General features: G+C 37.8%; 3 protein-coding genes across 8 annotated transcripts in view; 2 read left to right on the forward strand and 1 right to left on the reverse strand.

The window, feature by feature from the left end:
• Positions 1 to 47,393: 47,393 nt before the first annotated feature.
• OTUD4 (OTU deubiquitinase 4) lies at positions 47,394 to 93,141 on the forward strand. 2 transcript variants are annotated; one of them, XM_040473076.1, is made up of 21 exons: positions 47,394 to 47,650; positions 53,425 to 53,508; positions 56,049 to 56,099; positions 62,413 to 62,459; positions 63,157 to 63,229; positions 64,611 to 64,692; positions 66,290 to 66,422; positions 70,124 to 70,181; positions 70,483 to 70,600; positions 70,690 to 70,754; positions 73,640 to 73,734; positions 74,998 to 75,098; positions 75,213 to 75,399; positions 79,702 to 79,864; positions 81,744 to 81,867; positions 82,163 to 82,218; positions 82,738 to 82,815; positions 84,558 to 84,696; positions 85,475 to 85,735; positions 86,712 to 86,752; positions 88,165 to 93,141. In XM_040473076.1, exons 1-21 carry the CDS (start codon positions 47,492 to 47,494, stop codon positions 89,371 to 89,373), a joined length of 3,324 nt encoding a protein of 1,107 aa, XP_040329010.1. In that variant the 5' UTR covers positions 47,394 to 47,491; the 3' UTR covers positions 89,374 to 93,141. The 2 variants fall into 2 exon arrangements, with proteins under 2 accessions (XP_040329010.1, XP_040329011.1); XM_040473077.1 differs by lacking the exon at positions 47,394 to 47,650 and adding an exon at positions 53,036 to 53,056.
• Positions 93,142 to 96,845: 3,704 nt separating this feature from the next.
• Positions 96,846 to 128,461, reverse strand: ABCE1 (ATP binding cassette subfamily E member 1). The gene is made up of 18 exons (XM_040473078.1): positions 128,329 to 128,461; positions 121,816 to 121,945; positions 120,629 to 120,714; positions 117,707 to 117,804; positions 116,596 to 116,713; positions 115,854 to 115,991; positions 115,642 to 115,711; positions 115,296 to 115,392; positions 114,305 to 114,394; positions 108,798 to 108,919; positions 105,894 to 106,115; positions 104,847 to 104,906; positions 104,691 to 104,749; positions 102,250 to 102,360; positions 102,022 to 102,164; positions 101,775 to 101,897; positions 100,274 to 100,385; positions 96,846 to 98,979 (listed from the first exon to the last, which is right to left on the reverse strand). The coding sequence occupies exons 2-18, from the start codon at positions 121,916 to 121,918 to the stop codon at positions 98,932 to 98,934; spliced, it is 1,800 nt and encodes a 599-aa protein (XP_040329012.1). The 5' UTR covers positions 121,919 to 121,945; positions 128,329 to 128,461; the 3' UTR covers positions 96,846 to 98,931.
• Positions 128,462 to 128,489: 28 nt separating this feature from the next.
• ANAPC10 (anaphase promoting complex subunit 10) overlaps positions 128,490 to 144,179 on the forward strand; it is a 106,682-nt gene continuing 90,992 nt past the window's right edge. For 2 of the 5 annotated variants that reach the window (XM_040473082.1, XM_040473084.1), the window contains exons 1-2: positions 128,490 to 128,613; positions 131,740 to 131,866. In XM_040473082.1, the coding sequence (XP_040329016.1) occupies positions 131,752 to 131,866 (115 nt within the window). In that variant the 5' untranslated portion in view covers positions 128,490 to 128,613; positions 131,740 to 131,751. The other 3 variants (XM_040473080.1, XM_040473081.1, XM_040473079.1) reach the window with 2 other exon arrangements.

A 144,179-nucleotide genomic window follows, 5' to 3' on the forward strand; every position in this document is an offset into this window, starting at 1 on the left:
TCAGAAATGCATAACTTATAAATTTAAATTTCCCTTTAATTCTAATATCCACGGATGTCCACTAAATTGGTTTAGAGAATGACCCTCCAGATCTTTTTTTTTTGATATATTAATAATTTTATGTTATTCCTTTTTACTTTTAAAATTTTTTTAATTAAAAATTTTTAATATTTTTTATTTATTTTTGAGAGAGAGAGGGAGAGAGAGTGGGGGAGGGGCAGAGAGAGAGGGGAACACAGAATCTGAAGCAGGTTCCAGGCTCTCAGCTGTCAGTACAGAGCCTGATTCAGGACTCGAACTCACACGCTGTGAGATCATGACCTGAGCTGAAGCTCGGAAGCTCAACCAACTGAGCCACCCAAGTGCCCCTACTTTTTTTTTTTTAAAAAAAAAAGGACCACATTTTTTTAATGAGCAAAAGATTTGAACAGATATAGATAGCAAGTAAGCACATGAAAAGAGGCTCAACAGCATTAGCCATTAGAAAAATGGAAATTAAAACCACAGTGATTGCGGGCCACCTGGGTGGCTCAGTCGGCTAAGTGTCCTACTCTTGATTTTGGCTCAGGTCATGATCTCAGGGTTTGTGAGTTCGAGCCTTGCATCAGCCTCTGAACTGACAGTGCAGAGCCTGTTTGGGATCCTCTTTCTCTTCCCTCTCCTCTCTGCACCCTGCCCCATGCTCTTTCTCTCAAAATGGATAAATAAACTTAAAAAAAAAAACAACACAATAATTGCAACAACATGGATGAACCTATAGGGTATAATGCTAAGTGAAACAAATTAGACAGAGAGAAATGCCATATGATTTCACTTAAATGTGGAATATAAAAAACAAAACAAACAAACAAATGAAAACAGAAATAGATTTGTAAATATAGAGAACAACTGGTGGTTACCAGGGGGAAGGGGCTGGGGGATGGGCAAAAAAGGTGAAGGGGATTAAGAGGTATATAGGTCCAGTAATAAAATAAATAAGTCACAGGATGCATATAAACATCAAATCGCTATGTTCTAAACCTGAAACTAATATAAAATTGTATGTCAACTATACTTCAATTAAAAAAAAAACAAACAAAACCACAATGAGATACCACCACACTCCTATTGGAATTACTAAAATTAAAAAAACTTGGGTGCCTGGGTGGCTCAGTCGGTTAAGCATCTGACTCTTGATCTCACAGTTTGTGAGTTCGAGCCCCACATCGGGCTCTATGTTAATGGTGCCAGCCAGCTTGGGATTCTGTCTCTCCTTCTCTCTGCCCCTTCTCTGCTTGTGTTCTCTCTCTCTCTTTCAAAATAAATAAATAAACTCAACAAATTTAAGAAAAAAAAAGACCATATCAAGTATGGGCCAGGACTCAAAGACTGGAATACTCATACACTACTGGTAGAATATAAAATGGCACAGTTACCTTGGAAAACAGTTTAACAGTTTCTTGAAGAGTTAATATGCACCTGCCCTAGGATCCAATAATTCCACTCTTGAGTATTTACCCAAAAGAAATGAAACCGTATGTCCATACAAACCTGTACACAGACATTCATAGGCTTTTTTAAAATATCCAAAAATGGGAAGCAATCCAAACATCCATCAACAGGTGAATGGATAATAACACATTGTACTATATCCACACAATGAAATACTGCTCAATAACAGAAAGGAATGAATTATTGATAAAAGCAACAACGTGGATGAATATAATGCTGAGAGAAGCCAAACAAAAAGAGTGTACACTAAATGTTTCCATTTTATTAAAACTCTAGAAAATGTAAACTAATCTACAGTGACAGAAAGCAGATCTGTGATTGTTTGGGTGAAAGGGAGAGGCAAAAGAAAGATCATCAAGGTGCATAAGGAAACTTTTGATGGTGACATGTATTCTTACTATCTTGATTGTGGTAATGAGTTCATATTTATAGAGATATGTCCAAACTTATCAAAGTGTGCATGTTAAAATACACATTAAAATTCACATAAAACATGTCAATTGTATCTGAATGAAGCATCTTGAAAATGGAGGCAAAACATACAGCTTTGTAATTTATGGAACATAATATATAGATTTTTTTTATATAAAGGAAGTGAAAGGCACAGTTGAGATTACTGTACTAAACAAAATGCTCACCAATAGGAAACTACGTAGTGCAACAAGTGTTTTACCAAATCATCCTTTTTTTCATATTTTGCCTGTGTCATCTATAAGTTTTCTTAAAAATAATGACTGACTTAAGATTGCAAAACAATCAATATTATAAGTGGGAAAATGAATTATTCTATAAATTTTGTTGCCTTTCTCAGATGTTTCTCAGTCTCTAATTGGTTTAATTCTATTTCTATCTTAAAATTATTTGGAAAAATAAATGCTTATTAATATATACTTTTAAGTGCTAATAATTTTGACACCCACATTTCAAAGTCAAACAGATCTGAATTTGAATCATTGCTTTGATGGTAGGTATAGCCTCCTGGTTTTAGTTTGCTCAATAATTAGAAGGGATAAAATGCTACCTACTTGTTAGGGTTTTCATGAAGAGCAAATGTGATAATCATATAACATACTACCATCTAGCACGTATTCAACAAATGCTAGTCCCCTTCTTCTTGTTCTTCCTAAGTAGATTCTTCTATCCCAGCCAACAATCTAGTAAGTAGGTAATAATAGAATGGCAACTAAGACGTTTCTGGTAATCTTGGAGTGTCAGATGGGGCCTTAAAATTGAGACCGTTTGTGCAGGTGCCTACAGAGTCAAAGAGAGAAACTAGGCACATCACCCTGGAGATAGACAAGCTGGTATGGCAACCAGAATCTACCAAGAGCCTAGAGATTCATCTGAGAAGACATTTCCTTCTTGAAATTATTATTATTATTATTATTATGTTTATTATTATGTTTATTTATTTATTTTGAGAGAGAGAGAGAGAGAGAGTGTGTGTGTGTGTGTGTGCACAAATTGGAGACGGACAGAGAGAGGGAGAGAGAGAATCCCAAGCAGGGTCCACACTGTCAGTGTAAAGCCTGACTCAGGGCTCAATCTCATGGTTCGTGAGATCCTGGTCTGAACCAATATCAAGAGTCGGATGCTTAACTGACCTGAGCCACCCAGGCGCCACTCCTCCACAGAATTCTTGAGAGTAGAGAACACTGAAGTTGCATGACCCAAGGCTGCAACAAGATCTCAAGGCAATGCTTAGCAAATGGAAGTTTTTTAGGGAAGGTTGTCATGTGTTCCCGGTGAGGGATTTCCTCTTCAGAGTCCTCCACAGCGGCTAGCCCCACAACATCATCTTCAGGGATGCCATGAGGCCGTGATGCTGGTCGGCCCTGGACCACACGGCCTCTTTCTTTCTGCTTGGGACCCTGCTGAGAATTACCCAGCCGTAGGGGGCACTAATAAGCTCAGGAGGAAAAGACATAAAGTTTGGTAAGGAAATCCTTGAACTCTTAGACGCTGCGTGGGCCCCTAAAAGAGTGGCAGTCATGTGTTGTCAGGGACATCAAAGGGGAGACACCACGGCTGCATGGGGAAACTGTAAGGCAGATCCAGAGGCAAAGCTTGCAGCCTCCAAAGGAACAGAGGAATCAGCAGCTTTAACCGCTGCACTGTTTCCTATTCCACTGGCAGAATGGGACCCTAATTACTCACAACATGAGAGTACCTGCTTTAAGACTGAAAATGGAAGCTACCTCCCAGGTGGATGGTGGAAATTTGAAGAAGGATGAGTAGCAGTTCCTAAGGCCCTGGTTCCAGCTTTTGTCAAGCAGTTCCATTAGGAAACCCATATTGGCCTGACAGCTCTTGAGACTATGTTGAGCAGACATTTCTACATCCCTTGACTCTCCAGCATAACCCAAGCAGTGTGTGAGCAATGTGAAACGTGGGCCCAGAATAACCCACGTCAGGGACCCAAGGTTGCCCCTGAGGTGCAGAGTGTCCAGGGAGCTCCATTTGAAAGTATGATGGTGGACTTCACTGAGCTCCCAGGGTCTGAGGCTGTAAGTATCTGTTGGTCTTTGTGTGCACTTTCTCAGACTGGGTGGGAGCCTTCCCTACTCGCACAGAAAGGCATGTGAAGTGAACTGACTTCTTCTAAAAGGAATCATTCCTTGATTTGGGATCCCTAACACTATGGGATCAGATAACAGGCCAGAGTTCATGGCTGAGGTGGTGCAACTGGTGGCAAAGGAGTTAAAGATCAACTGGAAGTTACACACGGGCATACTGACCCCAGAGCTCCAGGAAGGTGGAATGAATGAACCGAACCCTGAAGCTGCAATTAAGGAAACTATGTCAGGAGACCACCTATACTGGGACCAGGTGTTGCCAGTTGCCTTGTTAAGAATCAGGTAGAGCCCCACTAAGCAGATGGGGTTCTTCACTAATGAAGTCCTTAATGGGCACCCTCCCCCCGTTATCAAGGGCATAAGGCAGGATCTAAATAAGATAGACAATCTAACCCTAAGGCAACAGATGAGAGCCCTTGGCTCTACTCTAACCACCTTAACACCACTGGGTTAGGGAGCGATTAACTGTGAGTCTGACCACAGATTCTCACCCCTTTAAACCAGGAGACGCTGTATGGGTGAAGGAGTATAATGTCCAACCCCCAAAACCGCTCTGGAGGGGCCTGTTCACTGTCATTTTGTCCACCCCTACTGCAATAAACATAGCCAGAGTGGGTCCCTGGATTCACCACAGCAGAATGAAGCCAGCATCTCGAAGCTCGGAATGCATTCCTGATCCATCAACGCTGTGCAAGCTGACCAAATGGAAGAAGCAATCTGCAACTCCAGAGGTTCTGGGAGACTGAGCCCTGCTTTAGGTACTCTGGAAACAGACTAATCTGTGCACAGCCAAATCTTGCAGAATCCATGGTCTGGTGGAACAGACTGTCCTTATTTTCTATATCTATTTCGTTACGTGATGCACTGTCACCGCTTCTCATTGTTATTGTGATTCTTTTTTTTTTTTTAATTTTTTTTTTCAACGTTTATTTATTTTTGGGACAGAGAGAGACAGAGCATGAACGGGGGAGGGGCAGAGAGAGAGGAAGACACAGAATCGGAAACAGGCTCCAGGCTCTGAGCCATCAGCCCAGAGCCTGACGCGGGGCTCGAACTCCCGGACCGCGAGATCGTGACCTGGCTGAAGTCGGACGCTTAACCGACTGCGCCACCCAGGCGCCCCTGTTATTGTGATTCTTGCTCTACTTTTTACCATAAGATTGGCAGAGGCCAGCCCAGCTGGCTGGGAGTGTGGTGAGAGGTTTCTGTTAGCACTTACCTTCCTTTTGTGGACAGGATGCTTCATTGGAATTGGTTGCTTCTAATCTGGACCCCTTCTGTAGACCTAGATTCCTCATCATGTGACCCATGTATTTGCACAACCAGGTCAGGCCAGAAAGTCGCTTGGACTTTTCTATACCATACCCACTTCTCATGCCAGGGAAAGATCCTGGGGACCTGCAGACACAATAAGGCCACCTATTCCATCTCTGCCAACAGGAGAGTCGATACACTTGCTTTGACCCACAGTACTCCCCAACAGAGGAATGGCTACAGGTCCAGAGTCACCCAAGACAGCTGGTGTAGGCCAACTAACTAACAAAACTCAAATTACTAATCCAAACCAGCCGGTACCTATATTCTTTGATGTAAGTACAGCCCTCGGTGACACATTGCTATATGGTTTGCCATCTGGAGGTCAGACATGGGAACAAGAGTAGCAACTCAATGGTAAATACATGTGTGAGGGGTCTGGTATGTGTGGTTTCTGGCCCCAGACAACTGAATTCTTCTGTCCTTTTTGGAGCTGTGTCACATGGGCCACCTGGCAGACTAAAGACAAAATGGCACTCCTCCAAAAGGGTGTGGGTGAGTCAAACTGCCAATCGGGAACCTGTAACCCAGTTAATTTCACCATCCTTGACCCAGGAGACTCAAAATGGAAAATGGACTGCCAGATTGGTATACTTATCTATGGGGGGGCACAGACCCAGGAACCGTGTTGTATTTTAAGAGAGTTACCATCACACGCAAGGCCACAACCCACCAGGCCTTTCATTCCTTTTATGAAGAAATGGAGAAAGTTCTGCCTCCTGTCTCTGTCACAATGAAAAATCTGTTTCTAGCCCTAGCAGAGACTATAGCCAGACTCTAAAGGTCTCTTCTTGCTATGTATGCAGGGGAACCAACATGGGGGATCAATGGCTATGGGAGGCCAGAGAATTAGATGCCCACAAACCTTGTAATGGAACCCCAGCTCTACTACTGGGGTTTGGCTCCTCAAAACCTCATTTATTGGAAAAGACTGCCTTGCCCGTTGGGGAAGCAAGTTCACCATCTCTGTTGGAAGATTAACATGCCTAGAGCAAATATTTTATAACTTGACCACCTGGGAAACCCAGTGGTGGGGGTCCCCACATCACCTTGAGCCAGATCCCCACCCCTTGTCTAACTTCTCTCATCTCTGAGAGAACTGGGACAGTGTCGACGCAGCCACTGAATTGCGGGCCCCAGGTGAACTATACTGGATATGTGGAAGGACAGCCTATACGGTACTTCCCTCAGGCTGGTCAGGGTCATGTGTGCTGGGAACTATTCGCCCATCTTTCTTCCTGCTCCCACTTGCCAGGGGGGAACATTTGGGGGTCCAATTGTGTGAGGACAGGGAGACTCAAAGGAAATCACATGCCCTACAAATTGACAATTGGAAGAATGCTGAATGGCCTCCCAAACGTATATTCCAGTATTATGGCCCTGCCACCTGGGCAGAGGATGGGTCCTGGGACTACAACACTTCCATTTACATGCTAAACAGCATATTCAGACTGCAAGCAGTTGTAGAAATTATAACCAATGAAACTGCCAGAGCTCTGAACTTACTAGCCAAGCAGCAAACCGAAATGCACAGTGCCCATCTGTCAAAATCACTTGACCTTAAATTACTTTCTTGCTTCTGGGGGAGGAGTTTGTGGAAAGTTTAACCTAAGCAACGGCTGCCTACAGATAGGTGATGAAGGAAAAGTCATAGAGGAGATCACAGATAGAAGGAGAAAGGTCGCTCATGTCCCACTCCAGACTTGGAAAGTTTGGAACCCCTGGGAGTTATTTGGAGGATGGTTTTCAACCCTTGGGGGATTCAAAACCCTAATGGGTATTATCCTCTTGATTTTGGGAGCTTGCTTAATCCTACCTTGCCTAGTTCCCCTTGTTATATACTCAGTCTCTAGCCTCATTAAGGTAATGGTCAAAAGGAAAATGGCCATGCATGTGATAATGTTATGGAAATATAAACCCCTAAACCAAGATGATGCTCTCTGACTCAAAATAGGGGTCCGAGCATCAAAGAGGGGAATGTGGTAGAGCCCCACCCTAAGGAATGAAGCCTCCTCAGAACAAAGGAAGACAATGTGGCCCAATCAGCTCCTATACAGGTATGCATAGCTCTGACTCTATAACTTGGACTGTGTCCAGACTATATGTCACCATATATGGGAGACAAAGAAGTGCAAATTGCATAAAAGGCTACACCCTGCTGTGCTCCAGGCTCTGTTTTTCAGGTATGAACCCACTGAGTTCTTGTCAGAACAATGAATAAAGCCACTTCCTGGAAAGAAAGCCTTGGTGTCCTGTCCCTCTGTGCAAGAATCCTGCTATAGTGTCTCACCCAGAAACTCCGTGCAAGGGTCTTTCTGATCCCTCTCTCTCATGAGAGTTCCTTTCCCTCTCTCTCCCTCAGGGTGGTGGACCCCTGTGGGAAGCCTCTGAATGGTCTCCTGTTGGGAGAGTCTTCTACTCTAACGCAATCCTGTTCTAGTGACCCCCCCCCCCCATAAACCCTGTGTGTTACTGCCTCAGTTGGTCATCTTTTTCCTTGATCCCTTGAACTCCTCCAAAGACTAATTACAAAGTTAGTGGAAAAATTATCAAATGTTGTAAAAAGAAAAAAAATGTGAAATACATCTAAAATACATGGATTATAATCTGAGACTACTAAGGAAAGAAAAGGTATGGAATATTACAAAGATTCAAAAGATGTCATTTTGGGATAGGTGATCAAATATGTCTCAAACTCAAATAAATTGTTGCAATTTCTACCTATATTCAATGCGAATGGACCATGATTTTGGTTCTGTCATTTACTAGTATAAACTTGAGCCAAGTTTTTTTTTTATTTCTCTGAACATCTTGTTCTGTACCAATAAAATGGAGAAAATTGTGTTTATTATGAAATTATTGTGGATTATTGTAAATATTATTTGAGATAACAAATGTAAGTCACTGGCACATAACAAGTTTTTAAGATCTGTTAGCTCTTCACCCTATATAGGATGTGAAGTGTTGTTTTTTGTTTTTTTTTTCTTTAAAAGGGTTCAAAGTGTTGGGGCACCTGGGTGGCTCAGTCTGTTAAGCATCTGACTTCAGCTCAGGTCATGATCTCATGGTTCATGAGTCTGAGCCCTGCATCAGGCTCTGTGCTGACAGCTGGGAGCCTGGAGCCTGCTAAGGATTCTATGTCTCCCTCTCTTTCTGCCCCTCCCCCACTTGCATTCTGTCTCTGTCTCTCAAAAATGAATAAACATTAAAAAAAAGTAAAAGGGTTCAAAGTGTTATTACATATATAATATATATGTAATATCTATACAAACAGGCACAGTATCTCCAGCAATAATTTACTGAAGAAAAAGCAAATGTTTCAAAATGTAGAGATGATCCCCCCCACCAAAAGAAAGGTAGAGATGATCCAAATCACTCCCTTATGGAAAAGGCTATCCTTATTGTTCCCATCCTTGCCTTAAAAGAAGTCTTTGTGCAAATAATCAAGTGAGTTGAAGAGCTTCCTTCCGGCCTTCAGCAGCACTTTGGTTTCATTTGGAAGACAATGTGGTCTAGTGGCTAGACAGAACAAAATCTTGGAGCCAGCTGATTCCAGTGCACAGTAGGGAAGGCTAGCCGCCAAGTCACCAACACTGAGACCCTGGGCAGATCCCTTGACCTCCCAAGCACTAGTCAAACCCACGACAACAAAGTGAAATGGACTGAGTCAGGTTTCCTTTTCCTGAGAGTAAAGCATCTTTTAAAGGGGTCAAAGCAGCTTGAGAATTTAAAAAAAAAAAAAAAAAAAAAAAAAAAAAAAAGTAGCTTTCTACAATGTGAACTCTGAGTGCCATAGCAAAAAAAATAAGAATACAGACATCATTGCTTCACACCAAAATCCAAATATCAGAATCGTGAAGATGGCAATTTCCCACATCCTTCATTGCTAGGTATTTGGTTTAAGCTTCCATTATGCCAAGCAGAACCTTAAATTCTAATGTCTGAAGTGTTGATACAGAAAAATGAGTGTAATGGATTCCTTATACTCATGAAAGAACCTCCTTTCAATCCAAACTTTTACCATGTGTGGGAGAGAAGATAGTCTCTATTTTGCTTAGGACCTCACAGTGAACTTCAAAACATTTTTAAGATTTTTGTTCTAAAACGATCTAATCCCAGGCAAAGACCTGGTGAATATTTGCTGTAGGAAAAAGTAGGAAGATGGAACTTAATCAGAATATAGCCTGCATACTGAAAGAGGTCTCAAGATGTCCATCTTCTATATTGATTTATCCTGCATTCTAGGCCCCAAATAACATTTGGATAAGACTTTAAATCCATCAAGCTGTCAAAACATACACAGACACATGCAATATCCAAGAATCTCCACAACACATGCCCAAGGATCTAATGCCATCTAAAGGAAGCTGAGGCAAATTGCAAAAGAAACCAAAAAACAAAAACTATTAAAACTTTTCACTTTGGATACAAACATAAATGAGATGTTCTTAGCTTAATATATTCCTGTATTGATTCCATATAGTACCTACTGAAGTCAATGAAGCTTTTGCCCAAAAATCCAGTGTAAGCAAAATAAAAATACAAATAACTAATCAGGAACAAAAAAATGTGTCTGTCTGTGTTTATGTGTGTTCAGCATTATAATAAATTGAATAAATATAGTTAAAGATACATTGGCAGGATGCCTGAGTGGCTCAATTGGTTGAGCGTCCTATTTGGGCTCAAGTAATGATCTCACCATTGATGAATTCAAGCCCCGAATTGGGCTCTGTGCTGCTGGCTCAGAGCCTGGAGCCTGTTTTGGATTCTGTGTCTCCTTCGCTCTCTGCCCCTCCCCTGCTCATACTCTGTCTCTCTCTCTCTCTCTCTCTCTCTCTCTCTCTCTCTTTTAAAAATAAATAAAACATTAAAAAATTAAAAGATACATTGGAAAAATTTTATTTTTCATTCAATAATGGTCAACCAAAATGTGGAAGCTACCCAAGTGTCCAATGACAGATGAATGGGTAAACCGAATATGGTGGATACTTGCAACAGAACATTATTCTGTCTGAAAAAGAAGAAAATTCTCACACATGCCACAACACAGATGAACTTTGAAGACAGTATGCTAAGTGAAATGAACCAGTTACAAAAGGACAAATCTTGTATTATCCCATTTGTATGAGGTACCTGGAGTCATTAAATTCATAAGAGTAGAATGGGGGTTGCCAGCAGTTTCAGAGAAGGGAAAGAGGGAGTTAGCAATATGAGTAGAGTTTTAGTTTGGGAAGATGGAAAAGTTCTGGAAATAGATGGTGGTGATGGCTGCACAATAATGTGCATAAATATATTTAATGCCACAGAATTGTACACTTTAAAATGGATAAAATGGTAAATTTTATGGCATGTATATTTTACCACAATAAAAAAATTCAATGCTGGTATGAGAGGCATTAATACACTGTTGATAGAAGTAAAAAATTGATGCACTGTTTCTGGAAAATAATGTGACAACAGGTAGCAAGAAATTCTAAAATGTTCATACCCTTTAATTTATTATATTAGTTCTATGTCCAAGACTCCATCCAAAATATATATGCCAGAGATACATTCAAAGAATGATATACAAGGATGATCATCAAAGCCTGATTTATAATAGAGAAAAATAGGAAACAACTTACAATCCTAGGACAAGGGAATAGATAAATTATAGACAATCCATATAGATGGATGTGTTGCAATTTAATCATATTTATGAAGAACACTTAATAAAATGCAGAATTAAATGGAAAAAGAGGGATTCTTGTTTGATTTATTTTTGTTTGGGTATTTTACAAACATCCTATCATAAATAAGCAGATCTCACCCTTAACTAGGAAAAAATGTATGCGTGTGTAAACAATTTGTGACTTGATGAAGGAGTTGAATTCATCCCCTATTTGAAATACATTGTGTTTAAGAATTTTTAAGGCTTTTGTTGAGATATAATTAGCCCTCTTATTTCAAAGAAAAAAAACTATTTGAATATTCAAATTTATTAAAAATTCACATCAGATCTACCACTATGAGAAGCTACTTTGAGTGAAATTATAATAGGCATTTAACAGATTAAATAAATTGTACTTAAAACCACTCTCTCTGTGGTGCCTGGCTGGCTCAGTCAGTGGAGCATATGATTCTTTAGTCTGAGGGTCGTGAGTTCAAGCCCCACATTGGGAATAGAGCTTAATAAACAAACAAACAAACAAACAAACCACAATCTCTCTTGAGCCCCCATTAGATTTCACTTGAACTTAAAAGCCATGCTATAACTTAGATTAACAGAATGCTTATACGATTACAATAAATAAAATAAGCACTTGGCTCTATGTCAAAGGTAATGTTTTAAAATATTGATTGCTTTATTCAATTCAGTAAGTATTTACTAAGTACTATCTGGGTATTAGAGATACAGCAGTGAACAAAACAGACAAAAATCTCTGCTACACCAGAACTTACAATCTAATGAGGAAGGAAAAAACAAAATAAGAAAGTAAACTATGGAGTATGTTAGATTGTGATAAGTGCTGTAGAGAAAAACACAACAGAAAAGGAGAACAGACAGTGTTGGAGAGGAGTAAGCTGGGTCATGAGGGAAGATGACCTTTGAGGAGATATGAAGGAACTGAGGGAGCAAGCCATTCAAATGGATATCTGGGTAAAGCTCAAGGACATTCCAGGTACATGCAAAGGCCCTATGGCAAGAGAATGTGTTTGAGGAAGAACAGTTAGGAAGCCAGTGTATCTGGAACAGAATGAACAGGAAGGCAAAGAGGAGATCTGAGAGGTGGAGGGAGAGGAGCTCATATACGGCCTTCTGTAGATCATTGTAAGGAGTTTGGCTTTTAGTCTACAAAAATGCCAGTGAAACCTGGAAACATAAATAACTGTTTCTATTATTTTATTGTTTACAGATTGGTGGTGTCCTTGATAGCATTTGGTTTATGTTTCAGACTTTCTGGACACCCAAAATGAGATACGAAGTCACTGGAGGGGCAAATGGAGGACACACCTCTGCTCCATATGTCCTACCCTTCCACAGGTTAGCCCCACAATGTTCCCATGGATAAAGGCAAAGAAACCAGACAGTGACTACAATTGTGCACATACTTTTTCAAGCCTCTGTTTGAAAACATCCCATTGGTCAAATCAAGTCACATGGCCAAGGCCAGTATAAAGTCCTGAGGCAGAGGGGTGCCTGGGTGGCTCAGCTGGTTAAGTGTCAGACTCTTGGTTTCAGTTTAGGCCATGATCTCACGGTTCGGGAGTTCAAGCCCCACATTGAGCCCTGCACTGACAGCATGGAGCCTGCTTTGGATTCTCTGTCTCCCTCTTTCTCTGCCCCTCCCCTGCTCATGCCCACTCACTCATGCGCGTGTGTTCTCTCTCTCAAAAACAAACAAACAAACAAACAAACATTTAAAGTCCTGAGGCAGAAAGTCCCATTCATAATGGGAAGGTGCTTCAGAGTTACAAGGGCATGGATATAGGAAGCTGTGAAGAAATGGGACCAATAATGGTTGGGAGGGAGCTGCTGCTGGTCTCTCTCTCTCTTCTGAGCCAGATGAGAGCCTGAGGACCTGTGCTAGAAAATATCAATGTTAGCATCTGAAATCCATAGTTCCTGTGGAAAGCGTGGTTCTCAAAGATAGACAAACCCCTGAGAGGAAGGTTAGTATTCTGGGTCTAGCAGCCAGTGGGAGGATGAATAAAAAGAATACTCAGAACATTTCCTCATTAAGAGGCAGCCGCAGGAAGAGAATTAAAAATATAATGGAAACTTCAAAAAAGTTCTGTGAACAGCATAAATGGACTAGATATTTAGTATACTAATTCAAAGAAAAGATGTTTAGGAGCACCTGGGTGGCTCAGCTGGTTAAGCGACTGACTCTTAATCTCAGCTCAAGTCATGACCTCATGGTTTGTGAGATGGAGCCCCACATCAGGCTCTGTGCCCCTAGTGCAGAGCCTGCTTGAGGTTCTCTCTCTCCCTCTCTCTCTGCCCCTTCCCTGCTCGTGTGCTCTCTCTCTGTTCTCAAAGTAAATAAATAAGTTTAAAACAACAACAAGAATAAAGAAAACATGTTTAAAGTTGAGGCTGAAATTTCTGGCCTGAAAATCAAGTAATCTTAGAATAAAAATACAGAGAGATGGAAATCATTAGGGAAATGATAAGAGATTTGAAGGATAGGTCCAGAAAACCCAACATATGAATAACAGTCATGCCATAGAGGAATAAAAAGAAATAATTTAAAAGGAATAATTAAACATAGCAGAAAGATATGCAGGCTAAAAAGGCTCACTGAATTCCAGATGGTTTTAATAAGAAAAGATACATTCCTAGGCATATTCTGGTAAACTTGAGACTCCAAGGAGATTGAGAAATCATAAAAGCTTTCAGTCAGAAAACAAAATTCACTTACAGAGAAAGACAGACTGCCGTCTGACTTCAAATCTGTAATGTTAGAAGCTAGAGATTAGTAGGATAACACCTACACATTATTGTAACAAGAACTGAAACTCTATGATACTTTGCATACATTAAAAAAAAAAAAAAAACCAGAAAATGACTTGGCCAACTAGGAAGGAAAGTTATAATTAGAAATTCAAGGAATATATCACCCCTGTATTCAATCTGAAAAAAAAAAAAATACTTGAGAAATAACTATAACCAAATGATATGTAAGTCAGAACAGAGGCCTCAAGTTGGGTATTGAGCAAACAAGGCAAAATGACCATGCAGCGCATACATGTAGCTACATTTATATTAGAAGACTCATGGAAACAGAAGTCCCATTGCCCATGCATTCTGGGAGCAGTGCAAAGACATCTGCATGAATCAGTCCGTACAGAGGACCCCCAGCCCTTGAGCTATGAGGCTTTTAAGCTGCATGTATGAGAGTAACATGAGCTCCTCCAAGCACACCACTAGGTGTGGTCACAGCTGGGACACAATAGTAATGTGACAGGGCAGGAACTTGATTCTAGCTCTATCCTACGAGTCAGAACTGCCCCCTCATCTCCTGATATGAAATAGGGAGTGAAGTTCTTGAAGCTATTTAATGTGCTAAGCTGTTGCATGACAGGATGGTAACATTCACCTTTGGGGGAGCAGGATTCCTTTCCCTGCTACAGTCAAGGTGAAGGAGCATTGGTCCAACAATTGTATTGGCCAGTGGCTTTATGCACTGAGCTGTAATCAGTTTCCATGGAACTTTGCAGAAAGCCAACTCTTTTTCTGGAAGAGCATCCTGAAAGGGGGGGTCAATCCTATACAAGTTAACCTTCACCTCTCAGTGCCACCCCCACTGATTCTTAGCCACAAATTTGACCTCTATAGTTCATACCTTCTCTGTCAATGCTCTGTTTCAACCACTGGGGCAGTGAGGCTGGTCCATTGACTGTAGGTGTCACTAGAGGTGATTAGAAATGACCCAGTGTGAACCCCAGAGTGCAGATAAGGTGTACTCAAAGTAGGCAGAGGAGGCCATTTGGGAGAACAGCCTGGGCCTGAGAGGCACACATTGTCCAGTCTAAGATGCGAAGCAAGTCCAGCATCTGGCTGCAGTTCTGCAATTCAGATTCAAGGCTAAGTAGGACCCAGGACCTTGTTCTCAAGTCTTTTCTAGTGACAGGGTATCCCAGGTCTGCTGGAGGGAGGAAGAGCCATCTTGCATGGCTTGATTACCAATCTCTCCTATGTATTATCTATCATTGCTTCTAGGCCCATAACTGGAGTCAGATGCCAGCTTGCCCCAGGAGGAGAATTACAAAGTCTGATCCAGGAGAAGACAGCTCTGTGCTAATAAAAAAATAACCCAACAAAAGCTGGACTGGGGCGCCTGGCTAAAGTCAGAAAAGCTTGACACTCATGATCTTGGGGTCATGAGTTTGAGCCCCATGCAGGGTATGGTGATTACTAAAACAAGAAAAAAAAATTTTAAGCTGGATTATTATGGACTCAGGTGTTTCAGAATAAAGTTTGTAGTCACCTAGTCAGGTAAAACAAATCACAACAAATCATGGTGCTAGATGAAGACAAAAGGATTCTAGAATGGGAGGTAAAGGAAGTAATAATTATCACCCTCACCCTTGCAATAGTTACAGAAATAAGTAACATGGCAGCTATGCTCTTTTTTTTGATTTCTCAAGTTTAAATTTTAACATGGTAAATATCAATAGATATAATACACATAAGCAAAACTCCTTGAGGAACACAATAATTCTAAAGAGTGTAAATAGATCCTGAGATAGGCTCTTTTAAAAAAAAAATACACACGCACACATGTGCGTGCGTGCGTGTGTGTATGTGTGTGTGTGTGTGTGTGTGTGTGTGTGTGTGTGCGCGTGTGTATCTACCGAATGGTTCTTTTTGTTTCAGATTTTTCCCTTTATCATTCCTACTACGTTGAAAGAGCACCAGTAGTGCTTAACTTTACAATTGAGTTCATAGATGACCAAGACCAGGGTGAGGAGCCACATCCAGGGACGATTGCTTATCATCTGGAAAACCTTGAGATGGACACAGTGGCTGATAGGGTTTGCATCCCCCTTCCCCTGCTCCCTTGCTGGGAGGAAGATGTCAGTATCTTTGTTTGGAGGATGGATAGTTGCCTCATGTTAGGCAGAATTACAAAGTTGCTCTAAGGGTAGGAATGGTTGCAAGCAGGCCAGACCTCAAATCCACCGTCTGCCTGCCCTTCCTGTGCTCTAATCTGTAACAGAGGGAATTCAATCTCCCAGTTACTCTTCCCCTGGCTTCCAGGTAGATTCAGCCAATGAAAGGCACTGGCAGAAGATTGGCATAAAGGAGGAGAGAAGGTATTATGCATAACTCAGCTCAGGCAGAACCTGGGGAAGTGGTTGTGTCACATTCTTGGTGTCAGTTTCTGCCAGGCAGGCCATCCTGTCCCTGCTCCATGTGAACAGGTGCCCGATGCTAGCCTGTGTCCTGGACTTTATAGTAAATTTGCCTCTTCTGGTTGTCTTCCTGCTCCTGGGGTAGTGGGAGCATCCTCTGTTGCTAGTCCCTATGTTGCCTCAATGCCCTATGCTTACCTTCTCGGTTTCTGTCACTTGTTTGTGAACCATTTAGTTCTCTGAATTAAATCCCCTCTTGTGAGAGACCTTGAGTAGTTTCTGTTTTCTTGACTGGACTTTGATGGAAACAAGATGTATATTTCATTATAAACTACCTCAAACTCTTGGGGAAGTAAGGAGTTGTAAAAATTGAAAGATATTGAGGCTCATAGGGCTGGCTCAGTCAGTAGAGCATGCAACTCTTGAACTCGGGGTTGTGAGTTTGAGCCCCATGTTGGGTGTGGAGATTACTTAAAAAATGAAAACATTTAAAATTTGTTTAAAATTAAAATTAAAAGATATTAAAATCATCTAAATGCTTGAAATACAATTGCAATCATCTTTTAAATTCAGTTATTAATTTTATAAAATATAAAGAAGCTTTGTCTTTTTGTAAACTATAAAGCACTTTTAGTATAAGACAGTGTTATTATTTATATAAATATTGCTGAGTATTTTTCTTGTAATGGGACAAAGTAATGATCTTTTAAACTTTAGTCTCTTGATGTACACACTAGATGTGGGTAATCTTTTGATGGATGAAATCCCACAAACCTACCCAAAGAAGTCTATTTCCTAAATTTTATATTTGACCAAGGCCTAAATCTATTCTTCCAGGCATTTTATTTTTTCTCCTTAAAATTGCATGTGAAGTTGCAAATAATCCAGAAGTTACTGATGTGTTTATATTTAAGTAATCATCATTGTTTGGCATAAAACATTTAAAGGCTTATGATCCTTTCAAATACCTTTATCCTTTGCAAACCAAAGTTGGATACTGCCAATGCTAAGTGAAACTTGAGCTACAAAAGACTGAAGTCCAAGTCAACCAAGAAATTTTAAATTTGCACAAGCCCAAAGGTAACTGATGTTTTCACATCTGGCTCTTGATATTAAGCCACCAAGGAAGAGTTTGTTTTGTTTGCTTGTTTCTGTTTGTTTTGTTTTTGACAGTTAATTCTACTCTTGTCAAGGTTCCTATTCAATCACAAATGATATTTAATGAGTTAGGATTCTGACCAGATGGCTTCAAGAGTACGCTGCATTTGCATGTAAGAGTGTAGCCAACATATCTGGCCTCTATTCTGGAACGTTTTTTTACTGATCAGATGAGTTAACCTGTTGCCAAATAATGCCTATACTTTTTTTTTAACTTATCTATTTTAGTGAGCTGATGTATAGCCAAAGATCTTTGAAAAATTCTAGTATACTGAAAGAAGAAAAGACGAACAGCATGGCAGAGTGATTAAACTCAAACCTTTGAGTCAGTAAGACTTGGTGTGGAGCCTGGCTGTGTTACATCAATGTCCTCCTCTGTAACATGAAGGTAAGAATAGTAGCTGTCTCGTGGAGTTGTGAATATTAAGTGAGAAATTTGGGAGAGGTGGTGGACAAGGAAAAAAAATTAACTGAGAAAACACATGTGAAGAGTTGAGTATACTGCCTGGCACATAGCCTATGTTTAATTAGCTATTACCATTTCAATACGTTTTCCAGAACACTCTTTTTCCATGTTAGAAAATCTTTTTATACAAGGTAAAAGACAGAGATGATAAGACATTACTAAATGTGAGTACAACCAATGAAACTTTTGTGGGTCAGTGAATAGTTCTGTGTGTGTATATATATATACATATATATATATATATATATACACACACACATACATATATATATATATATAACTGTAATATTAAACTATATATTTGGTTTTTAAATAGTACATTTACATGGTTCAAAATTCAAAATGTACTAAAAACTACACAGTGAAAACACTCCCCGCCCCCCCCTCCACCATCCAGTACCCAGGTCCATTTCTCACGAGGCAACTAGTGTTAGTGCTTTCTGGTGAATCCGTCCAAAGGTACATTATGCACATACGAACAAATAAATATGAATATAATCCCACTTTTTTACACAAATAGTAGCATACTACATACTTTGCTTATTACTACACTTGTTCTGTTTTGCTTCACAGTGTATATTTTATACATCATGACATATCAATATGGCTGCTGAGTATTCCACACTTTAATCAGTGTCCTATGAATAGAAATTTAGGTTGTTTCCAGACATTTGCTATTGCAAATAATGTTACAACACATAACCTCATGTATTCATTAGTTAGTATATATGTATATGCTATATATATCTGCAGAGTAAATTCTGTATATCTGTAGGATAAATGCTTCCCAGAAGACATTCTGGGTCAAAGAGTATGTGTAATTGTAATTTTGATGGTTATGTGCAAATCGTTCCCCCTAGAGGTTTTAGCCTATGGAGGTTATATGCCAACTAATAATGTATCTGGACATTTAAAAATTCATTTTTAGGGCTAGTACAGACCAAAGCTTCAGTCCCTGTGTTGATCTGAATATACTTTGAGCTTCACATCCTTTTTTTAGTGATAAGCTCCAGGCAGAAGGATATCTCAGAGAGATTTCTTTTTGTCTCCATGGTGACACTTACCTACTTAGAAGCCTCAAATTATTGTTCCTAGGTTACAACAGCAAAAACTCTGGATTAAAACATTCTGCCCACTCCATGTTTTAAATAGGAAAGCGATAAGAAAAATTTACATAGGCAAACAGTGGTATACACACTACATCATGTTCCTGGGACTGTTTGATTTAGACATTTTCTTACTGTGTATTTGGGGGTATATCTGCTCTCTGAAACTGTCTTTAGTTTTTCCCTCTGGCTTTTAAGAAAGAGTCTCTAATTTGTTTTCTTTACTAGCAAAACATGGAGAGAGGGTAAGGTGGGAATGGGACAGTTATGGGTTTGCACTTAACTTTCAGCCCCTCTAAGCAAAGAATTTTGCTATTTTCTTGCATGGCCCTTGATGACTTAAATGCATTTGAATTTCCTTTTGGCTATTAAGAGTTAAGATTATAATAAGCAGTATTTTCCAAGGACAGAAATGTGTCTACTTATCTAATTTTCTTTTTCATTTCTGTAGTAATCAGAAAAAAGAATTCAACTGAGCTATTGGAAAACAGGGCAGAAGTAAACATATACACAATTCTCAGTGTTACTCATCTCAGGAAAAAAGCCTCTCTACCTTTCAAAAACATAGAAAAGGGGGCACCTAGCTGGCTCAGTTGGTGGAGCCTGCGACTCTTGATCTCAGGGTTGTGAATTTTCACATTGGAGCCTCATGTTGGGTGTAGAGATTACTTAAAAACAAAACAAAACAAAAAAACATTGGAGAGGTATTTACGTGCGTTCTATCACTTGGGGTCCATATGTGAAAATATGTTCATTTGCCAAAAGGATTTGATTGGCCTTGAATGTATTTGTTTGCAACACTGAATAGTCCATTTGTGAATATGTGCCCCTCTGCAGATTAACAGTCTTCTGCATGTGGGCCAAAACACGAGAAGGGATTTAAAATAAAAATCTTCTAGGGGTGCCTGGGTGACTCAGTCGGTTGAGCGTCCGACTTCAGCTCAGGTCATGATCTCACAGTTTGTGGGTTCGGGCCCCGCATCAGGCTCTGTGCTGACCGCTTGCTCAGAGCCTGGAGCCTGCTTCAAATTCTGTGTCTCCTTCTCTCTCGGCCCCTCTCCCGCTCACATTTTGTCTCACTCTGTTTTTCAAAAATAAATAAATGTAAAAAATCTTCTAGAGGGTTTAAGCTTTTACTAGAATCTCCTTCATAGTGTTGATTCTAAATTCAAACTCAACATTAAGTGAAACCTAACTTAATTGGTCCAACTTTATGAAGCTCTTCAGAGTGAAGATTTTTATTTATCCTTGCTGTTTCTTTATTGGTACAAAATTAACCTTTGAATTCTGGAAAACTTGTATTTCTGTTAGAACAGAGAGAAAAATAAAAGCAAAACTTACTATATTGTGCGATAATAATGCAGATCAGTTGTTTACAATACTTGAGAACAAAAACTTGACTGATATAACAAATGTTTTGCTTTTCTTTTATCTGTTTTGACATCATAAATACAGCTACTAAAACATTATCTGAGTGCAAGTAGTCAATACAGCCCCACACATCTTTTCAAGCTTCTTTCTGAGAACAGATGTAAAGCTGAAATGTGAACTACAGCAAATGAATTGCAATTACTTTAATTACACCAATAACAGTCCTTTTTAAAAAACCAGCAATAGCGGCACCTGGGTGGCTTAGTTGGTTGAGCTTCCGACTTTGGCTCAGGTCATGATCTCACGGTCCATGAGTTTGAGTCCCGTGTCAGGCTCCGTGCTGACAGTTCAGAGCCTGGAACCTGCTTTGGCTTCTGTGTCTCCCTCTCCCTCTCTGCTCCTCCCCTGCCCACACTCTGTCTCTCTCTCTTTCTCAAAAATAAATAAACATTAAAAAAGAAACAACAATAAAAACTCCAGCCAGTATATTTTTATGGATAATTGCTCAAAGTATCTTAGGAATAAAGGGAATTAACTGGGTCAACTAACAACAGCAACAACAACAACAAAAAACCCTTTAAAATTAAAATTTTGACTTGTGACCTAAAATCTAATAATCCCACATTCCAAGATGGGGTGAGCATTGAGAAAATGCTTCTCTATGTCTCTTTTTAATGTATAAGCCTCATTTGATATAAAAATTGAAATAATTTCCTTTTAATTTTTCCAAACAAAATGTGAACAAAAAGAAGACAATTTGGTCAGGGGATATTATTTTTATTTATTTTTTTTTAATATAATTTATTGTCAGATTGGCTAATATACAGTGTGTAAAGTGTGCTCTTGGTTTTGGGGGTAGATTCCCGGGGTTCATCACTTACATACAACACCCAACAAGTGCCCTCCTAAATGCCCATCACCCATTTTCCCCTCTCCCCCACCCCCCCATCCACCCTCAGTTTGTTCTCTGTATTTAAGAGTCTCTATGGTTTGCCTCCCTCCTTCTGTTTGTAACTATTTTTTCCCTTTCCCTTCCCCCATGGTCTTCTGTTAAGTTTCTCAAAATGCACATATGAGTGAAAACATATGATATCTGTCCTTCTATGACTGGCTTGTTTCACTCAGCATAATACCTTCCAGTTCCATCCACGTTGCTGCAAATGGCATGATTTCATTTTTTCTCATTGCGAAGTAGTGTTCTTTTTATCCATTCATCAGTTGATGGGCATTTAGGCTCTTTCCATAATTTGGCTATTGTTGAAAGTACTGCTATAAACATTGGGGTACATGTGCCCCTATGAATCAGCACTCTTGTATCCCTTGGATAAATTCCTAGCAGTGCTATTGCTGGGTTGTAGGGTAGTTCTATTTTTAATTTTTTGAGGAAGCTCCACGCTGTTTTTCAGAGCAGCTGCACCAATTTGCATTCCAACAGTGCAAGAGGGTTCCCGTTTCTTCACATCCTCGCCAGCATCTGTAGTTTCCTGAGTTGCTCATTTTAGCCACTCTGACCGGTGTGAGGTGATATCTCAGTGTGGTTTTGATTTGTGTTTTCCTGAAGATGAGTGACATTGAGCATCTTTTCATGTGTCTGTTGGCCATCTGGATGTCTTCTTTGGAAAAGTATCTATTCGTGTCTTCTGCCCATTTCTTCACTGGATTATTTGTTTTTCAGGTATTGGGTTTGGTAAGTTCTTTATAGATTTTGGATACTAACCCTTTATCCATTATGTCATTTGCAAATATCTTTTCCCATTTCGTCAGTTGCCTTTTGGTTTTGTTGATTGCTTCCTTTGCAGTGCAGAAGCTTTTTATCTTCATGAAGTCCCAATAGTTCATTTTTGTTTTTAATTCCCTTGCTTTTGGAGATGTGTCGAGCAAGAAATTGCTATTGCTGAAGTCAAAGGGGTTGTTGCTTGCTTTCTCCTCTAGGGTTTTGATGGTTTTGTGTCTCACATTTAGGTCTTTAATCCATTTTGAGTTTATTTTTGTGAATGGTGTGAGAAAGTGGTCTAGTTTCAATCTTATGCATGTTGCTGTACAGTTCTCCCAGCACCATTCGCTGAAAAGACTGTCTTTATTCCATTGGATATTCTTTTCTGCTTTGTCAAAGATTAGTTGACCATACATTTGTGGGTCCAATTCTGGGTTCTCTATTCTGTTCCATTGGTCTATGTATCTGTTTTGCCTTTATGATTACAGCTTTGTAGTAGAGGCTAAAGTCTGGGATAGTGATGCCTCTCGCTCTGGTTTTCTTCAATATTACTTTGGCTATTTGGGGTCTTTTGTGGTTCCATACAAATTTTAGGATTGTTTGTTCTAGCTCTGAGAAGAATGCCGGTGCAATTTTGATTGGGATTGCACTGAAAGTGTAGATTGTTTTGGGTAGTGTTGACATTTTAACAATATTCTTCCAATCCTTGAGCATGGAATGTTTTTCCATTTTTTTGTGTGTTCTTCAATTTCCTTCATAAGTTTTCTATAGTTTTCAGCATACAGATCTTTTACATCTTTGGTTAGGTTTTTGCCTAGGTATTTTATGGTTCTTGGTGCAACTGTAAATGGGATCAATTTCTTGAGTTCTCTTTCTGTTGCCTCATTATTGGTGTATAGAAATGCAACTGATTTCTGTACATTCATTTTGTACCCTGTGACTGTGCTGAATTCATGTATCAGTTCTAGCAGTCTTTTGGTGGAGGCTTTTGGGTTTTCTCTGTAGAATATCATGTCGTCTGAGAAAAGTGAAAGTTTGACTTCTTCTTTGCCAATTTTGATGCCTTTTATTTCATTTTGTTGTCAGATTGCTGATGCTAGGACTTCCAACACTATGTTAAACAACAGCAGTGAGAGTGGACATCCCTGTCTTGTTCCTGATCTCAAGGGGCAAGCTCTCAGTTTTTCCCCATTGAGTATGATATAGGCTTTTCATATATGGCTTTTATGATGTTTGAGTCTATTCCTTCTATCCCAACTTTCTTGATGGTTTTTATTAAGAAAGGATGCTGGGGGCGCCTGGGTGGCTCAGTCGGTTGAGGGACCGACTTCAGCTTGGGTCACGATCTCACGGTCTGTGGGTTCGAGCCCCGCGTCGGGCTCTGGGCTGATGGCTTGGAGCCTGGAGCCTGCTTCCGGTTCTGTGTCTCCCTCTCTCTCTGCCCCTCCCCCGTTCATGCTCTGTCTCTCTCTGTCTCAAAAATAAATAAACGTTAAAAAAAAAAAAAAGAAAGAAAGGATGCTGTATTTTGTCAAATGCTTTTTCTGCATCTATTGACAGGATCATATGGTTCATATCCTTTCTTTTATTAATGTGATGCATCACATTGATTGATTTGCAAATATTGAACCAACCCTGCAGCCCAGGAATGAATCCCACTTGATCATAATTCTTTTTATATGCAGTTCAATTTGCTAGTATCTTGTTGAGAATTTTTGCATCTGTGTTCATCAGGGATATTGGACTGTAATTCTCCTTTTTTTGTAGGGTCCCTGTCTGTTTGGGAAACAAGGTAATTCTGGCTTCATAGAATGAGTTTGGAAGTTTTCCTTCAGTTTCTATTTTTTGGAACAGCTTGAGAAAGATAGGTATTAACTCTGCTTTAAATGTCTGGTAGAATTCCCCTGGGAAGCCGTCTGGCCCAGGACTCTCATTTGTTGGGAGATTTTTGGTAACTGATTCAATTTCTTCACTAGTTGTGGGTCTGTTCAAATTTTCTATTTCTTCCTGTTTGAATTTTGGTAGTGTGTGGGTGTCGAGGAATTTGTCCATTTCTTCCAGGCTGTCCAGTTTGTTGACATATAATTTTTCATAGTATTCTCTGATAATTGCTTGCTTTTATGAGGGATTGTTTGTGATAAATCCATTTTCATTCGTGATTTTATCTATTTGGGTCCTCTCTCTTTTCTTTTTGAGAAGTCTGGCTAGGGGGTTATCAATTTTGTTTGTTTTTTCAAAAAAACAACTCTTAGTTTCAATGATCTTTTCTACTGTTTTTTTGAATTCTATATTGGTTATTTCTGCTCTGATCTTTATTATTTCCCTTCTTCTGCTGGCTTTGGATTTCTTTGTTGTTCTGCTTCTAGTTCCTTTAGGTGTGCTGTTAGATTTTGTATTTGGGATTTTTCTTGTTTCTTGAGATAGGCCTGGATTGCAATGTATTTTCCTCTTAAGACTGCCTTTGCTGCACTCGAAATGGTTTGGATTGTTCTGTTTTCATTTTCACTTGTTTCCGTATATTTTTAAATTTCTTCTTTAATTGCCTGGTTGACCCATTTGTTCTCTAGTAGGATGTTCTTTAATCTCCATGCATTTGGAGGTTTTCCAAAGTTTTTCTGGTGGTTGATTTCAAGTTTCATAGCATTGTGATCTGAAAGTGTGCAGGGTATGATCTCAATTCTTTTATATTTATTGAGGGCTGTTTTGTGACCCAGTATGTGATCTATCTTGGAGAATGTTCTATGTGCACTTGAGAAAAATGTGCATTCTGCAGCTTTAGGACTAAAAGTTCTAAATGTATGTGTCAAATCCATCTGGTCCAGTGTATCATCCAGGGCCATTGTTTCTTTATTGATTTTCTGTCTAGATGATCTGTCCATTGCTATAAGTGGAGTATTAAAGTCCCCTGCAATTACCACATTCTTACCAATAAGATTGCTTATGTTTGTGATTAATTGTTTTATATATTTGGGTGCTCTGGTCAGGAGATATTAAGACAAAACCAACTACCAAGCCTACTTGTGTGTATCTGTTTTAAATTTTTCTCAGAAAAATAAAACTAGCTTTAAATGGTCATTGGTTGTATTTTAAGACTGTGTCCAGGGCTTCTATTCACTGCAAAATAGAGCAACATCAAAGCAAGTCAGACTGATAGAGCCATTCCTACCACTGGCTGCATCCCACTGTATTGTATCATTAACCAGGCAGATAAAAAGATCTATCTCCAAATTGAGTAGATTCAGAACTTCTGAAGAAAAAAAATGTATTTATGTGCCCAATTTTTAGTAATGATTATTTGGTACCCTTGGACTCCACCTAATTATTCTTCCTAAACCATCTCCTATAGCTAAAGAGAAAAGTATATACAATATACCTCTGGAGGTCTTCCTTTTATTTTTTTATACTAAAACTATTGTTAGGAGCTATCATTATTTTTTTTTTTAAGATTTTATTTTTTAAGCAATCTCTCCAACCAACAATGGGCTCTAAACTACAATCTTGATGTCAAGAGTCACATGCTCCACTGACTGGGCAAGCCAGGAGCTCCCAGAGGTCCTCCTTTTAAAACATAATGTATAAACATTACAGGTGAAGCAGCATAGCTTGGTAGATGATCCTTGGAGTCAGTTAAACTTTGATTCAAATTCTGTCACATTAATTTAACTTCAGTATTCTTATATTTAAAATTGAAATAATATTTCATAGTGTAATAATTAAATAATGTATATAAATCATAGTTCTCTAAATATACCAGAGCCTTAGTAAGTAAAGGCTATTGTTATTACAATATGCTATTTGAGTATTTCTTAGGCACCATTTACTGGAATAGATAAACAAGACATCAAAAGGGAAACAGATAACCACATTTGTAGCCTCATATGATTTCCATCTGTCAGTTGATCAGCAAATCATGTTCCTGGCCCTGTAACTGTAATAGATGTGAAGATTACCATCTAACTGGTTAGAATGCTCTAACTCCAACAATTTTTTTCCTCTTTCCTCCTATTGTTGCTTCTCTCCACCCATACCGCCCCCCACCCCCACCATATTGACTTCATTTTTTTAGACTAATGTTTTCTACAAAGCTGGAACTATAGTTACCACCAGGTCCAAGTTCACATCTCCTCAGGCTGACCAGACAGGAAATGACTTGCTCCTTTAACTTCCAAATAAAAAACATCCTAAGGAAAATGTTCAACTGGCTAGACTTGAGTCCTGTGTCCAATCCTGTAACAGTGTGTGTTACAGGCAACTTCTAATAAAATTGTACATTTAGAAGAGTGGAAGTGAGTGGGAGAGAAGCAGACCCCCTAGAAAAGAAAAGCTGCCTTTTCCAAAATTAGAGGACACAGTACAGGACAGACAAAACAATTGATGTGCTGATGTGCAACACTAAAACTGAAGTTTTAAAAGTGAGGTAAGTCTCTAATTGTCTAATTGAAGGAGGAATAGGATAGGACAAAGGCTAAAAACCTACACCAACATGAATCAACCTTTTAAGAACTTGACTTGCCCATCTAATATACGTTTATGCTGTGATTCATTATTGGTCATAGAAGATGCTTGATATTTGCTCAGTTTTGTATTGGTAACAGATGGCATGAAGCAAAATATAGCAAATGAGTATGTATCATCAGGGTCTAATCAGGAGAGATAAACAACATAGTAATTTGAATAGGGAAAGTTCATTATAAAGAATTATTAACTAGAGGTGCCTGGGTGATTCAGTTAGGCGTATGATTCTTGGTTTCAGCTCAGGTCATGATCTCATGGTATCTCATGGGTTCAAGCCGCATGTCAGGCTCCATGCTGGTGGAACCTGCTTGGGATTCTCTCCCACTCTCTCTCTGCCCTTCCCTGCCTGTGCTCTCTCTCTCTCTCTTAAAAATAAACTTTAAAAAAAGAATTATTAACTATAACAGGGGATTAAAGTAATGAGAGATTAACTAGTAAGAGGTAGAGAGAATGCTAAAGGATACGTGAGTAGCAGGTTTGGGGAGCAGCCGCCACCCACAGGAGCATCAAGGAGGGGGGGGCTCATCAGTAATGACATCAGAACTTCTCTGGATATAGCATGGCTTCATCCCACTGGACCACAAAGTTTGCTAAGGTGCCACACTGGTGAAACTTGCTGAAAATCTACTTCCTGGAGTGCTGTAAGAAGCTATTCATGGAGAAATACCTTGCCACCAGCACTTAGCTGCAAAGTCACCCAAGAGGTGCCATGAAAAGCTGCTAATGGGAAGGTGCCATATGCTGTTGGTTCTGAGGGCTGCTGACCACTGCTGGAGCCTGAGGAGGGTAGAGCAACCAGGAAGAGAAGCCTTTCTCCTCGAGCATGTTCATAAAGCCCTCTACTGACAACACCTAAGGAGGAAGGAGAAAGTCATTTATTCTAGAACAGGCAATGAAAGGTAGGTTTGGACCTGAGAGGCAATAAATTAGTAACTGGTACAAAGTATTTGTGAGATGTTCTTAAACATTCGTCTTGAAGAATAGCTTCCACCAGCCTTATTCTGCTGTACTTAAATACAACTTAACCAGAGGAGGACTGGGTCATGTAGTGTCCAGGAGGCTCTGCAAATTCTACAGGTGAAAGGAGACTACTTAAAAATTTAAAAGGAAGGGTTGAAAATATTGCCACTACAAGAGTTTGTATGGCACAGAATAGATAACTGAAGATGGAAATTTGGTAGTCTCTTACTTTGATCTGGGGAGTGGCATGGGATTATATTACTAGGTGACCATTAGCTGTTCAGATGTAGTAGAAATTACCTCTAAAGTTGATTTGTGTTTTTATAAAAATGTGCTACATACCCTAAGAAAAAAGAATTCAAATCTTTATTTTATTTTTTTAATGTTTATTTATTTTGAGAGAGACAGAGAGAAAGAGAGAGCATGCCTAAGCAGAGGAGAGACAGAGAGAGAGGGAGAGAGAGAGAATCCCAAGCAGGCTTCACTCTGTCAGCACAAAGCCTGACTTGGGGCTTGATCTTACAAACTGTGAGGTCATGACTTGAGCCGAAATCAAGTCAGATGCTTGGCTGAGTGAGCCACCTAGGTGTCCTCAAATGTTTATTTTAGATGGAAATTCATCCACTGGTATAGGCGGCTTTATAGGTGGTATGTAGGCAGGTTGAAAAACAAGTATGTCACATTCAAATTGAGATGAATTAAAAATTTTAATTGGGAAGATGATAAAGGTTGAACCAAGGAGCAAAACTTCCCAATTTTTCTTCCTTTTTTGTTCAGTCTTCCCTTTATAAAGGAAAGGGTGGATATCCCTACACTTAATAGCCAGAATTATATCAGAGTCCAGTGAGGAAAATTAAAAAACAAGACAAAAGAAAAAGAAAAACACTAGATATTTTAACAGGGAGATTTTACAGTAAAGACTGGTTGTAGAACTGAAAAAAAAAAAAAAAAAGATTGGAGCAAGAAGGTAACCCAGAGCTAACAGCAGAAGCAACAGCTACATCTGGGTCTGGGGAAATGAAAGGGAAAATCTCAGGATTACCGTTCAGCTCCTTGGAGGAAGGGACTCTTTGGAGCAGGGTTCAAGCCCCTGAGAAATGCTTGCTGCCCGGTTACCTCTGATGAGGCGATGAAGCTGGGGCTGCTGAGAGAAGCTAGGCCAACACAGTCAGAAATAGCAAAAAAATCAGGAAAGAAATCTCCTCCTTCCTCCTCCCACTTCTAATCTTGCTCTAGAATTGGCAGAATTTAACACTAGCTGGCAAAGGAGTCTGGGAAATGTAAACAGCAAAGTCCCAGTGGTAGCATCACTAGAAAAGCTATGAAAGGGTCAATATGGGATTGAGAGATGACAGGGAAATAATCAGTCCAGTGAGCTAGCTAAGGGGTGACATTTAAGAATTTTTTTCTTCCACTGCACCTGGATGGCTCAGTTGGTTGAGCATCCGACTTTGGCTCAGGTCACAGTCTCGTGGTTCGTGAGGTCAAGCCCCACGTAGGGCTTGGTGCTGTCACCATAGAGCCTGCTTCAGATCCTCTGCCCCCACCCTCTCAAAAAAAGAAAAAAAATTAAAACAGAATTTTTTCCTTCCTTTTTGTTTTGTCTTTTCATATTTGTGTAAGAGGAAAAATGGACATTACTACATGTCAAGGGGAAGGAGAGATTATGACTTTTTCTTAGTTCTGCACCCTCATTACTCGGCTAAGCATCTGAGTGCCTCCTCAGACCATGAGAAGACTTAAGCCATTGAGTGAAACCTCTGAGCGTCAGTGTGTGTAAGAGTCTGGAGTTTATCTTTGTTAAGGCTGGGGGCTGGCTGGCCAGTAAAGGCCTCACAGTAACCCTCAGTCCATTGGTCTAGCCCTTCTTGGGCACTAGGCTTCTTCTTCTATGACATTGTCCTATCTCACCTCTCCCCACATGCTAAAAGGAATTCTTTTTAAATATAGTCACACGTATCAATAGTGTTCATTTTCTTCTCGGGAGCGGCAGAGGAAGTTGCTTCTTCCCTAGAATGTGTTTACTGTAAGGAGGGGAAATGTGGAAAGAAAACATACTAATGTATAAAGATATAAAGGTAGAATGCTCATACCTTGCTACTGGTGTTGTGGTTTGTGTGTGTGTGTGTGTGTGTGTGTGTGTGTGTGTGTGTGTGTGTTTGCTCTATTTTCCAGTTTTACATCTTAGTGGATCAGGTTTTTATAAAAAACGGATCATTAGAGGACTGAATCTCTTATTAGTAAAACTACAGATATTTATCCTAGAAGACTAATACCAGACAAGCTTATACTACCAAACTAAATAGTCGAAATATTTTAATTGTTTTGCTAATTGAGGAAAATGAAAACAAAACACTAATCGAATTGACTCAAAAGAGTGGATTGGGCACAAGAAAATCATACTCATTTTATAAAATTGAACCTTGTAGAAGACCTGAAGGCAAACAATAATAAAATACATTCATTTTTGGCTTGTAAAGTTTATTTTACATACTTATACTCCGTTTGATTTATTTTTTTTATAAAAGCTCTATTGAAGTGTAATTCACATGCCATAGAATTCACCCTTTTAAAGTGCACTATATCAGAGTCATAGGTATGTGCGACACTGGCCTTATCTAATTTTAGAACATTTTCACCTCCCCTCCAAAATCATACCTACCAACACTCACTCCCCATTCTTTCCATCCTGCAGTCAGTAGCAACCATAAATCTACTTTCTGTCTCTACGGATTTGCCTATTCTGGACATTTCAGATGAATGGAATTACACATGTGGACTTCTATGACAGGTTTCCTTCACTTAGCATCCTGTTTTTAAGGTTCATTCATTTAGTGATATACATCAGTACTTTCGTTTTTATTAGTACAGGATATCGCACAAAAGGGTAATGCCATATTTTATTTACTCATCCACCATTTAATGGACATTTGGGTTGTTTCTAGTTTTGGGCTGTTAGGAATTATGTCATTATGAACATTAGTGTATAAGTTTTTGTGTGGACAGAGCTTTTTAATTTTATTGAATATATACCTCAAGTAGAATTGCTAGATTGTGTGGTAATTTCTATTTTCCAGTCTCTTCAGTAGTGCATGAAGTTTCTAATTTCTCCACATCCTCACCAAAACTTTTTACTGTCTGTCTTTTTGATTGTAACTAACTATCCTAGTGGATGTGAAACAGCATCCCTTTGTGGTTTTGATTTACATATCCATAATGAATAATGAGCATCTTTTCATGTGCTTATTGGTCATTTATATATCTTTTTTGAGAAACAAATAGGATTGTGTTGAATCTGTAGATCGATTTGTAGAGTATTACCATCTTAACAATGTTAAGTTTTCTGATCCATGATCACATTATATCTTTCATTGCATTTATGTTTTCTTTAATTTCTTTTTACAATTTCTTTAAAAAAATTGTTTTTTAATGTTTATTTATTTTTGAGAGAGAGAGACAGAGCGTGAGTGGGGCAGGAGCAGAGAGAGAGGGAGACACAGAACCCAAAGCAGGGTCCAGGCTCTGAGCTGTTAGCACAGAGCATGAAGCGGGGCTTGAACCCACGAACAGTGAGATCATGACCTGAGCTGAAGTTGGGTGCTTCACCGGCTGAGCCACCCAGGTGCCCCTACAATTTCTTTTATGTAGGCTTTATGCACAATGTAGGGCTTGAACTCACGACCCTGAGATCAAGACTTCCATGCTCTACCGAATGAGCCAGGCAGGTGCCCTATTCTTTCATTTCTTTTTTTAAAAAATTGTTAAGGGGTGCCTTGGTCAGTTAAGTGTCCAATTCTCGATTTCGGCTCAGGACACGATCTCATGGGTCGCATGTTGGGTTCTGTGCTGACAGCATGGAGCCTGCTTGGGGTCCTCTCCCTGCCCCTCCTCTGCTTGTGCATGCACACACACACACTCTCTCTCTGTCAAAATAAATGAATAAATAAACATTAAAAAAATTTTAACAACCTACTGAGATATAACTCACAATAAGATTACATAGTTTACCAACTTAAATTGTACAATTTCATCATTTTTGGTGCATTTAGAGTTGTGACAGCTTTGCCACAGTTAATTTGAGAACATATTCATCATCCTCAAAAGAAACCCTGCATGCATTAGTACTTACTTCTCACTTTTTCCTAACCTCTCACTTATAGTCTGAGGCAAATACTTACCTACTTTCTGTCCCTATAGATTTACCTATTCTGGAGGCTTCCTATAAATCATACAATATATAGCCTTTTGTGACTGACTTCTTTCATTTAACACAATGTGTTTTGGCATGTATTGTTACCTGCCTGCTTTTTATTGCTAAGTAGTATTCCATTTTATAGATATGACACATTTTACTTATTCATCCATCAGTTGATGATGGACATTTGGATTTCTTTCACTTTTTGGTTATTACAAATACCGTTGCTTTGAATATTCATGTGTAAATTTTGAAAAGGACATCTGTACCTCCTTTAATTCCTTTTAACAATGTTTGTAGTTTTGCATAAGTCTTGAACTTCTTTTGTTAATTTCTTATCAGGATTTTATTCTTTTTGATGTAAATAGAATTCGTGTTTTTTAAAAATTTTTTAACGTTTATTTTATTTTTGAGAGAAAGAGACAGAGCATGAGGGGGAGAGGGACAGAGAGAGACAGAGGGAGAGGGACACCGAATTGGAAGCAGGCTCCTGGCTCCAAGCCGTCAGCACAGAGCCCGATGTGGGGCCCGAACTCAGGAACCGCGAGATCATGACCTGAGCTGAAGTCGGATGCTCAACCAACTGAGCCACCCAGGCGCCCCTAGAATTGTTTTCTTAACGTCAATTTTACATTGTTTATTGGTAGAGTGTAGAATAAAATTGATTTTAGATTTGGGGTGCCTGGGTGGCTCAGTCGGTTAAGCATCTGACTTTGGCTCAGGTCATGATCTCACGATTTGTGAGTTGAAGCCCTGCATTGGACTCTGCTGACAGGTTAGAGCCTGGAGGCTGCTTTGGATTCTGTGTCTCCCTCTCTCTCTGCTCCTCCTCCACTCATACTCTGTGTGTGTGTGTCTCTCTCTCTCAAAAATAGATAAACATTAAAACTTTTAAAATTGATTTTTGCATTGATCTTGTATCCTGCAACCTTGCTGAACTTCTTTATTAAATCTTAAAGTTTTCTGGAGGATTCCATTTTATTTTTCCAAAGTGAAAATGTGTCTTTGGTATGTATCCCGATATATATACTTCCTCCATTTTTAAAAAAATCTTTTCTTTCCATTTGCAACTCTATTGTCCACTGTTGTTTAAATTCTTGCTTCTCTTATACTACCACTATATTTGTATATCATGTGAATTAGGTCACTTCAAAGATATCCTGAACAAATCTTCAAATAATAGTATATTCACATGAACTGATTAACAAACATGGATCAATATACGAAAGTAATGAGGCAAACAGTTTCTCAAACTTAGAATGTTTATGAAGAATGATCTTTGTATACATCAATTTGTGATTGTCCATTGACACATGGTGGAAAGAAAGTACAGGGCATTTCTAAAGGATAGATTGGATGCCTCAAGAAGACATGACAGATAAAGATGCAGAGTTGATTGGGATCAGAGAGTCTTCAGTAGGAGCCAAGATAGTGCAGAACTACTGGAGTCAAAATCAGGGAAATCTGGACTTATTTTGTGACCCACACCAAAAAATCTCTGAAAATAAAAATACTTATTGTGTTGTTCCAAATTTGTTTTCAAATTATTACTTCAGACTTCAGCTTAGAGACAAGATGGAATAACAGGAACTTTATTTACTTTTCCTCCTAAAATGACCAAAAATCTAGACAAAACATACGAAATAATGGTTTTTTAAGATACTGGAGATTGGACAACAAAAGACAGTAATCACTGAGAGATGGGAAACAGATGATGTGAATTCTATGATTCTCCTAGGTTAACGTCTTGAGAGAGGTTTCAGGCCATGGTATAAGGAGAGGGACCTCAGGCAAAGCCCAGGGATTCTCTGAGTTGAGAAGATGGGGCAGGGTCTGGAAAGACCAAGGCTGCTACAATTCACTGGACAGGTTACAAAAGAGGAGAGGGCTACCCAGAGAAATAACTATGGTCGATTTGTGGAGTCTCATCTTAACAATGCATGGATAGGAGGAAACCACCCAAGATCAAGGAAAGAACTATCTGAGATGATTAGAGAGAACAATGCCCAGTGTATACACAGGGCCTGGAATAGTTCTGTATCCCACCAGTCAGACTGGAAATCTTATAATTCTTGGGACATTGGGTACAAAACTCAGAAAGGTCTTGCTTTGTAGTAGGGATATGAAGCTAAATGCTCCTCTGCTCCCATCTAACAAACCTTAAAGGACCCCCGATATTTGAACAAACATTCAACTAAAGAAGATACACAGATAACACAAAAACATACTTAACGATGCTCAACATCATTAGTCATTAGGGAAATTCATATTAAAATCACAATGAAGGGCACCTGGCTGGCTCAGTTGAAAGATCATGTGACTCTTGATTTGGGGATCATAAGTAATGAAGGGCACCTGGCTGGCTCAGTCGGAAGAGCATGTGACTCTTGATTTGGGGATCATAAGTTCTAGCCCCATACTGGGTATAGAGGTTACTAAAAAATAAATAAACTTAAAAAAAAAATCACAGTGAGATGCTACCACTTACCTATTAGAATGGGTAACATTAAAATGTCTGACCATACCAAGTCTTGATGAGAATGTGGAGAAAAAGGAATTCTTACATACTGCTGGTAGGAATGTAAAATGAAACAACCCTCTTGGAAAACAGTTTGGCGGTCTGATTCTGGCACCAGTTCTGATGTGTGGGTTTTTTTTTTCACATCACCAAGTAATTTTCTGACACCAGCTGGGTGTCCTATAGTCAACTGAATTCCTACACTACCTACATGAAGATAGCATCAATCCCAAAGGTTAAGGGCTCAGTCCTACGAGACTGTCTCCCACCTACCCACCCCACTTCTGACACAATCACAAGACCAGGTGTCACTGGTACTTCTGACCAACTGCTACAGATTGGAGGTTCTAAGGACTCTTCTCCCTGGGTTTGAGTAATTTTCTAGAGCTGCTCACAAAATTCAGGAAACATTTTAATTACTAGATTGCCAGTTTATTACAAAAGGTTGACTGAGGAACAGCCAGATGGAAGAGATGCGTAAGGCAAGGTGTTGGAAAAGAGGCACGAAGCATCCATGCTCCAAGCACTCCACTCTCTCTTCCCTAATCTACATGTGTTCACCAACCCAGAAGCCCCCCAAACACTCTCCTATGGAGAGTGTGAATCATTACCTGTGATTGATTAAATCATTAGCCGTTGGTGATTGAACTCAATCTTCAGCCTGTCTCACTTCCCCAGAGGTTTGGGTGGGACTAAAAGTTCCACCCCTCCATTGTGGTTGGTTCCTTTAAAAAGGGCCTTTCACGGGGCACTTGGGTGGCTCAGTCAGTTAAGCATCTGACTTCCAATCAGGTCATGATCTCACAGTTCATGAGTTCAAGCCCCGCATCAGGCTCTGTGCTGACAGCTGAAAGCTTGGAGCCTGCTTTGGATTCTGTGTCTCCCTCTCTCTCTGCCCCACTCCGCTTGCACTCTCTCAAAAATAAATAAACATTAAAATTAAATAAATAAAATAAAAAGGGTTTCCAAAAGCCATCTCATTAACGAAGGCACATTTATCACTCTTTTCAGGAAATTCCGAGGGTTTTAGCTCTGTGCTAAGTACTGAGAGAGACAAAGACCAAATGTATATTTCTTATTACAAATCACAATATGTCAGGCAATATTTTAGAAAGTTTATACACACACTTAACATATGACCCAGCTATACTCCTGAGTAATTTGCCTTGGGGAAATGAAGAGTTCATAGTAGCTTTCTTTTTAATTGCCCAAACTAGAAATAACCCAATGTCTAACAGGTAAATGGATAAGCAATGTGTAGTGGGTCCAGACAATGAAATATTTATTACTCAGGAATAAAAAGAAATGAACTACTTATACATGAATGGATCAATCTCAAAGTAATTATGCTGGGTGAATGAAATCAGGCAAAAAAGAGTTCATATTGAAAGAGTTCCACTAGTATAAACCTCTAGAAAATGCAAACTAATATACAGTGACTCTTATAAGCTGATTAAATACCCCCCAAATGCATTTGTTGAAGTTCTAACCCTTACAACCTCAGGATATACCTGTATTTGGAGATAGGGTCTTTACAGAGGTAATTAAGTTAAAATGAAGTCACCAGAATGGGCCCTAATTTCATCTAACTGGTGTCTTAGAAGGAAATTTCTACTCTGATGGGTAGAGGGGAAAGTTCACCTTGAGAAGTCACAGTGAGAAGACAACTGTCTACAAAACCACAGGAAAAGGCCTCAAAAGAAATGAACTCTAAGGATACTTTGATCTCAGACTTCTAGCCTCCAGAACCGTGATAAAATAAACTACTATTCTAGCCACCAGTCCATGGTATTTTATTATAGTAGGACTAGCCAACTAATGCAGTGACAGAGAGCAGATCAGTAGTTACATGGAGAGTTGAGGGCTGAGGAGGGATGGGGGGAAAGTGTCACAAAGGACAATAGGGGACTTAGAGAAGTAAGGGATATGTTTGCTGTCTTGACTGTGGTGATGGTTTCATGGCTATATAAATGCAGTACGCCAAGAGTTACCAAATTGCAAGCTTTAAATATGTACAGTGTATTGTGTGTCAATTGCACCCCCCAATAACGCAATTAAAATTTATTTTTGCTTAACTTTTATACCACTCTTAAGAGCAGCATGGTCCACATCTATCTTGGTTTTGGCTACTATGGTACATTTTTGTATTTTTCATTAATTTTGTATTTTTCAATTAATAATATATTGTATATATTTACTTTAATTTTATTTAACTTTATTATTATTTTTATTTATTTTTTATACTTACTTTAATTTTAAAATATTGATATTGCGTTTTGCAACCATCTTAAGAAACATAATTTCATCATTAGATGTCTTTGTCTGATGGTATTATATATAAAACAATGAGTACGATATTCAGAATGGAGTCTTTAAGGGGCACCTGGGTGGCTTAGTCAGTTAAGTGTTCAACTTTGGCTCAGGTCATGATCTCACCGTTCCTGGGTTTGAGCCCCGAGTAGGGCTTTGTGCTGACTGCTCGGACCCTGGAGCGTGCTTCAGATTCTGTCTCCTTCTCTGTCTCTCTCCTCCTACCCCGTCCCCTCACCAACCCCCCACCATGCCGTGTGTGTGTGTGTGTGTGTGTGTGTGTGTGTGTGTGTCTCTCTCTCTCTCTCTCTCTCTCTCAAAAATAAACATTAAAAAATTATTTTAAAAAAGATTAAAAAATTAAAAAAAAATGGAATCTTTAAGAATTGTTCATGATGATCTATAACACGAATTATGAGCTTGGGAGTTTAATTCCTACTCTCATGTTAATTTAAAAATCCATGATTTCCTTTTCTTGGGTGGTGTACATCTGTTCCACTGCCACTATAGCAATGTTCAAATGTTCCCAGATCTGTTGGCCGATCTTCGAAATCACCTAGGGAGACCGATAAAACAGATTCCTGCATCCCGTCCCCTGTTACTCTGGATCAAGAAACCTGGAGTGAAGTTCAAAAGCCTTGTTTTTAACTTTTTTTATTAGAGGAAATTCCAGACACGTGTAAAACAGAATAGCATAATTAACACCCATGTACTTATCACCTAACTGCAACAATAATCATCTCATGGCCCAATCTTTGTTTCTTTATACCCATCCTCTCCCTTTAATTTCAGTGATCTCTGGTTTTGAGAAGTTCTCTGGGTGATCATGATTATAAAGACACATGGACACACACACACATCATTAAAACACCCAATACTATTCTAATTGTATGGGCATATTAAAATGTAAGCAATTTTCTCTTGCTGAACATTTAGATTATCTTCAATTTTTTGTTTATAAAGAAGGATATGATGTATAACCTAACACGTAATTTTGACCAAATATTTAGGCCTTAACTACAGTTTGCATAATTATACATTTTCATTCTAAATATTTTCCTAATTGAGAGATTTATCGGGAACACATGAAGACATTTAATGAATATCTGTTGAATTATTAATCTAAATACGTAAAAACATTTTTAGTTGGGAAATACAATATAATCTTAAATTCTATAAACCTACAAAGGATTTATAATCCCACTGGGGTTCTAAAATAAACTCCCTGCGGAGTGCTTGGGTGGCTCAGTCAGTTAAGCTACTGACTCTTGATTTTGGCTCAGGTCATGATCTCACGGTTTGTGAGTTTGAGTCCCGCATCAGGCTCTGTGCTGACAGTGCAGAGCCTGCTTGGGCTTCTCTCACCCTCTCTCTCTGCCCTTCTCCGCTTGTACTCTCTCTCTCTTTCTCTCTCTCTGTCTCTCTCAAAATAAATAAATATTACAAAAAATAAAGTAGGGCCGCCTGTGTGGCTTAGTTGGTTAAGCATCCAACTTTGGCCAGGTCATGATCTTGCAGTTCATAAGTTTGAGCTCTACGTTGGGCTCTGTGCTGGCAGTGCAGAGCCTGGAGCCCACTTCGAGTTCTGTACCTCCCTCTTTCTCTGCCCCTCCCCTGCTCACTCTCTGTCTCTCTGTCTCTCAAAAATAAACATTAAATAAAAATTAAAAAAAAAATTAAATTCCCTGCAATGTGATTTTGTGAGTTTGCTTTGGTGAAGGTGGGAATTGAGAGGTGGTAGTGTAAGGAGGGGTAAAAAAGACTGGAAATATGTGGGTGTTTATATATAGAGATGACAGATTCTGACTACCTGCTTGTATAAGAGCCTCAGTCTACTGTGAGGTCTTTCCAGCTTGGTCATGGCCATGTGTTCACCTTGCAAGGAAGTAACAGCTGTGATAAGAAACTAAACCATAATTGGACTTCTCCAATTATACTGATAATAAGATTTCAGGACTACAGTTCAAGTACTGTGGTTTGGAATTCAGTTTGTTTCCTGAAGTACAGGTGGGTGTTCCCTCTCCTCTCCATTAGGTATTCATTTATATTGGGGCTGGGCAAAGGTCTAACGACATACACTTGCTTTGGTCTTACCAAGCAGTCAGGCAGTGAAGCAGTGTTGCAATTAGCTAAAATGGCCAGTGTGAGATGTTCCCTCATACTGGAGCCTGGGGTTTGGGACAGAAAGGACTCAGCTACCCTAACTCTTGGGATCTCTAAACAAACTTCTTGCAATATCTCTGTGAAGAGTTTGTAAATGAAACACACAAACCATAACATAAAATCTTTTTTTTCTCATTTCACTCTTTTTTTTTTTTAATTTGAGAGAGAGAGAGAGAGAGAGAGAGAATCTTAAGTGGGCTTCATGCTTAGTGCAGAACCTGATGACCTGAGCCCAAATCAAGAGTTGGTTGCTCAACCAACTGAGCCACCCAGGCACCCTCTTTTCTCATTTCATTCTATTATTACATAATAAATAAGGTTCCTTTTCTGAGTGATAATTCTATAAAATATAAATTGGGAAAGTATCTCCATCATATAAACCTTTTCTTACTTTGCCTGAGCATTAAACTATTTCATTCTCAGGGTTCCTGGGTAGCTCAGTCAGTTGAGAGATCAGCTCTTGATTTCAGCTTAGGTCATGATCTTAGGGTTCATGGGATTGAGCCCCTAGTCGTGCTCTGTGCTGGCAGTGTGGAGCCTGCTTGGGATTCTCTCTCTCCCTTTCTCTCTGCCCCTCCCCCTTCTCACATTCTAAGGCTCTCTCAAAATAAACACTTAAAAAATAAATTATCTCATTGTCTAAAAATTGGTTTCAATCTATTTTGACTATACTTCTTTATTTTTTCTCATCTACTCCAGAGAATGAATGATGATCAAGCAAAAATAAGACATCTACCACAGTGATTTATAATTAAGTCATTTGATAAATGTTTATCATGTTTTTTTGAGTACCTATCATATAAACTCAAATGCTTGGTATTAGAGCACTTGAGGCAACTGGTTTTAGGAGGAAGATGAATTTACTTTTAGAAATGTTGTATTTTAGGTTGAAATGCTTAGTATGGATTGGAGATAGGAGGTTAAAGTTTGGAAAAGAGAATAGGATTAAATAAAGTTGAAGCTGGGGGGCGCCTGGGTGGCGCAGTCGGTTAAGCGTCCGACTTCAGCCAGGTCACGATCTCGCGGTCCGGGAGTTCGAGCCCCGCGTCAGGCTCTGGGCTGATGGCTCAGAGCCTGGAGCCTGTTTCCGATTCTGTGTCTCCCTCTCTCTCTGCCCCTCCCCCGTTCATGCTGTCTCTCTCTGTCTTAAAAATAAATAAACGTTGAAAAAAAAAAGTTTTAAAAAAATAAAGTTGAAGCTGGAGCATGGGGGAACCTCCATATTTAGAAAATAGGGGAGAGGAGGACAAAGAAAAGAAATCAGCAAAGGAGAAGTAGCCTAAATATTAAGATAGTTATATTCATAAAGGTAAGAAAAGTTTCATAAGAGGAGGTTGTTGGGGTGCCTGGGTTGCTCAGTCAAATATCTGACTTCATCTCAGGCTATGATCTCATGGTTTATGGGTTTGAGCCCCACATTGGGCTCTGTGATGACAGCTCAGAGCCTGGAGCCTGCCTCAGATTCTGTGTCTCTCTCTCTTTCTGCCCCTCCCCTGCTCACACTCTGTCTCTATCTCTTAAAAATTAATAAATGTTAAAAGAGGAGGTTGTCATGGCATCTGGGGGGTTCAGCCAGTTAGGTGTCTGACTCTTAATCTCTGCTCATGTCATGATCTCATGGTTTGTATGTTTAAGCCCCACATCAGGCTCTGTGCTGACAGTGCAGAGTCTGCTTGGGATTCTCTCTCTGTCCCTCCCTTACTCTCTCTCTCTCTCAAAATAAATAAATAAATAAATAAATAAATAAATAAATAGGAGGTTGTCACAGTGTCAAAGGTAGCAGCTGAAAGAGAATGGGGATTGGTGATGAAGAAAGTCATTTGTTGAAATAATCTTGGAAAACCATTGGGGAAGTTCTTTTAACATTTAGGTTTCCAAAATTTTCAGAAAAAAAAAATTTCTGAACTTCTTAGAAAAAAAATATGTTCTGTTCAACTCAGGAAGTAACTTTCTTTTTAATGTTTATTATCTTATTTTTGAGAGACAGAGAGAGAGAGAGAGAGAGAAAACTAGTGGGGGAGGGGCAGAGAGAGAGAGAGACAGGGTCTGAAGCAGCCTCTGCACTGACAGCAGAGAGCCCAATGTGGGGCTCAAACCCACAAACTATGAAATCATGACCAGAGCCCAAGTCAGACGCTTAACCAACTGAGCCACCCAGGCACCCAGGAAGTAACTCATAAATATGTTTTATTTGGTCTCAGATGTTACTAGCTATTTCATATTGGAATAAAAATATGCTAGAATACATAAATTAAGTAGTTGTAACAAGAACAACAAAAAATGGTTAAATAAGTTTATTTTTATCTCACAAAATGGTCTTAAAGACCATGGAACAATTAGAGACTCTGGTTCCTTCACCTCCTTGCTCTATCATCTCTTAGGGATCAATGTTTAGTTTCTTTTTTTTTTTTTTACGTTTATTTATTTTTGAGACACAGAGAGAGACTGACCCTGAGCAGGGGAGGAGCAGAGTGAGAGGGAGACACAGAATCCAAAGCAGGCTCCAGGCTCTGAGCTGTCTGCATGGAGCCCGATGTGGGGCTCAAACCCATGAACTGTGAGATCATGACCTTATCCAAAGTTGGACACTTAACTGACTAAGCCACTAAGGTGCCCCAATGCTGGCTTAGTTTTGCCCATGTTTTCAAAACAGCTCCTGGGACATAGGAAAGGGAGTAGAGGGCAGAAGGTTTCATCTTTAATGAGATGACCTGGAAGTTTTTTTTTTTTTAATTTTTTTTTTCAACGTTTATTTATTTTTGGGACAGAGAGAGACAGAGCATGAACGGGGGAGGGGCAGAGAGAGAGGGAGACACAGAATCGGAAACAGGCTCCAGGCTCGGAGCCATCAGCCCAGAGCCCGACGCGGGGCTCAAACTCACGGACCGTGAGATCGTGACCTGGCTGAAGTCGGACGCTTAACCGACTGCGCCACCCAGGCGCCCCTAGATGACCTGGAAGTTAAATGCATCAATTCTGCTCATATTCCATTAGCCTAAAACAGTCACATGGTCACATTTAGTTCCAAGGTAGGTTGAGAAATGTGGTAGGTTGAGAAAAGCTGAGTAGTCATGCATTCAGCTAATATTCAGGAGAAATAAAATTGGAAGTGGAACAGAGTAGTCATTAGCACATAGGGTCTGAAAGAGGTCTTTCTTCATAAGGTAAGTTTTTGTAGAATTCAATTACTTTTGCCCAAAAGATTCTTACTCCATTAATTTTATAAATTAAAAAAAAATTCCCCTTACTGGCTAGTTTACTAGAGAACTAGTAAAACCATGAAGGATATTAAATTATTGTGATTATTTTCATGAATTATTGAAATACATTCTATGTCTACCTAGTAAAGAAAAACAATGGAATATTAGATTTGTATTTCTTATTGTATTAGATTTGTATTACTTATTGATTTCTGGGTAACAAATTATTCCAAAATTTAGGAGCTTACTACAATAAACATTATCTCACAGTTTTTTTTTAATTTTTATTTTTTTAATTTGAAAGAGAGAGAGAGAGAGCACGAGTGGGGAAGAGGAGCAGAGGGAGAGAGGAAGAGGATCCCAAGCAGGTTCCATGCTGTTGATGCAGAGCCTGATGAGGGGCTCAATTTCACAACTGTGAGATCATGACCCAAGCCAAAATCAAGAGTCAGATGTTTAACTGACTGGGCCACCCAGGTACGCCATCTCACATAGTTTCTGAAGTTAGGAATCTTAGAATCTCAGAATTAAGAATCTCAGAGCTTAGGGGCGCCTGGGTGGCGCAGTCGGTTAAGTGTCCGACTTCAGCCAGGTCACGATCTCGCGGTCCGGGAGTTCGAGCCCTGCGTCAGGCTCTGGGCTGATGGCTCAGAGCCTGGAGTCTGTTTCCAATTCTGTGTCTCCCTCTCTCTCTGCCCCTCCCCCGTTCATGCTCTGTCTCTCTCTGTCCCAAAAATAAATAAACGTTGAAAAAAAAAATTAAAAAAAAAAATAAAAAAAGAATTTCAGAGCTTAGCTGGATGGTTTTGGCTCAGGATTTCTCATGAGGTTGCAGTTAAGATTTCAGCCAAGGCTGCGGTTATCTGAAAGCTTGACTAGATTGGAGAATTCACTTCAAAACTAACTCAGTGTCTCTTGGCAGAAGTCTCTAGTTCCTTACCAAGAGACCTTCTCTGCTAAGCCTGCTTAGGACCCATGGCAAACAGCTTCCACCAGAGTCACCTACAAGAGGAGTGCAAGAGAGCAACAAAACACATCTTATGACCTCTTAGAAGTGACATACCATCATTTTTGCTCTATTCTATTGATCATGTAGACCAACTTTGATACAGGGTGGGGAGATTATACAAGAGTGTGAATATCGAAAGGCAGGGATCACTGGGGCCCATCTTAGAGACTGGCTACCACAGTACCTGCCTTTTATTGGGGGAAAAAAAAAACCTCCAGAGAATCTATTGTTTTTTAGTTTTTGTTTTTTGTTTTTTTTTTTTAGAAAGAGGAAGTGTGAGGAGGGAGAAAGGGAGAGAGAGGAGGGAGACAGAGAGACTCTTAAGCAGGCTCTATGTTCAGCACAGAGCCCAATGTGGGGCTCTATCCTATGACCCTGGGATCTTGACCTGAGCCGAAATCAAGAGTCAGATGCTCAACTTACTGAGCCACCCAGGCACCCTGAATCTATTGTTTTCTAAAATAAAAAACTTCCATCCAAAAGTTTGTACAATTATTTGTTCCAGTTTGTCAGTGCAAACAAACGAACTTGAGGCATTTACTGTGCACAAAAAAAAGCTGGCACATGTGCATAAAATGATTTGATTAGTTTCATTAAGCTCTCAGGAACATTCAGTCTTTGAGGTTTTATTTGATTAAAATGTCTGTTTAAAGAATTCTTCACTTTAGGGGGTGCCTGGCTGGCTCAGTTGTCAGAGCATGCCACTCTTGTTCTAAGGGTTGTGAGTTCAAGCCACTGTTAGGCATAGAGATCACTTAAAAACTAAAGATGAAAAGAGAAGAGGTCTTCACTTTAGCTGTTCACAAATGGCTTCCTCAGAGCAAACATCTTCAATCAGATGTGGTTTCTTGAAAAGTTTCAGAAGTTACTGTTAAGAAGGTCCTTTGAAAGTGAGTTTCTGTAATTTTGGATCCAGTTTAAAGTCATAGGATCTTTTAGCCTTGTCTGAACAGTGAGCTATATTTGGGGATTTGGCATACAGAGGGTCTGTCTTGGATTAGGTCTCAAAATACCTAAAGGATTTCCTTAAACAGGCCCCGGGTCAGATACAACAGGTGTTTCACTTCTAATTTTGGAAAGAGAAGCAGCCAGTTGAGAGTGAGGCTGTTCTGCACTCATTCAGCAGAACTGAGAACAATAAGTAATTTTGCCCCGACATAAAATGTAGAAAAGACTGGAAATGTGTTATTCTTCTAATACTTCTGATAACAAACCACAGTTTTAGAAGACAACATAGAATTTTGATGAGTTCTGATAAAGGCTTCTGTTTTCTTAGTACTTGATAAATTTGTTTAAAATTAATGAAAGTGCACGTTAGTGTCAGGTTCTATACTAGAATGCTTATTTAAATGGTCACTTACATTCTTATTTGGATTACACCACTGTCAGTGAATTAAATTTTTGTAATGGAAAATAAAGATGTAGAATAAATGATCTATCTGGTTTCCCCTACTTTTCAAAATATTTCAAAGGAATTTGGGGGCTTTAGAAGATGGTGATATTACTTTATTAAAAAATATATATGTAAGCACATTTAAAGAAGATTAAAATATGTCTAGGCTTTAAAATAAAAATATGCTTGGGGTGCCTGGGTGGCTCAGTCGGTTGAGTGTCCAACTTCGGCTCAGGTCATGATCTCACGGTTGTGAGTTCGAGCCCACATCCGGCTCTGTGCTGACAGCTCAGAGCCTGGAGTCTGCTTCAGATTCTGTCTCCCTCTCTCTCTGCCCCTCCCCCACTCACACTCTGTCTCTCCCTGTCTCTCAAAAATAAATAAATGTTAAAAAAAATTAAAAAAAATATGCTTGAAACACACCACCCCAAATGCAATTATTGTGCATATAAAAATGAGCAAAACTAGGGGCGCCTGGGTGGGTCAGTTGGTTGAGCGTCCAACTTCGGCTCAGGTCATGATCTCAAGGCTTGTGAGTTCGAGCCCCACGTGGGGCTTTGTGCTGACCGCTCAGAGCCTGGAGCCTGCTTCTGCTTCTGTGTCTCCCTCTGTCTCTGCCCCTAACCCACTCGCATTCTGTCTCTGTCTCTCTCAAAAATAAACAAACATTAAAAAAAATTAAAAAAAATAAAAATGAGCAAAACTTTGGGGTACCTCGCTGGCTCACAGTTGGCAGGGTGTGCTTTTCTTAAAGTCAGGGTAGTGAGTTCAAGCCCCATATTGAGTGTGGAGCCAAAAAAAAAAAAAAAAAAAAAAAAACGGTAAAAAAGAAAAATGAGTAAAGCTTTGTATTTGATTGACTTTAAAAAAAAATTAAAGCAATGTAATCATGACCATTTCAACTACAAAACAAGGGTTGATAAATTTTTAAATGTGAGGTCCCTGGAAATATAAGTTTCTAATATGGCCTCATGATATTCAGCAATGTAATCTTAACATGACATACACAGTAGATTCCTCATAAATACATATTGAACATGAGATTAGATTCAGAAATTCTTATTGAAGGAATACTAAAATAAATATTAGAAAAGGTATCGTTTTGGCACATCAGAAAGTCTGTTGCTTATAAAATTAATACTATAGAATCTATTCATTTTAAGAATTCAATACTTAAGCTTTACAGTTTAGATATTACTTTACTTTGAATTCCTCTATGGGTTTAAAAAGCAAGACATGTTAAAAAAAAAAAACTCGCGCCATGTTGTAAGTAGTAGTAAACTTGGTAATTATTTTTGAGTGAAATGAGAAATATATGCTATGTAAATATTTTTAAAGATAGGTTTAACTTCAATAGGTTTGACTTGAAGCTGCATTTTTCTAAAACACTGCATTCCAAAGTATTTCTCTACAAAATGTGTAAAATTTAATATTGGGACAAGAAAATTCATTTAGGTCACAATAACTTGTTATTACACAACTAGAGATAAAAATCTTTAAACATTAAGAATTCAAAATTCTAGAAGCTCCGAGGAAACCGAATACAGGCGTCATTAATGCTTACACCGAAAGTACTGAAAACAAATTTCTGAAACAGGATTTTCAGTAATTTGCGTTGGACTCTCACCATCTGGCCTGCCCTGCCCGTATCCGAGTTTGACTACATGTCTAAATCTAGAGTAACCCTACACTTTTCTCTTCTCTCCCTTGTCCCCATAAGGCCTCAAGACTGGAGTAGAGTTTATGATTAACTGTGTATTTTGATAATTAGAACACCAAATGCGGTAGTATATTAGCACCGTGAAATTCTGGTGTCACAAAAACATATTGGATAAATTCTGGGTTCTAAAGCATAACGTATCATTCAGCTTCTAAGAGTAAAAAGTTGAGTTGGAAGCCTCAAACACTGCTGGAACCCGGCAAATCCAGCATGTTATCAAGCAATTACAAGATGGATTTTTGAAGAAAAAATACTTTTTCTGACCAGTGACATCACTTTGTGCTGCGGTGTGCAGTTACAAAGGCAGGGTGAACACACTCTGTGGCAAAGACATCATCTTGCCATAGGGCAGGAGCCGTAGTCCTAATTTCTAAAAGGAATCGGCAGTCTACGGTTGATTTATGGACAGCCTGTGTCGTCCCGCACAGTGCCAGTTCCAGGAGACCTCGCCAATTAGCTCTCTTTTCTGCTTAAGCCGTTAAAGCCACCTCCATGGAAACGCCAGAAGAGGCCGGGGGGAGGGGAGCAGACAGGTGCGCCCTCTATTTGGGAATACACAAAGGGCCGACCTAGCCGCCGCGGTGTCCCTGGCAACTCCACGCAAGCAGGGCGCGCGCACTTCTCGCGGGCCCGCGGCGCAGTAGGCAGCTGGGCGGGCGGGGCTGCGCGCGCAGGTCGCCCCGCAACGGCTCGCGGACACCCTCGGCCTGCTCGCGGACGCGGTGCCCGGGAAGCGCGAAGCCGGCTCCCGGCAGCGGCGGCGCCCGCGCTGTAGGGACTTGTAGTCCGCGTGCCTCCCAGGCACCTCCCCCGGTAGGACGGTCCGCGCGTCCCCACCCTCCGCAAGCCGACTTCCTGCCGCTGCCAAAACTACACCTCCCGGCGTCCTCTCCGCTGTGGGGCCGAAAGTGAAAACAAATTCTGGGCTGCGAGGGTGCTGCCCTCCGCCGGGCGCCCCCACCCGCTCTCCGCCCCTCCGGCGCCCTCCGGCGAGGTGGGGAAAGGAAAGGCCGCGTCTTTCTCTTTTGGCTTCCTCGGCTCCTAGGGTGGGGAGCGCGCGGGGGACGCAGGTCTCGCTTCCCCTGAGCCGGCCCCGCGCACGCGGGGTGCCGGGGGTTTCCTCGCCTCACCCCGGTCGGGACGAGGAAACTTGTGGGGGCGGCGACCCCCGGCTGTTTTCCTGAGCCGGGCAGCGACTTCTCACGTTCGGGGTTTCTTTAATTTGCCCCCGTTGCCGCCGGGCGCGTGGTCCCTCGGGAGGCGGCCGCGTGCGCACAGCCATGCATTAGGCAGGGCTCCCCTATGCGCGCGGGGAGCGCCGCCCGCTGCCTCGGGCCGCCGCTGCCTGCTGCCGCCCGCGGAGCCCGAGCCCGAGCCGCCGCCCCTCCTAGGCCGGGGCGTCGAGGAGCCGGCGGCGCGGCCATGTGGGGCTAGCCCGCGCCGCGCCTGGCCTGCAGTAGGACCGGCAACATGGAGGCGGCCGTCGGCGCTTCCGACGGCGTGGACCAGGGCGGCGCGGGGCCCCGCGAGGACGCGACGCCGATGGACGCCTATCTGCGGAAACTGGGCTTGTATCGGAAACTGGTCGCCAAGGACGGGTCGTGCCTGTTCCGAGCCGTGGCGGAGCAGGTAATGAGGTGGGGGACGGGGAAGGCTGGGTGGGAAACAGGCGGCGGGCAGCTTTGCGGGCCGCCCACGTCCGGAGCAGCGCGTGGCCCGGCTGTCGTCACAGCGGTTCATTGTAACGCCGGAATGGGACACTTTCCTGGGTCTGGAGGCTGTAAATCGAAACTTAAAAACACATAAATTAACTGGGTGTTGTCCCTCTTGGTGTAGAGATAATGAGGACAACCTGTGAGGCCTGTTGAGCGCCTTGTTCGGTAGACTGATTGCCGGGGACTTGGCGAAATGATATTTTTCCATTCTGTTCCGCATTCACCTTCTCTCGGCTTCATAAGCACAGCGTTCACACCAGTAAACCGGTGTTTACTAGAGGAGGTGGTGCACCCGGCATAACTCGCTGAGCATTGTTTTTTCTCTACTGGACTTTGGAATGTGGGGGAGTCTAGTTCGTCGATGTCCGCTTGACTTCAGAGCGGAAAAATGTAGTTTGGGAAAGTCAGCCTTTTAAAAATATAACTGTTTTAAAACAGTTGTCTTGGAGTAGATTCCACCCTCTGTTAGACTCTGCAAGGTTTACTGAAAATAATTTTCTTCTTAAAAGGCTGTTTTGGTGTTGGATGTTCTCTAGGCTCTTGACCGAATTTCCCCTGCTAATGGTCAAAATCATTTTCTAACAGGAAAATTTTTTTCTTTTATAAGAGAGTTTTTTTCCATGTTACATAACAGTGTGTAGTTGGTATGCAGTCACCAAAACCCATCCTATATTGAAAAATAGCTGTCGAAATAGTTGGACAAAAGTTTCACATTACTGCCCTGGTGTGTATTTCATACCTTTCACAGTTTGCTTTCCTTCAGCTTAAGAGCTTTTCCTTCCTCTCTTCCCTTCCTGTGGAGTTTTTATGTTTCTGTTTTTCTCACCTTTTTTGAATGCTAAATAGTTTCCCAAAATTTCTACTTATGAATAAATGTTTTACTTAACATCTGTAGACTATTCTCATTTTTTTCAACTTCTGAGGGCCAGCTATATTCCAGCGGCCCTTGTTTTCGCATCTGTATCATAAATTTTTTTTTTTTCTAACATTGATTTAACTACATAAGCTTTGTATTATGTTGCTGGTGTTGTCATTCAGACATTCTTTGTACAGCTCCCTAAATCCAGCTCTTTTTCAGTTCATTAGATTTCTCTCATTTTTAGAAATTTAGGATGTTTCAGTGTTGTGGGATATGTTCACACACTCCCACCCCAGTCTTTACTGTTAGTAAACAGTCTGTCCCATTTGTGAATTTTCTGGATCTCCATCTGCCTTCCTTCTTCTTCCTCACCCTCCCGTGGACTCCTCAGCACCTCCGGAAGCAGGGGAAAGGGGTGGAAGTGAATTCATCAGCCCTTATTTATACATAGTGTTAGCTCTAGCAAGAGATTGGTAAGGAAGGAGGTAGAAATGAATTGAAATAAGGGAAGTATGGTGCTTATTTGGCATTGGATTATCCAGATCCTAGTTTATATTGAAGTAGAAAACTGTGTGTAATTTCTATATTGTATGCCATAATTGGCAAACACGATTATACAGAAACCTCTTACTGAAGTGAGATCTCTATGTTTAGGTAGAAAGGGGCAAAAGCTAGTGTCAAGAACTCATTACTCCTGTCATAGAACACATTTTATTGTATCTTGTAATAGGATTTAAATTAGATATAAGGAAATATCCCCCTTTGATTATGTGATTATGATTTTTAGTATACTGAGCTTAGAAAGCTTAATACCATGAATTTTGGGGGAAGCTCATTTCTTCACTACACGAGGATTAAGGGTGTAGCCTTCATGGCTAAAGGCAAAGTGCATGTGTGTTGGGGTGGGAAGGGAAGTAACACCAAAGTCAGGCTTAAAGGGTGTGCTCTTTAAAAGTATGTACAAAAGATTTACTTTTTGGCCAACAGTTTTCCCAATAATATAAAAATAATTTATCATTTCTAAGAAGGAGCCAGAGTAAGTAATCTAATTGGCAGTCTTTGGGGGATAGGGTGGGGGAGAGACTTCAATTAGGAGTAGTCTTTCCTTCCAAATTACCTGATTTAGATAGGTCCTTCCCTTTTTACACTTCTGGACTTGGGCCTGCAGGAGGCCTGACCTGAATCAGCTCTGTGGCCATGGAGCTAAAAATAGGGCGCTGTTAGAGGATTTGCTAAAGCAGTATGTCTCGGCCTTTCCCAGTGTTTATCACTGTCTTGTCCCAAGTGAAGATTGGAAAGTCTCCTATTTTCTAGGTTGTGTGTGTGTGTGTGTGTGTATAATAATTAGCAGAGATATTTGTCTTAATATTTGCATTCTTCCTGAGTGTCCTTGAGCTTGCAGTTACACTTTTTTTTTTCTATTTTGTTTTCTTTTGTCATTGTCTTTATGGTGGGATATTCTTTTACCAACTTTTGCTTAAATAATAATGCCAAAATCATACTGGCTTACAGCAACACACATTCAGTTCTCATCCCCACACTTGCGTATCAGCACAAGCTCTGCTCCAGGCTGCAGGTTTGATTCGGGTCTGTTCATACATCCTCATTTGCAGTTACACTTTTTAAATAGTTGTCATTTAACCTTGTTTCTCTTGCAGTGCTTGACTTTGTAAAAGCTCCAGCACCCTACACCTTAAGGAAGTTGCTGAGAATTTTGTTTCTGAGTGACAGGTTCAGATTTCATGTACTAATAAAATCTTTGTTGAAAGAGGGGAAAAGACAGATTTGCTTGCCATTGTCTTTGATGGAAAATAAGTTTTATTCAGTTAATGTCTGCCACCTGTTGCTAGGTAAATGCCTTTAAGACTATCTTCGCTTGGCTAATGGTAGGAAGCCCTATCAGAGGACACTGGTTTACTCAAAGTAATAATACCTTGATTCTTAATAGTGCCTAAAATAGCTTCTGTGGTAGAAGTGTTTGCTAAATATCATTTGTTGAATTGGAAAAAAAAAATTGTGTGGTGGTTACTTTTATACGTAAACATTTCTTCCAGAGCTGGAAGTTTTGAATATATAAGGAGGCTTTTTAATAGTTCCCAAGATAGCAATGTTAGGTGTACTCTGTTAAGCTGAAAACCAGCTAGTATGCTGAAAACAAACTCATCGGTAACCTCAGCTAGTGCATCTTCAGTGTATCTTAATGTAAAGACATAACTAGCTGTCCAGAGAGTTGTGCCTCTGGTTCTGTGAGTGAGTACAAATGAACCTTGGCTGTTATCAAAGAGACTTGTAAAGTGTGCAGCTAGAGCCTCCGTTTTGCTGAATTATCTGCTCACTCTGAATGAGAGGAAATTACTTATTTGGACTTGTAACTTATTTATTTATTTATTTATTTATTTATTTAAATGTTTTTATTTATTTTTGAGACAGAGAGAGACAGAGTATGAGCACGGGAGGGGCAGAGAGAGAGAAGGAGACACAGAATCCAAAGCAGGCTCCAGGCTCTGAGCTGTCAGCACAGAGCCCGATGCGGGGCTCGAACTCATGGACTGTGAGATCATGACCTGAGCTGAAGTCGGACACGCAACTGACTGAGCCACCCAGGCGCCCCAACTTTTCTTTTATTTAAATCCAAGTTAACATATAGTGTAAATAATGGTTTCAGGAGTAGAATTTAGTGCTTCATCACTTACATTTAGTGCTCATCTCAACAAATGCCCTTATTAATGCCCATCACCCATTTAGTCCATCCCCCAACCCAACACCCCTCTAGCAACTCTGTTCTCTATCTGTGAGAGTCTTTTGTGGTTTGCTTCCCTTTCTGTTATGTTAAATTCCACTGACTGACTTATTTTGCTTGGCATAATAACTCTAGCTCCGTCCACGTTGTTGCAAATAGCAAGATTTCATTCTTTTTGATCATTGAGTAATATTCCATTTGTGTGTGCATGTGTGTGTACATATGTATATACACACACATATATATATATATACACACCACATCTTCTTTATCCATTCATCAGTCAGTGGACATTTGGGCTCTTCCCATAAGTTGGCTATTGTTGATAGTGCTGCTATAAACATTGGGGTGCATGTGCCTCTTTGAATCAACATTTTTGTATTTTTTGGATAATACCTAGTAATGCAGTGTGGATACCTGGGTTGCAGGGTAGCTCTATTTTTAATTTTTTGAGGAACCTCCAGACTGTTCTCCAGAGTGGCTGCACCAGTTTGCATTCCCACCAACAGTGTAAAAGTCTGCATCCTTTCCAACATCTGTTGTTTGCTGAGTGGACCTGTAATGCCCTTTTTTTTTTTTTTTTTTGGTTTAATTTTGAGAAAGAGAATCCCAAGCAGGCTCTGTGTTGTCATTGCAGAGCCCCCAGAGTGGATGCGGGGCTTGATCTGTTAACTCTTAAAGCTACTTTACATTAATATAAATTCTAAAAGCCTTATTAGTAGTTTGACATGTGGTTAATTAATTTTTGATATGTGGTTATTTTCAATGTTTCAGGGTTTTTGTTTGTTTTCTGCCTTGACCCTTTAAGGTACCAGGAACACCTTCATTTGAGACACCCATTAATAGAAAATAGTTGTAATCTTTTAAGCATGATAGTTAAAGTATTTGAGGCTAGCCGAGAGTTCTAAGTACTTAATAATACTAGTTTTTTCACACCAGAGCTTTAGCATTTTAGTAAGAAACAAAATGCCAGTAAGTTATCTTTTTGTTGAACTAATTGTTTAGCATAAGAATACAGAGACTACTATGTGAGAGAGTTTGGGTCATCTTTGTAGTGTGGCTTATTTCAGTTGGTGCTTTAAGATTTTGGTTTGGGCTGGGGCTCCTGCTTGGCTTGGTTGTAGAGCATGTGACTCTTGGTCTTGGGGTCTTGAGTTGGAGCCCCATGTTGTACGTGGAGCCTAGTTTAAAAAAAATAATGAGGGGCACCTGGATGGCTCAGTCCTGTCCCACTTCAGCTCAGGTCATGATCTCACAGTCCATGAGTTCGAGCCCCGCGTCAGGCTCTGTGCTGTCAGTTCAGAGCCTGGAGCCTGCTTCAGATTCTGTTACTCCCTCTTTCTCTGCCCCTCCCCCACTCAGGCTCTGTCTCTGTGTCTCAAAGAATGAATAAACATTAAAAAAATTTAGGAAAAAAATGAAATATTTTGAGACAAAGAGCAAGTTTCAAGGCTGTTAGGGTGACAGCACATAGCAGCATGTTTGCATCCCGTGTGCTGCCCACTTGGATGTTTTTTCAAGAGTTGTGTAAGCCTGACAACTAAGGATTTAAGAATGAGTACCTTAGTTTTTCTGAAACCACAGTGGAACTAAATTTCTACATAAGGCAAGTAATTCAAAATTATTGGGAAAAAAGAAATCTAATTCTTACAGACTTAAAGCCTTAAAGAGGATTCTTGTTGAAGTTGCCTGTTCTCTTTTCCAACAAGCATAGGATGAAGGTAACCACTACTTTGCAGGGATTCTGTTAGCCATGCTTTGTGAAGGGCAGAGGTAGAAGAGGGCTGGTGAAGAGAGGAAATTATCTAAGTTTACAAAGATTTCCTCACAAAAGTGACCTAAAGGAGAAATGGTAATAAGTGCTTTATAGAATGACTTAAGGAGTAGTATCGATCTTATATGTCATGTCATCTGTGGCTAGAGGAAGAGGTGGGAATGAATAAAGATGTAGAAATTACAGAAAGGCAAATGGAGAGAGACTGATTTTTATCGGTTTTGAGGTTATTTTGGGTGTGAAAGAAAGTGCTAGGTTGTAACTTAAATCCTCGTTTAACAAAATGCTTAGTAACGTGTTGCTTTTTCTTTTCAGGTATTGCATTCTCAGTCTCGCCATGTGGAAGTCAGAATGGCCTGTATTCACTATCTTCGAGAGAACAGAGAGAAATTTGAAGCGGTAATTTGTAATTTTAAACATGAAATGGTGTCTTGATTTGCATTTACATCTTAGCCTGTAGAAGTGATCTGGTGGGAATTTCACAGGCTGGCTCTTAATGCAGGTTATGAAGATAAACCCCTTAAAAAACTGCTTTATTGGATTTAAATCCAATTATATTGTGATATTTTTAGGTTGTTTTGTGGTTTTCATTTATTTAGACATTTAGAAAGCTTCTATGATAAAGACACTGAGCTGTGGAAGATGGAAGCATGACTTGGACAGAATCCTTGCATGTTAAGAGGGAGCTTTGTCATGGTCAGGGAATTGTTTGTCATGGTTAACTAATAGTTTTTTTGTGATTGGTAATCCTCTGTGAATTTAAAAAATTTCAGACTTGGAGCAAAAAAAATAGGCTGAACTTAGCTAATACTGAGTCTTTGATTTTATCAGAGGCAGTTACAGATTTTTACTTTTTGGGATTCATCATTGTGAATCACACATCACAACACTAATTATGTAAATAATGATTAATAATTGCTATAATGTTGTATAATAACTTACTGTAATTTTCTTGGTAGTATATAGTAGGCTGTGAAATAAGATGCCACAGAGGCCTGTTTTCATTTTATATTGAAAGCCTTAGTAGGATTTACTAGTTCTGGGTTTTATGATCTGGAATGATGTCATCTGATGACTTTTTAATATTTTTCCCCTTTGACTGCCAAAAAAACATTGACACCTTGTAAATAACTCAATTCTAAAACTTAATAGGTAAATAGCTCTTTGTGTGTGTGTGTGTGTGTGTGTGTGTGTGTGTGTGTGTGTGTGTGTTTCTTTCAGTGTCTTAATTTGGATGTGCTTTTGCATTAGTGTTCCTGTATTCAGGAAAAATGTTACTACTGGTGACATTCTGAGTGTATTCTGGGTACCGTGTTATAAGAAAGACAGTAATACATCCCGGAAAGGAGAGTTATCCACTTGATCAGATTTGAGAACTTGTCTTACAAAAAGAAACTGGTGATGTGTGGAAGCTAGATAAAAGTATTAGGGTGTGATAGAAAACGGGGAGAGGTGAGGAGAGTGGAATGGTCTTTAAGTATTTTAAAGAAATTACAAGTTAATCATTATTATTGGCCTCAGAGTATAAAACACTGTTGACCACAAGTAGTGGAAATTGCTGCATTGGTTGAGCACTTTCTATGTGCCAGGCATTGTTTAAATGCTTTGCATATATTTATTTAGCCTTTACAGTCTTAAGAGGTATGATCAGAAGTTGGAAGTTCCAATGGGGAAAGTTTTAATTTCCTTTTATAATAAGTACCTTCAAACAATTTCTATTGGCCAAAATTGGAAAAGGCTGTCATGGGAAGGAGGGTGGGGGATGTGTGCCTTGTTTACTGAAAATGTTTAGTCAGAGTCTAGATGTATACTTTCTGATTAGAAAGGAGAATCTCAGATTGGATGCAGGCTTGTGTCAGAACACCACTTAGGTCTCTTCTAACTTTAAATGGTTTTGTGGGTTTAATTTTTTCCCCTAAAGTATAAATAATTACCTAATACAGAAGAGTAGCCTCTGGTTGGTGGGATATTTAAAATATGTGGCTATTTTATTATAAGTATATGTTAAAACTTAAGATACTTTTGGGGCATTTGACAGCATATGATCAATAAAAGAATTAATATCAGTCTCAAAAAAGGAAATGGGTGTTTAGAAGATTTTTATAGACTGGAGAGTGTATGTTTCTAAGTATATCACTTTGTTAAATTAACTGGGACTATAATTTAAATAAATTGAGTTTGGTATTTCAGATGAATGTCTTTGGGAGATTTCTCAATTAAATTAGTGTGATGGCTAACAAAAAACATAACAGCTTAAATAAACCTTTTATGTTAAAGCATGAAGCAAATGAAAAACCTAGTTGGTTCAACAAAATATGTAGTATTATTAGTTCTCATCTCTGTTTTTAGTATGACTGACCTAAGAGTTGTATGCATATCTATATTAGTAAACTAATATTTCTTAGCTAGTATATTGTCCTCCTTTAATTCTCCTCTCTGCATTGGCCATTACCAGAATAATCCCTAAGTGCTTGCTTTGTATGTTTCTCTGTTCATAATGTCACCAACAGTGACCTTGAATTGCCTTCTCCCTCAGTCTGCAAGTCCTTCCTGGGCTCAAGTCCCTCTATAAACAGGTGTCCAGTTGAGTTCCTCTCTCAGTCTGTTGTCCCCACCAGGTTTTCCTGTTCCTCCTGGCTAGTTGACTCCTGTCTTCCCAACACAGTGCCTCTTCACACCACATTGTGTCTGTGCCTGGCTGTATCCTGTCCAGGAGATCTTTTCTGATAATGTTTACTTTTCTGAATTCTTTTGTATCTTTACGGTCTTTACTTAATGATTTTTACGTATTTTAATAATTAGGCTGAATGTATATACCTGTATTACTCTTATCATTACTAACGTATCCAAGGTTCATGTAAGAACTCAGGAATTCACAATGAAAAGGTTTTTGTTTCGATGTATTTCTAATAGACTTATTTATTTATTTATTTTTGCAGTTTATAGAAGGGTCATTTGAAGAGTATTTAAAACGTTTGGAAAATCCACAGGTATGCAGTGATTCTGTAATATATGTTATGTTTTTTATATATTCAAATAATATATTCAGAATTCATTAAAATGTAATCTTATGGTGTATGGAGCAGTTATAGTGAGTACTTTTCTTTAATAAACACTTCTTAGTTGCACATTTTATGCAGCATTTATGTGGAAGCCAGTTGGAGCTGTATACTGGATGTTGCCTCACTAAGGACAGAGTCATGCTATCTTTACCTTTGTCATAATGACATCTGAATGTAGTATAAAAGACCTGTAATAACACTGGTGATGATTTTCAGGATGCTGTGTTGGTACGGGTATTGGGCAGATTGACAAGGGTGCAAGATTTGATTGCTTCTTTAGGCCACTGAGAAGACAGATTCTTTTATGTAGTTCCATTTCCCATGATCAACTTAAGAAGAAGGAAGAGACTGTTGAGAGTAAAAGGATGGGACTTCCCCAAATCCTACTGTCATGCCTTCTCAGTCATGTTGAAGTTAAAAAGAATTTTTTTTCTGCTTACAAAACTGTTCTCCCTGTAAAAATCCAAATACCATGAAATGCCACATAGAATGCCCTGTAGAATATTCCATCATCCTCAGAGGTAATCTCTATTGAGTTTAATATTAGCAAAGGAAGAAGCTAAGAAGAGGATTTAGGTAGGGAGGAAAAGGGATAATATAGGAACAGGGTGTTTGATTAACAATTGGTATCTCCATTTCGTTCTCTGACACTAGTTTGAGTCCTTGTTGAGTGCCAAGAATTGCCGGGCACTCTGGGAATGCAGAAGTAACAGGTTTGGGTGCTGTTCTCAGAAGTTTCCCTGTAATAGGGAAAAATACCTAACGCAAGTGAGAAAGCACATGTATCATATGTATAGATGTGGGGCATCTGGGTGGCTCAGTAGGTTGAGCATCTGACTTTGGCTCAAGTCATGATCTGGTGATTCATGAGTTTCTCTGCTGTCAGTGCAGAGTCTGCTTCAGATCCTCTTTCCCCCTCTTTCTCTGCCCTTCTTCCGCTTCCAGGTGCACATGCTCTCTCTCTCTCAAAAATAAAGCATTAAAAAGTACAGAAATGATGCTATAGGCATTCAAGTTTTTATTTTTACTGAAGTAGACAAAACAAGAGGTAGTGGGTTGGCATTTGAAGTCTGAATAAATTGCTGGATGCAAAATGCCTAAGGTTAAGGGCATTTCTGGGTAGGGAAAATTGTGAGCAAGGCAGCTTTCAGAAAGCAGTTCAGTTTGTATGGAGCATGTGAAGGTAGGAGGTAGTGAGAAGTCAGAGGGCCATCTGTGGGGCTGATCACAGAAGAGCATTCAGTGCTAGGCTCAGTAGTTAGAAGCTTATGCTTTAGGCTAGCATTTCAAGAGTGTCAACCATAGACCATCTGCATTTGGAATTCCCCGAGGTGGTTGTAAAAATACAGATTGCCTAGCCACTATTCCAGACCTGAATCAAAGTCTACGCCTGGGGGCCTGAGAATCTGGTGTTGGGAAACCTTTTAAGTTTTTTGAGGCAGGAAGTGAGTATGTTTTGTTCACTGTTGAGAACCAAGAATAGTGCCTGGCATCTTTGTTGGCTGTCTGAATGGATGGATAGAATACTGTGCAGAGATGGTTGGGGGTAGATGAGACCACAGAGGTGGGAAGACAAATTGCATGTTTTTTAAAAAAAATGTTGAATACATGGAAAAATGTACACAGTACATGAAGTGTCAAAAAAGAAGTTAAGTATAGCATTGTTCCAGTTTTGGAGACAATTACCTTCTGAAGGCCTTTTCTCTAGATCTAACTTCATTTTTAATTCAGTGATTTCAGTATTGAGTTCTATAGTCACAAATAACCATTTTCCTGAAGTTTTCATTTTTTTCTTTTATTTTAAAGCTGCTGCTTCAAAAAAAAAGCTTCGAAAGGATTTATTTATTTATTTTTTAATGTTTATTATTTTTGAGAGAGAGAGAGAGAGAGAGAGACAGAGACCAAACAGGGAAGGGGCAGTGAGAGAGAGGCACAGAATCAGAAGCAGGCTCCAGGCTCTGAGCTGTCAGCACAGAGCCCGATGCGGGACTCAAACTCACAGACCGCGAGATCATGACCTGAGCTGTAGTTGGCCGCCCAACCAACTGAGCCACCCTGGCGCCCCATCTTCGAAAAGATTTGTATATTTTATTGCTTTTGGAATTTTTTTCATCATTACTTTTAATTTGAGGTGCCAAACTGATGATTAGTTTGTGTATGTTGAATGAATGTTAAATCCATATTGCATCATATATAACATCTTAGGAAAGATAAACACCAGAATGTTATCTTTATAGTCCTGTTACTGGTCATTTTTACTCCAATTTACAGAAAATAAAGGACATGACAGGACCATTTATTAACTTTTTCCCTCCTTTTTTTTTAAACGTTTACTTTGAGAAAGCGAGAAAGAGAGCAAGTTCAAGAGAGAGCATGAGGGACAGAGAAGAGAGAATCCCAAGCAGGCTCCATGCTGTTAGCATGGAGCTTGACGTGGGGCTCCATCTCACGAACTGTGAGATCAAGACCTGCTTCAAAATCAAGAGTCAGACGCTTAACTGACTGAGCCACCCAGGGACCCTGTTCCTTTTTTTTTCTTTTTAAAGTAAGTTCTACACCCAACGTGAGACTTGAACTGATGACCTGGAGATTGGGAGTTGCATGCTCTACTGACTGAGCCATCCAAGTGTCATGCCTTCCCCCCACCCCCCCCCGCCCATTTATTAACTTTTTACTCAAGAAAAATCCCACAATGTAATGTTAGGGTAATTTTTGTGTAGCAATTTAGGCTATCAAGCTAAGAGGTTCTGAGAAAGAATGGACCAGATGAGAATGGAGAGAGGGGATAAAAGGAGGAAATGAGGTAGTGTGAACTGAACTGAGACTGATTTAGGAGTCTGTGTGAGAGGAAGGAGGGAAGTCGCTGTGCTTTTGAGCTCCTGGGACAAGTGCCTCTTTCCCAAGGTGCTGGCTGGCCAGCTTTTTTATTTTTATGACACTTTGCTCTCCCCAGTCTGCTCAGGTTTCTTCCCCAGATATTTTACAGGTACCTTCTGAACAGATGTTTGTGCTTCTTTATTAGAAAAAGATATTTATGTCTTTGTTTTCCTTTTTCCCTGATACTTAGGATGTATGAAATGAAGAGAAATACAGTTGATAAACTGTTATGTTTCGTCCAGTTCTCAGAGAAGACATCTTTATGCTTTTGCTTAATAAACAAGTGAAACATTTTGAAAAATGCCTCAAACTTTTTGCAAGAATATGTTTTTGTCAGTTTTATGGAGGTAAAATTGACATACAGTGAAATTCACCAATTTTAAGTAGTGTATAATTTGATGAGATTTCACAGGTGTTGTGTAGCCACCACTACAGACACATATGGGACATTTCTATCACTTCGCAAAGTTCCTTATGTCCTTTTGCACTTAATCCCTTTTCCCCCACCTGGCTCTTGTCAACCACTGACCTGTTTTGTAAGTTTTGCTTTTTCTAGACTATATAAATGGAATGGTACAGTTTGTAGTATCTGTAGTTTCTGTATCTGGCTCCTGTTACATTATGGAAGACACCTTGACGTTCATCTGTTCATCCATGTTGTTGGATCTATCAGTAGTTTGTTCCTTTTTATTGATGAGTGGTCATTTGTTATACGGAGTACTGCAATTTGCACATCCATGTATTTGTCAGTTGATGGGATATTTGGGTTCTTTCCAGTTTAGGCTGTTTCATGATTAAAGCTGCTGAGAACATTTGCTTATAATAGAAGTCTTTGTGTGGACATATATTTTCTTTTCTCTTGGATTAACACACAGGAGTGGAATTGCTGGGTCATACGGTAAATGTATGTTTAACTTAATGAGAAACTGAAAAACCTTTTTCAAAGTGGCTCTGCCATTTTGCTTCCTCATTGGCAGTATATGAAAATTCCAACTGCTCTACGTCTTTGAACATTCACTCTTGTCAGCCTTTGAAATTGTAGCTGTTCTGTATCGGGGCGCCTGGGTGGCGCAGTCGGTTAAGCGTCCGACTTCAGCCAGGTCACGATCTCGCTGTCAGTGAGTTCGAACCCCGCGTCGGGCTCTGGGCTGATGGCTCAGAGCCTGGAGCCTGTTTCCGATTCTGTGTCTCATAGTTCACCGAGTCTCCCATTCTCTGCCCCTCCCCCGTTCATGCTGTGTCTCTCTCTGTCTCAAAAATAAATAAACGTTCAAAAAAAAAAAGAAAATTTAAAAAAAAAATTAAAAAAAAAAAAAAGAAATTGTAGCTGTTCTAGTGGTTGTGTATTTCTCTGATGTCGAACATCTTTTCATGTGCTTATTTGCCATCCATTTATCTTGGTGAAATGTCTGTTCGTAGATTTTGACCATCTTTTGTTAACGTTGCTGGTTTTATCAAATTGTAAGAGTTCTTTAACCTGGATAGAGTTCTGTAATTGGAAATGTATCTTTCAAATATTTTCTTCCAATTTCTGACTTTATCTTTTCATTTTCTTAATGGCATCCTTAGGAACAAAAGTTTTTTTTTAATGTTTTTATGTTTTTGAATACGGTTCATTATGGTTAAAACAGATTTTGCAGAAATGCTTTACTGTCACCCACAATAAGGAGGTATATTAAACATCATAAGAAGTGCTGAGTAAATAAAATTATAGCCTTAAGGTAGAATACAATGGTAGAACATAGATACATTTTATAATTTAAAGTTGACCCTGGTTAGAGAAGACAGAATGTTATGATAGCCATTGTTTACTTAACCAGACTACAACAGAATTTATTCTGAAGATTAAGTACTTATGAAATGGTACATTATTTGAGAGGTAGTATTTTGTTGACACTAGAATAATGTTCCATTTTTAGAAGTGATGGTAACATCTTTTGCATGAAGTAGATGTAGCTTGTGTTTGTGATTTAAGCAAACTGGTCTGAGTGAAGGATCTCCTCTACACCAGAGAGTGTCACTTGTAGCCGCTTATGAGAAGCTCTGATTGTTAGTGAGACACCTATTTTAAGAAGTCTATTTTAATATATGGCACCCATTTCGTTTTGAAAACCAGAGCCAACTTTTAAGAACTATTAAAATGAAGAATCTCTGGGGGGAAGATTATCTTTGTTTGAGATGAAAACAGTGTTTAAAATCTTATGTCAGATTTCTTTAAAGGAAAACGTGGCTGCATTCACTTATTGTAGCTCAGCTTATTATCTTTAGTGAGTCCTGGTTTTAAGTCTTTACTAATTTCATAAGTGGTATAGAAACACATTCTCATGGTAAAAGATTTAATACAGAATGAAGAGTGAAAGTCCTTCATTTTCCTTGATCTTGAATTCCCTGTCTCCATTGTCAGTTTAGGATGTACCCTTCCAGTTCTCATACACATACACATACATATACTAAACATAGCAGTTTCTTTCTTTTACACAATAGGTGTTTGTTTGTTTGTATTGTTTTTAACCGTGACTTAGTTTTTATACTTCATAGTATAAAGTCAGTTCATATGTGTATACCTGACTGCATGGTGTTCCATACATTGTGTGGATGAACCATAAATTATTCGATTTCTCCTTTCCTACTAGTGGAATATTGGGCTTTCTTTAAAAAAAAATTTTTTTTTAAACTATTACAAATAGCTACAGTGAACATCCTTCTTTATACTTTTGTGAACATATGAAATACCTGTTTAGGATAGGTTTACAGAATTTGAATTGCTGGGTCAAAGAGTATATGGATATTTAAAATTTTGATATATACTGTCCATTTCCTTCTAAAAGGCTTAAAGACTTAAAAAAAATGACTCATTTAGGGCTGTAGAATTTTAAATCATTTCAGAAAGATTGCTAGGACACTGTTCTCTTTGTATTTTCAGTCACCCTGAAAACCTTCTCCTTTTTATCCTTTCTGATTGTTGAGTTCTGCTTTTACTCAACATCTCATTTTCTGGGCCCATACACGTTCCAAGCTCTGTCTTGGGTGCTGGGTTAGAGGACATAGTTCTTGTCAGCAGGTGCTCCATGTAGAGATGCCATTTTACGGTCTTATTACACCAATACGAACTATCCTTTTACCCTGTGTTACTAAGGATTTTTACAACAGAGACTTGGGCTGTTTTCTGAAGTAACTTTTTAGTTACATACGTAAAGTTTGTTTTATATAAATGTGTTCATAGTATTCATAAGACTAATATTAATGAGCTTTTCCAGCTTATTAGATATATCGTATAAAGGTACATATTAAGGTATTACATAGAGGCATATGTATTGTAAAAAGTATGAGATACCTAAGTGCCAACTTTTTTTCTTCAATGTAGGAATGGGTTGGACAAGTGGAAATAAGTGCCCTTTCTCTTATGTACAGGTAAACCTTATAGTAACATAAGTAAACAAAAATAAAGTCAGTGGGAAATTAATATATTCCGTTATACTAAAATAGTTAAAATAGCAAAGCTTGGTTGTGAAGCATCTTTTCTAAAGTTTTTTAAATTGTCTCAATAAGATTTTGACATTAAATATGTCAGTGTTTAGAAATTTTAATTCTCAAAATATTTTTGGAAAGAAATACATTTTTCCAGGCCTGTAAACGATACCACTTATCAACTTCATAGAGGAATGATTTCCTACTTTCTCAGGGCCAGTAGCATCAAATGGCCACTAGTACTGAGGCAAAAAATCATGTTAGTATTTTACTACTTCTGTCTAGTAGAGGAGCAGGTGAACGCTTGATTTTTTTTCTTTTTGAAATTTCTGTATAAAATTTTGTCTACACAGTTTTTGTAATTTTGAAGACTCCTTTTAGAATTATATTTAAAGATAACATATATGCAAATTATATTTGAAGTTTTATTTTTTAAAAAGATACTTTTATATAGGTACCTTACAACTTATTCTATTACTATCTTTTATTTATTGCTCCATCTCCAATGCCTGGAGCACATATGTGCCTTAGCACATATTAGGCTCTTGAATGAATGAATGAATGAATGAATAAATGAATACTTAAATCTCAAATCATGAAATACATTCCCTCAGAAGTAATTGCTAAATTTTATTTTCAGGAAAGATTTTATAATTTATCGGGAACCAAATGTTTCTCCTTCACAAGTAACTGAAAATAATTTTCCTGAAAAGGTAAGAATTTTTCTAAGTGTTTCTAAAGGATTTAAGTAAAAGAATCACTTGCCACCTTGACCTTGTAAGCTAAAATTTAAAGTGACTTCTTGAAATGTTTTTTATGAAGTTTATGATAATTTTTAAAAGTTCCTGTTGGTCATTACTGAATCATATTTTGTATTTGATTTACCCCAGAAATCACAGTGGAGAACTGTGTCCTAACATTTCACTAGAGGAAAAAACATTGCAATACTAGTGTATATGATTAACTAGACTGTTTTGCATCAGTATAAACATTAAGTAGTAAAATAACTTGTGAAAGTAGGTTCTGCCATTGCATCCCTCTATCTATATAAAGATATAAATTATCTTTATAATCAAAAATAAATCACTATTATCCAAGTATTTGGATACTTGGATAATACTTGGATATTAGTGGTTTATTTTTGATTATAAAGATAATTTACTGGCCTACGTGTTAATATCTAGTCACAGACTGGAAACAACTGAAAATTTATGTGAGCCTAGAAAGAAAAAAACCTCAATTGATTCATTATTAAAAGAACTTTGTTTTAATTACCTGTTTTGTAATCATCCAAGCCAAGTTGAAGTGTTTTGTCATCATGCTAATGGTGGTAAGGGGGAGGAGAATTGAGCGAAATGCTGCCTTTTTAAAAAGGACTTTGGAGTTTCTTGGCTCTGGATTTGGCCTTTCCAATCCAAGTTTTGGATCATGACATAATCTAATCAAAATCAGTGTGTATTTCTCCTTGTGTAAGTAGTTGACTAGAAAGCATTTAAAACTGTAAAGCATCAGGGTGCCTGGGTGGTTGTCAGTTAAGTATCTGACTTTGGCTCAGGTCATGATCTCCTGGCTTGTGAGTTTGAGCCCTGCATCAGGCTTGCTGCTGTCAGTGCAGAGTCTGCTTCAGATCCTCTGTCTTCTTCTCTGTCTGCCCCTCCCCTACTCTTGCTTGCTCGCTCTCTCAAAAATAAACAAACATTAAAAGAAAAAAACTGTAAAACATCAGAAAAATTGAACTTTTGATTGTGCCTCTTAGAGGTAAGCATTTTAATACGGTTTTGGAGTATTTAATATTTCTTACAGTCTTTTAATGGTCTTTTTAAATAGTTGAAATCATGTTGTTTTCATGTATTGTGTCCAGTTTTTGTATCCTATAAGCATTTCCCCATCATTAAGAACTTTTTAATTTAATGGCTGTGTAACATTTCAGCATTGGATGTACCATAATTGACCAACTTGGAGGTTTCGGTTGCTTCTAAAATAATCATCTTCTATTTGGAAATTATTTACTAGTAAGAGAAATTGGAGGTATAAGTTGCTATGTAAGTGTCATATATGAAGGGCTAAAAGATATCTTTAATTTTTCCCTTTCAGGTATTACTGTGTTTTTCAAATGGAAATCATTATGATATTGTCTATCCCATAAAGTATAAAGAGAACTCTGCAATGTGTCAATGTAAGTATCACCCTTGTGCTTGTATGGGAAGTTATATTTGTAGGCTATCTAGTCAATGCAGACAAGTCAAAGAAAATATACTCTGTTTTGTTGTGTAAAAAGATACACGAAGAATCTCAGGTTAGCAAAAATGTTAATATTTTATTAAAAACTTGTTTGACTAGGAAAAAACGGAGCTAGTAGCTTGAGTTCAACCTGTAAATATGAAGTTCTTTCTTTCTTGCAGTCTTTCATTTCAGTAATAAGGATTTGTATGCATTTTTAAAGTTGTTAGTGTAGACCTTGAAAATCTAAGTGAACAAATCAAGCATTTGATTGTTTTGGCTCTTCAGCAAGCAGGGTTTCTTAACCTTGGCACTATTGACATTTTGGGTCAGATAACTCTGTCGGAGCTGTTGTGTGCATTATGAGATGTTTAGTAGTGTCGTTGGCATATGCTGTGTAGAGAGTTCTCTTTCCCATTGCGACAAGCAAAGAAATCTGTCCAGATTTTGCCAGGTATTTCCTAGGAGGATAAAATCCCCTCTCCTTCCCCAGTGGAGAGTCACCACTTTAGTAGTTTCTTTCTTCTTCTTACCTTTATTTCCTTTATCCATCTGTCTGATGAAGTGCACCTCACTCACACAGAGCAGCAATGCTGGGCCTGTAGCAGCTCTTTCCTCTGTTCTTAAGCTAGTCGTGACCAGTAAAGATATGTGTAGTGCAGTTTTTAAAATTGATTGATCTGTTTTGAGATTTGAAAGTCTATTTGTATCTTGGGCTGTGTGCTTCTCTTCCAGCTGGTTAAAATTTAAACATTTCAGCTTTAGGAAGGATAGCTCCTGGAGCCTACCTTACCTGTACTTGTCAGTGCCTGTGGTTTGAATGATAATCAGGGGCAGAAGAAAGGTGATCTGTGAGAAGGTGGTCTTTTTGGCGACTCATTTAAAGGGTGGGCACCTGTTGATGAATTTTTAATTTCATAAAGATCACCGCGATATAACCAAATGAGAGTCCTAAATGCCATGTGTAATTTGTTTTTAAGTATTTGGTAATAAATATTTCAGTGGTTCCTGGAGGGTTTTTTTAAAAGCAAAAAAGTTGTCTGAATATAGTTCTTTCCTTCTATACTGCTGAGAATACATTTATTTTTTGAGTCCCTTGTGAAATGTTTTCTATCCAGTATCTGAGTCTCTTAAGGTTGGGCACGTTGTGTGACATCTCATATTCTCAAGTTTCCTCACCTGTACAGTTAGAATAATAACACTTGACTGCTGGGCTATTAAATATGACCATACATAGAGGCTTCACACAGTGCATGGAATGTAGCAGTTGCTCAGTATGCATGTTTAGCTTTTATTGTCATATTTGTTTTACACTTATGATACCCTTTTGTGTTGTTTTAAAAATGGCAGTATCTTATGTAATGATTTTGAATTAATAGCACAGACAGAAATTGTAGTTGCTCTCTAGATAACTTCCTGATTAAATTGTGTTATTAATCATAAAGTGTGACAGGTGCATAGTTAGGATTTTAGAGGCCTGGGCAATGGACATTGTCAATTTTATGTTAAAACATAAAATTAGTGTTGCATAATATTTCTCTTATTAATTGCAGCTCTCCTTTATGAATTGCTGTATGAAAAGGTGTTTAAAACTGATGTTAGTAAAATTTTGATGGGGCTAGACACCTCTGAAGTAGCTGATGAAAACAACAGTGAAGTATCAGATTCAGAGGATGACAGTTGCAAGTAAGAATGAATTTAAGTCCTAAAATGTCTTTATAGTGCCATACAAAGAAACAGTTCAACGAATGTTTCTGCATGGATTTGCCTCACATATAGAGATATTATGAATGGTATTCCTGAAATACAGCAACCTGCAGTCCCAGTTTCTTTTTTCCTGCCACTGATTTTATCTAATTTCTATTACGGGATTGTTTTTGAAGTTGATGTTTTGGCTGCTAGGCTTTATTTCTACATAATCTAGATGTATATGTGTAGAATAGATTTATAGTGTGTGTAATGTAAAATTTTAAGGTTAACCAGGTAATTGTTTACATATCCAGTGATGCAAAAGAGCCATTTTTTATTTCCTTGACTTTCTTTAGCATATTTAAAAAAAATATTTATTTATTTATTTTGAGAGAGAGAGCAGGGGAGGAGCAAAGAGAGGGAGAGAGAGAATCCCAAGTAGGCTCTGTGCTGTCAGTGTGGAGCCTGACATGGGGCTCGAATTCACAAACTGTGAGGTCATCCAGGACCTTAACTGACTGAGCCACCCAAGCTCCCCTCCTTGACTTTCTTTTATTGTTTTTTTAACTTAGATTCTAACGCCTTTCTTTTTCTTTTTTGGATAACAAAGGTCCCAAGTTGGGGTATAAGTATGTGAACAGCTCTGAATAATACCTCTGTTTAGGGTGTGAACAAGCATCTTTTTTTTTTTTTTTTTAACATTTATTTATTTTTGAGAAGAGAGAGCATGAGCCAGGGAGGAGAGAGAAAGAGGGAGACACAGAATTTGAAACAGGCTCCAGGCTCTGAGCTGTCAAGCGGGGCTTGAACTCAAGGACCACGAGATCATGACCTGAGCCAGAGTTGAATGCTTAACCCACTGAGCCACCCAGTGCCCCCCCTTTTTTTATTAAAAGAAATTTTTTTTTTAACGTTTATTTATTTTTAAGAGAGAGAGAGCATGAGAGGGGGAGGAGAGAGAAAGAGGGGTGAACAAGCATCTTTTAACTTGGAGTCTCTGAGGTGTTTTTTTTTCCATGCAGGATGATGGGATATATTAGGGTAGTGATTAAAAGCTTGGGGCTGTGGACAGCCAAACCTGGTTTCAGTTCTGGCTTCCTGCCAACTAACTAGACCTCGGGCAAGTTACTTAAATTCACTAGCAGGTCCTAATTCTATAGCTATAAAATTAGGATATATTAGTATTTCCTTGAAGGAGGGAATTTGTAAGAATTATGAAATAATGTGTAAAGTGTATAGCGTAATTGCTAGATACCGTGTTCAACATTCATTAGTTTTTATCGACAATATTAAGACATTTACTGTGTATTTTATAAGAACCTATTGTATTCAATTCCTAGTAGAGCTAAAAATATATTATTCCTAGTATGCGAGAGTATGAAGGTATCCTACTTGAAAAAGAGAAAAAGAAGGCGGTGCCGGGGGAGTGCCTGGGTGGCTCAGTCGGTTAAGTGGCTGACTCTTGATTTTGGCTCAGGTCATGATCTCATGGTTCATGAGTTTGGGCCCCATATTGGGCTTTGTGCTCACAGCCTAGAACCTGCTTTGGCTCTCTCTGCCCCTCCCTTGCTCATGCTCACTCTCTGTCTCTCAAGAATAAATAAATGTTAAAAAAAATCCTGTTTGGTGTTATATACTGTAAAACTAGAGAAATAAATGAAATTATGACTTAGGATATCTAATTCTTCATTAAATACTTCTATATATCTTTTTCTTTTATGTTTATTTATTTTGAGAGAGAGTGAGTATGTGCATGAGCAGGGGAGGGGCAGAGAGAGAGGGAGAGAGAAAATCTCGAGCAGGCTCCATGCTGTCAGTGCAGAGCCTGATATGGGGCTTGATCTCACAAATCCTGAGATCATGACCTGAGCCGAAATTAAAGAGTCGATGCTTAACCGAATGAGCCACCCAGGCACCCCTTAAAATATATCCCCTTTTATCTGAAATTCCAGGCATTTGTTGAATTATGTTTTTCTGACTCTTGTCGGAAAACTTGATTGACTACCATTTCTTTGTAAGAGGGAAATGATGTTAGAATCTGTGTCTGCTATGGTAAATTTAATTTTAGAATAGGCTAATTAACTTGAACAGATGGAAGTTCTGCTCTGTCATTAACGTGACAGCTGTCTGATTAGGATGTGCCATTGAACATAGGGGAAGTTGAGGGAGAGAATGACTAGCTTGTTATAACTTATTGTTTGTGGTTGGTGTGGAGGGACTTAGGGACTTCGGCACATGCCCTTTGGTTGCTGCTAATAGTTTTAGCAACAGTTGGGTCTGATATGGCAGATGAATTAGATGAAGTATGGAGTTAAGGGTAGTATGTTGGAGTTTACAAGAAAAGGTGTGATTATTGTAATGCACAATGTTTTTATACTGTGCTAGTGTAGCCCTTGGAACATGGAAGCCTTTTTTAAATTAACTTTTTGTTGCATTGCTAATACTTTTTTATTTGTATTATGTCTGACTTAAGGAGGACAAGGCTTCAATTAAAGAAGAATGCCACATAATTGTGGCATAGATTGGATTGGCATAGCTTGGTAATAAGGAGGAAAGACCAAGGATGTCACTATACTCTTGTGCCTGGATTCTTTTCACATTCGTATTGGTTAGTCCTGAAGTAGTGGAAATTGTCGGTGATTTTTTTTTTAGTCTAGACTGAAGATGATCGAGGTCTGTTAAATATTGCTGAGGGCATACATTTGGAGATTGTTCTGAAGACTAGAGATTGATTTACTAAGGAGGAAATGTAGGACAGAAGACTGTAAGTAGTTTCTCGTCTCATCTCCCATTTGACCTGACATCACTGTATTCCAGCTTTGCCAGTCTCTTGGCCACCTTAGGGTCTTTCCACTTGCTGTTCTCCTGAAACAGCTTGGAATACTGCTTGGAATACTAAATAGCCATATGATTTGCTGTCTCATCACCTTTAATTCTTTATTCAAAAAGGCATCTCAGCAAGTCATTTTTTATTATTTTTATTTAATTTTTATTATTTGAGCCTGTGTCAAAACTATCACTTCTGCTACCTGGCCCCCACCCCACCCCATAGATAGCACTTATCAGCATTTAACACACTGATTACTAAATTTAGTTTGTGTCTGTTCTCATTAGATTGCTGTGGAGTATTTTGTTTAATGGAGCCTCATCTGTATATTAAAAGGACATTTTTACATTGAATGTTTTTATAAACTGAACTTTTCTATGCACCTAAATTTAACAGTTTTTTGTTTGTTTCTGTTTTTTTGATTGAGCCATACAATAAGACTTATTGAGGAGCACCTGGGGTGACTCAGTTGGTTAAGCATCTGACTTTGGCCTCAGGTCATAATCTCACAGTTCGCATGGGCACGTAGGGTTCTGTGCTGACAGCTCAGAGCTTACATCCTGTTTCAGATTTTGTCTCCCTGCCTGTCCCCTGCTCGCTTGTGTGCTGTCTCTGTCTCTCTCTCAAAAATAAATATTTAAAAAAAAGAATTACTGATAAAAAACTTTTTGACTTATATACATACACACATATGTATGTATGTGTATAAATACACCTTTATACTGAGACTTTTTAGGAGCTTACTGGAATATAGCTTTAACTTTTTGGAACATAACTGTGACTTTGGAGATGTTTATATGAGGTTAGGATATGTTAATTGCATAAACATACTTTTGTACTTTTAATTAAGGTTATATTTCTTTCTTTGTAGGAGTAAAACTACCACCGCTAATGATGTGAATGGAGTTAAACCTTTGTCAAGTGATCAGGTATTTTTCTTAATGGTTTTAACTAGTTCTTCCATATAAGTACATGAATTTAGTCTTAATTTTTTTTAACATTTTCAGTGGAGTCAGGATCATCTGACTGTGAGAAAAATTTTGGTGGCTTCCTAGTTTATTTTTTATTTTTTAATTAAAAATCTTGTTAAATTTAAATTGAAGTTGACAAAGTGTAATAAGGCTTCCTAATTTTGTAAGTTTTCTTCTTTATTTGATTTTACTCTTGTACGTATCTCAAAAGTGTTTTAAAAGCATTTCTGTGTTGATTGGACTTCCTCACTTTGTTTAGCACCCGAAAAACAATGGGAACTCTCCTAGCCTTCCTTTGTCAAGAAAGGTTCTTAAGTCACTTAATCCAGCAGTCTATAGAAATGTGGAATATGAAATTTGGCTGAAGTCTAAGCAAGGTGAGTTAAAAAAAATCTGTGTATTTTCCATAAATTTGCTTTGTGGCATTTGAAAATAAGTCAACTTGATATTCTGATATTGTTTACAGCTCAACAAAAACGTGATTATTCCATTGCTGCTGGTTTACAGTATGAAGTTGGAGATAAATGCCAAGTAAGTGATTATGTAGAGGAAGAAAAGATTTTACTTGAAATCTTATTTTATTCTAATAGGATCTAAGAAAATAGCTCAAGTTTGATGTGTTGTTAATTGGAGATTTTAGAAGATATTTTATCACATACACATTTTAATAGTTGTAAATATTTAGCTTTTTGATCCATTAGAATACGTTGTAAAAATTGTGTGTATGTCGATGGTGTCCCATCACATGATCTTTAAGAACAATGTCAGTCTTTGATATTACTTGTTTGAAAGAAGCAGCAATAGCACTTTAGATTTTTAGATAGTTTCATTACAGTTGGCAAATTACCAAAATTGATTTGAACTTGACATTACAGATCAGTTTTATGGAAGTCCTCTGGGAAGATTTTGATAGATACATAATGGTTTTATGTTAGACTGAGAAAAGAGTGAATAGTAAGGAAGTTTTGGCATTGTCTTTTTTTTTTTTTAATATAATTTATTGTCAAATTGACTTCCATACAATACCCAGTGCTCATCCCAGCAAGTGCCCTCCTCAGTGCCCATCACCCACTTTCCCCTCTCCCCCACCCCCCCCATTAACCCTCAGTTCTGTGTATTTAAGAGTCTCTTATGGTTTGCTTCCCTCCCTCTGTAACCCCCCCCCCTTCTTTTCCCCCATGGTCTTCTGTTAAGTTTCTCAAGATCCACATATGAGTGAAAACATGCCATTTACTTTGAATAAACTATTGCTCTGGATTTAAGTAGCGGATTGGAAAAGGGGAAATTTGGATTATATCAGTTCTTAACTTAGAGTGATTTTGCAATCCTCACTGTGCATTTGATAATGTTCGAAGACAATTTTTGTAGTCCCACAACTGGGGAGGTGCTACTGACATCTACTGGGTAGAGGCCAGGGATACTGCCAAACATCCTACAGTGCACAGGGCATCCCCCCAAGCCCCCAACAAATGCTTGTCCAGTCTAGTGTCAGTAATGCCAAGGCTGGAGAAACTCTGGGTAATTTCCAAGGTTCCTTTACTGTTTTTGTTTATGAAAAAATGCTAATTCCAAGACAGAAATAACCTATATACTATTTGGTGATAGAAATAACCAAATATTGGGGTGCCTGGGTGGCGCAGTCGGTTAAGCGTCCGACTTCAGCCAGGTCACGATATCGCGGTCGGGGAGTTCGAGCCCCGCATCAGGCTCTGGGCTGATGGCTCAGAGCCTGGAGCCTGTTTCCGATTCTGTGTCTCCCTTTCTCTCTGCCCCTCCCCCGTTCATGCTCTGTCTCTCTCTGTCCCAAAAATAAATAAACGTTGAAAAAAAAAATTAAAAAAAAAATAACCAAATACTATTTGAAGATAATGTTCATAAAAATATGGTTTTCATTGAAAAGTGTTGCCTTTTACAAACTACTTTAAAATAGCCATTGACAAACATTTTTCCTTGTAGAGGTAACACTCATTTCCTGTGTGGTAAAGTAGTTTGTAAAAAGCCAGTTGACCAGGATTACCAGCATCAAAGACCCATCTATCTTAAGAAGTTGTAAAAGTGTTCTGATTCTGAGGTATTTGAAAGTGGAAGAAGAAGATATGATTCATTTAGGTTCTTCCTTACGGAGTTGTCAGAAATGTGGTATAATCACAGAACAGAATTGTGGAATTTTTTGTTACAGTGATTTGGAAAAAACCAAAAGAGTAAATCTAGGGTTTAGGGCTCCTCCTTCCCTTCTCACTCCTCCTTAACAGAGAAGAATGCTTATCTTATGCTGCATCACTAAAACTGTTACTCATTGTTTTAAATCATGCATATTTCCTTTGAGGTTGCAGTTGGTTTTAGTAAAATACATGCTGTTTGTAAAGTAGATGCTAAGCAGATACTTGCTTTTTTTTAAGAGTATTTTGTTTCTATATCTACTAGACTATTTCAGGTAAAATTTAATTGAAATCTGTTTGGAAACTGATTGTTTTGCTATGACTCAAAGGTGCATTTATACTCAAGCATATAAGATGTAGTTTAAGTTTTTGGTACAAATTAACTTCAGAAAGATATGTTTTATTGTTAGACTCTTGAAGAGAGGAAGGCAAAGGGTCCTTTTGTGCTTAATGAATAATGAAACCTCAGCTTTAGGATTTTGATCTAGTTAAAAAAAAAAAAATAGGTTAAGTTGAAGCTGCTGTACATTGGGCTTTAGTGCAGTGATCAGCCCTGTTCATTGAGTGTCGTTTGACTATAGGAGGAAACTGAAAGGCTTTCTCTGGTCACAGATTGCTATTGGGTAATACAGTTGTATATTAGATAACATGGGATGGATCTATTTTTAGAGGGCAAAAAGGTCTCAGTTATACATTGTCAATATTGGAAAAGTAAGACAGTAGTAATTAAAATAATAGTTGCTCTCATTCATAGAGTGGTTGCTGTGTGCAAAGTTGCAGTTAGTGTCCATTCTGTATATCCTATGTGCCTCATTCCATCTCCATGAGTGATGTAGGTACTATTATTAGCTCCATTTTGCATGGGAGGACACTGAAGCATAAGTATCTTGCCAAAGGTCATATTGCTGGTAAGTACAAAAAAGATGGGCCTAGAATCCTGGTGTGTGCAGTGCTATAGTCCTTTGTTCAGAACCAGGACATGCTGCCTTGATTGTGCTCTTGCTTCTCCCTGAATTACTTGGAAAAACAGTTCATAAAATTTTGGAAGTGTACACAAAAGTCTTTATTTTAGCTAGAGCTACAGAGGCCTGGGAGGTCAGAGAAATATTATTTGTGGTGTACCCTTTTGAACTTGGTTTTGTTTTTAACAGTGTATAGTCGTCATCTCTCTAATTGAAAATGATAAAAATTTAGAAGGTGATCATTAACGCAAAGGAAGCGGGTGACTGATTTCTTCTTTCTGGAATTGTTCAACAGGTTAGGTTGGATCACAATGGAAAATTTTCTAATGCAGACTTTCAAGGGGTTCACTCTGAGAATGGGCCAGTTTTGGTCGAAGAACTTGGAAAGAAGTATGTACTACTCTTCAACTAAGACATTTACGGTCTCTTCCATTTAGCTTAAGTCATGAGGAATTCTAAATGGCCCTGTGTGTTTATAAATACAGTCAAAAATACTGCCTCTTAGTAGGAAATGGATTTGTTTAGATCTTATGAAACAGCAGTTTGAGTTTAAATTTTGTGTTTTGTGTGTTAACATTTTAAAAACTTGTTTTGCTTACAGTTTCAAATGTGCCATTTGTCACAAAGGCAGTTTGGGAAATTGGCTATAAATTGTAACTGTAAAGTGGGGAGCATTGGAGGACAGGGGCCAGTGTTCATTTCTAATTTTCATTTAACACTGCATTGCATGTAGTTAGTTTTCAGTAAATGTCATATGGAGTAGTGAAATACTGTGGCTGACTTGCTGCCACAGTCTCACTTTACAGCACCTTTCGTTTCAGTTGCTGCTGTCTTTATTAGAAAAAAGGGTAATAAATCACACCTAAACTTTACTATGGAAAATTTCAAATACACAAATGTAAAGACAGTACAGTGAACCCCAGTGTAAGCATCACCCTGTTTCGGCAACTGACAGCATTTGGTAATCTTTTCTAATCTGTTCTCCCTAACCGCCCCCTTTTTAAAAGTGAGAATGGGATGGAATATTTTAAAGCAAATCCCCGTCACCACACCATTTCTTATAGACACTTAACATGCTTATGTGTTTCTCTCACATAGTAAGGACTCCTTCCTCCCTACCTTAACTATAGCACTATCATCACATCTAACAGAATAAACAATCATTCCTTTTTAATCTGATCTTTTGCTTAGCTTGTGATTAAAGCTTTTTAGTCTTTAGTTTTTTAGGTTGGAAAATATGCTTTTGATTTATGTCATCTTAGTTGACTAGAATTTAGGATTGCTAAATGCTTTGTACGTTAATTTTTAATCTAAGAAACTATAAAACTAAAATCTTCCATAAATTGAAAATATTTATGCAGAATACTTAAAAATTGATCTTCTTTCTAGGAATATTATGTTATTATAAGTCTTTCTGGAACTCCCGGTTGGCTCAGTTGGTTAAGCATTCGACTCCTTGATTTTGGCTCAGGTCATGATCTCATGATTCATGAGATTAAGCCCTGTGTTGGGTTTGTGCTGAAGCGCAGAGCCTGCTTGGGATTCTCTCTTTCCCTTCCTCTATATGCGTGCAACTCTCTCTCTCTCTCTCTCTTGCTCTCAAAGTAAATAAACATTAAAAGAAAATAATAAGTCTTTTTCTTTCTTTTGAAGACACTCCCCGAAGAACCTCAAACCACCTCCTTCAGAAAGCTGGAACACCGTGTCAGGGAAGAAGATGAGAAAACCTACTTCTGGACAGAATTTCCACTCTGGTTAGGATTATGTCCAATTAATCTTTCTTTGGAGGAGGGGTGGTGATGGTACTTGGGCTTTTTTAAAATTATTATTATAGGAAAATGATGAGGTTTTTTGGCTTCTTGTCACAGACATGGATTACAGAGGGCCAAAGAATCAAAGCAAGCCAATAAAAGCTCCATCAGCACTACCTCCTCGACTCCAGCATCCTTCAGGAATAAGACCACATGCATTCTCTAGTCATTCTGCAGGGTCACAGTCTCAGAAACCCTCCAATGAGCACAAAAATCTTAATAGGACACCCTCACAGATCATAAGGTAACCTCCTGAATGCAAGAGAAATATAAATTGAGAGGCATTTCTTTTATGTGCTAAATTACGTGAGTTTAAACATTTGCAACTTTTTGTTCATTTACTTGTCTATTGTATATTAAAAGTATTGTTGGTAAAATACCATGTGAAGATTTTAGTTCTTTTAGATTTTTATTCTAATTTATTAGAATTACCTAATTCTCTTCAGATAAGTCTAAGTAATTTGAAGGTAAGGCATCTTTATTTTTGAATAACTTTTTTCAAATGACTTGGGAGACCTTATTGTAGCCAAATCTTACTCTTGCACTTAGTTGTTTTCTGGTAGCTTGTAATATGTTAAATGTTGAATTTCAAATTGTATTCCTATTCCTTGGGTGGGGATGTTCCCTTTATATACTCTTTATATAGGAACTAAACCCAAATGGTTGGTTTAGTTCTGATAAGGTTGGGTTGTCTGTGGTAATGTGTCTCATTGAATGGGGCTACAAGTTTTGTAAGTAAATGTAATCATGAATATTAGCAATCTGACTGAATGTCCGGAGACAGATGAACTTCAGGATCATAATTTTCCTGTGCAGTGATTTTATTTTTTCCCTAATCTGCTTTTTTGTGGAGTAGTTTATAGCCCGTTGGAAGAACTTTGAGAGGATGTGTCTTAAGTTGAGGCTGTCCTTTTCATGCAAACGTGGTCGTGTGTCTTGTGGATGCTGGAGCCCTCCTAGGTTGCTGTGACCAATGCCTTACCCATTCCAAACCTCCTATCCCTAGTTGCCTGAACAGTTAGAGCATCAGCTTATGTATCTAGCTCTGGTTTGAAGTTCCTTTATTTTTAGCTTTTGGGCATTCCCCTTTCTTGGGAATATACTGAACTTTTTGTCATTAAAGACAGCTTATGTAACATCTTCTAGACAGTTGTAGGTTCCTAGGCTGACATTACAAATACACTCTTAGTTTTCTGGGGCTATTATAGCAAGGTACCACAAACTGGGTGGCTTTAAGGATCATAATTTTTTTTTTAAATGTTTATTTTTGAGAGAGAGAGGGAGGGACTGGGGAAGAGGCAGAGAGGGAGACAGAATCCCAAGCAGGCTCCTTGCTGTGCACACAGAGCCCCATGTGGGGCTTGAACTCACAAACTGTGAGATCATCAGCTGAGCCATAGTCAGATGCCCAACCGACTGAGCCACCCAGGTGTCCCAACAACAGAAGTTTATTTTCAGTCTTGGAGGCTAGAAGTCTGAAATCAAGTTGTCAGTAGGTGTATGTTCTTTCTGAAGGCTGGGGTGGGGGGGAGGGGGGGATCTCTTTCATGTTCCTCTCTGTGGTGTTGCCTACAGTCCTTGGTGTTCCCTGGTTTATGGATGCATCACTCCTCTGCCTTTATCATCACATGCAGTTCTCCCTCTGTGTCTGTCTCTCTTCTAATAAGGATACCAGTCATTTTGCGTTTAGGGCTCACCCTACCCTAGTATGACCTCATCTTAACTTGATTACTTCTTCAATGACTCTATTTTTAAGTAAAGTCATGCACAGGTACCAAGGTTTAGGATTTGAATTACAAAAGCACAGTTTAATCATAAAAAAACACCACTACTTCAAGTCTCTAACATTTTTCTTTTTAGTTTAACAAACTATTAGGGGTAGGAAATTATATTGTTCAAAGTCCAAAACATGCAAAAGTTTATTTATTTGATAATTCTTCCTATTCCTATTTTCCCAGTGATCTAGTTTCGTTCTGCAGAGGTCATCCTGTGTTAGCAGATTCTTGTGTATCCCTGCAGGGATACTTTATGTATTTGTAAAAAGTAGGTATATATTCATAGTCAACTTTCCAAAAGTTCTAATGAGAACAAATGATTAAAAATCATTCAGAAGAGGGGTGCCTGGGTGGCTCAGTCGGTTAGGTGTCTGACTTTTGATTTTGGCTCAGGTGTGCTCAGGTCATGATCCTCATGGTCATGAGATCGAGCCCTGCATCCAGCTGTCAGTGCGAAGCCTGCTTGGGATTCTCTCTCTTTCTGCCCCGGCCGTGCCTGCATGCGTGTGCTCTCTCTCAAAATAAATAAGCGTTGACAAGAATAAAAAACTCATTTAAAAAAAATCCTTGAAGATGTTACTTCATCCCTTAAGGTTAGTCATACACACACAGTCCTGAGAATTGCCCTCGGCAAGGAGTAGTCAGGGCCTTGAATTCTTGGCAAACCCAGCAATAATGTGTCAGGACATTCAGGACTCCTCGTGGGTTATTGCTCCCCACAGACAGAATTGGAGCCATTAATCAAGTAGTTGTGGCTGAAGTTTGTTGTTTGGACATTAGACTCCATTAACATCCAATAGCTTCTTATTCAAAGCAGGCAAAGTGTTTCAGAGGACTAACTTATTTTGAATATTAACTTTGGAAACCTAAAAATATGAAGTAAATATAGGAATGACATAGGCAGAATTGAGATTTTCCTTTAATAAAATTCTCACTTTTTTAGTAGACTTGAGAAGGATTTTTTTCCCCTTGAACACAGATACTCTTTAGTGTTTTAAATATTAAAGAAAATACACATACACTACTAAATAACTAACTGTATGATTTTATTTACTACAGATTGAATTTATGTCCGGTGTGTTTCTCGTGTTGTATCCAATCTCTTAGGAATTGGTAGAATAACCAATTGTGAAATGTCTTTGTCTTATTAGGATCTTTTTTTTTTTTTTTTAAATGTGTTAGCTGTATATTATAACACTTCATAGGAGAAGGCAGTGGGTGATTTATAGATATAAAGCTTCAAAGAATTTTTAACATTTGACTGATGACAGGAGCCTGTTGTATTTGCAGTTAGTATACCTTCTCCACTGTGGTTGTGAGGGTGAATTTTACTAGTATACTAACAAATGTAGAGACTGCTGATGATTGAATACTCGATAATAATAATAATAATAATTCTGTATAATTAAAAAATCTAAAGTATGGAATTTTATAACTAATAGTCCAATTGATTTAAGCCCATTGGTTTATCTTGACTTTCTTATATTTAACACATTCGTTTTGAATTCTTTTATAGAATAAAAGAAGTTATAATTGTAATGTTGGATGTGAGACCTCACTTTTTCATTTCTTACTGATATTGGTCTCTTCCTTTGGAGATAATAAAATATAATAGAAACCTAGGATTGACATGGATGCTTTCATTGTGCAAGTGCTGAAAAGGAATAATGTCATTGCTGGGTATCTCTTCTTTAGCAAAATGCAAATAGGAAGGATTTGATTTTTGCTGTGTGGTGGGTGAGGGTGAGATGGACAGTTTTGGGTGATGGGACACAGTGTAATAAGGGTAGTGTTAGCTTTCCAGAGATGTTGTAGCATGTGCTGAATCCTCTCTGGGATATGAGAAAGACTGGTTTAACTAAGATTATGAAGGTCCACATTTGCTCCTCTGCCTCCCAATTGGGATTGACATCTGCCCTATTGGAATTAGGGTGTGATTTTAAGTGGGACTATCTGAAGACATGAAAAGGCTATTCGTAATTTTGGACATAAAAAAAATGAGATGGTATCATTGTGTCCTCACTCTTTAAAGGAAGTTATATGTTTTTGTATTGTGACAGTGTGTTTTTCCTGTAGGTTTTGGATTTTCATTTTCCACTATTGTGGAACTATTTGACATGGTAGAAATAGTATTCATACTGCTTATAATAGTTATAAGCCATATAAACACATTAGAGTTACGTTATAGGCTATTAAACTACTTGTGTATTTTTTTGTCATCCTTCTTGGACGAGACTTCCAAATGAGGTGATGGTAGTCTTATTTGCAGTTAGTATCTAGTTGGGTGTATTTTAATTTTTATTCTTTTCAGCTTTCTATTTCTCTTCAGTATCATCCAAAAAGCGGGAGATGGTCCTGGTGTCTGCTTTGAATGTTTCCCTTAGTACAGAAAATGAGAGTGCTCTTGAGTTTTAAACTAATAACTTTCTCTTTCTTTTAAAAGTAAATTCTATGAAAGTATTGGAATATGGCATAAAGAGTATATATAAGTGTTTAAATTTCTGCCCTGATGAAAAGAGAAAAAAAAAATCTCAATTATTTCTGTATCATTTAGAAGTGAGTTATATTTTTCTTTTTTTTCCCCTGTTAGTCTTCTTGACATGTAGCGTGAGCTACAGGAATTTCCATTTACTGAACATTTATTAGGCCATCAAAAGTTCTGTAATATTGTAGTGTAGCTAAGTTAGTATTGCAAAAAAGGTTATTTTATTTTAGGTACTCAAACATTTTGTCTTTTTTTTTTTTTTTCATGACAATGTTTTATTTGACAGAAAACCTGATCGTGAGAGAGCTGAGGATTTTGATCACACGAGTCGAGAATCTAACTATTTTGGCCTCTCCCCAGAAGAGCGCAGAGAGAAGCAAGCTATAGAAGAATCTCGTTTACTCTACGAGATTCAGAACAGAGATGAACAGGCTTTCCCAGCCCTTTCCGTATGTATAAAAAGAGATTTTAAAAGTTGTTTAGAAGTCTGTCCTTAATACAGTTTTTATATGAAACCATAGTTTCTAATGGTAGACTAGTTATTTTTAAACTGCAAGGTACCTTAAAGATCATTTAGTTGCCCTTCCTTTTTACATTATTCATGAAGAAGATGAGGTCTGAAGATATTACTAGTTGTTGGCAGAGTTGATGCAAGTAAATTGGTTAGCTCACTTCTAGTTTAGTATTTTCTCCTGAACCTAAACAGAATATATTTATTCTGTTAGTTATGCAATAGATGTTCACATTCAGTAAAAAAGATACATCTATAAAATCAGGAAACTCTTCAGTGTCCTTTACTAAATACACCAGGACCTAATATATCCAAGAAGAGTTGTCAGAGTATTGGCTGTTGGGAGGTGCTGCTATATGTAACCCTGTGGCTTTGCCCTTGCTCTGTGTGTCAGATGCTGGGCTATGATGAATACCCCTCTGATGAAAGAAATGTTCTCTTACCCTTGGGTTTCTTCATTCTTTTGGGGGAGTCAGAAGGAAAAATAGTTCCCCTAGAGAGTGAAGTAAAATGCTCTGTGAGGAGGGTTCATTGGCAGCATAGAGAGAAAGGTAACCAATTCAGTTTGGAAGTAGTGGTAGCCCTGTGCCTGTGGTCTTTTAAATATTGGTAAGTAGTACCAAGCGCTGTGTGATTCAGAATGGTGGTTGGGCACTTTTTTCTTAACAATGGATTAAACAAATGAAATAGAACGTTACAGGAGGCTACCAGGTATACCAGTATAAAATATTAAAGCATCATACACTCCATTCTCTGTCCTCTGACCTCTGTGGAATCCTTTAGAAGTATCAGATGCTCAGTTGAAAACCACTAATCTGGAATAGCAGTTCAGTCTGGCACAGGGGTTGGAGCTTAGTTATTGGAAGATGTGCCCAAATCTGTGTGTGCATTAGGCGTGGTCTATATCTAAGTATATTTGTCTCCAATGTGATAGATGTTATTTTCCCATAACATAACATTTAGATAATAAAAAAAGTACAAATCATTTAAGCTTGTACTCCTAGCTTTTTTTTTTTTTTTTTTTTTTGTTGCTGTTGTTGTTAGTGAATGATAAAAATACAACTACTGTAAATGCGATGGAATAAATTGAAATTTTTTGGTTATTAAAATGGGTTGTCATACTCACCATTTTAAGACCTGTTGACCTGTCTTGGATTTGATAGTGACTCAGGTTTGTCTTCTAGAAAACTCCTGCCACAGAGGGCTGAGATCCTATTCTCAGCTGTGTGCAACATTTATTCACAAAGAGCTAGAGGAGGAAAGGACTTCATCGATAGGTTAGCTTGGAAACCTGACTTACTCCAGTCCCTTTGTTTCACCAGTTAGAAGGTTGGCTTGCATGCAGAGCTTAAGTAATTTGCTGATGGTCAGCATTTTCAGTGGTAAGAATCCTAGTGTACTGTATCTGCTAATTTGCACTTGGGTATTTTTCCTTTCCCTCACAAAGGACTGTGGCCCTACAATAGCTGCTTTTGAAGGTTGGTATGAGGAGTGCTGTTCTTGGTGCAAAGAATGTAAGTGTAGGTTGCAAGGTGAAGGTTTGGTAAGGGTGACTTCCTGAAGGGGGGTTTCACTCCTAATTTAGGCCGATGGTCTGATTGCCTGATATTTTTGGTTTATTAATAAGGCTGTTGCTGTATTAATTAAACATGAACCCGTGTCCTATTTTTTTGTAGTTTTGGAAGTATAAAGACATAGGGCTATGAATATTAGATTTCTGATCAGCTGTATGAAGTTAAGATTAATTACAAGACTTTTGTTCATATATTTGTGAGTAAATCTTTAAAACAAAATGTTGGGTTTTTGTTCATTTTAAGAGCTCATCAGTCAGTCAGTCAGCTTCTCAGAGTAGCAACCCATGTGTCCAGAGAAAATCGTCACATGTAAGTGATAGAAAAGGAAGCAGGCGGAGAATGGATACCGAAGAACGGAAAGATAAAGGTATGTTATTTCATCATTTGAAAGCAGATGCTAGAGCTCTGTGCCTGGCTTAAAGTCATACATTGGGAAAGAACCCTTTTTAAATCATTAAACAGTATAATGTCATGTATCCCACTATTGCAGAGACACATTGACTCAAGCTAAAGCATGTTAAATGTTATTCTGAAAATTGCATTTTTCACTGACTAAACACAGTTCAGATAGTCCTTTAGGCTCTGTCTTCATATTTTATTCTGTCCTCAGACCAGACCTGTCTGGTTGATACTGTTTTCTTTTTTATCTTGGTCTGTTATAGACTCTGTCCATGGACATTCGCACTTGGATAAAAAACCTGAGCCAAGCACATTGGAGGTAAATGTTTTAAATACTAATTGCATCTTTTCTTTCTCTCTTTTCCTTCTTAAACATCATGGGTAGTATAGCAGGAAGAAGTAAAAGGAGAAGCTGGAGGTGATTTCATCATTTCATAACTACGTGTTACAGAAGTAGAAAAGCAGAGGAAAAAAATTGGGAAAAGATGATAGTGCTTGAGGAGAATTCACTCACAAATTATAACCATTTCTTCAAGGCTACATGATGATCACCTATCTGAATTGGTGGAGAGTAGCTTTACTTTCCATTACTGTGTATAGATTGAGATTTTTAGAGATTTTTGAAATCACGTTCCCAGTAAAAACTGTCTACTAGTTTGATAGGATCAAGATGTGCAGGCCAAGTTATCTACCTGTTTTAGACCAGGTATAATTGAAAAAATACTTAGTCATGAGAGGGTTCAGTCAGGTGCAGGTAGGGTGAACTGTAGAGACAACCATGATCATCATAGAATTTGGGTTTTTGACATAAAGTTTCGCTTTTGTTTTGCTTCTAAAGAATGTTAGTGATGAGAAATGTACAAGAGTTTCATCACCATCAAAGTCAAAGAAATTAGAATGCCCACCTGCAGAGCAAGTAAGTACATTGTTGAATTTGACATTGAATGCTTCATTCTGTGGGGTTTTTCTTCTTTTTTTAATGTTTATTTGAGAGAGAAAGAGCAAGTGGGGGAGGGGCAGAGAGAGGGAGAGAGAGAACCCCAAGCAGGCTGTATGCTGTCAGCGCAGAGTCCAATGTGGGACTCAATCCCATGACGATGGGGCTCGATCCCACAACCCTGGGATCCTGATCTGAGCCAAAATCAAGAGATGGACACTCAACCGACTGAGCCACACAGGTGCCCCTGTTTTTAAATGATCATACAAAGAAGAAAGAAACCCAGGGGTGCCTGGATGGCTTAGTTGTTTGAGGATATGGCTCTTGAATTTATTTAGCTCAGGTCATGATCTCATGGTTAGTGGTATCAAGCCCAGCATCAGGGCCCCTCTGTTAGTTTGGAGCCTGCTTAGCATTCTCTCTTTCTCTTGCCCCTCTCCCCCATTCTCCCTCTCTCCCTCTCTCTTTCTCTCTCTCTCTTAAATAAATAATAAACAAATTGGGAGGATTTACTCTGGCGTCATAATTTGGGTACAGTTATGATTCATCTGTAATTCTTTTGTTGCTTAGTCTAGAATGTTCTGTTTCTGTGGACTTTTTTTTTTTTTTTTTTTGAGAGAGAAACCGAGAATCCCAAGCAGGCTGCTTGCTGTCCGTGCAGAGATGGGGTGGGGTTCAGATCTCATGACAGTGAGATCATGACCTGGGCTGAAATCAGTCAGGCACTTACAGGACTGAGCCACCTATGTGCCCCTTTAAAGATTTTATTTTGAAGTAATCTCTGCACACAGTGTGGGACTTGAACTCACAACCTGAAGAGCTACATACTCTACTGATTGAGCCAGCCAGACATTCCTCTGTAGAATGTTATTTATTAAAAAAAATTTTTTTTAACATTTATTTTTTTAGAGATAGAGCATAGGGGCAGGGGTCAGAGAGAGAGAGGGAGACACAGAATCTGAAGTAGGCCCCAGGCTCTGAGCTGTCTGCACAGAGTGCGGCACAGGACTTGAACCCACTAACTGTGAGATCATGACCTGAGCTGAAATCAGGAGTAGGGTGTTTAAGTGAGCCTCCCAGGTGCCACCTGGAATGTTATTTTTATAATCACCATATTTTGGACATAGAAGTCTTACTTGTGAATTGATTTTGAATAAACTTAATATTTGGTGTCTTGTGTTATTTTTATGGTGGGTTGGGTTGGCTTGAAAATTAGATTTTTGAAGGGAAATTACAAATTACTGCAGTATTTTAAAACTTCCTAAAGAGTTGTCTGAATCTTTAACACTTTATAGAAGGGAGGGTCTCAGTCTAATATAGGAATAAAGTTCTTAGTCCTTCCTTGCCTCTCAGTTAACATTCTTCATGTTCGTTAGAAAGCATACAGTTTATGGTATATCTGTGTGTGAAGAGCAGTTCTAAATAACTCGTGAATTTCAAAATGATTTCAGTGATTTTTCTTTCTTTCCTGAAAAGCATTATTGAAGATGCTTTAGAGTTTGTTTATGTCTCTGCCAGTGTCTTCTGTGACTTTTGGTAGGCAATCCTTGGTTAGGATTAAATTTGTGTGGAAATTTTATCTACTGTGTTTTTCATTTCTGAGATCAGAAAAATCTATATAGAAGCTGTAGTTATGTAAAAGGCAGCTCAGGGTACATTTGGTGTTAAAATTAGTGTTAAGCAAAATGAACTTTTGTCTTTTTCCACCCCCTCTCTTGAAGAAGCCAGCAGAACATGTGTCTTTGTCAAATCCAGCTCCCCTTCTAGTTTCTCCAGAGGTACATCTAACTCCTGCGGTGCCTTCTTTACCAGCCACTGTGCCAGCCTGGCCAAGTGAACCTACAACTTTCGGACCAACAGGTTAGATAAGAATTAAAAAGTTCCTTGAACCAGCCAATGAAAGCTTTCCAAGTCAGAGACTTTAAGTTCTTTATTTTTAAACTTTTAAAATTATTATTAAAAATATTTTCTCAAGTAATCTTTTTCCAACATGGGGCTCGAACTCAGTGACCCCAAGATCAAGAGTTGCATACTCTGCTGACTGAGCCAACCAGGCACCCCAGAGACTTCAAATTCTTGATAGCTTGACCTCAGAGCAGGGTTAGGCGTGTGGAGCCTCACAGAGCTTTTTGTGATCCTCTGTTTTGCCCTGCTTCTAGCATGGGAAGACCAGTTTAATTTGGTATTCGACATGTACCCTCAGGATCTCAGGAGCAAAATGTTTGAGCTGGTTGTCCCCACTAGTTGCTTCGATTGCTCAGCACTGACAGTCACAGTTTGCATTTCCCATTGACCAGCACTTGATACTCCCCCTGCCCCAGCCATTGAACCTTTTGCCAGGCTGTGTGTCTTGCTCATGTTTGTAAGAGCTACTATTAGAGGACATGGACTCAAGGCTTGTTTCCTGGCCTCATTTCCTCCTGTGTGTCTCGGAGGGTCCTTAGTTGGTATAAAAGGTGCTTAATAAAAAGTAAAAGGTTAATAATTAATAATCAATAAAAGATTGCTTAAACGCCTCTTTTTATCAGTTATGTTAGTTGTACAGCATTCTTTACCTTTTAGCTTAATGTAGACTTGTATTTTAGGGAGAAATATTTTCACCTTTTTATAGCTTGTGCTTCCTTTCTCTCTTTTGTAGGTGTCCCTGCTCAAATTCCTGTTTTGTCAGTGACACAGACTCTGACTACTGGACCTGATTCTGCTGTGTCCCAAGCTCATTTAACACCCTCTCCAGTTCCTGTGTCAATACAGGCAGTTAACCAGCCCTTGATGCCTTTGCCTCAGACGTTGAGCCTTTACCAGGACCCACTCTACCCTGGGTTTCCTTATAATGAAAAGGGAGATCGAGCCATTGCACCACCTTATTCACTGTGTCACACCGGGGAGGACCTGCCTAAAGGTGAGATCCTTTTCCTAGTTCAGAATGATTTTATTTATCAAATACTGATATGGGTTCAGCAGGAAATGTGAATAGGGGTCAGAGGTTATGTTACTTAGGAGGAACCCGAAGGGCTGACTGTAGGGAGAGAAGGATTTGGCTATGAGGCATTCACTTTGTTTCAGCTTGTGTTTGATTGGAATATGGTTTTTGTATGTTTAGTAACTATCCCTCTCCCGTATGTCATTTTTCAAAAGCAGCCTAAAACCGTTTTGAGTCAAATTTTAATAATGTCACCAACTAGGTAACTAAGCATTACTGAGTTTTCTCATCACTGGACTGGGTTTTGAGACCACTCCTATTTTTCCATGAAAAAAATGAGAGGAATGAATATAACTATGTATTTTTTAAGAATTTCTTTTAAGTTTGCCTTTTTTAAAAGGAATTTTAGTTTGCAGAATTTTCTATCTGTAGAAAAATTGAAAGAGTAATGCAGTGACTTTATGCTCTTTACCTGGATTTTGTGGACAATTTTGTTTTATTAGTGGTTTGATGTTTGAGTCTATGGATAACTGGTTAATGTCGAATGAATACTTTCTAATGTTAACAATGAGTTAGGTTTATGTTGATTTTATTCTTATCCCCCAACATTTTTATTTCGTAATTTTTAAAACCCCACGGAGAAGTTGAGAAACAAATACACTGAACACCTGAATTTCCTTCACACAAAATTAATTTTAATCAGATAAAAATCTCAATTTAAGCCATTTTAGGACTTAGATGTTAGCACAGACAAAGCATATTGAACCTGGAATTACCTTACAGTAACAGAACTTGATTTGGGTTATTACAGTTTTTACCTATATTTCATATTACAGGTTAGAGGAAACAATTTGAGTAGGCAAAATTGTCTTCAGAGCTATATTGTTTGAGGATAATGGGAAAAAAAACCCTTTTTGAATGTATGATTTTAGTAATTATTGTTATTTATTTTTAGATAAGAATATTCTTCGATTCTTCTTTAATCTTGGTGTAAAGGTATTTACATTTTATCATTTAAAAGTTGGTTTTAAGTTAATGCTGTTTTAAATTATCAGTATTTAAATAATCTTAACTCCTACCCTGTTAGTAAATAACAACCTAAGGTTTACTAGATCACATTATTTTAAGAACTAGGATTTTCAGCACTGTATTGTGTGTTTTTGGTAGTGGTTGAGGCTCTAGAACTTGCTTGTTTTGTTTTTGTTTTTGTTTTTGTTTTTTAACTGGAAATGGTTTAACCCTGTGAATATATTCAGGAAATAGTCCTCATCCCTGGGGCAGCCTAGTGAAAATGCCCTCATTGGGGAATTCAGTGGAAGATCTGGGTTTGAAATTCTGCTTCATCACTTTTTAGCTGCCTGTCTCTGGGCAAGTCATTTAGTGTATCTTAGCTTTTTTCATTTGTGTTATGTGGATAATACTCTTCCATCTACCTCATTTGTTGAAAGGAAGAAGGAAAAACCTTGTAAAACTTCTCCTATGGGAGGTGGTGTGTTCACGAGCATAGCAGAGGTATCCTTTGGGAAGTAGTCAACCTAGAAATAACTTGCCTCAGAAAGAGAGGCTGGAGAACTCTGTGTCCTGATGTGTTAGCTCCTGTCTTGGATTAATTTCTGTGGGTTTTAGATTATTAAAATATGAAATGAATTGCTGTACTGTAATCTACTGGTGAGTTCATACAAGGAGACTTAATTTTATCGTCTACTGTATTCACTGCCTTGTTTTATATTTACCTAGTTAATGTTGGGTTTAGCTAATTGGTTAATTTGCCAATTAGCTGGTACATTTTTCTTCATGTTTGGTGGTTAGCTGGCCCTTTGCAGGGGAAGGATTCGGATTATTTTCAGTATTACCTTCTCTGACTTAATCCTTGCGGTTGGAATGCCCTTGGGTCTGGCTCCTAGACCTGTGGAGTCTTAACACTGGGGATCATCTACTTCTATACCAATATTTTTCTGGTAGAACAGAAAGGTCCAGACCCATTAACTAGTTGGCATGGGGTCACACAGTGAGTTAGTGGTGGAGCCAGAATACAAATGCAGGTCAAGCTAAACAACCAGCGATTGAGCTATTCAAAGATGGCAGCTCAAGTGCTTAATGGTGGTTGTTTCTGGGATCTAGTTACAGATCTGGGATGTAGTTATATCCAAAGGATGGAATTAATGATTATGATAATCTGTGGGTGAGTTCATTACATTGTCTCCTGTCACCTCAGTACCAGGAGTTTGGGTTCATTTCTAGATAGGAATAAAGAATGGAATCTTAGAGCAGTGATTGAATTTTGTAATTCCTTTTCATGTTCCATATCACAGTGATTATATGGTCTTGGTAGGCACGAGACATTTGATGCACTCACTCTAAACTTCTTTTCCCCTTTTTGTTTATGTTACTGTTTTTGTCTCTTTTAGGCGTATAGTTGTCCTATGTGGGCCCCACATTCTTACCTGTACCCTCTGCACCAGGCCTACCTGGCAGCCTGCAGGATGTACCCAAAGGTCTCTGTCCCTGTGTATCCTCCAAATCCTTGGTTCCAGGAAGCTCCTTCTGCTCAGAATGAAAGTGATTGTACTTGTACCGATGCACACTTTCCTATGCAGACTGAGGCCAGTGTTAATGGTCAGATGCCACAGGCAGAGATTGGACCACCAACATTTTCTTCACCTCTGGTCATCCCTCCATCTCAGGTGTCTGAAGGTCACGGACAGTTGTCTTACCAGCCTGATCTTGAATCTGAAAACTCTGGGCAGCTTCTTCATGCTGAATATGAAGAGTCACTAAGTGGCAAGAATATGTTCCCACAACCGTCCTTTGGACCTAGTCCATTCTTAGGCCCAGTTCCTATTGCACCTCCTTTCTTTCCTCATGTTTGGTATGGATACCCTTTTCAGGGATTTATAGAAAATCCAGTAATGCGGCAGAATATTGTTCTGCCCTCTGATGAGAAAGAATTGGATCTCCCCCTGGAAAATCTGGATCTGTCTAAAGAATGTGGTTCAGTTTCAGCAGTGGATGAGTTTCGGGAGGCTAGAGGCGAAGGCACACATTCTCTCCCTGAAGCTAGTATGAGTAAGCGTGAGGGCCGAGCGGAGCAGTCATCCCAGACACCTAAGGCAGATCTGGCATCGGCTACCATCCCTCCTGTAGCAGAGGAAAAGGCTCATCTTCCCACTCAGATTCTAAACCGAGAGAGAGAAACTGTGCCTGTTGAGCTTGAGCCTAAGAGGACCATTCCAAGTCTGAAGGAGAAGTCAGAAAAAGTGAAAGATCCTAAGATTGCTGCTGATGTGGTCAGTGGGGCCAACTCTGTGGCTAGCAGAGTGCAAAGACCAAAAGAAGAGAGTTCAGAAGATGAAAACGAAGTATCTAATATTCTGAGAAGTGGTAGATCCAAGCAGTTTTATAATCAGACTTATGGAGGCAGGAAGTACAAAAGTGATTGGGGCTCTTCTGGTAGAGGAGGTTATCAACATGCGCGAGGTGAGGAGTCCTGGAAGGGGCAGCCAAGCAGAAGCCGAGATGAAGGTTATCAGTACCATCGAAATGTCCGAGGACGGCCTTATCGGGGGGATAGGAGGAGGTCTGGGATGGGAGATGGCCATCGGGGACAAAACACTTGACGGTCGCTGCTGTGGTATTTTAGAGCAGAAACCTCTTCTTAGGTGGAATGTTTCTGAAGGCTTTAACAAAATCATTAAATAAAAACCCACATTGGAACTATCTCCTCCCCTCCCCCTTCACCCTCACTCCCATCCTGGACAAGAGATTTTGGATATGCGTTCAAGGGGCAGGTGAATTCCTGGCATTGCCATTTTTCTTTGTTCAAAATCTGTTTATCAGGTAGCTGCCCCCATAAAAAGTAGAAAATAAGTTTGTTAAAGTATTTTTTATAAACAGCTTAATATAAAACTTAGATTTAGTGTTTGGTTTTTTTCCTTACATAAGTTTAATTTCAGATGTTGGAAATGTGTGCTTTATAGTGTTTACTAAAGTGACAAGAAAAATATACCATTTGACACACTATAGATTCCAAAACATAACATTGCACCAAATAGAAATGTATATTTTATTATGCAATGCCTTAGTCATAAACTGGGCTCAAATGATTCTTAGCCTAAAACACTGTTGTCTTTTGAAATGCTTCCAACCCAAAGGCCTTTCATCTCAGTATCTGTCAAACTTGAATAATGTCTTCTCTTTAATATTACACATAAGGCAGCCTATTAACCTGTGTCTTAGAAATGTTGTATATAGTTCTTTTAATATTCATAGGGTATATTTTTGAATTTTGGTGAGTATTTGTTGAACTTGAGATCGCATACAAGACAGATGTTTAAGAAATAATAGGAAATCTAATGAAATGGCTGTTTCCACCAAGAATTCCTAGCACTGGTGTAAATATCATGGTGCCTACTTGAAAGAAATGTAGATGCTATGCATTTTGAAAATAATCTGCATCTGTTAAAACTGCAGAAGTTTTTTAATGCCACTTTAACACTAATGCACTGACAGATTTAAATATTTTGTGAGAAGAAATGTTAAAAAATTTTTAGCTTGACAGGTTTCTATGGAGTTACTGTGTTTTGTTTTTCTCTTTGCACCATTGGTTATGTGTATCACTTTACATTGCATGTTCTACTTGTCACATGCCTGGGACTATTGTACAAAAAAAGGATGATTGTGATTTCTAGTTCTTTTCTAGAGGATGCTGCTAGAAAATGGTTGCTTTGCATTGTATAGCTTATTACCCCTTCTGTACCATATCTCTTCTTATCCTGCTTCTTTTTGGTCTTTGCAGTATTTATGGAAATTTCCCTTTGCATGTTGCACTCTCTTCTCAGTTGGAGATTTAACTCTGAATCAACACAGTATTCATGCATCTGTGTTTATGTTTTCTTTTGGTCAGGAAGTTTGAGTGCTATGCAAATGATGTAGTAATTTCCCTTTGCATGCCATGTGTAATATACCTAGCCAAAAATAGATTTTTTTTTTTTTTAAACGGCAAATTACTTTTAAAAGCAAATACAATTCACTTGAATTTGACAAACTGAAGCAGATGAGTTCTCTGGGTTCTTCGATTACCCACAGGAATGTTTGGATGCCAGCTAGGCTCAGTTGAATCTCCACTGTACTGTAATAATGGTTATTTACCTCTGTGTTGTTTTAATTACCTAATGTCTGTGTAACTGCTGATTTGAGTAGTGATTAGTATTTAGATGTTTTGTGACATAGGATTTTAGAGAGCACTTTGGAAGATAACATTTTATTCTGATGGTGCTAGGTAGAAATTTGTAAAGATGGATGGTCTTGTGGAAAAGAAAAAAAAATTGAGAGAACTTGTTGAAAGGAATTTCTGTTGTCATCTTCTAAGCTAGAACAATTGGGGAAAGTACTGCTGAAGCCATTTTTATCTTAGTTAACAGAAACAGTTATGGAATCAGATTATAGGGTCCTCCACTTTCAGCTCATTATTTTTTATATGTCATATTAGCTTACCTGATAATTGTTATGAAAACACATTTAGATTATAATGACTAGATTTTAATGTTCAAAGACGTTTGATCTCAGGAGTCCAAAAGAAATTGCTCTTCCCAGTGTCTTTGATCTTCTGACTGAGATTTGATCGATTTCTTCTGGACACGTCTCAAAATTGGATAGGAAAGAATATCATTCATGTTTTTACTGTCCCTGTGTCTTACCTCAGTTAACAGAATATATAGTTCTTGCAGGAAACACTGATTTGCTTCCTGTTTCCCATATCTTAACTCCAGGACATGACGGAAACAGTGCTGAACGAGAACTTTAGTAGCAGATTGTACTTTACTCAGTGACCTCTGGACTAAAAGGATTCTGACTTTTGATAGTTTTAAAATTACTAGTCTTTGCATGAAGGTCAGTTTTTATTTTCCCTTTAGTTTTGTTTTAAATGTATTAGTGCAGGGGATTTTGCCTTATACTGCGCTCAAATTAGGGCCAAGCAAGCTTTTGTCCTCCTTCATTTTAACTGAGTCATAAGGTATGTTGCTATGAGATACAACGTTCCTGTATAAGAGAAAAACAAAAGCTTAGAAGTGAGAATCATTTGTATTTTGAGTTAGAAATTATGGAACTTCACCATATTACGATTATACACATTTTGAAGAACAGATGTTTAGAATGACCAAAGCTCACCTGTTCATTTTAGTTAGTTGCTTTTGCTGAACTTGATTCCTGTCCCTTTCCTTTTAGCGTCGTGTATATTTCTCTTCCAGTCGTTTCCTCGTTTCCTCTCAGATACATCTTCGGCTCTTGTTCCACGCAGTCGGTGGCAGCAGGATGCCAGCATCTGTGCAGTCCTTGTCTTGTTTCCTGGTAACCCATATGTTCATTTTCATGGCTGACCTAAGCTCAGAACCTGCCTTGACCTGGCAGGAGTAGGTCTTCCCAAACCACGATGCTGACAACAGCTTATTTGATGCAAACTATGTATATTCTTGCAGTGTGTTTCCTTTGTGACTCAAGGTTGAATTAAAATGCCTGTGAACTGCAAACTTGCTAATGATTGACTTGGTGCAATAAAGTTCCTTTCTGACCATTTCTGGTTTAGAAAACATTCAGCCATCCTAGAAACTAGCAATATTTATTTATGCCTCATTTATTTTACCTTTGGTTTTAGATGAGGTAACCTTAGTCTTTCACTTATGGGTACTAAGCAAGGTCCATTTTAGTGTAGCTGAAGAGAATGCATATTTGGCTACACGATTTCTGTTTACTGTATTTTGCTTCCTATTTAATGTCTAAATACTATTATGTTTTTGTTTAAAATCTTAGTAATGGCTCAGTTCCAATATGTCATTTTCAAAGAACTAAGGTTTTGCTCCTAGTGTCAGCCATTTACTCTCCCGCTAATTGGGATTTCCCACTAAATGGGAATTTTTTTTACCCCCTGAAATACAAGTTTTAGAAAATCTTAGAAGAGGGGTGGGTGCATGTCTTAATGCTGGGAAACAGCAACTTTGGGGTTGAGTTTACTTGAATGGATTAAAAATTGCATTGTTACAGAGCTAGAAGAAAATTTATGTATGAAAAATGATAATAGCCTTACACTGAGTACAAATAATACTTAAAAGCATGTGAAGATGTGATCATTTGTGATGTTACTTGTAAAAAAAAAAGTATATATACATATCTTTTGAAGTGTTGAAAGGAAAATAGTACTTTATATTCTTTATCATATCACTTTTTGTAAGTGTTGGATATATTCCTGTTTATTTTTCTATGTTCTGTTTTGTAGCCTTAAGAAGTGTTTCAAACATATCTGAATGTATAAAATAAGAGTAAATGCCCTACATGGTGTGATGCTGCATTATATATAAAACTGTGTGCATATATTAAATTTTGTCTCTTGATTGTGCTTGTGATTCTTTGGTTCCAGGGTAAACCAAGTAATATAGCGTATAAATCTTAAGAGGAATTTTAGTAAATATCTAAAAATAAGAGATGGTTTCCATGCTTTTTATCCAGTCAGAAGATAATTCTAGTATGTGAAACCAAAAACCACGTGGGATTTATAATCTGTGGGGTAGGTACTGTTGTTTTCCCTACTTAATATATATAATAAAACTGAAATTTTAAAAAATAGGCCAACTAATTTAATTTGACTAAAGTCATGCAGCCAATAAGTGGTAGAATTTGCATTTGTACCTAGCTCTGAGTGGTTTTAGAACTAGTGCTGTCATTTTTTCCAGCGTTCATTAAATGAAATGAGATGTGTAGACTAAGATACTTTACAGATTAAATGGGTTATTTTAAAGTTAGTATTCAATACAGGCATACCTTGTTTTACTGCACTTCATTTTATTGTGCTTCGCAGATACTGTGTTTTTTATAGGTAAGAGGTTTGTGGCAACCTTGCATTGAGCAAGTCTGTTGGTGCTGTTTTTCTAACACTTGATCACTCTGTCACGTTTTGATAATTCTCAATATTTCAAACTTTTTCATTTTATTTGTCATAGTGGTCTGTGATCAGTGATTATGATTTGGTGTAAGCTCAGATGATGGTTAGCAACTTTTAGCAATAAAATGTTTTAAAGTTATGTACATGGTTTTTAGACATGCTATTGCATACTTTATAATAGACTGGTGTAAACAGTTACAGGTACTGGGAAACCAAAAAAAAAAAAAAAAAAAACCTCTTTCACTCACTTGGACCCACAGTATTACTGAGGTATGCCTGTAATATTTGTCTAATGAAGAAAGATAAAACTATTTGAAAGTTTTATTTGAAAACAGGGTACCTGGATGGCTCAGTTGGTTTTGCATCCAACTTGATTTCAGCTCAGGTCATGGTCTCACCGGTTCATGGGTTCAAGCCTTGCATCAGGCTCTGCGCTGACAGTGTGGAGCCTGCTTGGGATTCTATCTCTCCCTCTCTCTCTCAAAAGTAAATAAAAACATGAAAAAAAAGTTAAGACCCAGCGGGTGTACATAAACACTCTGAAACCCCAAATTTCTTAGTATTTGTTTAACCTACTCACTATATGGACTTTGTCTAAAGAATGGCTTTCCCAGGAAGGAGAGCCTGAAACAAAAGCTTTCAGTAACAGGTGTTTGGTGGAAAGGTGAGCTGGGAACAGGGGCAGCAAGCTGGGAAGGATAAGTTGGTTAGGCATGTAGGCCTGACCTTGAGATTGCCCAGGCAGGTGAGTGAAGTATCACAGAACCTTGGAATGGAGGGAGAGAAGGAGAAACAAAGGGAAGCATTTATCTGTTAGCTGAGTGAGTGCCATAGACTTGAGTGGCATGCTGGAGCATGAGGAAAGCAAGAAGGGTGTTACTCGGTGTTGGGTGGGGCACTTTCTGAATTTGGTCACTTGAAGTGGATGGATAAAAAGGTGGCAGCAGGTGACCAGAAGTGTTCTATACAGTTTCTTTTATTAAGTTGTCTATAATTAAAAGGACTTTTCACTTTTGAGTATTTTGTTGTATTTTTGCTTAATTTGGCTGTTGGGTCCATGTTTGGGGAATAGTATGAGAAAGTAAACTACAAAAGAAGTAAACAGCTTCCTTTCCTAAGCCTTAAATTTATAAGCTCTTCACGTGTAAAGCTACAGACACTGGTTGTAAACATGTTAAGAGGCTTTTAGATTGTTCATTAGAGAAGTTGGAGCTTCAAAGTCCATCCTTTTTATGTACATAATACTTCTGTAACTAGATTTCAGTTTTCACATTCAGAAAAAATATCGAGATCAAAAGATGCAAATACAGAAGATGAACAGTGTGATTCTCATGGCCTCCTATCTCTTTGAATATTTTACTTAACTGTTCACAATAAAAATTCTGGGTACTAATTTTTTTCTTTTAAATGAAAACCTTGGCTTTAGGCTAACCACCTTCAGATGGAGTAGAAAACCAGACTAACTGCTGTATGTATGTACCTACCTGTGTATGTACCTGTTACTATGACTATGTAGCTTGTTGAATGTTTCCTGTGTATTACTTCCTAGACCAGAAGTTAGTTAAAAGTATTTGAATTATGTATACTTTTATAGGGTATATAGAATTATATAGGGTATATTCACAAAGTAGGGGCCAAAAGTGGAGGCCAGAAACCCAAGGTATGGACATAAAGTGACACTAAGCCTGCATTCCATGAAAAGGGATGGATGGACGTGGCTGACAGTTTCATTAGCTGTGAACTGTGTAGATACGGGAGAGACTGGGGCACGTGCAGGGTTGGGAACTGGAACTAACATTTGCATTAAAGCCAGGAGCACCCCAGCAAAAAAGGCAATCCTAAAGTAAGATAAACCTAAAAGCCCCAAACACAGAATGTGTTGGCAAGCTAAGATGAAAAGTAGTTTCTAGCTGGTAATATATGTGGGTCGCCTAGCCAGAAATGAATGCAGAGCCTTCCATGAGACAGACCTCAGCCAAGGAGGCAAAGTTACTTTAACAGGAAGGTTGTTTGGACTTAACTGCTTAAATAAAGTTTTATTTCCCTTTCATGAGAAATGAGGGAAGTGGTAGGTGGCAGTTGTACAGTTTTAATGTGAAGACTAGCATCCTTGTGGCTTTCTTGGCATTTCCCTATGCCACTTTATGGTAACAAATCCACAAGAAGTATTACCAGATAAGTATCTCCTTTTCTCAAGAAGTCAAGAGGGCTTCCAGAAACACTCCAAGAGACTTCTACTTTGAACTTACTGGCTAGAACTGGGTCAACATGGCCATGCCTAGCTCTAAGAGAGACTAGGAAAATGAAGAAGGACTTGTCATGATTGTCTTTGCTCATTTATGACCCACTGTCCGGTGCTGGGTACATACTACCCTATGAAACTGCAAGGAAGGAGGTGCTGGTGAGTACAAGGTTGGGAAGGAAAAGGGGAGTGTTTAGCGCACTAAACCTTGGGATTTTCACAGATAAAATACCACAACATCAATTCATTAACCAAAAGGCAAGGAAATAATCCCATCAAGAGTAAGAGGTAGCAGAAACAGTTAAGTGGACAGGATCTAAGTGGTTCCAAAATACTGAAAGACGACAGAATAAAAACTAAAAGCTGTTGAAGAACTGCTGTCTTGGTAATTCTAGCTGCTGCCTTAACTGGTATTTGCTTTATCTCCTCAATCCCTAACGAGCACGTAAAAACCTGTAATGAAGGCGATGAGAACCCACTAAACCTGCCTGTATTCATCCTTTCCTCTCATTTCTTCATGCCCATGCTGATTTCTGTCTCACCTGACGTTCTGCTTCGCATTATTTATCATTTGTCATTGTAGATGTTACTTTTTCTGGGAGCTACCTCCTTCATTTAGCCCTGACTCTCCAACCCAGAATGGTTTCTCTTCTGAACCAGAGTGTGCATTCACCAAACACTGGGTTGTGAGCTTGACATAAATGTATCTCAATGTTAATGGATATGGATGAAATTATAAACTGAGTTGTTTATCTCTGGCCACGATGTAGAAGGCAAACTACATGCCAGATGTCAAACTACGCAATTATAAGCAAGAGATTCGGGACTGGGTTTCAAGATGCTATGGTCTAATATCAGGTAAACCTAAATTGCATAAATACACTGCTTTTGTTAATACTGCTGTACACTGGTTGAACATAATACAGATTCTCTCTTTATTGAAGGTTTAAAAACTTAAATGATCTCTAAACAGTTGATACAGTATATGAAGTTCAAAAGGTAATGGCCATATGTGTATATATCCCCTTTCCTTTGCCTGTTATTTAGCCAAGTTCGCATTCCCAAAGGCTTACTGCCTTGAGTATCCTTTTGGCATTTTAATATTTTATATATTTTCAATAAATGGTGTATTTATGAACTGTTGCACCATTTAGAGAGATTTTCCAATGTCCAAATTTAATAGCTAACATCTGCATTGGTAGTGTATTTGAGTTGGTTTTTATAGAAAAACTTTTGTTAGCAACTGTAAGATCTTTTCTATTGCTATATAAAAGTTTAACGTCTAAATCCGTATTTTAAAAATTTCATTTACACAAACAATATTACAGTTAATACATATTCTGTCGTCAGCAATACGTAGAAAGAACTGTGCTTATTTTACCACAAGTGTTTTCTTTAGGACAGAATACGGAATCAGTAAGTAAAAACAGCTTTTGTCTTATTTTATTCAATATACTTGAAATAATCATTCACAAATTTAACCTATCCTTAAAAATAGGCACTACTTTAGTATAATCCCATTTATGTACAAAACAAACCCTTTACATATTCACACTTAGCTAAGTGCACAGAAAAAGCATAAAAGGATATATATTATTAAATGCAAACACTGGTAACCTCTGGGAGGGTAATGTGAGGAGAGGACATTTTATTAACATGTATTTCAGTAGGTTTGAATTTTTCACAACAAACCTGTATTTATGGATTACTCATAAATTTTTAAAAGGCCTAAAGGGGACCAGTTAAATCACATTCTCTATTCATTGTCTGCATGTTAATTAACGCTTCTATGGTTTTAAGGAGCTCTAAAAGTTTGTTCAGTAATTTCTAATTTTCCTATTTTACCTGCCCCATTAATTCATTTCAGTAAACTCTTTTCCTCACTTGTAGTATAAGTTCTAGTTCAGTGCACTAGAAGTGTAATTGAGAGTGGTTTCACACCACATCCCACTGTTCAAACTCAGGAACTTGAGATGCAGTAAGTTTTTAGAGCTCTTGCTACATACTATCCAAAACTCGAAAGTCAAACAGATGTAATTAATGTCCTCTAGATCCAAACGTGGAGATGAGTATATTTGGTACCAAGAGATATTTTACAATGCTATCTGGGGACTCGTTTGCATTAATGTCGCCTGTAATGTTGTCCTTGGCTGCCCATCAGAAACCTGTGGAAGTTTAAATTACACAGATGCTTAGGCATCAACTCTAAATATTTTGAAGGAAGCAAATATTCTTTAAAATGCTTTTCCTAAATTTTGATCAATGATTACACAAATGTCTGAAGAATGACATTACTTGGGAGAATTATAGAATCTTACGGAATGCTGAAACTGAGTAACTCAGAGGAAAGTTAGGATTTTTTTCTGGCAGATGGGGGTGGTGTGTGGAAATGATTTTTGATACTAAAACACACCGAAAACAATGCTGTAAACAATGCTAAGTTGGGAACATGGCCATTTTCCAACAGTGGGGTTTTGTAGTAATTTTACTTTGAAAGTCTAAACACACTTGCAAAGACTGAAAACAAGTAACAAATATAATCCTGATGTTTATTTATCAAATTTCATTAGTGGAGTCTTCGGCTTTTAAAATAAGGGCAGTTTCATTATACTGGCATATTTGGTAAACTAGAAGTACGGAAAGCTTTTTCAAGATTTTTAAAAGGGAGCAACACTGGTCAGCATTTGGTACACGAATATGATAACACCTACTGAAATCTTCCCATACATCATGAAAACTTGGGAGGTAATTTGTATAGCTTGAAATGTCTTCATTTTAGAATGTTATATACAAAAAGGGCCTTATCAAGAACAGAAAATTGGCATTTTCTGTGTTCGTACTAATTTACAACACAACTGGCTTTTGATGTTACATTAAGTAAATTATACTTCAAGCTCCAGAGTATGTGGGGCATTAAAAACCTGATTCAAGTTTTATATGACAAAATTCCCAATAAATGTTTCTTTTAAGAAATGGCTTCTCAACATTCTCAGATTCAGTCTAGTCATCCAAGAAAAAGTAGTTTCCACTCTTCTTTTGTTCTACATCCTAAAAATGAAACAGAAGCAACAAAAATCAACACCATTCTCCTATACGTAGGGGGGGTAGTCTTTCACCCAGTCTTGTTTAGCAGTGTTTACAAGTGTCTATACAACCTCCTCTGCACGCACTGTCTGCTTCTGGACATTTGTGGGTCCACTAAATCAAAGGCAGGATTACTACTACTGCTAGTCATCCCTACAACCAGAACACTTCCCTTGGTCCATCCTCAAGCAAAGCCTCTTCATAGAACATGCCTTACGTATGCATGTAAAATTCTGCTTTATAAAATACTATTTCCAGCTGAACTCTTGAATTCCACTTTTATCATTCTGACTTTAAACTCCCAGTCCAAAAGGTAACATTGTCTAGTTTGAGAACTGCCTATTACACAGAACTCATATAGAACTATTTTTTTCCCAGTTCAGTTTACAAACTGGCTTAAAACTGTAATTGTAATTTCCTTATCTTGGCTAGAGAGTAAGATAAAGCATACCAAACAAAATACACAGTGAAGCCTAAGGCATTAAGACACTGTTAGCTCTTTAGGAATACAGAATGTATATGTTGGCTTTGTCTCTGCTTTCCAAGAAGTCATACACTTTAGTGGAAAAGCTACAGTACAAATATGAAAATAATAAAATCTAGTAAATGGTAGTATTAAAAACAAGGGCTAGAGGGCCATGAAGCATAAGCAGCATTTTAAGCAGGCACTGCAGGAGGTATTTAAAAACACAGAAATGCTTTTTTAGAAGTCATTTGCTTTTTTCCCCAAGTGAGCAAGTAATTATTATCTTCTAAAAAAAAAAAAAACACGTTTCATAGTCTACATCAACTATAAGGAGCATAATCAATTATTTTATGTACACTAATGGAAAACGCTGCCAATTAAACTGACAAAATGTTTTTCCACTGTGTAGAATTTTATGCTCATTGAAGACGTTTGCTTGGATTCTTAAAATATTTTAATCAGGTGTTGCTCTCGTGCTCTTGAAAAATAAGAGAAACCGGTCATTTGTAAAAACTCTGTATCAACAGTGAATTAGTGTAATATTTCTGAAGATATTAAAAAGGCAACACAGGCAGTACAACAGTGGGCACAACTCGAGATAACAGGTATGAGTCCATGTAGCAATAGCAACTATATCAGAATTACTGCCTACCAGACTATTAAATGAGAAAAATATGAATCAGAATTAATGAAATGACAAAATTTTTCATGAAAGTCTTCCAATTTGAAACATGCCTTTCAATGATTTATAATGAGAAATTAACCACGATTTAAGATAGTTTTTCTACATACCTTAATTGAATTGAGTTTGTTTATTCTTGGCCTATAGTTGTTTGGATCTCTTCTGAATGTAATTTCAAGCTGAGACAAAAATTTATTCATGCCAGCCAAAAGAGTTTGAGGACTAGAGGAAAAATAAGATCAACTGTGATTAAAATTCATCCCACCAAAGTTAACTACTTTTTGGGATTGAAGAGTATTAATATTAAGCATCACTGTTTTAATTCCTTAATCATATCTGGATAATAGTATATAATTATAGCATATTATAAATTAATTCTATGTTCAGAAGTGTCTTTCCTTGGAGTACTTAGTTTGGCTATAATATTTTGTGCAAAACAGACCCAGTTTGACCGGTGTTTCTAATCTGGAAAAAGAAACATTTAAGATGGAAGTTACTACTATAGAAAAACAAAAGATCATTAATTAGGAGATTACAGAATTTCAAATCTGACATTTATAGGAGATAAGAGAATTTAACAGAAAAGGTAAAGTTCACATCAGAAATCTGGCACTGGAGGGAGTATGTACAGCACAAGGGATTTTACTTGTACCTCCTTTTTCCATTTCTATGCATCATTCATCTTTTTTTACCCAAATTCGTTCTTAAATCACACTAAATTACATCATACTTGTGAAACACTTTAATAAGCATTTTTTGTAAATACAGATGATGGTTATTTAAATAAGCTTTACAGAGTCTATGAAATTGCCCTGTCAAAGAAATATGGAATTCCCAATTGATGAACAAATTAAAATGAAAAGAAATTCTGGGAAGAAGCTCAGTAAAGTACTTTTATTCAAATAGCAACTCCTTTCCTCCCTAAAATCAGAGAACATAATGGAATCACACGAAATTGCTCTTTTTATAGGTAAAAAATGGCTGAATGTCAGTAATTTCATACGGTTCAACTTAACAGAGGGTTTTAGCACTAAGACATTCCTCATAAACTGATTTCAATGTGAGACTTCTCTAAATTACAAGAGCTCTAAATCAGGCCAATAAGGAAAAATTAGAGAAAATAAGGAGAAAAGGTACAATCATTTTGACCCTGCTATAGATCAATACCAGATATTTGGGGTCCACTATGAGCATTACCACTAGCAGTGTAAGTTGGGCAAATCATATAACCTTGTTTCCTTAACTGCTGCATGCAAAAACATCTATGGTTTTCAGGGAATTACCTGCAAAATCAAAATCCTAGTATGTTTTGAAAATCCAAATAATGAAGCAGACAAAAGTTAACTTTCAAGAAAAGCTGAGCAGCCCAGAGCTCTGCATGCTTATTCCCTAGGGTCAGGAATAAACTGAACTATATTAGTCTGAACACTTCCATCCAGTATTCAATATGAATAATCCTGGGAGTCACAGAATCATTCTTAGAATTTCTGGCTACTTCTTTAAAAATTAAAATGGTATGATTAATGTTTATAAGCTTCTTGGAAAATTCTGAATAATACTTTTCTAACAGAACTTATAATTAGGCTTGAATATTTCAGAAAACAGTTGTACCTGTTTGCGACGGTGTTCTTAGATGGAATACCATCAAAGACGATGACTCGATCTGCTAGATAGGTGGCCATAATGAAGTCATGTTCCACAACAAAGGCTGTCTTCTTAGCATGGAGTATGAAACTAAAATACATGATTTTGAACATGTTTCCAGTTTTACATGATCAAATATTCAAATGTGTATTAAGCACCGTTGTATGCCAGTGCACATTAACTAAAAGTAATACTCTTAGTGGCAGGACATTACCGTTTGACAACTCGAGCTGCCATCAATCTTTGCTCAGAATCCAAATATGCAGATGGTTCATCAATTAAATAGACATCAGCCGGTTTGCCCAAACAAAGAGCTAAAGCTACTCGCTGCAGTTCACCACCAGATAACGTCTGTACCTATTTGGAGAAAAAAAAGTTTAGCAAACCACACAGAGACACCCAAAGCTTAAAATAATAACATAACAAGAACCAAAATACATACTTCTTGATCGATGATGTTTTCAATTTGCAGAGGCTTCATCACATCAGTCACAAACTGTGGATGAGTGTATGCATCTCTTATTTTTTCATGTAGTAACTGTCGAACACTTCCCTGTTTTTAGTGAAAAAAGTATTGGAATTTTCAGTACAGAACTCCTCTATGTATCTTCACCAAGTTAAGCTCCAGAGCAAAAGTATATCAATTTACCACCCACAGATATGATAGTATTATGCTTCTCCATCGTCTATGGCATGTCCTAAAATTATTAGAAACCCATCATGTCCAACAAGTAAAAACAATCTTAAAATCTTAGAGTAGTAAACAATGACTGTTTCAAGAAAGAAATCATTTGATAGGGCGCCTGGGTGTCCCAGTCAGGTAAACGTCTGACTCTTGGTTTTCGGCTCAGGTTATGATCTCACGGTTCGAGGGTTTCAGCCCTGTGGTCAGGCTCCGTTGGGATTCTCTGTCTCCCTCTTTGCCCCTCCCCTGCTTGCTCTTGATCTCTAAATAAATAAATAGTAAAAAAAAGAAAAAGTTTAAGAAATCATTTGAGAATAGGAATAATGCTCAAGGTCAGTGTGGGTATCAAGTACCCTTAGGCAATCAGCAAGATAGGACAAAATGCATAATAGGGATGATTTCTAAAGATGTCATGTGCTTGTCATTTTAGGAGAGGGCCGAGTCTGAGAACTTAAAAGCTAAGCTTATACAAAGTACCAACGATAAAAATTTTTTTAAGTATTTATTTTTGAGAGCGTGAGTGTGAGCAGGGGAGGGGCAGAGAGAAAGGGAGAGAGAATCCCAAGCAAGCTCTGTATTGTCAGTGTGGAGCCCAACGTGGGGCTCAAACTCACGAACCGTGAGACATGACCTGAGCCAAAATCAAGAGTTGGACTAAGCTACCCAGGTGCCCCCAATGATAAAACTTTTAGTGTAAATCTAAGCAATCTCAAATAGGCCTAACAAAGTGAAGGCTGAGGTCCTGAGTGCAAATACCATAGTTAAGAAGTTCACTACAATACTTGCAGAACCAAAGGTTAACTTTGTTTTCAAGGTTCATATTTTAAAATTTATCAGTATTTTTTTTTTTTATGATCAAATAACATTCAATTTCATGGATATAGCACATTGTGTTTATCCATTTACAATTGATGGACATTGTGGTTGTTTTCCACTTTTTGGCTATTATGAATACATTTGTGTGCAAATTTTTGTGTTGAGATAGGTCTTCATTTCTCCTGGGTATGTATTTAGGAGTGGAAATGTTGGTTCGTATGTAACTATGTTTAATCGTAAGAACTAAAAACAAACAAAAAAATCCTAAGAACTGCCAGGTGTTTTTTTTTTTAAAGTGGCTCTACCACTTTACATTCCCATCAGCAATGTATGGGGTTCCAATTTCTCCACATCTTCACCAAAACTTGTTACTGTCTTTTTAAGTCATCCTAGTGGGTGTGCAATATCTCACTGTAGTTTTGATTTGCATTTCCCTAATGACTAATGGTACTGAGCATCTTTTCAGGTGCTTATTTGGGCATTTGAATATTTTCTTTGAAAAAATGTCTATTCAGGGGTGCCTGGGTGGCTCAGTCGGTTGACTTTTTTTTTTTTTTTTTTTTTGAGAGAGAGAGGGACAGGAGGAGAGAGAGACAGAATCTTAAGCATGTTCCATACTCAGTGCAGAGCTGACACAGGGCTCGATCCCACGACCCTGGGATAATGACTTGAGCTGAAATCAAGAGTTGGATACTCAACCAACTGAGCCATCTGGGCGCCCCAAGCGTTTAACTCTTTGTTTTTTTAAATGTTTATTTACTTTTGAGACAGAGGGCGAGTGAGGGAGAGGCAGAGAGAGAGGGAGACACAGGATCCGAAACTGGCTCCAGGCTCTAAGCTGGTGGCACAGAACCTGATGCAGGGCTCGAACCCACAAAGCATGAGATCATGACCTGAGCCGAAGTCGGACACTCATCCAACTGAGCCACCCAGGTGCCCCACCAAGCATTTGACTTTTGATCTCAGCTCAGGGATTGATCTCAGCTCAGGGATTGATTTTAGGATTGACTGCACTGGCTTCATGCTGGGCGTGGAGCCTACTTTAAAAAAAAAAAAAAAAAAGTCTATTCAAATCCTTTGTCTGTTTTTAAACTGAGTTGTAACAGTTCTTTATGTATATTCTGGATATGAGTCTGGATATGAGTATTATTAGATAAATGATTTGCAAATGTATTCACCCATCTTGTAGGTGGCCTTTTATTTTCTTGCTAGTGTTATGTGGAAATGAATCAACCACTTATGTCTTAATTCTTTCTTTAGCCATTTTTGGTAAAACACAGAAATTTGGAGAAGAATTTTGATACAGTGAAAGATTAAAGCTATAGGTGTGTGTGTGTGCATAAACTTTCCTTTAATAACCAAATAACAGAATAATAACTCACAGTTGATTTGGGACTGATTTTCTGTGGCTTATAACTGACATTGAGAACTGGTACTTCTCCTGCAAAATAATGCAAATAAAGAAGACACTGAAAATTACCCATATCTTCAAAGTTTCCTATGTGGGAAAGAGTAAAAACACAACGATGCAACAGTACCTCCTTCATCAGGCTTAAGTCTTCCAGCAAGCATTCTGATAAATGTGGTTTTACCAGTACCTGCCAACACAATATACATAACAAACAGACTTGTAAGATGCTTCATGTTTACTTAAAGTAAAACATTATGTACACTACTGGATTTTAATTGAGAAATTAGTTTTAAAGGTATACACTGACACTACTCAATTCTGAAGCCTAAACAAAAATACTTGAAACTTTCATGATATGCTTCTGAAGTATCATTCGAAACTAATTAGAGGAATATAGACTAATAAATCTTATTAGTAACCATTACAAGTTTTGGGCTACTTTTTAAAAGACTTTTTTAGCTTAAATACCAATACAATTTATTGTTAAGGAATGTAATATTGTTATGATTGCTACCATCATGTGAAAGTCCATTTGCATAAAACGCAACCCGGTTCAAAATTCTTCCATTACCTAAAGACTGAAATACATGGCAAAATCGTCGTAGAAAACTTCTCTTCTATAGACTTACAAGCTATAAGTATACAATTCAAATCTTTTTTTTTCAATCTTGAAAGCAATACCAGACATTTGGTACTCGAATTCAACTCATAGCCCTATATGACAGTATTCTAAAATTGAAAATTCAGGTAATAACAACTATTTACAAAGGTAGGCTAGCCTGAATTTAAAATAATAAAAGCTCAAATGGAGGAATTCAAGAAAAAATCTTAAACTAGATTCCTTCTGAATTACCTTATTATTTTATCCTTTCCTTCCTCATCTGTTTCTAAGATGAATAAATCCCCTAATAATTTATACACAGAAAAACTAGCTTGGAAAAGTATCTTATTTTCACTAAAAGTTATGGAACAAAATATATGAAATATAAACTTGACTGGGTGGCAATGACATTAAATCATACAATGTTATAAAATGTGAACTACACTGAGAAATGTATGGATTCAGTCTAGCTCCCACTTACAACTGAGTCAAAATTTTTCATGGAGTAGCTGAAACAAAGTAACTGGATAAACAGAACAGACTTCCAAATATCACAACATAAGGAAAACTTACCATTCTCCCCCAGCATCACCATGATTTCAGAATCTGTAAACTCTCCAGCTACAATTGCTAGCTCAAACTCTCCCATTTTCTTCTTCATTCCAGGATATTTATACATACACATCTTTTTAACTTCTTCTTCATTTGCTGTCTCAGCCACTTTAAAAACAAGTGATGCATCTCTGAATCTCAAGTTTTCTGTTGGAACGTAGCCATCCAAAAAAATGTTTATGCCTGTTGGAAAGTCATTGACAAAAGATTAGTGAAGGTCATTTAAAGAGTAATCTTTTCCACAGCAAGAAATTATCATATAAAACCCAAAATCCTAGGCTCTCCTGGGAGCAATCTAAGCACAGATTTCAAATATCTGTGAATTTGTGGTAACATGCAGTGACAACAGGGTGTCTTATGTATTTGATACAAGTTTAAAAAACTTAAGCATATATGTACAAAGAATATCTTTTCACTAATGATGTGATTTTTATATAAGATTTTCTTCCCCATCAGGTTTTGTGCAAAAGAATATGGTGCCGTTTCTGTTTTTTTTAAATCAAAACTTGTGATTTTTCTCAAAAAATGACAAGTAAAAAATGGGAGTATTTTCATAGACTGACATAAAATAATACAGTCTGGAGAATAATTTTTTAAATAAACAAGTTATGAATATGCATTTTCACATGAGATCTAGATACCATAAGCTGAAGTTCTAAAATACTGCATGTTTTCAGATTAATTTTACAGGTTTGCAACACATTTATAATGAACTTCATTTAACATTTTTTTGGCTTCACTGTACAAAAATATACACCATTATCTAAACATTTTTTAGTGACTGAAAGAAAACTAACATATTACGCACGAGAATCCCTCCATATTAAAACTGTGAAGATGTGCAATGGCAGACACAGAAATGAAAAAGTGGATTACATGGGAAAAATGCAAAGATCTATTTTCAGTGATTCCTATATTTAAGATAAAAGAAAGACAGTAGCTCAAGTCTGGAAGGTCTCGAAAGAAAGCTTGAGGATGTTATTCATCTCATCTGGAACTCAGAGCCCTATCTGGGGGACTACAGCCTCTGCCTAGAACACAGGTGTTCAATATTTGCTGAAAGAATAAATTCATCCTGCCAAAATTAGTATTTTTTGATCATAAAACTCTTTAAAAATTATAAATGTGAGGTTAAAAAAATTAAAACCAAAAGTTAGAAGGGAACATAGACTTGACGGAAACCTTAGTAGCCACTGATTCCAAATGCCTAATTTATCAGGTAAGGAAATGAAGACTCAGAAAATTGTGTGCAAAGAGACATTAAAAAACCAGCCTTTCCATTTCTACTGTAAAACTTGTCAATCTAAAACTGAGTCTAAGCTATAACTGTCTTTAGAGCTCAAAGAGAGCTTTTACGTTATGTATGACATTAATTTCAGTATATTAAAAGAAAGCAGAAAGAAGGAAAGTTTACTAGAATTGTTTTAACAAACGAGGCACATTAAAAGCTTCAACAGGAACCATTTCTTAAATGGAATAGCTTTTAGGGGCACCTGGGTGGCTCAGTCAGTTAAGCATCCGACTCTTGGTTTTGGCTCAGGTCATGATCTCATGGTTTGTGAGATCGAGCCCGGCATCTGGCTCTGTACTGACAGTGCGGAGCCTGCTTGGGATTCTGTCTCTCCCTCTCTCTCTGCCCCTGCCTGGCTCGCTCTCTCTGAAAACAAAACAAACAACTTAAAAAAAAAAAAAAAAATGGCATAGCTTTTAGACAAGGCATTTATAACTACAATTGTGACAAGTGAATGCCAGGAACCTACCTCATTATCAATGCAATTCTGGACCTATTACAAGGTATAGAATAGATAATAAATACTTGCTAATTGAGGAGAGTAAAAAATTAATAACTTTCTGATATCATCTCTTAAGACTATTGGAAAGAAAATTAAGCAATCTCACAAATTTTTTCCTGAACATATGCATCTGTTTACCTCAAAGGTACAAGCAGATAAGTACTTACGTATCTCAAAAATTATTCTTGAAGAGATTGTTTTAAAAAGGAGCCTGCCTAACCTAGGCATTTACATACAAGACTACATGAATAATTATTCTTATAAAATAGGAATTTTTTCAAACTATGAACTAGGTAGTCTTTTTGTCAGTTGAAGGCACAGCTGAAAAGATGAAATATAAAGAAAAGAGGAGAAAGAAATCAGTGGTAGGAAATGGCAAAGAAATTAAAAAGAAAAAGGCATACCAGGTGGAGAATGCACTGATATTTGTTTCAGGAGCCACTTAGTAGTAGGTTAGTTTTTAGTTTTGCCTAACTTGCTTAGGTGGAGAAGAGACATGGAAAAGAGACACCAGAGAGTCCCTCTTTCCTGACAGTAGAAGGAATAAATGAAAATAGGCTTATTAGGCTATTTTATTAGACTTCTAGTTACTCATTAAACTATATGACACTATCTTGTTTTAATTTAATACACTATCTTATTAGACTTCTCTAGACAGTCTTAAGTTCTACAAACTTAAGACACAGATTATAGAAAAATTTGAAAAATGGGAACAAGATGAGCACTAATTAAGAGTTTCACTACTGGTTCTGGCCTTTCAAAGATAAAGCTGAAGATGATAAATACTAGAAGTTGTAGAAGCCAAAATATAATAAACAACTTTTAAGATAGCAAACAGTGAAACTGATACAGCATTTCTACCCATTGCAATAGAAAATTCTCCAAAAAGAAAGTTTTGAATAACAAACAATGTACATAACCTTATATATACATTGTTGAGTGATTAACTTCCATTAAGACTGGAGTTTTGGATAAATATTAGAGCAACATGTAACTGCTGAATATCAACAATACATTTTCTAAGCATTAGAGTGAAATAATACAGCATTGTGGAAATAGTTTTTCAAGTTACCTTCTCTTACACTAAAAGGCATAGTGACAACACCGTAAGCACTTGGTACGCCATATAAACAGCAGATGAAGTCAGAGAGATAGTCTAATACACTTAGATCATGCTCCACCACAATGATATATCTGCAAGTCAATACAGATTTTTATTTTTAAATGTAACATAACATATAAAATAAAATTAGATTTAATTACAATTTAAACTCTTACACAGAACAGTATAAATTCCAGGAAAACAGATATGTTAAAAAAATTAAATGTAAAGACCATACTAAACCAAAGCCGTAAGACATTAAATAAGACTCTATCAGTCTTCCTATTTCAAATTGTTTTCCTAAACTAAAAAAAAAGTTAGTATGAAACAGTCTATGGAGACATGAAATAAGTGTGTTTTGCCAAAAAACCCCCACATTTTTAAATAAACTTTACAAAGACACAATTACAATAGATTTAAATCTGATGTAGCTTAAACTGTTTATTATGCTATTCATCTTGCACGTTAATAAGCCCTTACAGTTGTCCTGTCCCATCTGTTAGCTGTGGTAGGGGAATACAGAGAATATGACAGAATGCTTAACCTGAGAACTTCCAAGTTAGCTGGGGAAGACAAGGAATAGACATGAAACATTACCAAAAAACCCCGAAAAAAACAAAAAAAAAAAAACTACACAGCTACGCATGTTCTCTAGATATAAAATCCAGTGAAGGCCAAGGAAATAGGTTAGTGTGTACTGGAGCACTCTGTAAGTGGGACAGTATCTGACATGACTTTTGAAGTGGTAAGAAAAAACTATTGCTGGCATACAAACTATCAGGCAAATAATGGTCATGACACTTTTATGCAGCACTTTATTCCTATTCAAGTTAGTTCAAAATGTTAAAAAAAGCAATGTCCTACAGACACTTCAAATTCCAACTTATGTTTCCTGTACAAATAAAAATTCTCCATATTTATATTAATGCAATCATCATTCTCATAAAATAGGACTAACCTTATTCCTAATATACTGTTTAAATTGTCAAGTCTGTCAACTCTTTCTCAACGATGTCTTGTGCATTTATTTCATCCTTTTCTTTTTTCTAAATTCTAGTTTAGGCTCTCACATTTCTTTCAACATTTCTATAAACTTTTAACAAACCTCACTCTTTTCAGGTTCCCAGATATGGCTCTCAGTTGCAAATAAAACAAATTAATGTCCTAAGACTTTGTTTCAAAACTCTCCAAAACTTCAGCTATTATTTTTCCCCATGTACATATAAGGCACACTGAAAAATGGATCTTTCATTGTTTCCTGAATAATCCACTTTTCCACTTCTGTGTGTCTAAGAGTTATTCCTTCTCCTGAATGTTCTCCTGTCTAAATCCTCACCTGCTGAAATCTTACTCAATCCTTTAAGGTCCATCACAAATCCTACCTTCTGTAGGGTCCCCTTGATATTACGCAAATGAGCTTTCTTTCCCCAACTCTTGACCCCCTGTAACTCTGAACTGATATTTGGATTTTTATTTTTTATTATTTTTATTTATTATTGAGGACCTCGGCAACTTGTCCCTAAATTGTGTGAAGTCAGACTATATAATACATTTTAGCACCTCTATGATTTTTAGTCTTGTGCTATGTACCAAAGAGATGTTTAATAAAGTTGTTGGGTAATGAAGATTTTGGACTTATGCTAATTGGCAATGGGGCAAAATGGTTAGGTTCTTAAATAACATTGTCCAGTAAAACTTTCTATGGTTATGAAAATATTCTCTATGTGCAGCATGTGGAATGTGGGTAGACTGATTGAAGGAATGAATTTTTAATTTCAATTAAAACAGTAACATGACTAGAAGGTATAGCACAGTTCTGGAATAAGAGAACGGTAAGAAAAAACATTTCGGAAAGATTAATCTGTCAAGAAGAAAGAACCACTGGCTTTTTTTTAGGAAACTCCCATAGCAATCTAGGTATCAGATAGTAAGAGGAATGAAAAAGAAAATGGGGGCATGTTTAATTATGAAAAGAAAATATTAAGAGCAAATGTTTACTACCACATTGGTAGTAAGAAGCATCAATAAAAATGGCAAATCACCCAGTGAGCCAGTACTCATCCTGCCTTGGTGTTTTTTTGGCAATGTTCCATTATCTGGACTGTCTATTTCTTAACATTAAAGCCTTCTAGACACCATGTAAGGCAGCATAGTATTACCTAGTGGCTTTAAAAAAATTTTTTTTTTAAGTTTATTTAGAGAGAGAGCACAGAGCCTGTTGTGGGGCTTGAACCCACGAAACCGAAACCCGAGAGATCTGAGCTGAAACCAAGAGTCAGATGCTTAACCGACTAAGCCACCCAGGCGCCCATCTAGTGGCTTTTAATTTGCTTTGAGAAGAAGGAAAAAAACCATGTCATACATTCTGCTATCCCTACTTTTAAGTGGAGCTTATGAAGAAGTCCAAAATGTAAGAAAGAATTAAGTGAGCCAGCCACTCTATTTCCTAACGGTTTGGAAAGAAACAAATCTGTAGCATAATGAGAAATTTATGCTGTGAACTCCTACAATTAATTTTGGATTACAGTTGGGTTTTTTTGTTTGTTTTTACACATGGTTTTTAATTTAACTGAAGATGTTCTTACAGGACAAATTCTAAAAAAATCTCATGCACTTAGTGTCCTTTCTCCAATCCATCCTCTATTTCTTGGTTTTTTTTTTTTTTTTTTTTTAAGGAAAGGATACCCAATCTTTTTATAGCATTACAGACTGAACACTGCCTTGACACATCACAGAATTTCAGAATCCAAAGAATGTGAAAATGTCTAAATAATTTTCTTTACTTTGTCAATCTAATTTGTTTTGACATGTTATCCACATTATAATTACAGTTACTGCCCTCTCAAAATAGAAGACTGTAATGATTTGCCTGAACATTTGTATATTAAGATACATGTCATCTGGTTGTAAATTACCTATCTTTTTAGTTCTCCTTTTTATTATGGTTAGGACATTATTTGATATTTTAAAAAATTATGTGTGAAAGTAGGTATGAGCTATGACTTTCATAATAAATAAATATAAAAATATTTCATAAAAGGGCTAAGGTTGAAAACTACTGACTACTTGTATGTTCTTTTCTTTACCAGATTGATAAATCCTTGAATACCGGGACTGTATCTTATATTCTTATATTCCTCAAAGAGCCTATCATAATACCCAGGCCTATGTATGATGTGAAAATTATAGCTACTATTTGGCTCAATTTAGATTATCTCTTTATCACTGATTCTAAGTTTCACTTCAAAGTATGTATGTGGATCATTTGCTTCTTGAATCTAGAGAGTCAAATTTTTCAATTCTGAAAAATTCTCAGCCACGATCTTTTTCATGGCTTCATTTTTCAAACTCCTATTCAGATATATGTAAACAGTCCTTTTCATTCCATTCTCTAACCCTCCTTTCTGAACTCAATCTGAGTTCAATCTCATTCTCTGTTGTATTCTGGTAATTTGCACAGATCAACTTTTTGGGTTTCTAACACTCTTTTCTGTTACCCCTAACCTAATCTATGCAGTGAGGGTTTTTTTTTTGTATTTTTTTAAACGTTTACTCATTTTTGAGAGAAAGCACATGAGTGGGGGGAGAGACAGAGAGCAGGAGAGGCAGGCAGAGAGGGGTCAGAGAGGATCCAAAGTGGGCTCTGCACTGACAGCAGTGAGCCTGATGCAAGGCTCAAACTCACAAACCACAAGATCGTGACCTCAGTTGAAGTCCAATGCTCAAATGACTGAGCCACCCAGGCGCCCCAGTGAGTTGTTTTTTTTTTTAAAGATTTTATTTTTGGGGCACCTGGGTGGCTCAGTGAGTTGAGCGTCTGACTTTGGCTCAGTTTACAATCTCACCATTTGTGGGTTTGAGCCCCGCACTGGGCTCTGCTGACAGCTCAGAGCCTGGAGCCTGCCCTGGAATCTGTCTCTGTCTCAAAAATAAACATTGAAAAAATTTTTTAAAGATTTTCTTTTTAAGTAATCTCTACACCCAACATGGGGCTGGAACTTACAACCCTGAGATACAGTTGCATGCTCCACCGACTGAGCCAGCCAGGTGCCTCTGTCCATTGAGTTTTTTATGTCACAGCTATACTTTCAATTTCTAAATCTGGGTTTTTTGAACATTTACCTATTGCCTTTTTCTGGTACCATATTCTTAGGGTTTTGTATCCTTTTTTATGTTTGTATTTTATTATTTTTTTTAAAGTTTATTTGAGAGTGTGAGAGACAGCGTGCACGTGCAGGAGGAGGGTTAGAGGCAGAGACAGAAGGAGAGAGAATTCTAAGCAGGCTCCGTGCTGTCAGTGCAAAGCCTGACACGGGGCTCAAACTCACAAACTGTGAGATTATGACTTGAGCGGAGATCAAGATTCAGACACTTAACCGACTGAGCCACTCGGGGGCACCTGTGGGGTGGATTTTAGATACAACTATTTTATAGTTTGAGAATGTCACCTGACCTCCTTGAAGGTCTAATCCTGTTGTCTGTTGTGTCTACTGCCTCCTTTGCAGATGCTTTCCTCTTAATCATTTATAGCCCTGGGTTTTAGCTCATGAGTCTTTACTTGTAGGAATCCTGTGACCAGGGTTGAGGGCATATCCCTGCAAAGTGATTTTATATTTGCTTCTGCTAGGTACCATAGGACAGGACTAAAGATTCTGAGACCCTCTTTTTATGTTACTTTCTTACTGTGAAGAAGATTATCCCGATTATCTAAATTTCGATTCCATATTCCAGCCATATTCTAGTCTCTTCTTTGTAATTTATAGTTCTTTCTTTGGTTTTTGATCCCTAGGGATTTCTCTTGCATTCTGTAATAGCTGGAGATTAAATTAGTCATTAATGAGAGGCACAAAAAATACTACACAGAAAAAAATCCCATAGTTTTGCCATGTAGTAAATTTGTAACATAGAACAAATAACTACCTTATCTGACCTTAATCTTCCTCATCTACAAAATGAGAATACTACCAAAGAGTCTAACACACAAGATTGCTATGAAGCTCAAATGAGAGAATGGATTTAAAAACTGAAAATTACAAAAGTATCCCATAACTACAGGGTGCTGTGATTACTTAACAGGTTATTAAGAACTATAGAGTTCAGTAAGACCCTAAATAACCAGAGTTACTGTGGTGATCCTTATAATGTTGTAAATTTTGTGTTTGAGTGACATATTCATTTGAGAATCTGGTAAAAGCTAAGAATCTGCCTCCCAGAAATCCATACACAGATGCCAGAACTTTCAAATCATTCCAAAGTATCCCTACTCTCTGTGGAGACAGGCATTAAATAGCAGGTAGTAAATAAGTCTTGCATAAAGAACATCTGTTCTAGATAGAGGAAGGTAAATACCAGTGGTGGCTCTAAATAACTGATAGAAAACATACATACATATGACATTGATGGCCCCAGTGTTTAATCTTTAGAAATCTGTATAACTCCCCAAACAAAATAAGACAGACATACCAATCTATACTCACCTATCTGGATTTATGAGAGATCGTATAGTGATAGCAGCCTTTAAACGCTGCTTGACATCTAGGTAACTAGAAGGTTCATCAAACATGAAACTATGAGAAAGAAAAGCAAACACAATGATTTGTAAGACAAATAGGATATAATTCTATCTTACATGATATTTTAAAGCTCTGTAATATAGTTTCTGATTTAACAACAACCATACTCTCTTACACCAATGAGGAGTCCACTGCGTAAGAGTAAGAACTTTTGTATTCTGTTCAGAAGTAGAAAGAAAAAAAATTGCAAAAGCAGGGCTGCATTATCAAGCCTGGGGAGAGACTCTCTGATTAAGCTAATGTACAAAGTGTTACTGCCTCATGAAAAAATATTCTGATAAAGTCTGAAGTAATTCAGACAGCTTTGCTCTTGATTAAAGTCCATTGCATTAAAGCAAATGAGTTTTTGAAAAGGAGGGCACCGCACAGAATTATAGAACACTTTGTGGAAAAGGGCTAGCCTGCGCTGGATGTCAGAGTAGGAATGTAGAAAAAGGTGGGAGCAATATATCTGGGAAAAGAGAGGCACTAGAAGGTAGGAAGGAAACTCCTTTTTCCCTTTTCTCTCTCACATGACATGCCACCCTGATTTAGGGTAATCTAAAAGACCTGTTTTACTTGAGGTATTTAAAAACCTTGCTGGCCTGGTTGGAGAGCTTAAGTTTAAAAAAATATCCTTTTATGTACAGAGTTTATGTAATATGCAACTGATCATATTAAACAGCACTGTAACCCATAAATTGTGAAGTACTTATCTAAATAAATGAGTTACTCTCCCCCTTTGGGAATAACAGGGAATGGCAATGGATGCATAAATGTTTCAACATCTTAGCTCAAAAGCAGAACTTTAGATACTATTTCTGTTAACTTCTCTCAAAAGCAATGCCTTAATAGTATTACAAATAAAAACTCTAAAATAAAGATTAAGGCGTACAAAATTTGCAAAGCAACCTACATATCAGCCTTCTGTATGCAAACGACAGCACAAGCAAATCTCTGCAACTCTCCTCCCGAAAGATCTTCAACATTTCGTTCTTTTAGATGGGTTAAATCTACAAAGAATATAGAGGCATTGTGTTCAATGTTGTTAAGTTTTCTTTTACCTCTTCTAGGCAAAATGTATATATCGCACATCATTCTGGGTATGAATGATATTTCAGTTGAAAACTGTTAATGTAAAAAGTTAATACAACAATTCCTAGAGATTTTCCCCTGTATTTCAGTAATCTATATGATAAGTATCTATCTTTATGAGTTAAGTTCAGGGCCTATTAAAGCATGAACACAAAACAAACTCTTACCAAGCTGTTGACATACAATTGCTTGTGTCTTTGTTTCATCCTTTCGGTCCAAAATAGATCCCACTGTCCCCTATCATAATATATCAGAAATAGTTACTACTATTTTCCTTCAATATTAAAAAGTTACAAAGCAAAGTAAGTTTAGTTTGATACATATTTTATACCTCCACAGATATCTAAAATACATAAATTCCTCCTAAAGAGCAACTGACCTTTGCAGCCTTGGGAATCTGGTCTACATACTGAGGTTTGATAATGGCTTTTAGGTCATCTTCTAGAATCTTGGTAAAGTAATTCTGCAATTCGGATCCACGGAAGTAAGTCAAAATTTCTTGCCAATCAGGTGGATCCTAGAAATACAATTATCTGAATTTAATAATACATAATAATGCAAAAAAGAGGACTATTACACAGTTGACTCCTGAACAACATGGGTGAATTTTTTTTGATAACTAATAAAGTACCATAAATCTATTTTCTCTTCCTTATGACTTACTTAATATTGATAACATCATCTTTTCTCCAGCTTGCTTTACCTTAAGACTATAGTATATAATACATGTACAAGATAGGTAACTGTTTATGTTACTGGTGTAAGGCTTCTGGTCAACCAAAGGGTATTAACAGTTAAGTTTTGGGGAGTCAAAAGTCATACCAGATTTTCGACTGTGTGTGGAGGGGGGGTCATGACCCCTAACCCTCGCATTGTTCAAGGGTCAACTGTACATCCAAATAGAAGCCTTCTGGCTTTTAAAACATCACTAACAGTTTAAGGAAGTTCATATTTATCAGTAGCATTAACAGATCTTAATTAAAAAGGAGTTTCATCTATATATTATTTCTCAGCATTAATGAATGATACTGAAAATAAGAACATTAAAAAAATTACATCCTTTCCTTCAAAGTCTCACAAAACTGACCTAAGTATTCATTTTCATGAAGTAGTATACATACATCATACTTTCCAAGGTTTGGCTTTTGCTTTCCTGCTAAAATTTTTAGAGCAGTTGACTTTCCAATTCCATTAGTTCCAACTAATCCTAAAACTTCACCTGGACGAGGGATAGGCAACCTGTCATTAAGTATACAAAAATGGATAAATAAATAAAACTAGGATTTAGGTAGAAAAAGCTACATAATACCATAATCATGTATTTTAATGCACTTGCACTCCACACACATCCATTAATAAGCTAAGAGATATATGCCAGATATTATTGGCTATTAGAAAAAAAAAAACAGCCAAAAGTAACTTAAACTGTTAATTGTTAGAAATGCATCCATGACCAATATTACTCTAAATTTTATTTTCAATTTTCATTCATGTCCATTCTAAAGTAATTCTCCTTTACATATAAAGCTCAGTTTTAATGTATAACCAAATGCTCTGATACAAAATTAAATAGCAGGTGCAACCTCACAGTCTTTTTTTTTTTTTTGTCCTGCCATTTACTTACAAGGAGAATAGTGCCACATCAACCAGAAATACTCCACTTCATTCTCCCTGCTGCAGTAGGCTCTTTAAAGCTGGCAGGTTGAGAAATACCTTTCTATTAGTTAAATCTAGACTCTCAGATTCAGAATAACAGTGTTTAGCAGATTAAAAACCTCAAAGCACTCCTGTGATTTAACAATATATGTTTAAGTTCAGAGTAATAGTCTCTGTAGAGGAGATTAGTAAATAATGAAAATAGAAAACAAGTTCCTTAAAAGTTATTTTGGGGATATGAGTATTATTAATAATAGTAATTCTCAACCTCACTTGTATATCAGAATCACTTGGGAGCTTTTTCAACTTACTGAGGTCTAGATTCAATATCTAGAGATATAATGTAATTCAACTGGGCTGAAACCTAGGCATTAGTTTTTTAAAAAAAAAAACCCAAGTAATTCTAATGTTAGCCAGAATGAAACACTGACATATACAGTACGATTCTATACATTATAATTTTGCATTTCTCTTTAGTGGATGGTTAATACTTCTTCCCATTTTCATCTTTCTCTGAAAATTTCAAATGTATTTTACTCTTGATCAAAGTAGAAAAATGTTGACTTGAAAATATACCTGTGAAGTTTGAAGGCATTGGCACAATATCGATGTGTTGTTTCTTTTTCCAAATTGCTTGGTAAATTGACAATTGATAAGGCGCCAAAGGGACATTTCTGTTATTTAAAGTAAAGAATTTTATGTTAATTTCTAGAAATGTACATATGACTAAAACGGATAGATTAAGAATTTTTTATAAACAATCTTCAAAATGGGGGAATTATGGGGTACCTGACTAATTCAGTCGGAAGAGCATGTGGCTCTTGTTCTCAGGGTTAAGTTCAAGCCCCACACTGGGTGTAGAGATTACCAAAAAAAACACAAACAAACAAAAAAACAAACAAAAAACCCCAAGTGTGGGACTTCCACAAGATGTAAAATACTGCTTCATTTTCTTATCTACTTAAAAAATAAAAGTTTAATTCCTTGAAGGCAAGAATCATTTTAACTCATTTTGTATCTCCGTTAGTGACTGGCATATTTCTAGATTTTAATACTTAATGAAAAACCTTACAAAAATTGAGGGCTATTTGTGTGTGTGTTTTAACATTAGATACGGCTAAGAGGCAACATAAGATAAAACATGTTTATTGAGTATATCATTCCATATTCAGTTGACAGATGCTTTCTCACTACCTCCTTCTTCCTGTCTTTGTATGCTTTTTTTTGTACTTTGTAAAGTCCTTTAAGGTCTTTATGGTTAATGTTTAGTCAGATTTAAGGTTAAGTCCTTTCCAGATGGTACTTACTTCAGTCTATTTACATCCCACCAACAGCTAGCATAATATCTGCACAGAGCAAGGATTAATGTCTTTCCATTGTGGTTTTTAACCATCCCATATGAAACAGATGCTTTATATTGCAACTGAGTAAATTCACATTAAAAAAAAGTTTACTTATAGAAAAACTCGAAGTTCATTATCAATCAAATAAAAATCCAAGGAATAAGAATGGCAAGAACTGGAAGATCATTTAAGAGCATCAATATGACTACAAACATTGCTCAGACAACTATAAAGATACATTCAAAGAATATAACCTCAGATTAGATATCTGTTTAGCAGAACTGTTCAAAGAGTTGAGGGGATCAATTTAAAAATCTTTGTATGTAACGATTTCAGTGAATTCTCAGTAAGTTTTAAGAACACAGAAAATTAAAAAACAAAAATTCTTATGTTCTAACAAAGTAATTACCACCTTCTAACCAAAACCATTATTTCTTTTAAAAAATATACATATATATATTTATTTTAATTTAGAGACAGAGAGTGTATAAGCAAGAGAGAGGGGCATTGACAGAAGGAAAGAGAATCTTTTTTTTTTTTTAAGTTTATTTATTTTGAGAGCGAGTGGGGGAAAGGCAGAGAGAGAGGGAGAGAGAAAGAATCCCAAGCAGGCTCCATACTGCCAGCGCAGAGCCCAATGTGGGGCCTGAACTCGAGAACCATGAGATCATGACCTGAGTCGAAACCAAGAGTTGAACGCTTAACCGACTGAGCCACCCAAGCACCCCCAAACTACTAATTTTGTATACAATATAGTTTTCTGCCAATAGAGTTACCTCCATTTACAGAATTTTCTGTTATTCCACAAATGTACATAAAATGGTTATAGGCTGTAAAGTAATATAAACATCTGTTTAGAATACTATTTCATGTATGCGGTGCACTATAAGTACCTTAGTGTTCAGAGGGTATCTATTATCCCCACCACAGATTCCTCATATCAGTATCCTTTCAGCCACTGAAGTGTATACCCCAAAATTTGAGATCTCATTTTTTTATATCAGTGAAGAAGAAAATAGGGTAGAATATATTGTTCAAAATCAGATCTCCAGCACCTCCAACACTGACAGGTACATAAGAGATTAGTAAATGTTTTCTGGAAGGAATGTCTCCTGCTTGTATTTTCAAAACGAGGGAAAACACTTTCATACCAATGAAATTCTTTTGGATACTTAATTAAAGATTCAGAAACCAATATAAAATACACATAAACCTTATGAGAATCAGTAAGAGGGTAGTATCCATACTCTGGTAAAAGCCCTTTTTTAAAATAATTATCTACAAATGTCTAAATTAGAAACATAATGCACTGGTTCTTAAATATTATTTATGAACTAAGTTTGGAAATCTATCATTTTAAACTTGAAAGCCTTAACTAAACCATTCAATGCAACAAAAACTAATTGAGGTATTTTGAAAAATTACTGCGTTAAATTAAAAACATTTTGGCTGAGTGAGTTTCTGTTTAAAAGATGTTATTTAAAATTAAATACAGACTTGAAAAGACTGCAGGTAACATGACTCATACTTTTTGTATTTACGTTTCCAAAAGTACTTGTAAAGACATGCTCTAGAATGTCCTCATAAAAGGGTGAAATAAAAAAAGGATGAAAAAAGAAATTAATTTTGGTTGGAAACGGCTTTCCAAAGTTGAGTGTGGCAAGGATAACTTTTACATAGGGTGGCTTAATTAATTAAAAAAGCAACAATATTAGATTTTTGCTAGAATAACATTCTCCTAAATTTATATTCTTTATTCGCTGCTTTATATTTTGCTTCTTTAAAAATAGTTATAATGGGGATGCCTGGGTGGCTCAGTCGGTTGAGTGTCCGACTCTTGATTTCGGCTCAGGTTATGATCCAGGGTCATAGGATTGAGCCCCATGTTGAGCTCCGTGCTGGGCGTGAAGCCTGCTTGAGAGTCTCAGTCTCTCTCTCTCTCTCTCTCTCTCTCTCTCTCTCTCTCCCTCTCTCTTTCTTTCCTTCCTTCCTTCCTTCCTTCCTTCCTTCCTTCCTTCCTTCCTTCCCTCTCTGCTTGTGCTTTCTCTCTCTCTAAAAAAATAAAAAATTAGAAAAACCAGTTATAACACATTCAGAATTTTCTGACTTCTTTTTCAGCTTGCAAATGTGATCTGATAAATAAAATATCACTTACCTTAATACAAATACCACAACCAATACAAAGGGTTTCAGAAATCCATGCTATTTTGCTCTGGGGTGTAACCTCTATGCATAATTTTCCTGGCAAAAGAAAAGATAGAATGAAGTCATTTTCCCTGCCATTCTAATTTTCTGAACATTGTTATTTAGGTAATTCTGGTTCCAAATCTCCATACAGAAGCTGATTTTCAAAAACAAAGAACACAGGAAGAAATACATTTGAGATAATATCCTAAAAAAACAGTGCTATGTGGGAATTAATTATAATTATTAATATATATTAATTTACTACTGGGGAAGAAAATATGCTTCCTAAAACAGTTTTGTTATTTTTTAAAAAGTTTATTTATTCATTTAAGTAATCTCTACCCTTAACATGGGGCTTGAACTCAGGACCCTGAGAGCAAGAGTCACATGCTTTTTTGACTGAATCAGTCAGGTGCCCCTAAAACAGTTTTATTTTTAAGCTGAATGACCTGAATACTTAATTCACAAAATATACCTTGGAAATGGCAAAGTACACCAGGAAAAGGAATGTAATACGTTAGCTAAATCAGTAAAGCTCCAAAAAGGTATGTAGTCATCCAATATACACAAGAAATTAAACTTGGTATTACAGATATTAATAACAGAATTTCTAAATAGCACGGCAGACTATAATAGATGACATCTAAAGTTTAAGATTCAAGAGTACATACACCTCACTAGTACAGTTAAAGTAACAATTATAACACAGCCCTCAAAGACTACCAATAATTCTGAATTGTTTTAAATTAATTTTGAAAATTAATTAATTTTGGAAATATGTAGTAAAACCTCATGAATTAGTCATTCTTATTAAGCTATTTATTCCTGCTTTTTAAAATGAGAATACTATCAAAACCAAAATATACTGGTAGTCTTCTCTCCAAGACTTAAATAATTATAGAATTTTTGTAGAACAGTAAGAATCTTAATAACAAACTCTGCTTTTATAGCCAATGAACTTTAAAAAATACTGGTAATACATTATTCTACCATTAGCAAAAATAGGACCGTTTAGTCACAAAGCAATAAAAAATTTAGAACAAAATCTGGTCTTATTTTTACAGTTTAAAGAAACTAAGTACATGCCTAGAGAACTATGAAGTCAATTTTTTTAAAACTTTTTCTTATCTTTAAATGATCCAAAGAACTGCTTACCCATTCGAACCACAGGGCAACTCTTTTTGCACTCCTGCCGACATTTCTTAGGTTTACATTTGTCATGGTTGACAATAGCAATTCTTGTTAATTTATCTGCCATAATTCTAAGTAAGAATATCCAGCTTTTCTATTAAAAGAAAAGTTAACAAAATTATGGCACAGTCAACGCAATTAGTTAAGAGAAATGAATCATAGGCATAAAAGTTGGAGAGAACATAAATTATCACTATATTCAGATATGATTATCTAGAACTACTAAAAAAAAAACCTAGTGAAATCAATGAAATGACTTAGTCACGTTGAGAAAACAAAATTTTACATATATACTACTAATCAGAAGATTTATATAAAGAAGGAAAAAGCACACTGGTCACAAAAAAGGAAAGATCTAGGAATCATCTTACAAAATATATACATGTGAGAAAACTTTCAAATCACAACTTAAAAACATAAAAAGACTTCATCAAATTACGCACTATCTCAGTTTTTACAATACAGAATAGTCAATATCAGACATTTCAACCTTCGCCCAAATTATACATTTAATCCAATTTCAAGGAAAAAACATTAAACCAGACAAGCCAAACCAAAAGCTCTTATGCAAAAAGAATGGCTTAGGAAAAGGAAAAAGAGCAAATGGAATGGGGGAACCTAGATTTAACAGATGGAAAAAAATGATATAATGTCTCAGTAATTAATACTGATACCAGTGTATGAGTACAGTCCAATAAAACAGAATAGAAAGAGTTGATGTGAAAAAGTAATACATATAATAAAGATGTTTACTCCCTCTCTCAAATTAAGTATTACTTCATGTCTTATCTATTAAGGATGTTAATAACAGAAATAGGAAATTATTAAGGTTGTGACCCTGATGTTGACTAAGGGGAAAAGTTAAAAATTGCCATTTCTTTAAGAATTTGTAATATGGCCAAGATGACACTTATGCTAATAGCATTAAAATGAAAAGACCAAGGAACCATACATGTAGATTGTGCTCACTTTTAAAGCTTCTGTAAGTCTTGATATTTAACAGTACCATCAATTATGCAGCTAAGCTCAAAGTGAACTTAAAAATCTTCTACCATGTTGGGCTTAGTGACAGACATCAATTTTCTCAGAATGGTGATTAAAGTAAATAATTCTGAAAACTATCTTAAAACTCCAGGTTATTCCAGTATGTAATGGCAGAACCTGAAGCCAAAAGAATACCCATCAAAAAAGACATTCTGTTGGCCTTTTCTATCAAGGATTGTGTGAATTCTGATTTTGTTTTGACTGACTGCTTTCCCTTGTACACCTCTTTCTCACTCCGCAATGCCTTTAGGTTTGGAGTGGGATAAGAGATTATGCTCCATGCTCCTCCCAGACTATCTTATCTCTCCCTCCTCATTATAGTCAGCTTTTGCCTCTCAGGTCATCCAACTGCTTCCATTTACTAACCGTCAGATCACTCCCTCCCATCCTCATTTCAGCCCTAGGCTAAATTTTACTCTTTTACAAATCCTGTCAGAACTCTTGATCTCAGTATGTTCATAGATGATCTTCCTATTAACAGCCTGTTCTCTTACTTCAGTAACCTCTCTCCTCCAGTGATCTTGTCTTTCATCCTCATTCCTTTGGTGAAACTTTGACCTTATTTTTAATTTTTTAAAAATGTTTTTATTTATTTTTGAGGCAGAGAGAGACAGAGCATGAGCAGGGGAGGGGCAGAGAGAGGGGGAGACACAGAATCCAAAGCAGGCTCCAGGCCCTGAGCTGTCAGCACAGAGCCTGATGTGGAGCTCGAACTTACGGACTGTGAGATCATGACCTGAGCCGAAGTCAGATGCTCAACCAACTGAGCCACCCAGGCGCCCCGCTTTGACCTTATTATTACCAATGACTGCAATCCTTCTATAACCTTCTTTTCAAATACCCCATTCTTCAATTACTACTCCTGTCTTTTCAGTTTACCCCTCTCGTATCCAACAATCCAACAACCCTTTGAACTCCCCATTCCCCAGACCTACTATCATTATCTCTTAATTCTACCATATTACCACTGTCCCTCAGTTTTTCTAACTTCATGTCCCTCTGTACCCAGCTAAAATCCACCGTTAATCATTTATATCCTAAACTATAATCCTAGTTACATACAACTCTTCACCTGCACATGTAAAGCCGAAAATGGGTAGACAAAAGCAAAGCCTTGCTGGTTAGTGTCATCTCAAGTGAACCAGCCAACCAGCAATCCCATATAAATTTCTACAGTGAAGTACACTTGCACACTAAAAGACATCTACTAAGGGGAATTTTCTAACAATTCTCTCCTGTACTTCATATCATCAATTATTCCACTGGCTCATTTTCATCAGCATTCAAATAATCTATTATCTTCCCCCATCTTCCCCCATTGCTTTATTTCTCGTTCCACTTATTTTTAATGTTTACTTATTTTTTGAGAGAGAGTATCCCAAGCAAGTTCCGCGTTGTCAGAGCAGAGTTCAATGAAGGGCTGGATCCCATGAACTGTGAGATCATGACTTGAGCCAAAATCAAGAGTAGGTAGGATGCTTAACCAACTTAGCCATCCAGGCGCCCCCTCCTTCCTTTTATAGCAAGACTATTTGGAAGAGCTGTATAGCTATAGTCAGTGTTCCAAATGTCTGTGTATTTTCTCTGGAATTCATTTCAGACTTTAGTGCTCATCATTCCACCAGAATAGCTTGTCAGGTCCACCACTGTTCTATACATGGGTAAAACAAATAGTTAACAGTTCCTAATTTACTCGAACAACCTATTGCATCTAACACAAAATATGACTTTTTCCTGCTATGCAGAAACCCTTTCTTAACTTGGTTCTGGGACATAGTACTGATCCAGTTTCCCTCCTATTTTCCTGGTCACTTTTCCTTATCTTCTAGGCTTCTAAAAGTTGAAGAGTACTCTAATACTGTCACATTTTTAAAATTTAATTCATTCTCTAAGGTGTTTTATTCTAATCTCATGGCTTTAAATCCTATTTATATGCTGCTAAGTCCCAAATTTCTAGCTCTAGTCATGACACCTCTCCTAACCGTAAACTTGTTTATCTACCTGACTACCCAACATCTCTTCCTGAAGGTCTAATATACCATCTCCCAAACTGAACACCAGAAGTCCCAACCAAAATGTGCTTCTCTAGCAGCCTTGCCCATTCTGTTAAATGACAACTCCAGTCTTCCATTTACTTAAGCCCAAATCCTTGAAGTTATCTTTTACATGCCACAGCAGCAAATTCTGTACAATTTACCTTCATGAATCTGGCCACTTCTCTTCACTCTGGTTTAGGCCATCATTATTTCTTACCTGCATTACTCTAATAGCTCCCTATCAGGTCTCTCTGCTTTACTTTTACCTACTTCTACTTCAACCCTTGACAGTTCCTTCTCATGACAGAAGTAAGGGTGATCCTTTTATTTTTTTAATGTTTACTCATTTTTTGAGAGACACAATGTGAGTGGGGGAGAGGAAGAGAGAGGGAGACACAAAATCCAAAGCAGGCTCCAGGTTCTGAGCTGTCAGCACAGAGCCCGATGCCGGGTTCAAGAACCAAACTGCCTGAGCCACCCAGGTGCCCCAGGGTGATCCTTTTGAAGTGTAAGCCATATCATGTCACTCTTCTGCTTAAGGTCCTGCAAAGGCTTCTCTACTCATTCTGAGTAAAAGCCAAAGTCCTTAAAATAACAAATGAGGTACTGATTAGCTTATACTACTTTCTCATCTCAACTCCAACTACTCCAGCTCTTGTTCATTTTGATCCAACCACCTTGGCTTCTTGTGGTTCTTAGAGCACATGTCAGACAGTTCTTGCTTCAGGGCCTTGACCTTTTCTATTCTCTCTGCGTGTAATGCTATTCCCCCTAGTGAGTTACAAGGCTCACTACTTCAAGTCTTTAATGTTTATTTCTCAGTGAGCCTTCTCTAGCTTATACTACCAAAAAATACACCCACTGTTTTGGTTTTTTCTTTCCTGATTTGCTTTATTTTTCTCTTTAGCTCTTTCTACTATACTGCACAGTATATATTTCATATGTATGTGTATATATGGTTTATGTATGTATTTATCGTGTGTATACATGTATTTATATATTCTTTCTCTCTACACACAGACAGTACTTTTTCCTCCCCAAGTAAAAAGTACTCCATCATGAGGGCAGAGATTTCTTGTCTGTTCAGCCCAGTGGCTAAACCAGTGTCCAGCATATTATAAAAGCTCAAGTATTTCTGTTGAATAAATGAGAAAATTAATTTAAAAATAGTAAATAGTTTTCCTATAGGTTATAGTGACTTCAGAAATATTGCAAATTACCAATATTTCATAGCAACAGCTATCCACTAAAGTATGTAGTGAGAAAAAAAAAAATCAACCAAAAGGAGACTAAGTATTTATGTAATAAACAGAATGGTAATGGTAACTTCTAGACCCATTACCCCTTTAAAAGCTGGTCTAGTTTTCATAAAGACTAGAAGAGAAAGAAATCAAATAACTTTTGAATTGCTACAAAAAAAGCTTTCATTGTAAGTGACAACTCCCTGAAAACTGAAGATTCGTTAGTTATTAAAATAAAGCTGGACACCATACAAATTATCCGATGAATGAATGTCATGAAGTTCATTTTAGAGCATAAATCTTTCATCACAAAATTGTTTACGTTCAACTTTATTTCTGTCAAACTACTTAAGTGTTTCATCTGATATTTCAAAAAACCTTTTTAAAAACTAAGTGAATGTGAGATGACTTTTATAGAAAAATAAAAACATTATCAGAGATGACTAATAAGCAGATTTATGTAAGAAAGTGATAAGTTATAATGCATTTAAGAATAAGGAATACAGAATCTTTGTATAACTGTTACTTGTGTAAACACTACTGATTAAATTCGTATATTATTTTCAAGAATTGGCGGGTGGGGGGGATACCTACTTTCTTTTTCAATGAGAATGATACAGGCTGTAAGGCTTGGGTGGGGGAAGGTAGAGTTTAGTAACAGACTTCTGGAAACAAAGAGAAATGTGAAGGTATTTCAGATCTGAATACAAACTTTTCAAAATAGGTACTCAAACAATGACCCTCAGTGTTATTCTTCCAGCTGGCAAGAAAAAAGGAAGTGAGGCATTATGAAAAGCATTTGTAGTCTAAGACCAAAATTATTATAACACCATGTGAAAGCACTTAAGAGATTGCTCTTAACAAATGATGCTTGGTATCACATAAAATATCCCAACTTATGGTTACTGCAGGTTATTAGTCTTATAAAACATGTAAGTTGGGAGTGGTGCACAACTCTGATTTCAGAATCCTACACTGAAGACATTTAGAAGGGACAACAAAATAATACCACTTTTTTCCCCCAGAAACCATATTAAATGTTCTCCTGAAAAAAAATTTTTATGGGGCTAACAAGGTTTTTAACGTGAAAAAAAAAATACCCTTTTTGATACAAATACAGATAAGAGCCCTTGGCTAATATTGACAAAGCACTGTTGTTAGGTAGCTGATATAGGATGAATATTCTCAGTATAGGAGACAAACGTACTGAGAAATGCAACGCAAATGCCACTATCATAAATGCCTAACTAGCAGTCTCTGTGCAAGAGAGGGTAAAACAAACCCCCCCCCCCAAAAACCCTCCCACATCCCTCCCCACTGTTTTGACAGTTATTCCTCACTGTTACGGACTACCATACACAAAATAAGAGAAAATACATTTATGTAGCTTACGGGATGTCAGAATAGGCTTTGGACTTCGCGTCTACAAGGTACGAACCAATGCGCCCCTGATCTCACGCAATTTAAGACATAAGGGGAAAACAAGTAAGTCACCAAGAAGAAAGTACCAAGTGCTATAAAAGCGCACCAAAAAAGCTAAAGGCATTCAACTGGGAGGTTACTTGGGATAATCGAATACACGTTGCTCTATGAGAAAAGTAGAGCTACAGCTGGCCATCATTTCTATAAAGACGGCAAAATGCCATGACTCATTCCATAATCACCAGAAAAGCCGAGGAAGAAAAGGCCACGACTTCCTATAATCAAATAAGCACATGTGCCAATAAGTCCATTTCACTGTGTCAGGGTAAGGATGGGGGGTGGGGGGGGAAACGACGATGCTTTGAGTTCTGAAGTTGCCTTCTTCTCTGTAATAGGGCAAGACTAGTAGTAAAGGGGGAGTGGAGACGGTGGAGATTACATCTCTGAGAGGGCATGTAAATCCATTCTCGTAGCCCCTGGCGGGGGGGGTGGCTGGCAACAGTGGCCAAGAGCCAGGTCAGCTGGAGGGGATGCGCGACGCACCTCTAAGCCCTCCGCAGCGTCCGCGCTTCGGCGGTTCCAGCTGTCCCTCCCGAGCCGGCTGCCACGCGCCGCTGCCTCCTTCACTGCTGACACCAGAGGCCTCACCAAAGGCTCTCAGACAACGTCCCTACTGTCTTTAAATCGTGGGAGACCACAGCTAACGGCCAAACCCTCCCGGGCCATTCAGGTACCTGGAGAAAACGACTCCCTTGCGGAGGAGAGCGCAGAAGCCAAGTCCGTTCTTCCTTTCACTTCTCTCTCACACAGCGTGTTCTTACGGCCACCGGCCAAAATGGCGGTGCTCAACCACCGCCTCGCGCATGCCTTAGGGACGCAGTGCGCACGCGCGACAGAGAGCGACAGGCGGAGCCCTGGCGAGAACTGACGTCATTGTCCTGCGACTCCAAACTAACGTCTGTGGGAAGCCGGGCTGTCCTGAGTGGGAGTGGCACCGAGCTGCAGGGAATCTTAAAAAGGTGGGTTGCGGCAAGCCGGGTCTGCAAGCTCTAAGGGTGTGAGCTTCTCTCCTCCGCCCTGTCCTGGAGAATGGTTCTCTCGTAAGCAGATGCGTTCGCATCCCTATTCTCAATCCCCTTTTCCGCTCGCGATCTCAAGGCCGCTGGAGAGCCATTGCCCATTCTAGTATTTCTAGCAGAGGTATCTAGCAGAATCGACAGAGTGTGGTCCAGGTACTGCTGGCCGTGGCCTTGTCTCCTTGGCTTCAGTTTCTTCTGAACGGAGTGGCCAGGAAGCCAGGTTTTTCCGAGCTCCGCGTTTTTTCCACTTGGTGGCGTACAGTATCAAAGCAGGCAGTTGAATTCTGCTCCTATGTAGAGTTGGGCTTTTTTTTTTTTTTTTTGACAATTTGACATTTTTGCATATTTGACAATGACTGGACATTCAGCTTGTAGTGACTGTCACAGTTTTACTTGTCTCATCCTAGACCTTACTTAAATTGCAGAAGGCAAATACTTTAGCTTAGGACTGCACCTATTCGTTCATACATTTATTCGTTATGTAAATTGCTAACTGAGCATTTAAGTCTCAGGCCTTTCTGGATTTTACAGTCTAGTGGCTCTACTATTATTTAATGAGTATCAAGAGCTGTGTTGAGATTAGGAAACAACTGAAATCTAAAAGGTGTCAACGAGATGGTATACTGAAATATTGGGCCAAGTTTTTTTTTTTTTTTTTTAAGTTTATTTATTTATGAGAGAGAGAGAGAGCGAGAGAGAATCCCAAGCAGGCTCCCTGTTGTCAGTGCAGAGCCGCTCTCTGAAATAAAGTCAGTTGCTTAACTGACTGAGGCCACCCAGGCTCCCTGGGCCAGGTTTATAATAGCATATATAACAATGTTCAGTATCTGTAACTTTGCACTACTTATAAGCTGTTTTACATGTTCACTATCAGATATTTTTAAAAAATATTTTTTAAATGTTTGTTATTTATTTATTTTTGAGAGAAAGAGAGAGGGAGAGAGAGAGAGCAAGTAGGGGAGGGGCACAGAGAGAGGGAGACAGAATCCCAAGCAGGCTCCGTGCAGTGCTGGAACCCATGAACTGTGAGATCATGACCTGAGCTGAAGCCAAAAGTCAGACGCTTAACCAACTGAGCCACCCAGGGGCCCCAGAGATTTTTTTTTTTTTTCATGTTTGCATAGACTTACCAAGATTAACAAAAGATGAGAAAGTTCCAGTAAATTTTTGGGTTTAGAATGGGTCAGTTATTCACTTCTACGCCTTGAAACCTTTTTTCTGATGTTATCTTCTATGGCAAGAGCACACGTAAGTTAAACTTTTGACAACTAGTGGGGAGAAGTGATATTTCTCTGTTTCACTTAATGGACTATTTAAAATGGAGACCAATATCTCATTGTGGTTTTGTTTGCATTTCTCTGATGATTAGTGATGTTGAGTATCTTTTCATGTATCTGTTGTGAGATATCACCTTATATCTGTCAGAATGGGTAGAATCAAAAAGATAAGAAATAAGAAGTGTTAGCAATGATGCTGGAGAAAAAGGAACCCTTGTGCATTGTTGGAGGGAATGTGAATTGGTGCAAACACTGTGGGAAACAGTATGGAAGTTCTTCAAAAAATTATAAATAGAATTACTCCAGTAATTCCACTACTAGGTAATTTACCCAAAGAAAATAAAAACACTAATTTGAAAGGATATATGCACCCCAGTGTTCACTGCAGTATTATTTACCATAGCCAAGATGTGGAAGCAACACAAATGTCCATCAGTGGATGAATGGATAAGGAAGATGTGGTATACACACACACATAGAGAGAGATAGATAAATAGGTAGATACACACACATTATGAAATACTAGCCATAAAAAAAGAATGTGGTCTTGCCATTTGCAACCACATGGATGGACCTAGGGGGTATAAGGCTAAATTAAATAAGTCTGAAATAAGAAAGAAATAAGAGAAATAAGAAATAAGAGAAAGACAAATATCATATCATTTCACTCGTGTGGAATTTAAGAAACAAAACAAGCAGAAAAAAATAAACAGACTGTTAAATTCAGAGAACAGGTTTCTAGAGGGGAGGTGGATGGGAGGATGGGTGAGACACATAAAGGGGATTAAGAGTAAACCTACAGTGATGAGCACAGAGAAATGTATAGAATTGTTGAATCATATGTTGTACACCTGGAACTAATATAACACTGTTTATTATATTTTAATAAAAAGTTATCAAAAACAAATTTACATTTGCTAAATAAAAAATGGAAACGAATATTTACATATTCCTGGAATAAGAATATTTCTAGATTTTTTTTAAAGTTTGTTTTTGACAGAGAGAGAGAGAGAGAGAGAGAGAGAGAGAGAGAGAAACAGACAGATCGTGAACAGGGGAGGGGCAGAGAGAAAGGGAGACACAGAATGCAAAGCAGGCTCCAGACTCTGAGCTGTCACCATAGAGCCTGACGTAGGGCTCCAACTCACGGACTGCGAGTTCATGACCTGAGCCAAAGTCGGATGCCCAACCGACTGAGCCATCCAGGCGTCCCTGGAATACGAACATTTCAGTTTAACTTCTCTAAAGAAAAAAATTCATTTGAATTAAGAATTTTTACTCAGAGGGGTACCTGGCTGGCTCAGTCGGCGAAGCATGCACTCTTGATCTTGGGGTTGTGAGTTTGAGCCCAACGTTGGGTGTAGAGATTACTTAAAAATAAAATCGTTTTTAAAAAAAAGAATTTTTATTCAGAGAGGTATAGAATTGTATAGCATTATGGAATTATAGATCAAGTCAACCCCTTTTAGAGGTAAGAAATAAAGCCCAGACCTGCCCGAAGTCTAAGCTAGTTAAAGGAGAGGCTGAAGTTGAAACTATGATCCCATGCTCTTTTGACTATTATACTCTACTGTTTGCACATCTTGTAAATCATAATATATTTTAAAAACAAAAATTGAATTCCTAAGATTTTTTAATTATAGTGGTTGAGTTATGTTAACTTCATTTGAGAAATAGATGGTTAATATCAAGGGTAGTGATCCATTTTGCTACTAAATTTTAATTTTTACCTTTTGTAGAAAGAAGCTCAGGTCCTGGTATAATGTGGATATTCTTGTTTTCTTCGTAGAATATTTTTAAAATGACCACACCAAACAAGACACCTCCTGGTGCTGACCCTAAGCAGTTGGAAAGGACTGGAACAGTACGGGAAATTGGGTCACAAGCTGTTTGGTCACTCTCATCGTGCAAACCAGGTAAACAAAACAAAAGAAAAACCAAAAAAGTTGTTTGTGATAACTATTTACAGTTTCCTTGTACACAGGACTGACTTTAATACTCTTTTTTGTTTAGATGGTTTCTTTTAATTTTAAACTAAGTTTTCATTTGTTATATATTTCTTCCCATTTGTTTTACTAATTCCACTTTAAGTTAACTGCAGGTTTCATAAGGTCTCTTCTTTATCCTCCTCTATCTCTGCAATGATTTAATTATTTGGTGAGCATTTTTTGTTGGTTATCTCTCTAGATGGGATAGGTGGGTGATACATTTTTTCAGTCATTGCATGTTCCTAGGTAACTTTATTTTACTCTTTTTTTAAAAGAGTTTATGTTTTATTGTTTTAAGTTTATTTATTTATTTTTGAGAGAGAACACATGAGTGGGGTGGGCAGAGAGAGAAAATCCAAAGCAGGCTCTGCCCTGTCAGCACAGGGCCTGATGCAGAGCTCAAACTCACAAACCATTGAGCTCATGACCTGAGCTGAAATCAAGAGTCAGATGTTCAACTGAGTGAGCCATCCAGGCACCCCTTTTCTTTTAAAAAAGTTTTATTTTTTGATTTTTTATTTTACTCTTGATTGGGATAGAGTTTTTGGGTCGTGGTCCTCTTCTCAAAAATTTGAGGTACTATATCATTATTTCCTTTTTGTTGCAAATAAGAAAGCTTATGCTTTCTCTCTTTTTTTCTAAGTAACTTGTTCTTTCTTTCTGGAAGCATTTCAATTTTTTTTTTTTTTTTTTAGCATTTATTTTTGAGAGAGAGCAAGCGCATGAGTGAAGGTGGGGGAGGGGCAGAGAGAGAGGGAGACATGGAATCTGAAGCAGGCTCCAGGCTCCAATCTGTCAGCACAGAGCCTGATGCATGGCCCAAACCCACAAACCATGAGATCATCACCTGAGCCAAAGTCAGATCCTCAACCAACTGAACCTCCCAGGTGCCCCTAAACTTTTCTGTTCGTTTTTTAAAAAAATTTTTTTTTTTCAACGTTTATTTATTTTTGGGACAGAGAGAGACAGAGCATGAACGGGGGAGGGGCAGAGAGAGAGGGAGACACAGAATCGGAAACAGGCTCCAGGCTCTGAGCCATCAGCCCAGAGCCCAACGCGGGGCTCGAACTCCCGGACCGCGAGATTGTGACCTGGCTGAAGTCGGACGCTTAACCGACTGCGCCACCCAGGCGCCCCTCTATTCTTAAAGTTCAAGACTTTTGCCAGGATATGCCAGGATACATGTGTATCTTTTCTCTCATCTGTCTAACTTGTAATTTGATGGGCATTTTCAATCTGTAGACTTAAGCTCAGAGAAAGTTTTTTAGCTTGAGTAACATTAATTATAATTTTATTGGTTTAATAACATTTTCCAAAGTTTCCTTTGGAAACTTGTTATTTACACATTAAGACTGCTATAGCAATATTCCCAACCAAGCCTCTTGTTTTCTCTTAGGATTCCTTTCTCTCTCTTTTTATAAGTAATTTTTGAGGTATAATTGATTTACAATAAAACTCACCTTTTTTAGGTGTTATAGTTGTGTGAATTTTAACAAACTCCAAGCACCATCACAATCAAATATAGAGTATTTCCATTATCTAAAGAAATTCCCTCATGCCCTTTTGTAGTCACTCTACTGCCCCCTTCCTAGCTCCTGACAACCTTTGATCTGTTTTGTATCCCTCTGGTTATACGTTTCCGAGAATGTGTGTAAATGTAATCACACTGTATGTAGCTTTCTAGGTCTGGCTCTTTCACTTAGCATTTGTGATTTTTTCCATGCTGTTACATATATCAGTAGTTTGTTCCTTTTTATTGCTGATTACTGTGCCACTGTATGGTTATACCATAATTTGTTTACCTATTCACCAGTTAGTGGAAATCTAGGTTTGTGGTAGCCAGCTTCCAAAATGGTCCCAGTGATCCTTGTCTCCTGGTATTCATGCCTTAATGTTGACTTCTCCTGCAGTGTGTCAGGATTGGTCTCTGGAACTGGTAGAATATGGCAGAGGTGATAGTATGTGACTTCTGAGATTAGATTGAAAAAAGACATTGTGACTATGCCTTGTTCTCATTTTGATCACTCACTAGAAGTCAGCTGCCATTTTGTGAGGAAACAAGGGACCTGGTGAAGAGGTTTGTGTGGCAAGGAGCTCTGGCCTCCTGACAGTAGCCAATGAAGAACTGAGGCTTCTTGTCAACAGCCAGATGATCAAGCCATCTTAGAATGGATCCTCCAGCCCCAGTCAAGATTTCAGATAATTAATTGGTTTAGATGACTTGACTGCAAATTTCTGAACATTCCTGAACCAAAGTGCTCAATCAAGTTCCTCCCAAATTTCTGTCTCATAGAAATTGTGAAGTAACGCATGTTTGGTGTTTTAAGCTGGTAAGTTTTGGGGTAATTGTTATGCAGCAATAGTTAATTAAAATTACTTCTCATATTTGGTGATTATGGATAAGCTGCTATAAGCATTCATTACACGTTTTTGTGTGGACATATGTTTTCATTGGGGGGGGTAAATTCTTAGCAAAATTCTGTAGAATTTGTAGGAGTAGAATTTGTTTTTATTTCTTCCTTCCCAATCTGTACCTTTTATTTCCTTTTCCTGTCTTACTGTGTTAGCCAAGGCTTCCAATATAACGTTGCATGGGAATGGTGAGAAGGGACATCCTTGTCTTATTCCTGATCTCAGTGAGGAAACTTTTTAGTTTCTCACTATTAAGTATGGTGTTAGCTGTTGGTTTTTTCATAGATACATAAAGTTGAGGAAGTTCCTTTGGATTCTTAGTTTGTTGGTAGATTTCATGTTGAATGGGTGTTGGATTTTGTCAGATTCTTTCTCTATATTTGTTGATATAATCATATGTTTTTTTTTCCCTTAGCTTGTTGATATGATGGATTACATTAATTGATTTTGGAATGTTGAACCAGCTTTGCATGCATGGAATAAATCCCACTTAGTTGTGGTTTATAATTCTTTTTATACATGGTTTCCTTTTGCTAATATTTTCTTGAGGATTTTTGCATCTGTGTTTGTGAGAGATACTGTTCTTTAACTTTCTTTGAATCCCTTTTTCTGGTTTTTGTATTAGGGTAATGCTGCCCTCATACAATGAGTTAGGAAATATTTTCTATGCTTCTGTTTTCTGGAAGAAATTGTAGAGAGTTGGTATTATTTCTTCTTTACATGTTTGCTAGAAGTCACCAGTGAAACCACCTAGCCCTGGTGATTTCTTTTGGAAGGTTATTAATTTTTTATTCAGTTTCTATAGTAGATACAGACCTACTCAGATGATCTGTTTCTCCATGTGTGACTTTTGTTAGATTTTGTCATTCAAGGAAATGGTCCATTTTATTTAAGATATTAAATTTGTGAGCGTAGAATTGTTTATAATACTGTTTTAGTTTCCTTTTCATTATCCATGTGATTAGTAGGGATGACCCCTCTTTTGTCAATGATACCAGTAATTTGTGTCCTCTCTCTTTTTTTCTTGGTTAGCCTGGCTGGAGGTTTATTGATTTTATTGACCTTTCAAAGAACCAGCTTGTGGTTTAAGTGACTTTTTCTCTATTAATTTACCCGTTTTCAGTTTCATTGGTTTCTGCTCTAATTTATATTACTTCTTCTGCTTATTTGGGTTTAATTTGCTTTTCTTTTTCTTGGTTTTTAAGGTAAAAGCTTAGATTACTGATTCTAAATCTCTCTTCTTTTGTAGCATACATACTACATGCTATAAATTTCTCTGTAAGCAGTGCTCTTACTGCATTCTATAATTTTTTGGTAACTTTTATTTTCATTTTAATTCAGTTTCAGATATTTCAGTTTCTTTTGATACTTCTTCCTTGATTCATATGTTGCTCAATGTCCAAATATTTGGGGATTTTCCAGTTATCTGTTAGTGATTTCTAGTTTAACTCTGTTGTGGTTTGAGAGCCTGTTTTGTATGATTTCTATTCGTTTAAATTTTTATGTATAATTTATAGGCCAGAATGTGGTCCATCTTTGTGAATGTTATTTATATATGAGCATGACAAAAATTGTGTATTCTTGAGAAGCTTGCATATTCTGTTGACACCTGATAAACTAATTAATAAGTGTCAATTTGATCAAGTTGATTGATGTTGCTGTTCAGTTCAACTATTGATTCAATCCTTATTGATTTTCTGCCTGATGGGTAAAGGCTAAGATTCAGAATTTAAAATTCTTTAGGTGTCCTTGTTTTTGTTTTCCTTGTTATTTTTGGATTTCCCTAGAGGCTCATTAAATGGAGTCTAAGCTTACAGTTCTTTGAATTGTAACCTTCTGATATTATATAGGAGCCCTGCTGATATGATGGTCAGTTGTAGGGGGAACAGAAGCGTTCTATAATCCTGTGACTAGATCATAGAATTTTAGTAGGTCTATTTCCATGGCTGTGACCTTTACAAGTGCTTCTCAACTTTCCCTACACCCTACTTATATGGGAGACAGGAAGGCTAGAGGAGTCTGGAGTTGGGTATTTTTCTTCCCCCATGTCAGCTAGGCTCTAGTAAAACTCACGTTGGTTAGATTTGAAAACAGTTTTCCTAGAAGACAGATCTTTGTTAAGGACAGCAGGATGCTCTGGGTGTATTTCACAGTGATTACTTTTCCGCTATCTCTGCAGGAAGCACTGGAGAATTTTCTTTGATCTTTACTTTGGTGGGGCTCCTAGAGGTAAAATTTACCTAGAGGTAAAATTCTTGAAAAGGTGCAGCTCTTCCTAAGGTTGGGCTTCTAGGAGTTTTTATCTCTCAACTTAGTCTACACTTAGTTGCCAGCAATTGGTCAATTACTCTTAGTTTTCCTACCAGTTGCTGACTCCAGCAACATTTGCTACTTCCGGTAAGCTGTGATTCTGTGTTTTGTTTTGTTTTTCAGCTTCCTGGGTGGTGGTTTTACCCTGTGACCTGAATTCTCTTTAAGACCTAAGATGTATTATTGATTTTTAAGTAGGTTTGGCTTCTTTTCATTGTTATTGTGAGGATGAAAGTGACATTTTCCAAGCTCTTTACGTGTCAGACTGGAAGCTGGATGTTTTTCCTTTTCCTTTTAAACTATATATATCTTTATATTTGAAGTGGATTTCTCATAGACAGTACTGGGTCTTGGTTTTTAATTTATTTAAACCTGTGCACTGTCAGTGTAGAGCCTGATGAGGAGTTTGAACCATGAGATCATGACTTGAGCTGAAATCAAGAGTTAGATGCTTAACTGACTGAGCCACCCAAGCGCCCCTTGGTTTTTAATTTAATCTGTTATTCTTCATCTTTTAATTGAGAGTCATTTATTGGTTATTATTTATTTATAATTATTCATTATTTTTGATGTCATTAGATTTAAAACTACTATCTTGGAATTTTCCTTTTTATTTTTTTCCTATTGATGTTTTTTCTCTTTTTTTTTCCTGTTTTTGGGTAAATTCAGTATTTTTTTCTATGATTCTGTGTTATCTCCACTATTAACATTATTGGTTATACATCCTTTTTGATATTTTTGAGTGGTTTCCCTGAGGATTCCTTTTTTTAAATTTTTTTTTAATCTTTATTTTTAAGAGAGAAAGAGAGACAGAAACAGAGACAGAGAGACAGAGCATGAGCAAGGGAGGGGCAGAGAGAGAGGGAGACACAGAATCCGAAGCAGGCTCCAGGCTCTGAGCTGTCAGCGAACCTGACGCGGGTCTCGGACTCACGGACTGCGAGATCATGACCTGAGCTGAAGCCAGAGGTTAACCCACTGAACCACCCAGGCGCCCTGCCCTAAGGATTTCAATATATATCTCTAATCATCACTTCATAGTAGTATACCACCATAGGTATGGTATATGAATCCTTCAAAAGGATACTTCCCATTTTTACCTCTAATCCTTTATGCCATTTTTGTCATACATTTGACTTTTGCATATTTTAAACTGCTGAATATATTGGTGCTATTTTTGTTTTAAAAGGTAAATTATCGTTTGAAGCAATTAAGAAATAACCACTTTTTATTAATTTTTTCAGTTTTTGGAACTTAATTTCTTTTAATGGATTCAAGTCTTCTATCTGGTATCATATTCCTCTTACCTGAAGAACTTTCTTTAACATATTTATGTATTGTAGGTCTGCCAGCAATGTTTGGTTAAAAATTTTTTCATTTTGATTTTAGTACTGTGGTATATTTTCCCTGCATGGAATTCTAGGTTGGTAGATTTTTTATTTTACTACTTTAAAGATGTCATTCCATTATTTTCTGGCTTGCATAGTTTCTGAAGAGAAATCTGCTATAGTTAATGTAGCTTTTTTCCTAGTTGCCTTTAAGATCTTTGCTTTTCAGTAGAATGATTATGATGTGTCAGAGTGTGTGTGTGTGTGTGTGTGTGTGTGTGCGCGTGTGTGTGTGTTTAATTCTGTTTGAGATTCACTGAGATTCTTCCATCTTCTGGTTTGATGTCTTGCATTATTTTACAAAAATTCATGGTCACTATTTTTTTAAGTATTTCTTTTGCTCCGTTTCTTCTCTGTTGTCCTTCTGTGAATCCAGTTATACATATGCTAGATTATTTGATTTTTCTAGACCGTTTGTAATTGTCCCATAGCTTTTAGGTGCTTTTTTTTTCCACTTTTTTTTTTTCTTCTCATTTTGTTTTCCTCTGGATATTTTTTTATTGATCTAGCTTCAAGTCCACTACTTCTTTCTTTGGCTTTGTTGAGTTTCATCTCTGATATGGTGGTTTTTTATTTATAGCTTTTCCATATGACCCTTTAAAAATTTTTTTTGGAAATATTTTATTTTTAAGTTATCTCCAGCCAACGTGGGACTTGAACTCACAACTCTGAGATCAAGAGTCACATGCTCCACTGACTGAGCCAGCCAGCTGACCCTCCATTTGACTCCTGAGAAGTTTTTAATCTCTGTTGAAATTTCCTGTTTGTTCAAACATTTCATCTATTTTTTCCCCTAGATTCTTGAATATGTTAATCATAGTTATTTGAAGTCTCTGTCCAGTAGTTCCAACATCTGGGTCATCTCTGAGTGTATTTCTATTGATTGTTTTGCCTTTTGGTAATATTTGTTTTTCTTGCATGTTTGAGTGTCCTAATCTTTTATTGAATGCTAAATATCATGTTAGTGGATACTGAGAGAAATGGTGGTTACACTTTGAAATGGATACTTCTTTTCTACTGTCAGTCCTTTATTGTGGGGGTTGAGTTAGTTAGGAATTGACCTGGTTTTTTGTTTGTTTTGTGTTGTGTGGTTACCTTCAGTACCTCACAGGGTTCAAATTCCTCTAAATATGTCCAGTGCTTAATGGTGGTGGGGTTGCCAGAAGAGGTTTTTTTGTCTTTTTTTTAATTTAAATTCCCATTGGTTAACATACAGTATAATATTAGTTTTAGGTGTACAATATAGTGATTCCATACTTCCATATATCACCTAGTGCTCATCACAACAAGTGCAATCCTTAATCCCTATCACCTATTTAACCCATTTCCCCACACACCTCCCCTCTGGTAACCATCAGTTTGTTCTTTATAGTTAAGAATCTGTTTCTTGGTTTGCCTCTCTCTTTTTTCCCCCTTGGCCCATTTGTATTGTTTCTTAAATTCCACATGAGTGAAATCATATAGTATTTGTCTTTTTCTGACTGATTTATTTTGCTTAGCATAATTCTCTTTAGCTCCATCCATGTCATTGCAAATGGCAAGATTTCATTCTTTTTTATGACTGAGTAATATTCTAGTGTGTGTGTGTGTGTGTGTGTGTATGTATATATATATATATGCCACATCTTTTTTCATTTGTCAGTTGATGGGCACTTGGGCTGTTTTCATAATTTGGCTATTGTATATAATGCTGCTATAAACATCAGTGTGCATGTATTACTCTAAATTGGTATTTTGTATTTTGGGGGTAAATACCTAGTAATGCAATTGCTAGATCAAAGGGTAGTTCCACTTTTAACTTTTTGAGGAGCCTCCATACTGTTTTCCAGAATAGCTGCACCAGTTTGCATTTCCACCAACAGTGCCAAAGGGTTCCCCTTTCTCCACATCCTCACCAACATCTGTCATTTCTTCTGTTGTTGATTTTAGCCATTTTGACAGGTGTGAGGTGATATCTCATTATAGTTTTGATTTATATTTCCCTGATGATCAGTGATGCTGAGCATCTTTTCATGTGTCTGTTGGCCATCTGTATGTCTTCTGCTTGTTTTTAATTGGATTATTCATTTTTGGAGTGTTGAGATTTACACGTTCTTTTTTTTTTTTTTTAAGTTTTTATTTATTTATTTTGAGGGAGAGAGAGAGAGCAGGTGAGCAGGGGAAGGGCAGAGAGAGAGAGAGAGAGAGAGAGAAAGAGAGAGAGAATCACAAGCAGGCTCTGCACTGCCAGCACAGAGCCCAGCGTGGGGCTTGAACCCATGAACCGTGGGATCATGACCTGAGCTGAAACCAAGAGTCAGATGCTTAACCAAATGAGCCACCCTGGCCCCCCTACAAGTTCTTTATATATTTTGGATATTAACCCTTTACCCGATATGTCAATTGCAAATATATTCCTTCATTCCATCAATTGCCTTTTAGTTTGTTGATGGTTTCCTTCACTGTGCAGTAGCTTTTTATTTTGATGAAGTCACAATAATTTATGTTTTTGTTTCCCTTGCCTCAGAAGACATATGTAGGAAGAAGTTGCTATGGCTGATATCAAAGAGGTTATTGCCTGTGTTCTCCAACCAGAGGAGTTATTTTTTTATTTGTTTTCTTTTCTGAGTAGGTTCCACGCTCACTGTGGGGCTCGAACTCAGGACCCTGAGATTAAGAGTCACGCATTCTACTGACTGGGCTAGCCAGGCACCCCATTTTTTAAAATATATTTTACCCAACATGGGGCTTGGACTCACAATTCTGGGATCAAGAGTTGCAAGCTCTACTAACTGTGCCCACCCCCCCTCCCCCCACAAGAGGAGTTTTTTAATGTTCCTCCTCCACTTTCAGTTTTCAGCTATCTCTGTACCTCTGTGCTTCAGAGGGTGTCTCTCCATGCTCTTTCCCTGCCTTCAGCCGTAGAATGCTATACCTTTTACTCAGTGTAGGGAATTAGAGGTAGGGCTTGTCTGGTTTCCTGGTCCAGCTTCAATCTTAGACATCTCTTGTGTGCCTGGCCTCCAAGGTAGGGCTTTCTCAGCATTTTGGTCCTTCCTACATGTGATAGCCAAACTCTGCCTTGTATCTGTGGCTAGTCTTTTGTGGGAGAGTTTTCTGCCCTACCCCCAGAGGAAGGACTGTTTCTTGCCTCTACCCCAGGCATGGAGGATTTTTTCTTTTAATCTTCTCCCTGCAAGGATGGGTCTTATCTGTCCTGGAGTCAGTAGGTTTGATGCTCATTCCTTAGCAGCTTAAGTCCTCTGTTCTGTTGGAGAGAAGGGTTTGGCAGGGAGGGTGGGGCTTTTTGCTTTTCCTGCAGTGGTGGTCACTTCCCTTCTTCAGGCAACAATTGAAGTAGCCTTTCTAGTCTCCTGCTCTCTTATATATGTGGTGAAGGCCCTTGGAAAAAGAGTCTGAGGGTCAGTGTGAGTTCACTTTATATTTGAGACTACCAAGATTGCTGTACTTTTATGCTAGCCCACACTTGGCCTTTAGCAATTTGTTAAAGTTCTGCCATATGTCTCATGTGTTTGGTCGTTGTTCCTTCCTCCTATGCTCTACCACAGTTGGGAAAAGCTATATATCCTTTCTCTCCTGAGGCTGAGAGTTGCCCCTTCTTGGGTTTTAGGCTTTTGGGTTGCTGTGTTGTTTCAAGCTCTCATGTTTTTGAGGAAAATTATGAGTTTGTAATTTATCTAGCTGCTTCTTGTTTGAATGGGAGTGATGCCTTTTTCCAGCTTCCTACATCCTGGACTGCTTCAGAAGTTTCTAATATTCTTCATAGTATCAAATAGTTCTGTGAATTTGCTCAAATTGAACACTTCCCATTGCTTGACCTAGTAGCATAATTCAAACTGGTGGCTTACTGTGTCAATAATGGGGAATAAATCAATGTCCATTCACATCCTTTTATGCTATGAATTTTGCAGAGGGCAACACATACCTGGCTCCCTGAAGATGCCCCACTGCTCTGACATCTTGTAGGTACAGAAGAGAACAATAGCTAACACTGCCAGGAGAGTGGTGGGATTGCTACAAAATGTGTTAGGTACAAAAGTGATGCAGTTCATCAGTTTTGTGTCATACATTTTACTTCCATCACCTTTGGGCCCATCAGTGAAATACCATTGTATGATTATACATAAAGAATGACTGACTGGGGTGCCTGTGTGGCTCAGTCGGTTGAGTGTCTGACTTCAGCTCAGGTCATGATCTCATGGTTTGTGGGTTCACACCTCGCGTCAAGCTCTGTGCTGACAGCTCAGAGCCTGCAGCCAGCTTCAGATTCTGTCTCTGACTCTCTCTGCCCCTCCCCCACTTGTGCTCTGTCTGTCTCTAAAATAAATCAACATTAAAAAAAAAAGAATGACTACTCTTTATTAATGAGATAGCAATTAATGAGAAGGTTAATTGTTTAGCTTTTGCTATGCTATGGTCAGGTATTTTTCATTTTTAGGCAGCAGACAATTGCTGAAATCTATAACACTGTTAGAGAGTAAAAGATAAAAAGCATAGAACCCTGGCTATCAAGGAGTTTACAATCTAATGGAGGAATTATAGCTTTAAACTAGGCATTATTTTACAGTATAATAATTTATAACTTTTATTTAGCATTTACTAAATGTTTTAAATACTTTATGTGTATATGCAGTATCTGCTGTTATTTTTATCATTTTCCAAATGAGGAAACGATAGTACAGAAAGATTAAGTAATTTGATAGCGATCATGTGATTAGTGGGAATCCTGCGATTCAAGGCAGTCAGGTTCTGTGGTATCGTATTGCTTTCTACTAAGCATGGGCTCAGTGTAGTAGTGGCTGAGAAGGGAAGTAATTGATTCTGCCTAACAGATCAGGGAAGGCTTCATGGAGATGCTTATCTTACATGATGGAGCAAGAATAGGGTTTCACCGAATAAGGACATAAAGGCAAGAGAAACAGTATGCACAAAGGTGTACAGCTGAGACAAAACATAGCTCATTCAAAAATTTTAGGTAAAACTAGAACAGAGGGAAGTGGCATAGGCAAAGCTAGTTAGGTAGAGGCCTGATCATTGTTAAACAGTTGACACTTTACTGTATACAGCCATTGAAAAACTTTAAGTAGCAGAGTAAACCAGTATTTGTTCATATTTGAGAAGTGTAGAGGATGTATTGAAGTGAAGCAAGGTTAGCGGCAAAGAAGTCGTTTAAAAGACGTGTAAGAATTCAGGTGAGAGGTGACATATGGAAGAATTTTAATAAACTTTCAAAATGTTAATAACAGTTTGTTGGAGGTACAAATTTACTTGCCTGCTATAGTGTGGTAGTAGTATAGAGCTTTGAAAAGTTATTTTTCTGTCTCTGGAAATGCTGGCTCAATATTTCACTCAGATTAAAATTGGAATGTATTTAGTAGATTCAGCTCAATTGAAGACACATCACAAAACAATTCCACAATTCAGCACAATTGTCAGTCTCTGCCCAAGAGACTGGAAAAACTAAAGGTCAGATTTGTGTGGCTGCTAGCATTATAAGAGAGTCTTATTAGAGTAGCTTAATCATTTAATTCCGTAAGCACTAAATTCATACCAGGTTGGGAAACAAAATTAAGGGGAAAAATAGGTACATCCTCTATATTTGACTCTATATTTGATACTTTACAAGCCAACAAAAACAAGGATTTAGTGAGGCTGTATTTTGTGAACATCTTCCAGGATATATTTTCCACTTGATTTATATCTTTTACCAAGGCATTGCTTTTATTAATTAATTTTAGAGGCATAATTCAATGGTGTAAGTTCTGTTTTTCTTTAAAAAAGTTACTAAATTTAAATCTTTTTGACAATTGTGATCATTGAGTGAATTTCTCATTGAATAGCATTATGTGCATTGGTGAGAATAAAACAGCAGGATAAGAAATAGATCAAGAAAGGCCTTTCATGGAAAATGAAATTTGTGCTGAGATATAAATGTTAGGAAGAATCCATTGTGCAAAGATTTCAGACAAGAATCTCTCTGACACAGGAAACAGGTAATTCAGAGGCTCTAAGCTAAATGGTTTGGCATGTTTGAGGTTCAGAAAGAAGTCTAGTGTGACTAGTGGATAGTGGGTAAGGAGGACATGAGGTTGGAGACATAATTAGACATGGTCAGATTATGAATTTCTGGT

The sequence above is a fragment of the Herpailurus yagouaroundi genome, unplaced genomic scaffold, assembly GCF_014898765.1.
Source record: "Herpailurus yagouaroundi ecotype Mexico unplaced genomic scaffold, PumYag 28, whole genome shotgun sequence".
NCBI classification, from domain to species: Eukaryota; Metazoa; Chordata; class Mammalia; order Carnivora; family Felidae; genus Herpailurus; species Herpailurus yagouaroundi.

Coding starts and splice junctions, on each gene's coding strand:
- OTUD4 (XM_040473076.1), top strand. CDS start 47,492: ATGGAGGCGGCCGTCGGCGCTTCCGACGGCGTGGACCAGGGCGGCGCG. Junction 62,460..63,156: donor GCCCTTTCTCTTATGTACAG/GTAAACCTTATA, acceptor TTTTATTTTCAG/GAAAGATTTTATAATTTATC. Junction 66,423..70,123: donor TCAGAGGATGACAGTTGCAA/GTAAGAATGAAT, acceptor CTTTCTTTGTAG/GAGTAAAACTACCACCGCTA.
- ABCE1 (XM_040473078.1), bottom strand. CDS start 121,918: ATGGCAGATAAATTAACAAGAATTGCTATTGTCAACCATGACAAATGT. Junction 117,805..120,628: donor GTTGTGGTATTTGTATTAAG/GTAAGTGATATT, acceptor TTTAAATAACAG/AAATGTCCCTTTGGCGCCTT. Junction 115,393..115,641: donor AATTGTATGTCAACAGCTTG/GTAAGAGTTTGT, acceptor TATTCTTTGTAG/ATTTAACCCATCTAAAAGAA.